The sequence below is a fragment of the Thamnophis sirtalis genome, unplaced genomic scaffold, assembly GCF_051295495.1.
Source record: "Thamnophis sirtalis isolate CommonGarterSnake01/CBP01778 unplaced genomic scaffold, rThaSir2_p1.2 scaffold_2, whole genome shotgun sequence".
Taxonomy (NCBI): domain Eukaryota; kingdom Metazoa; phylum Chordata; class Lepidosauria; order Squamata; family Natricidae; genus Thamnophis; species Thamnophis sirtalis.
In genome coordinates, this window is record NW_028261382.1 from 145541440 (window position 1) to 145685618 (window position 144179).

Genomic DNA, 144179 nt, shown 5'->3' on the forward strand with positions numbered 1-144179 from the left:
ACAAGTGGCAGCACTGAGTCTCCCCATAATCCTGTCCATGCCCTCGGGGGTCACAGGGTCAAACTCATGCCAGATGATCTCCACAAGATTCATCCCCGTCGACTCGCCCGAATCTACCCATTCAGAGTCCAAGCCTGTCCGGATCTGAGTGATTTTATCCTGCAGATACTGAACAAATTCTTCAGCCCTACCCTGCAAGGGGTCTTTCCCAGTTCCTTGGTTAAGTAAGGAGCGGGTCACCCTAAACATGGTGGCTGGGCAGTTATCTGTGGATGCGATAAGAGCAGAAAAATGTTGCCATTTTGCTGCTTTTATCGCCACTAAGTAGGATTTAATATGAATTCTTACTAGTGTTCGATCAGATTTGGATTGGCTGGCCCTCCAACCACTCTCTAGGCATCTTTTCTGGTATTTCATCTCCCAGAGCTCCACGGTAAACCAAGGAAGTACCTGGGATTGACACCGGGTCAGAGGCCGCAAAGGCACAACACGATCCAAAGTCCCAGTGGCCGCCCTATCCCAGGCTTCCACTAGGGCTTTGGTTGAGTTATGAGCAAGGGATTCAGGAAAAGTCCCAAGCTCCATCAGGAACCTTTCAGGGTCCATCAGGCGCCTGGGGCAGAACCATCTAGTCGGTTCTGCCTCCCTGCTGTGAGGGGTAGCAGTATGGAAGTCAAGCCTGATGAGGAAATCCCCCAGGATCATAAGCCTGGGGAAATCAACCACCAATCCAGCTAACACATTCAGCAGCTCCGGCAGCGCCGATGAAACATAGCAGAGAGACAGGTACGTAACAAAAAGGCCCACCTGAACTCCAAGGCCCCATTTCACAAAAAGGGCCTCACACCCGCCTATCTGAGGCACAGTGACCTCCTGAGGTCCGAGAATTTCCCTAATAACCACTGCCACCCCCCACCCCTGCTCTGGGCTCTTGGCTGGTGAAACACCCGGAAGCCTGGTGGGCATGATTCACTAAGGGGAACACCCCCCTCATGGCCCAACCAGGTCTCCGTAATGCACGCCAGGTCTGCTACCTCTTGTATGAGGTCGTAAATGAGGGGAGCCTTATGTACCACGGACCTGGCATTAAGTGACACCAGCTGGAGGCCAGGGTCCTGTAATCCCAAGCACCCAGGGGTGTGAGAAGGGTGATGAGGGTCGGAATGCGTGATCGCTCTTAAACAGTGAACCCGCGTCCCCCGAACATAATTTGGCCCTCGACCTCCACCATATCTGCCTCTCCCACAAACAGTAGAGATGTGAACCCCCCAATGGAATGGCTTAATGTCTCCCCCGGAATCCCAACCTTTCCCCACACTCCCGACCTGCACCCATTAGTTAGCTCCGGCATGCGCCCTGGCAGACTCCCCCCAAAGCCTGTCTGAACCATCCATATCAACCCTCCTGCCCCTCCTTAAAATTTGATTTAAAAAACCCCTGTAAAAACCCCTAAGAACTCTCTTCTTCGCATGCCACCCCTCAGGATCCCAAGATCTGTTATTAAGGAAGCGTCTTGATAGGCAAGAAGGCCATCCCCGGGAAAGGGGGAGTTCCCAAAGGGAATAAAGTTCTGTTGCAGTATAACATAGAGGAGAGTGTGGCATCAACCAAACGGGATGACATCACGGGGAGATAGAACAAGGAGATGACATGTCCACGGGAGGGGGGGAGCAGACAGTGTTCAAGGGGGGTAGCGGGAAGCTGCGGCTGACCACATCCATGCTGGCTGCAGAGATCCTAAGCCAGGCGACCCACTGCCGTTGCCATTGACCACACCCACACCGACTTCAGAGACCCCAGGCCATCATCCTGATGACCACACTCACACCAGCTGCAGAGACCCCAGGCTGGGCGTCCTGCCGCTGCCGCTGACCACACCCATGCCAGCAACCGCCGACGCTCTTCATTCTCCTCTCACCGCCAACCGCCCCATTTCACTCACGATGTTCCGGCTACGAAGCAGTAAATCGCAGCTCAAGGGTATCCCCAAGGTCCCAGGAAGTGGGACAAACATGGATATAAACGAAATAAATGAATTCAAATAAATGGGGACAGTAGGACAGGGAGGTAGGCACACTGGTGCACTTACGCACGCCCCTTTTACATACAACTTAGGAATGGGGTAAGGTCCATGATAGACAGTTTAAGGTTGAAGCTGTGAGGGTTAGAGGATGTAACAACAGAGTCAGATAGAGCATTACAGGCATTGACCACTCTGTTGCTGAAGTCGTATTTTCTGCAATTGAGTTTGGAACGGTTTACCTTGAGTTTGTATCGATTGTTTTCCTGTGTATTATTAAGGTTGAAGCTGAAGAAGTCATTGACAGGTAAGACGTTGTAGCAGACAATTTTGGGTACTGTGCTTAGATCATACAACAGGCTGCGCAGTTCCAGATTGTCCAGGCCCAAAATTTCAAGTCTGGTGGCATAGGGAATTTCTTTCATACCAGCTCAAAAAAATCTGAGATGAACAGAAAGATGAATTCAACTCTGAAAAATAGGTATGCTCATAGAGGGCCTCCTTTATCGTTAATCAGTAATCTATTGCTGATGTGTCAAGCAGTATCTTTGTAAACAATTTACAAAGATTGGCACGGTTCTAATGCAACAGTATATAAATGCTCTGTATACAGAGTGAAAAACCTTGAGTTCAACAGGTATTTGTCAAAACATTTGTCAATGCACATGATAATTAGACCTATTGGTTGCACAGTCATCCAGATGTTTAGACCGGATTTGATACTTGATACTGTGTGATCTTCTTCAATTGTTTACCTTCTATTCTATTATCCCCTGGTATTGTCACATCAATTATCCACCCTTATTTCAACCACATTTAAAGTTGGTATGTTATGAGTGAAGATTTTATCTGTATGTATTCAGAAATCTTTTTACTTGCTAATTTTCAACTATCTTTTCAACTCTATGTTCCCACCAATTTTTCACTGGCACATGATAATTTTTTACAGATATTCCAGTGAATCATTTTGACAATTGTGACGTCATTGTTTATCCACTCTTCTTGCATGAGCTGTGTGTTCCTTCTGCTTTCTTTGCATTTTGAACCATGTGATGGGCTTTTATTATATTCATTCAAATAACTTGCTCTCACAGAATCAAAATCAACCCTTTTACATTTTTTTAAATGTTCTAGTTATAAGCCACTGGCACTTTTTTCTTCATCACTTTCCCCTCAATCTTTTACAAAAATTGACCATTAATGCTTTTCCTTGCCAGCATTTCTCTTTGTGTTTTTATTACATTATTTCAAGAGTCATTTTTTGTTTCTTGTACATTTAGTACATTCCAATTTTTAACTTGTATCAATGCTTGTTCTTGGCTGTCTATTACAGAATCAACCAATAAATGTTTTTCTTCTTTGTTTGACTTAAAATAAACCTCTGCCTCCATTTCTGTGGGGCAGATATAATCTATCAATATCACTATGAGGATGTAATGTAGATTGAATAGTCATTAGTTTTCTTGTTTTTCAGTTCAAACTGTCCAGTTCAATTTGTGTCCAGTTAATAATTCCAACACTGTAATGTACCCTAAAGTATGATCCAGGTATTGATAACTTGATGGTGTTTCTTTTTTTCAATTTTGTCTTCAGAAATTTTCTCACTCTTTGGATATATTCTTTACTAATCACATTTTTAATTTCTCCATGCTTGATATTATCCAATTGTAAAATTCCTAGATATTTGTAGGCTTCATCCTGATGGTGCATCATTCAGCATTTCAATTCCGCTACTGTTTTTGATTTTATCACTCCACTGTGATTTTCTCTAAACAAAATCTCATTGCTATATATGTGCTAAACAGTCTTTCAGTGTTTGTTGATAACTGGATTTTGATTTCTGGATTTTCATAAGGCTTTAGATCATAAAGCAAATGCAAGATATTATTAGCATTTTATTTTTTAAAAAAATCACTAGGAGATTGTAGCAACGATGATGATGATGATAATGAAATATATTCCATTTTAATATATAATTCAAGGAAGCAAACATATTTAATACTCCTGGCTCCTATTTGCCAATAACAGCAATCTGAATTGGTTTGGGCTGAGAGAGTGTGTCTGGCCCAAAGTCACCCAGCCAGCATTCATGCCCAAGGGAAGCCTAGAAGCATGTGTTACTTTTCCCTTTTCTTTTTTTGAGTATGTATGAAAGATTTTTGTTACTTCAGAGATTACTGTAACTTATAGGGAATGGCAGTGATTGATAATTTTTGCATCTGTCCCAATAGACAGCTGAAGAGGGCACATATATTTTATCATGTTCCCTGTCTATATTTATCATTCAGTCAAGACAGAAGTTTAGATACTTCTATGGTAGGGTGACCAGACGTCCCGCATTTGGTGGGACAGGCACGCCTTTTCACAATTTTTCCCATGTCCCGGGCCGTTCTTAAAAAAACCTGCTTTATTTTGGCGCTCGCAGCTCCCTCGTTCCCCCGCCCATCAGCTGCTAGCAGCAACTTGCTGGCTTGTTCCGTTCTATCTACACAAAAATCTAAGCCAGCCCAGCCTGCCGCTCACTGATTGGCGTGGACTCCAGCCAATCAGTGAGCTGGCTGGGATGGAAAATTTCAAATGGAGACTCGCCGCGGCGTGCTTAAAATTTTCCATCCCAGCCAGCTCACTGATTGGCTGGACTCCGCTTAGCTTAGCACGCCGGTGCGAGTCTCCATTTCATTTTGTCTTTTGTTTTGCTTGCTGCTCAGCTTAGCTTAACTGGTGAGTAATGGACTGGTACCGGTGGGAATCGGGAGGCACTGGGGGGAGGAGACAGCCCTCCTCTCCTCCTTCTCCCCCTTTGCAGAGAACTTCCACTCGGTCCCGGAGCTTCTGCCGGCATAGCGGCCCCTGTGCTGCGGTTCCCAGTGACCACGTTGCGAGTCTGCAAGGCATGGTCGCTTCCCGCCGCCCTCCCCTGCGGCAGCGGCTGTTTCACTCATGCAGAGAACTTCCACTCGGTCACGGAGCTTCTGCTGCCCGTGGCAGCCCCTGTGCTGTGGTGGGAAGCGACCACGCCGTGAGTCCGCGAGGCGTGGTCGCTTCCCGCCGCCCTCCCCTGTGGCAGTGGCTGTTTCACCTCGCGCAGAAAACTTCCACTCGGTTCCGGAGCTTCTGCTGCCCGTGGCGGCGCTGCACAGGCACCGCCACGGGTGGCAGAAGCTCCGTGACTGAGTGGAACTTCTCTGCGTGAGGTGAAACAGCCGCCGCCGCGCTCTCCTGTGGCGACGGCTGTTTCACTCGCGCAGAGAACTTCCACTTGGTCATGGAGCTTCTGCCACCCGTGTCGGCCCCTGTGCTGTGGTGGGAAGCGACCACGCTGCGAGTCCTCTTCTTCTTCCTCCTCCTCTTCCTCCCCGTCCAAGCGCCAACACCACAGCCGTTTGCCTTTGCCATCATGACAGACCGGTCCACCTTTGACAAGTCACAACTCCTATTTTTAGGTATCCTGGCAGCCCTGGCAGAAAGGGGTTCTACAGAAGTAGATAAAATGGCAAACTTCACCAGCTGACTTTCTATTCCACAATTTATTTATTTTTGCAATATCTTGTAAGAGATGTACCTTCAATATTCCCCCAAGGGCAAAATTTAAGTGAATACAGTATTTTTTAAAAAGGATTCTCATCTGAATCAGAATAATATGTTTCAATAATATCTGGAAGTTGAATCATGGCAACTGGACTTTTTTTTTTTTTTTTTATTTTTTGCTATTTGTCTCAGCTTTCAGACACCTGGATGACTTAGAATTTTTATTGACATATTTCAATAATATTGAAAATTTGAATATTCAAATATAAGAATTGAGAAACAATCTTTGAAAGGCGCAGACTGATACCCCCATCCCACTTTCAACACTACAACAACAAGATTAAGATCAAATTCAGCTCCAATAAATACAAATAGTGCTTGACTTGCAACCTTTCATTTAATGACCATTCAGTTACTATGGGAGTGAAAAAAATGTCTTATGACCGTTTTGCACACTTTTGACCATTTCGGCATCCATTCAGTCAAGTGATCAAACTTTGGACACTTGGCAACTGGCTCATATTTATGATGGTTGCAATGTCCCAGGGTCCTATGGTCATCTTTTGCAACCTTCTAACATACAAACTCAATAGGGAAGCCAAATTCACTTTACAACAGTGATTCACTTAACAACTATAGCAAGGAAGATCATAAAATGGGGCAAAACCAATGTGACCACTGTCTGTGATTCCTTTGTTCCATCCAACTATATACCAATTATCCAATAAAATTCTGATTCTTCTTTTCCCTGTATTTCTTTCGTTAATTTATCCATTTCGGCACAGTCCATAATTTTTCTTATCATTTCTTCTTCATTTAGGTTTAGTTTATTTTTCCACTTCTGGGCGAAAGCTATCCTTCCTGCTGTAAGTATACGTAATATTAGATATTGTATTTCTTTTTTGTATTTCGTCGGTATAATTCCTAATAGAAAGAGTTCAGGTTTCCAATCTAACTTAACCTTTGTTATTTCTTCCAACCAATTTTTGATCCTTTTCCAGAATTTTTTTGCCACTTCACAAGTCCACCATAAATGATAATATATGCCATGTATTGAATCACATTTCCAGCAATTTAGCGAGGTATTTGTTGAAATTTTGGCCAACCTTGATGGTGCCAGATGCCATCTATAATAAAGCTTTTTGTACTGGTTTTCCTTGTATGGGATTGATAGTGTCATTCTTAAATTTATTCCCCAAAATTTTTCCCATTTGTCTAGTTCAATGTTATAGCCAAAGTTCTGTGCCCATTTTATCATTGGTTCTTTTACAATTTCCTCTTCCATTTGATACTTCAAGAGGAATTTGTATATTTTCCCTATCATCTTTCTGTCCAGACTTTGAATAATTTTATCCAATTCGTGTGGTTCTGTTTCAATACCATATATTTTAGTGTCTTTATTGTATTTAGTTTTAATTTTGAGGTAGGTTAGCCAATCACCTTTAATATTCTGATCTGCCAATTCTTCAATTGTTTTTAAATTTCCCTGTCTGTCAATTAGATCTCTGTATCTTAGAATTTTGTTCCAATCTGTAAAATTTGGGTGTGTCGTTCTTTCTGTTGGGATTTTCACATAGTGGATTTTTATTTTATTTTGAGCCATTGTTGCAGTAAAGTTCTCCTAATTAAATGATTTTGAAAGTATTTATGCGTTTTATGTTTGTCATTCCATAAGAAATTATGCCAGCCTGCCTGCAGGTCATGGCCTTCTAAGATCAGAATTGTTTTATTCTTTAACTCAATCCAATCCTTCATCATTGTCATTGTTACAGCAGTTGCGTATATAGGCTCCCTGTGTGCTTCCATCCATCGCTGCAAAGATCTGCTGACTCTGCCTGCCTGCTGGTAAGTGAGCCGGGTTTTTTTCTTTTATTTTTTTAATGTATTTTAAAATAATATTTTATTTATTGTGCATATGATTTTTTAAAATAGTGTTATTCTGTGTTGATTCTTTTTTTAAATTGTCTTAGACTATTTTAAAAAAGATTCTATCCAAAATAAATTGAAACAAGCCATTTTTAAAATTTCTATGCACAATACTTTGAAATGGACTCAGGAGTCATGATTGACACTGAGTGAATTTGCACTTTTAATAATCAGGAAGATACAATGGCATTGAAAAAAGTGACTGATGACCATTTTTCACACTTAGCGACCATCAGAAATACGAATCTGTTGCCAAACATCAACATTTTGATCGCGTGACTGAAGGCGGGGCTTAGCAGTGAGAAGACGGAGTTTCAGGCTATTCCTGAAATTCCCCTATTCCGAAGGAAATTGGATGGGTCGTTTCGGACCCTAGCTGTCCCGGAGAGACAGTGAAAGGTTAGGGGAGATCCAGTGACCTCAGAGACGTTCGCAAGTCTCTGGGGGGCTTGGAATTTAACCCCTTTTGCCAGTTCCTTCTGGATTAGCTGTAAGCTAACCGAAACTGCAGGTTGACCCTAAGAATGGTGGAAGTGATTTCAACTGGTAAGCTGATTTTATTACTCAAAGAGATATGGTCCGCATTAAAATTTAAGCTAATTGAAACCAAAGAACAGAAGAATCTAGCGGCGAATTGGTTTTTTTTTTAATGGATTTATGGCCGGTGGTTACCCTATTTCTTAAATGTTTTAAAGATTACTCCAACATTCCCTCTTACTCTTCTTAAGTGGGCTGTAAACTAATTTACTACAATTTGGCTTCTTACAATCTGACACTTTTATTGCTTGGCTGTGTTGGTCTAAGATCAGATAAGATCGCACACCTCCCAGCGTGTTCTTACTTGCAAATATCTTAGAGCTTTTAGCTGCGTCACAACATGGCGTCTATACATGCTTCAAATGATTCGTTTCAAATGATTTTCTCTGCATTTCAAAAGTTGTTTGACACATATGAAAGATTTGAAAAAAAGCTGGACTATTTAACATTAAAATATGAAGAAAAAAGTGAGAACATTGAATGTTTGAATGTTCCTGAAATACAAATGAAGAATGTCAGAAATGAAGTTTCTCAACTTGCTGACACGCCGGGCGTCTGGTTTACTTCGGAGGGAGAAAGAGATGCAACACTTGAAAGAGGGGCAGCCATACAGAAGATTTATTTCAAAAGACAGAGCGCAGGAGGAATGAGAAGCATTAAAGAATCTATACTTTATGAAACATCATTTACAGAATTTTCGATACCACTCTTGAGAATTAAAGACAAACTGAAAAGTGCAACAAGCCTAGGACAACGTTATTATTACATCAGGGGCATCCTGAGCAAAAATGTGCGAAGATATTCCTGTTTGGACTTGCTTATAAAAACATTTGGTAAATCTGTTCCACGAATGGCAATAGGACTAAGGACGTTTTGTTATTGGAGAGACATAGGCTGATAGATGGAAGAATACAATTTAAAATTAGCTAAATCTAATTACTCTTATTTGTAATAGATATAGCTGAATAATAATTGATATTGATAGTAATGTATATAATGTGGAGTTGATATGATAAATAGTAATTGGATATGAGAAGGGAAGGTTGGAAATATTTTTGGACCATATACAAAGGTTATTAATCACAATAATTATCACTATTAAAAAATAAAATAAAATATATACAGTTAAATGTTAACTAATATGGGGAAAATGTTACGATATACGATATAATTACATAAAGAAGGGAGAATGATAATAAACTATACTGCATGGAAGATGGAATTCTTGGTATTAAATATTATGGATGTTCAGCTAAAACAGGATATGAGGATTTGATGTTAATAGAGGATTTTACAAACAAGTAAATGAAATGTCAGCATGTGGTTATGGATTAAATCTTTGGCATATTTAAGGATGAAGGATATTTAAATAACTGTAGTCAACTAAAAGTGGAGGTATAATGATGTCAATATGGTAAACATTTGAGTTAAGATATTTGAATTAATATGAATTTATGGAAGAGATGCACCAAAACATGTTGTAACCAGCTGATATACTTTTTTTATAATATATACCTGTGTTCCTTTTTTTTTTCTTTTTGGTTTCTCTTTTCTTTTTCTTTTTTTCTTTTTTTTCTCCCTGCCTTGTTTTTTGTTCTTTTTGTCTTCTTTGGTTTTTTTTTTCCCCCCACTGGTGTGGGCATGTATTGTTTAAGAAACAAAAAATATTATTATTATTATTATTATTATTATTATTATTATTATTATTATTATTATTATTATTAAATAATTATAGTCAAATGAAAATGGATATATGATGATGGTGACATGTATGAATATTTGAGTTAAAATGCTCGAGTTAACATGAATTATGTTTGTTGACTGTGGAAGAGATGCACAAAAGTCTATTTGTAACCAACTGATACACTTTCTATAGCATGTAAAGAAAGATGTTATATTTGTTTTAAATTAAAAATTAAAAAATTTTAATTAAAAAAAACATTTTGATCGCGTGACCATGAGGATGCCACAATGGTCGCTAAGTGTGAAAATGGTTGCTAAGTGTGAAAAATGGTCATCAGTCACTTTTTTCAATGCCATTGTATCTTCCTGATTATTAAAAGTGCAAATTCACTCAGTGTCAATCATGACTCCTGAGTCCATTTCAAAGTATTGAGTATAGAATTTTTTAAAATGATTTTACTTCAATTTATTCTGTGTGGAATAGTTTGAAATGGTTACAGTATAAATTATTGCTGGTGTAATACTTAACAATGGTTTTTAAGGATTTCTTTTATTTATAGAATACCTTTTTTATTATTTTGGGGGGATTTTTATTTTTAAATTGTTTATAAAATATATTTACTACAAGAAATGTTCTTTTTTGCAAATGTTTTCTTTGTGATGTAATATGTTCAGACCAGGTTTATGTGTCTCAAAGTGGCTGCTATTCTATGGGCAGGCCAGGTTGGTGCAAGGCAGCTTTGCCAGATTTAGTGTGTTTCACCCTCGTTGAATTTTATATCGTATAAAATCATATAATTTTAATTTTTTTTAGATTATTAACATAATGAGTAAGAAAAGAGGATGCAAATTCAACGATGATCTAAGAAGTGAATTTCCTTTTCTTAAAAAAACCAAAAGCAATCACATAGTAAGATGTGAGAAATGTAATGGTGAATTTTCTATTTCGGATGGTGGGAGGCATGATATTACAAAGCACTTGGAGACGCAGAAACATAAAAGATATGTAGATGCTGCTGCATCTTCCTCCAGAATGCAGGAATATTTTCGTAAACCAACGTATGCAGACGAAGAAAAGAAATTAGCATTAGCAGAAGGACTTATGTCTTTTCATGCTATTAATCACAATCATTCCTTCAGATCTATGGACTGTACATCACAAGTTGTCAAAAAGTTATTCAACAAAAAATTTACCTGTGCTAGAACAAAATCCGAGGCAATTGTGCGTAATGTGCTTTCCCCATATGCATTTTCAGAATTAAACAAAAATCTAGAGATTTTTGTATCCATAATTTTGTATCCATATATTCGGATGCATCTAATCATAAGGATATCAAATTATTTCCAACCCTTATTAGATTTTTTGATTCGGGAACTGGAATACAAATTAGAATTTTAGATTTTGTTTCTTTGCCTGGCGAAACTTCTGAAATAATTTTCAGTTCCATTATTAATATTTTGGAACAAAACAATTTAAAACATAAAATAATTGCATATTGTGGAGACAATACGAATGCAAATTTTGGAGGAAAAGCGAGAAGAGGTACAAATAATATTTTTTATAAATTAAACAAAAACCTTAATCAAAACATTATTGGTGTTGGTTGTGCAGCGCACATAATACATAACGCCATTCAAACAGCTGCTGACTTGTTGCCCATAGATGTGGAAAATATTATTGTTAAAATATATTCTTATTTCTATATATACACTGTGCGCATTGAAATGCTTAAAGAATTTTGTGAAAATGCGGAAGTCGAATATCGCAAAATACTTGGATACAGTAAAATGCACTGGTTAGCTCTTTTGCCAGCTGTCGAAAGAATTTTGAAAATATACGATCCTTTGAAGTCCTACTTTCTATCACAGGATAAATGTCCTAGAATTTTAGAAGAGTTTTTTGAAAAAGAATCTTCAAAAATTTGGCTAGAGTTTGTACACAATCAAGCAGCTGTTTTTCAAAATAGTATAAAACTTATTGAAGGTGACAAAATTTCGGTAATCGAAGTAGCAAATGAACTTAATAATTTAAAATTTCAGTGTCAAGAGCGGTTAGAAAATATTTTTATTTCCATAACTATCCGTAATAGTATAAGCGAGCTAGAAGAACAAGGTGCAATAAATCGTGCATGAATCACGTTAAAAAGTTCTATAGTAACTGCGTAGATTATTTAGAAGAGTGGACGGTACATTACAATGATATTGAACATTTTAATTGGGTTGCATTAAAACAAGAACTTGATTGGCATGATGTGCAAAAATCATTCGATCATATTAATCAAAATTTCCCAAATAGTGATATTTCTGAAAATAATCTTTTTACTGAGGTATCATATTTTAAAAAAAATATGAATAAGGAAAAGGTTGAATCTTGGGCATCAGCAAAAATCACAATAGAGAACAAATGGTTAGAAATATTTCATCATTTTCAAACAAACCATATTTCATACAATAATGTATTAAAAATTGTGGAATACGCGCTGTGCTTACCAGGAACTAATGCTGCAACTGAACGCGTTTTTTTCTATGGTAAATAAAGTGTGGACATCAGAAAAATCACAATTGACTTCCGGGGGAGGAGCCTGTCGTCGTCGGGGGCTCAACGGAGCTCCCCTCAGAGTTCTGGTCTGTATATCTAAAAGATCTATAGATATCTCCCCTTTTAGGCAGAAAGGGGCAGGGAGGAGCTCAGTCGTTAGAATCTCTTTGAAATTCACAGCCTTTTGTTTTTCGCTGTGAACGGAGAAGAGGTTCAACACAAAGCTGAGCTTTTTTTTTTTTACTCCAGCCAGATCTTCTCAGCTGTTTTTTTTTCAGCCCAAGGCAGGTCGCCCTCCCCCCCCAGAACAAATTTAAGCTATTTAAAATCGGTCTGGGCAGTGACCATTCCTGAAAATCTTTTTTGTTTATTACTATTTAAAATACCAGCTTCAATCTTACAAAAAACTCCTTTGTTTTACTGTTTTTCAAAATGGCGATTTTATAGCCTTCGCAGTTGATATATTTCAGCCCTGTTTTTCTGAAGACTTCTCTTTACTAATTGCCAAAGTTTACTCAAAGTATTTTATTGCAAATCAAGGTGTGCAGAGACTTTGTTTGTTCGCTTTTGTTCTTTTATAATGGCTCCCAAGTCAAAAAATTCTAAGCGTTTTCTTAACAATACATCCCAAGTAATCGCTATAAAGCCACAGTCTTTGCCTTCTACTCCCCCTACTGGAGATCTGTTAATGAAAGAATTTCTTTTTGAAACTCTCAGAGAATTTAGGGAGGAAATAATGCAATTTATTTCGGAACTATGTGATAAACTTGATGCTAAGATTGCCCAAACAAGGAAGGATACCATCGGAGTTATAACCATGATGACAGATTACATTGCAGGAATGGAGGATAAATTGGAACTTTTGGAACAAGACAATTTTAATCTGACATCTAAAATTGAAAAGTTGCAACAGGAAATTGAAAAGGCAGAGAGACAACTTGTTATGACAAATTATAAAAAGACTGCGTTTGCAATAAGAGTTAGGGGATTGCGTGAAAACGAACAGGAGAATTTGAAGCAGACCTTTTTTGAGGCTTTCAGTCATGTGGTGGGAGGTCCGGGACTCAACTTTGATTGGCAGATCCAAAAAATTTATTGCCATAATTCGCGGACAGCAAAACAGAGACAGCTTCCGAGAGATGTGGTTATATATTTTGCTACAAAAGAATCCAGAAACGCGATACCACCATAGCTTTACAACAACAGGCTGCGAATTGATGGACAGGATTTGATTGTTTTTAAAGAGGTGCCTCCCCAGATGTTAAAAGCCAGGAGAGACTATGCCTTTTTAACTAAAGAACTTAGAGATAATCAGATACAGTTACAGATGGGAAGCGCCATTTGGTATTACAGTCACACTTGATGATCAGAAACATCGCCTCAACTCAGCTTGTGAAGCCCGAGATTTTTATCACAAGATTTTAAAGGCGGGACTTCCTGAATTACCCGGACTTGGACAAATACAAGGAGAAGTACAAGAGAAATAACCAATTACACAACTACAGGGCGGGAGCTGTCGTTTTTCCCCTTCGGAGGGGCAGCAGAGTGGAGAACGGGGATTTGGTTATGCTTTCAAAACATTTGCTTAATCTTAACTTGAATAACACTCTGTGACTATGTCTTGTAGAAAATGGCATAGCGCTATACCGATCAAGAGACATTGGGGCTGTAAGAAATGATGCTGATCACCTTGGAAATTATATTGTATGGGACTTAAAAAAAAAGGACTTGATGGACAACTTGGAACTTTTACATAAACTGCTTATGTTTGATCTCTAGGGTGAGGAAGGTGGAGATTGTGACGCTTTTGGATTGGGGTTTAGGTTGAATCGAGTTGGGAAGGGTGGCGCAGATGGGAGGGTAGTGAAGGTTTAATTAGAGATTATTTTGAGCCAGAAAGTAAGCTGACTTTTATAGTAATTTTTATTTGAACATAAGTTTGGAAGAATATATTCAGGGAGCTTGAAGGAAGGCGGAATAAATAGGGGAGGTGTACGGATGATAATAAAATATATATATGGACACAGGTAGAGGCAGGATGAGTGGAGTTGGAACAGAAACCAAGAGAAATATTTGAGGTGTTTAAGTTGCTTTATAGAGAAAGAGGTAAAAGGGATATATTAAAGGTTTGGAAATGGATACATATTTAGATAAAGAGATAAGGTCCCTAGCTAGAGTAGAATTTTATTTGATTAACTCACTTGGTTTCAACATAGTTTGAAATCCTGCAAGTAATAAATTGATTGAGATTAGGAATGATGTATATTGTTTAAGTGTTAATATTGACGGGAAGCTGAGTTTAAGGTAGAGAGTTTATTGATTTTTCTTTTTTGGGGGGGGGTTTCCCCCTTTTATTTTTTAATTATTCTTTTCTTTTTTTTTCCTTTATTTTTTCCTTTTTATTTTTTATTATTTTTTAACTTTTAATCTATCTGGTTTCAATATACTCCAGACTTTGCTTGATAAGGAACGATGTCGGGAATGGGATCTGGGAAGTCGGAAGGGGGTCTGGGAGGGGGGTTCATGGGGGGGAGGGGGGGAGGGTGGAAATATAGATTCAATTTTTAAAACAATGAATGCACTTGGATACTGTTGCTTTTTTTTTCTTTCCTTTTTTTTTCTTTCCCAAAAAATTTTTTTTCTTATAATTTTAGTGTAAATTACAAAACGAATAGACCAATGAATAGTAAAAATACACCGAAGTGAGGAGTAGAGGGAAAGAAGAGGGAGGAATTAAGAGGGAGTGAGAAGGGAATGTAAGGAGGGTGAGATGGTGGGAAGGGGAGAAAGGAATGGTTGAGGGGGAGGGGAAGTAGAAGAGGGGATTGTCGGAGGGGAGAAATGAAAGTTGGAGGGGTAGAAGAAAGGGTGTATGAAGGATAGAAGTGTTATGAGTTGTGTTTAATTGCTTTTTTTAACTGCACAGTATTTAAGTGATTGTATAAAGGAAAATGAAAATGAAATAAAATGTTTGAACAAGAAAAAAAAAAGAAAAAAAGAAAAATCACAATTAAGTGTTGAGACTTTGAAAGCCATTTTATGTGTGAAATATAATTTAACAAATTCGTGTGAAAAATTTCATGACCTTTTAAACAATGACAGCAATCTACTAAAAAAAATTCACTCAAGTGAGAAATATGCCAAAGAGTAAAATTATACTGTACATAATTTTTGTCAATATATTTAATAAATATAAATGTAAATAAACGTATTATATTTATACTGTACATAATTTTTGTCAATGTATTTAATAAATATAAATGTAAATAAACATATTATATTTGTAAATTGTAGTTATGTTGAAATAAAAAAAATTACAATACTATTTTTGCGTTGTATGAAAATTTTTGTTGCTCCGTATAAAATTTTTAATCAAGCCCCCCCCCCCCCCCCCCGGTCAAAGGGGTCCCTCTTTACCAATCTGAAAATCTGGTCACCTTATTCTATGGTCACCTTAGTGTATTTCAGATGCACCATAGAATGGTGACATATGGAAGGAATTGGATTTATTCTAGCCCTTGGCAACACTTGAAGGACAGAGAATTTGGCAGGTAGCTATTTCCATCTGATCTACTGCATCCTTAGGTCAGATTTCTGGCTTAGTGGAGCTGTCTGTGGAAAGCAAGTCCAGACCTACTTACTGCCATGTTATGGCTAGATGAACCATGTGATCTATATTTACATGATTAGAGAACTGCTCCGGATATACAAGGTGAGCCTACAATACCTGCAGAAACCATATTTTTCCTGTAGAACATTGTCTTCTTGCTGATTTATGGAAAAATATGGCAGGCCTGTGACCCATGTCATATTTGTCTCTGAGATTTATTCTGTACTAAAATATATATCAAATAATGATATTGTTTTTGTATGTATCCCAGATAAAACTGGTTCAGAACTATTGGCATAACACTACAGAGGAGAAATTCTGCAGTACAATAAAAAAGTAAGAACATTCATTTATTTTAACATTATTATTTATTATTAAATCTTAATGACCAATATTTGAAATTTCTTCTAAGATGTCTAGGACACATCTCAGATTGTTACTGTAATACAGCAAGCAATGCCACCAGCCAAAAGAAGTTTCCAAAAAGCAGAGAAAGTTGGTTTCTTTCCCAAAGTGGTTGAGTAACACTATTTATTTTGCAACTGAAAAATCAAGCCGAATAAAACCAAATGTGTTAGATTTGGATAGAATTTCTTCTATAGGATTTTTGTGATATCTATGATCTACATCATAGATATCACAAAGAGCAACAGAGCAGAGAAGTTATGTTTCTTCCTATATAGAGATTTGGAGACTTTTGAGAAATTAGTGGGAAGTGTTGGCATCCAGTAGCTTTTCTTTGCTGTTTCTTTGTGTCATTTGGGTGGATAGGATTTTCTAAATCCTATCAGATTATTAGTAACAAGCAAGTGTAACTGGTATAATTATTTGAAATAATAGCACTGCTACTCTGTCAAAAAGATTTTATTTGTGCTATTATAGGAAAAAGTAAAGCTGGCAGTTAATGCCAAATATACTTTATATGTGAATTGCCTTTTTAAAATATATAAAGGAGATTATATGGCTGACTAGTAGTGTGAGAGTAACTAAGCCATGATAATTTCTTCCAGCCAAATAGACATGTCAAGAAGACAACATATTAACATACGGATATACCTTTTTAATTCAGATACAAATATCAGATCTGTGTCTAAATTGTTAAAGAAAATTCTCATAATGACAGTAATCTATAGTTTTCAATACCGATGAATAAGAGGCACAACATTTTGGATTTCTGAATCTTGTGAGTTGCTTCTGACTCCACCCTAAATTGAACTGAGCAGCTTCTAATTAATCCAATTGTTGACTCACTTGTTGAATTAGCCCAACTGTTAAATTGTTGAAACTAAATCTTATTGTTAGTGCAATGTGAATTGTTGCTACTGTAATCAGAACAGTAGCAACAATTCACATAAGAAAACCAGATAAGCTGTTTCTGAGATGGATTCTCTACGCTATTGCTTTTCATATCACAATAGAGGTAATTCATACATGATTGCTCAAAATTAAGGTACCAAATCCCTTGGCTGCATTCTCACAATCTTTTCCCCTGCTCATTCATTCCATTTCTTATGCAGGAATAGGTTTAGAAAAATCCAGAAAACATGAGGCTTTTAAAATAAATAAATATAGCATAAATGAATGAATGAATGAATGAATGAATGGTATTGAAGAAACTAATAGACAATATTGTTTCAAGGATATCCTTTCAAGCAACGTAAGTCTGGTATCTTTATTGTTTAATCGTAAGCCTGGAATAGAACAGATGGAAACCAAACTCCAGTCCTAGGACCAACTAATAGATGAGTCACAGCGTCTTAGCCAAACAGGTGTGACATCTGATACAAAATAAGTACCTGCCCCACCCTCCCTAGAAGCATTTCTTTACCTGAAGGAGGAGTATTTATATTAACAAGCAGACTCAGTACCAAGCCCTTTTTTAATTGGCAGGGCGACTGTGTGAAAATGCTGACTGAGTTCCCTGCATAAATACTGGCTGTCAAAAAGAAATATTTGTGGGTGGGGCATATGGAGAAAGAGGGGAAAAAAATCTCCCAGTAATAAAAATTTCTCTACATGTTTAGGATTGGGTGAAAAATTAAGCTTTGATGCTTATTTTATTTGAACTAAGCTTTCAGAAAGTAAATAATAAATCTTGGAAAAGTTTCATTGAAAGTAACTGAAGGTTTTCTCTCAGCAAGGCAGACTCAAATGACTCAGCACTTCAGGGCTGCTTCTTACAAATCTCACTATATGAATGATTTCTCAGAAGATTTCTCATGTTGCTGAATAACAACAAAATGTGAGAGTCTTCAGGGAGACGTGAAGCTGAGTATCTTTAAGGAGAGCTAGGAATAGCCCCAGCAGCAATAGATCTGAGACTCCTTAAGATTTAAGGTGGCTTCAACTTTCTCTCTCTTACCAGTAGTCCTTGCCTTTCAACTGTAATTGAGTTGAGAATTATAGTCAGAGGTCATGTCCGTCATTAACAGTGGTGGAATTTTCAATTTTTTTTACTATCGGTTTTGTGGGTGTGGAGTTGTGGGTGTGGTAGGGGAAGGATACTGCAAAATCCCCATTCCCTCCCCACTCACAAAATTTCCGCTACCAGTTCTCCAGAACCTGTCAGAACTGGCTGAATATCATCTCTGGTCATTAAGTGGAGTACCAAATAACCATGCCTGATTTTATGACCTTTTTTGCACTGGCCATTAAGCAAACAGGGTAGTCATAAAGTGAATGTAGTGGCAATTCAGTAAATCTGTTTTTCACAATGAGCGTTTTTTGCTGGAAACTGGAAATAAAAGCCAGTTTCCAGCAAAAAACCATAAATCATGGTCACATGACCATGGGACATTGTAAAGGGTCATTAATGCAGGCTAGTTGCCATTAACATCTACCGTAACTTTGAACGGCTGCTAAGTGATCAGTTACAAGTTAAGGACCTCTTGTACTCACTTATTCCCATGTCGAATACTTGCCTTACAAGTTGCAGATTTTGAGTCATATATTTAAATATTGGTATTCCAATTTTCAAGATAAGCAATTAAAAATATAACCTATATTTAATAAGCCTTTCATTAGAAGCAATAGAAAATACATCTAAATTAAATATTAAAATTACATTAAAACCCAAACCAGGTAAGCGAAAACATTGATAGTGAATGCTGAACAAAAGCATCAGATTTGTTGGCATTTAGCACTTCAACAAGGTATGTTCAAAGAGAAATGGGCTGGTGCCAGAGCTTTAGATGTGCTTTGGATACTTTGTAAGACAGGCATAGGCAATAGGATGCCTGTAGGCATCAATGTGCCTAGAGATATTTCCCTTGGCACCTATGACTTTATTAAAAATGTTACATTAATTAAAAATAAATAAATGGGAGTAAGGCATGTTGCAAAGCAAAGTCTTAGCTTCTAACATTTTCTTCCTCATCAAGAATGATTTAAGCATGCAGAGGTTTTGCAAGCATCCTTAGGAAATAAAAAGTTAGTGCTTTGTTTGGATGTGCTGTCTGCCACAAAAAGGAAAAATGTGATGATAGAGAACATACTTAGGCACTTGTATGCAGGGGAGAATAATTTCATCCATGGCAATTATTTTTGTGAATCAATTTTGTCTATGAACAGATTATTAGGCTATTGTGATCATGGTCAGCGATTGTGCCGAACGCATATATTTAAATGGTGAAAGAGAAAACTTAAAAGGGTGGTGGAGAATCTTGCTTCCATTGTCATTCCAGTAAGCTTGCGGTGAACTGGACTTTTGTCTCTCTCTCTTTTTTTTTAAGGAAAAAAGGGCATTTTTATATCTACGTTTATGGTAAATCAGACAGTATTTTCAGCCATGTTAAAATGATTTACCATCTGTTCCCCTGGAATAATTTATTGAACATCTTTTCATCGATTACTGGTCTGTGCATGCATTTTGAGTCTTGCTGTGTTCCAGGCCAGAAAAAACAAGAAGTGCAGATGGTCTCCCAGTATGTTGCTAGCCAAAAACATAGCTGCTACTGTTAGACACAGCTGGGTGTAGCAGGAGTTTTGCCATCATGTGAGGTTTCATAGAAAAAGACAGAGGCAGGAGATTAGGAAAGGGCACTTCAGCCACAAGTGTCTTGGCTGCTGACACTTTTTCCTTCTCCTGAAAGCGCGCACTTTTACATGAAACACATGACTTTTATCTGATACTGACCGCTTCATTTTGGTCAGGTCGTTGCAATTTCACATTTTCTGTTCCAATACCAGTGTTTTTTTCTGTAGAATATTAATAAGTGGTAAAACTATTTTGAAAGAAGAACAAAGTATTCCCTAAATACTTATCACTCAGATGAAATACAAGTGCTAATAGAAATCTGGCTAATAATGGATGGAACTGCATGACTTCAATTCATATTGAATTGCAAAACAAGTTGTTTTAAGTGAATACATTCCCTCAATTATTGCTTAGTTTTGAAGAACCGGCGGAGCGGCGGTGGCGGTGGAGGCAAGGGAGCAGCGTCCCTCGACCCCGGCGGAGGCTTCCAAGGCTTCCAAGGTGATTATGCTGTTTAATTCCGCGACCCTCGCCTCTGCCCGTGCCCATCTGAGAGACCCCCCCCCACAGACTCCCGACCCTCCTGACCAAGAAGGGGCGAGCCCCAGAGAGAGAGAGAGGAAAGGTGTTGAACAAAGGCCTGGGAGGACCCAAGAAGCCTCCTAAGGCCACCCAAACCAGATTCTGCTTCTTCTGCGACCGGCCCGCCTTGCAGCACCACCGAGCAGCACCAGGTCACCGGGCTGGACAAGGCCTTCGAGGAGATGCAGAGGGAGCTGAAGGAGCAGCTGCAGACCCTCTAGGACAGCGAGCGTGGGCACATCAGCGAGGCCTCTGAGCGGCTGTATCAGCTGCTCCGTGAACGCCAGAAGGCCATGCTGGAGGAGCTGGAGGCAGACACGGCCTGGATGCTAACATCGAGCAGAAGATCCAGCGCTACAGCCTGCAGATGCTGACATCGAGCAGAAGATCCAGCGCTACAGCCTGCAGCTGCGTAAAGTGCAGGAAGGTAGCCAGATCCTGCAGAAAAGACTGGCGGAAACCGACAAGCACAACTTCCTGGTGGGCATCACCTCTCTCTCAGATAGGCTGAAGGGGAAGATCCATGAAACGAGTCTTACCTATGAGGATTTCCCCACATTGAAATACATGGGGCCTCTGCAGTACACCATCTGGAAATCCCTCTTCCAGGACATCCCCAGTGCCTGCCACGCTGTCCCTGGACCCGGCCACCATTCACCAGCACCTCTGTCTGGGTGCTCCCCCCCTCTTTCCCTTCCGGGACATTTATTTTTACTGTTTTTAATTAATTTAATTGCCTGTCTATTCAGGAACGTCATTTTAGCTGGTTTGCTGGGTGTATGAGTGTATGAATGTGAGAGAAAATGTGCCCACTTTTAATTTATTGTATTGTATTTTAGTAATTAGTGTGGGGTGTGTCTCAAGACAGTGTTTGATTGGTGAGTATGGTAGGACCGGGGATGCGACCTGGAGTCCCCTCCACTGAGTGCAGAAGCAGAAGTGGATGGGGGCCCAGACTCACCTCCCGTCCTGGTGTCAATGGAATACATGACCTGCCGGGAAGAAGGGGGGCCATGGGAGGAGGGGAGGGGTCTACGGTGATAGGGGGACATCGGAGCATTTCGGTCATGACTGGTAGGGGCAGATATGGCGGGAGCTGTAGGGCTAGCCATTACCGGGGAAGAAGGACTCGTTACATTACAGCGATTGCTTGTTCCGGCCCCTCAGGCTCAACTCAAGGATCTGGTGTCAGAGGAGTACAGGGCCCTGGTCTCAGGTTGTTGTTGCTAAATGCCAGGTCGGTTGTGAACAAAGCCCCCCTCGTCTGGGATCTAATATTGGACGAGGAGGCAGACCTGGCATGTATAACCGAAACCTGACTAGGCCAAGAAGGGGGTGTTCCTCTCTCAGAAATGTGCCCAGATGGGTTTCAGGTGCTCCACCAACCACAACACCAGAAAGGGGTGGGGGAGTAGCAGTTATCATCCAAAGGTCGTTAGTTCCTCAAAGGATCCCTGCCCCAGAGATCGTGGGGTGTGAGTCTCTTCTCTTGAAGTTGGACCTAAGGGTTCAATTGGGCTTGCTGTTGACGTACCTGCCTCCAGCTGCATCACGACAGCCCTGCCTGTGCTACTAGAGGCAGTAGCCGGGTTGGCGGTGGAGTTCCCCAGACTTATAGTATTGGGGGACTTTAATCTGCCGTCTCTCGGTGAACACTGAGATGGGGAACAGGAGTTTATGGCTTCCATGACAACCATGGACTTGACCCAGGTAGTTCAGGGTCTGACTCATAGGGCGGGACACACACTTGACCTTGTATTTCTCTCGGGGCAGTGGAGACGTGATCTTGATTTAAGGGGAATAGAGACCTTGCCCTTGTCATGGTCAGATCACTCCTTGCTGAGGCTTGACTTCATGACACTACTCCCCCATTGCAGGGAGGTGGAGCCGATTAAGTGGTTCCGCCCCAGGTGCCGGAGGGATTTCAGAGGGAGCTTGGAGAGATACCTGACTCCCTTGTCTGCAATCCAGCCAAGTCTCTGGTCGCTGCCTGGAATATTGCGGCGGTTGGAACATTGGATCGGAAGAGCCAAGGTGGCGCAGTGGTTAAATGCAGCACTGCAGGCTACTGCTAGATCAGCAGGTCAGCGGTTCAAATCTCACCGGCTCAGGGTTGACTCAGCCTTCCATCCTTCCGAGGTGGGTAAAATGAGGACCCAGATTGTTGGGGGCAATATGCTGACTCTCTGTAAACCGCTTAGAGAGGCCTGAAAGGCCTATGAAGCGGTATATAAGTCTACTGCTATTGCTACTGCTATTGCTATTGCCTCTTTGAGGCCTCTCTGCGGCAGCAGATCCAGGAGGGCACCTTGGTTTACTGAGGAACTCCGGGAGATGAAGTGCAAAAAGAGATGCCTAGAGTGACGTTGGAGGGCTAGTAACTCTGAGTCTGATCAATCACTATTAAGAGCCTTTATTAGGCCTTATCTAGTGGCGATACGGGCGGCAAAATGTGCGCATTTTCCCCCTCTTATTGCATCCGCGGAATCTTGCCCAGGCGCCCTATTTAGGGTGACCTGCTCCCTCCTGAAAGGTGAGGAGGCGGGGGAACCCTTGCAGGGAAGAGCTGAGGAGTTTGTTCAGTTTCTGTCGGATAAAATAACTCAGATTCGGACAGACCTGGACTCTGCTTGGACAGTACCAGCCGAGATGCCGAGGGCTAGTCTTAATCAATTCAATTCAATTCAATTTATTAGATTTATAGGCCGCCCAATCCTGGAGGACTTCGGGCGGCTTACACAGAACAAGAAAAGAAAACAAACAAAATAAAAATAAAAAATAATTTTTTTAAAAAAATTCTCCAACACGCATACGTTCTGATTGGGGCTGGATCCTACATAATAAGGTCAACAGCCCCAGGCCTGCCAGAACAGCCAGGTCTTAACAGCTTTTCTGAAGGCCACGAGGGTGGGTGAGGTCCGGACCTCTGGGGGTAGCTGATTCCACAGGGTCGGAGCAGCCACAGAGAAGGCTCTCCTCCGAGGCCCCACCAGCCGACACTGTCCAGCTGATGGCGTCCTAAGGAGACCCACCCTGTGGGATCTTATCGGCCATTGGGAGGTATGTGGCAGTAGGCGGTCTCGCAAATACGCTGGTCCTGAGCCATGTAGGGCTTTAAAGGTAATAACCAACACCTTGAATTGAGTCCAGAGACCAATTGGTAGCCAGTGCAGCTCACGGAGGACACCTGGCCTGGAGCCATCCGCGTGTCACCTCCCTGCTGGTTGAAACCAGCCAGGAGGGGCACGGGTCCAGTAAACAGGTGGAGGCGCTCATCGCTCCCATGGCCTTGTCCACTTCCTCAGGGGTGACAAAATCAAACTCATCCCAGGAAAACCGACTTAGACTTGCCCTCGGCACCTCGGCTGGTATTGCCCAAGCAGAGTCTAGGTCTGTCCGAAACTGAGTGATTTTGTCCGACAGGAACTGAACAAATTCCTCAGCTCTTCCCTGCAGGGGTTCCCCCACCCCCACACCTTTCAGGAGGGAGCAGGTCACCCTGAACAGGGTGATTTTTGGGGATGAGTTTGAATTTGCCACCCCTGAGGAAGTGGACAAGGCTATCAGAGCGATGAGTGCCTCCAACTGTTTACTGGACCCGTGCCCCTCCTGGCTGATTTCGACCAGCAGAGAGGTGACACGAGGCTGGCTCCAGACGATTACCAATGCATCTTTGCAGGAGGGGTTTTTCCCGCAACCATTAAAGGAAGCAGTGGTAAGACCCCTCCTCAAGAAACCTTCCCTGGACCCAGCTGTTTTGAAAAACTATCGTCCCACCTCCAACCTTCCTTTTTTAGGGAAGGTTGTTGAGAAGGTGGTGGCGCTTCAACTCTGACGGACCTTGAATGAAACGGATTATCTAGACTCCTTTCAGTCTGGTTTCAGGCCTGGGTACAGCACGGAAACCACTTTGGTCGCCCTGACTGATGATCTCTGGCAGGCCAGGGATAGAGGATATTCCTCTATCCTGGTGCTTCTTGACCTCTCAGCGGCTTTCGATACCATCGACCATGGTATCCTTCTGCGACGCCTGGGAGAGGTGGGATTGAGAGGCACCATTTTACGGTGGTTCTCCTCTTACCTCTCTGACAGGTCGCAGTCGGTGTTGGTTGGGGGGCAAAGGTCGACCCCTAGGCCCCTCGAATATGGTGTGCCACAGGGTTCAGTCTTGTCCCCCCTCCTATTTAACATCTACATGAAGCCGCTGGGTGAGATCATGCGACAGCATGGGGTAAAGTACCATCAATATGTCGATGATACTCAATTATATCTTTCTGCCCCTTGCCAGCTCAGTGAAGCGGTGGACGTGATGTGCCGATGCCTGGAGGCTGTTAGGGTCTGGATGGGGGCGAACAAACTTGTGCTCAATACCGATAAGACTGAGTGGCTTTGGATGTTGCCCCCGAAGGACTGTTTGGACAGTCCATCCTTAACCCTGGGGAAGAAAATTTATGCCCCTCAGAGAGGGCTCGCAATTTGGGAGTCCTCCTGGATTCGCAGCTGAAATTGGAACATCATCTGTCAGCTGTGACCAGGGGGGGCCTTTGCCTGGTGCACCAATTGTGGCCCTATTTGGACTGGGATGCGCTTCTAACGGTCACTCATGCCCTTGTCACCTTGAGGCTGGATTATTGTAATGCAGTCTACATGGGGCTACCCTTAAAAAGCGTTCGGAGACTGCAGTTAGTTCAGAATGCGGCTGCGCGGGCGATATTGGGTGTGCCGAGGTACACCCACGTTACACCTGTCCTCCGTGAGCTGCACTGGCTACCAGTTGGTCTCCGGACTCAATTCAAGGTGTTGGTTATTACCTTTAAAGCCCTACATGGCTACCTTCGAGACCGCCTGCTGACACATACCTCCCAGCGGCCAGTAAGACCCCATAGATTGGGCCTCCTTCAGATGCCGTTGGCCAAACAATGTCGGCTGGCGGGCCCTTGGAGGAGAGCCTTCTCGGTGGCTGCTCTGACTCTTTGGAACCAGCTCCCCCCGGAAATCCGGACCATACCCATTCTGATGGCCTTCAGGAAAGCCGTAAAAACTTGGCTGTTCCGGCAGGCCTGGGGCTGTTGACCTCACTGTTGAGGTCTGGCCCCAACTAGAATGAATGTATGAGGGGTGTCTGGTGTTTTAAATTGTTTTGTCGTTATGTGTTTTTTATATTTCTTGTAAGCCGCCCGGAGTCCTTTGGGATTGGGCGGCATACAAAAATTCCAAATAAATAAATAATAAATAAATAATAAGGTACATTTGTATAATGCAGTTCAAGGATGAGAAGATGTAACCTGTATGCATCATTTCTCATCTCATCTAGAGCAGTCCTACTTTGCCCTAGAAAAATAAATCAAGAAAGATGCACAGAAGGTATTGTTTTGTCTTCTTTCATTTTCAGTATTCTGCATTCAGATAAATGGAAAAAATAATCAAAATTATAATATGCTATCATCTGAAACAGCCTTGTTGGAGATCAATCAATAAAAATATAAACAACATTAAAACTTTATGTGCCTAATCGTAAATTGATTTTTCCCATCTTCTATTTATAGGTTTTAGCTTTGAGCTTGGTATTTCTTTAACCAAGGACTGCTCACCATGTTGCCAACCTAGAGAGAAATGTGGGGGGAAAAAAAATCAACATTATTTCATTGCAAAAACAACAGATTTCCAGTGGTGTTTGATTCTTAGACTCTTCAGTTCTACAGCCAAATGCAACAGTGACAAATAATAGATTATATGCAGAAACACATTTTTTAAAATATCTATGTATCTATCAAGAATATAACTGCAGCAATTAATAAACAAGTTTTTCCATTTAATTTTTGTTTGGCAAACATTTCTTTCATGTATTCAGGCCAACATTCACACTACTAGTTAGAGAAATATTTTAACACAGCGTGTTCAAATACAAAACACACCTAAACTTGTACTTTTGTATTTTTATTACTTTAGACACAACGAAACTTGAGTCTCTCGGACTAGCTTCCTGTTTTCCGAAAGAAAGGGAAGCATTCAATTTTATTGCAAAGCAGGGTATCCACGGGTATGTCTTTGACCATTTCTGTCTTCCTCTGTACTGCTCTCAAATTCAGAATGTCTCTCTCTTTCTCCAGTCCCCATGCTCTTCCAGATTATCTTCAGAAGATTAGATTCAGAAAGTTTAGAAAACACTTGAAAAAATTAGGATTAGCTCAAAATATTGATTGATATTGCCAGCTCAGCAATATCATGTACTTATATATTTATGTACTATACAACCTATGACAATATATCTTGGTGTCTGTAGAATCCCTATAAATCTTGTTTATGGAGGATTAAGACAGGAGAAAATAGAGTTCTGGGCCACACTTGTAAAAAAAATATTGTTAGATGTAGTTTTACTGGTTCTAGTATCCTTTTGGGGAGTGGCAGTAAGAACAAATTGTATGTGTTACTAATATCTTGGCTAGAGCATGTTTGTATACAAATTTTGTTCCACAAATTTTAAAATTACATTAAAATACTGAATTGATGAGATTTAGTTTTCCCATTCAGTTGTCAACTGAACTCAACTTTATGGAACTGATCACAAGTAATGTCCTTTAACATGACACCCACAAAACTCTCTCTTTCAGACAGATGCACGTTAGTTCCTTTGGGTTCCCTAGAAATTAAAATGAATGTTTTACAGTTGCTCATTAGATAACAATGTTGTTGTTTTTAGCTAGTGGTAGGAAAGTTGTTTCTTTGGCATCATCATTGAAAGGAGCTGATTTGGCTCACAGGTAGGAATGTTTCTGAACAAATCACTACTTTTTCCCCCTAGGAAGGGATCCTTTTTCGCCAATGATATACTTCATGGTGCATTGATTCATATTAAACAAGTGGTATTTGTAACAAAATGTTGCAGAAAGGAGGGTTCGAATTCCATAATATTTGTCCTTTTTCAGTTTATTCCATTCCTCCCAACAGTAAGCATACCAAATTCAATGGGTGTGTTTTATCTTCATAATCTATTTATGTCCCATCTCACTTCATCCCTTGTTTATGCTACTGGTTGAAAGGCAGGGAAGGGAAATATTTATGGAATTGAGATTTCTGGAGACGAATCTTGGGACAGGAATTATATAGATTGTTTCTCTGTATGGTTTTGGAAAGCCTGAATGCCTCAATGATCCAGGTTTAAGGAGCTCACCCATGTGACCTCCTGTAAAGGAGCATCATCTATATATTGTACATACATTAAAATGATTAAATATGAAGATAAAAATTAAAACTAAACAATGTTAACTTGTCTTTGCTTATTGTTGTGAATTGCTTGCAATGGCTGCCTTTTGCTCTACCATCCAGTCAGAGCTGAAGAAGCTTCTTGGATTAAGTGAAACATCTTCAAAGAAAAACCAGAAAGTCCAGTTGCCTCTTGAAAAAGCACCTTTGGGACAATCATGACCTGGATGACTGAGAATTTCCATAGATATCTAATGTAGAGTTTTTGCAGTCACATGACAACATATGTTCCAAATGCACAAACACCTTATATTATTTCACAAACCACTTAATGAGTGATTTTTCTATCCAATTAACACCATAATCATATTAAGGTGAAGCTGCCGCCACTTGACTCCAGAGAGCACAGGGTGTGTTAAAAGCTATGCAAGTCTCAAAGAAATCTTTATTTTTCCCTTGTTACCTAGCCAAAATATTGTGACTGTCCTTTTCTTAGACACTGAGTCATGGAGCTTGCTTCCTCTAAGCTTTGTCACAAGAAGTTGAAAATGAACAGCACCCCTTTGGATCTTACTAATGATGATGCTCAGCTTAGAGATGTTTCTGCAGGATGAAATGAGGCACAATCAAAGGCTGAACATTCAGATACCAAACATGTCCAACATAAGAGACAACTCATGATTAGAAGAAAAAGCAATAATGTTGAGCAGGCCTAACCTGTTCTTCTAGTCTTTGCTAAAGGTGCAATATATTCCTTTTTTGGTTGGGTTTCTTGCTAATCTGACATTCCTCTTCCTCTTCTTCTTAGGGATGACGTGACACCATATTCATGAACTAGAACAAGCTCAAGCACAGCTTCAAAACCTGCATATCTTTTTCTCTCACTGAATTACACTTCCAAAGAACTCTGGCTTGTTTTATAATAGTGATGCTTTTAAGAAGCCTGTGAGTTAACTGCTACCTGTAAGAGAAAGAGAATACAAATACTATGCTTATATAGTATATTATCCTACTGTTTAATAAGTCCTAATTTTAATCTAGAGCTCTTTATTTTTAGCCTACCTGTATTTATACAAATAACTCAAAGCAATGAATATATCCAACATACCTTCCTCCTGTTTTTCCACAACAACAATTGTATGAGGTGGTTTGGGGTGAGAGGGAATTACTAGTCGAAAGTCACCCAGGTAGCTTTCATAGCCAAGGCAGGACTTGAATCATTGTCTCTCATGAAACCTTAACTGCTAGACAAAACTGGCTGCCCTGGCATAAAGGAAAATTAAAGAGTTATATTTGTTTTCTTGATTCCTGCCAAGCTGCATCACATCATATCACATCATAACCATGTGCCTAGGCTGCGTTATATGCTATTTTTGATATCTGTTCTCTTCTCAAGAGTAGCTCTGCAGAGACATTAGGAAGAAAGAAGTGGGAGAAAATACTAGCAATGTACAGACCAACTTCTGAATTCAAAATTGAATGAAGTTGATTCTGAAAGGTTTGTGAAATTCAACTGAAAAAGAAGAAACGAATACATATTGAAATTCAAAATTGTCTAGTCTCCATCTGTTGGTTTGGATTGTACTTTATAATAGGCCTACAAATTTAATCAAATTAGTGGAATGAAAACAGGAGCTTTAGCCATTTGATAGTTACTAATGATGATAATTAGTATGAAAGTCCAGATTTACATACTGTGTTTTCAATTTTCTCCACTGAGTCAAACAGAATAACTTCCAAATCAATTCAGGATGAATTGTATAGTTTAAAAATATTAAATCATGATCCAAACAAAATCTTATTGCTAATGCACGCTGTTGAGCTAAAATAATCACTATATTAAAGAATATTGTTGTGGTTTTGAGGTCTTAACTTTCCACATACTCTCCCTCATTACAAAGTATAAAACCTGGAATAATGGATTCAAGTTACAGGAAGTCAGATTTTACTCAAATGTTAGAACAACCTTTCAATAATAAAAGCAGTTCAATCATGGAACTAAATACCCATAGTAGTTATGGGTTTCATTCAGTGGTGGGTTTCAAAAAATTTTGGAACCTACTCTGTGGGTGTGGCCTCCTTTGTGGGAGTGGCTTGCCACCCATGTGACTGGGTGGGAGTGGCCTGCCCCCATGTGACTGGGTGGGAGTGGCCAAGACGATGTCACTGAATTCTTTGCCCCAATGGATGAACTACAATAACATTAAAATAAGTACAAAAACAATAAAAGAGCTACTTACAGCAGGAAGACGACTGTTCTTGCCAGTCTTCAGTATCACTGACTCCAATGAATGGGCTGCACAAAGAAGAGACACAGAAATGAACTCTTTCATTGCCATCATTGGGATGAAACCAGCACACAAAACAATAAAGACAGCTACTTACAGAGGGAAGATTACTGCTTTGCTGATCTTCTGCACCACCACCTCACCACCTTGCTCCAATAACCTGCACTAAGGAGAGACACAGAAAACAAGACTTTAATTGCATGCACTGCATTAGGATGAAACAAGCACAAAAAATAATAGAAAATTATTTCTATGAAGTAGAAGACAGCTACTTACAGAGGAAGGATCACTGGTTTGCCGGTCTTCTGCACACCACTTAGGTCGTTCCAAGTAGCTATTCAGAAGTTAATGGTTAGAAGCAATGGTAAAGCAAGATATGGAATTAAAACCAGAAATATTTTGTTGGCTATTTGAAAGGGAGTACAATATATATTTAATTTTACACATGTTAGCAGCTGCTGGAATTGTGTTTGTACAACAGTGGAAAAACAGAGATATGAAAATGAATAAATATTACAATGTGCAGGAATAAATAAATTGAAATTAAAATCAAGAAGGCTTTGAATACTTTTTCACGTGGGATTTGTTTTAGCAATTGCTAACTAACGGAAACAGAAATTAGAAATCCAAAAGTATGAAAGAAAACACCAATAATGTAAGGAAAGGTCCCTAAAATGTAGAAGGAAATATTACTAGATCATTATTAATGTGTAGATAACTGCGGGACATTACACACCCACACCCACACCCACACAAACTATGACAGTGCCAGGGAAACACCAAAAAATAAGAATCCCCCCAAAAAGACTGCAAATGAAACCAGTTTTTCCCTAACCCTAAGGACAGGAAAGACAAAACCATTGGAATAAAAACCATCAAGGCATTGTGGGAAATTATAAAGGACAGTGCCAGAAAGCTCACAGAACCAGCAACCACGTCACAATTACTTAAAGAACGAGGGTGAAACGAAATCTGGCAAATCTTTTTTTAAATAGTCACAATTATAATTTGAAGTAAACCATTTTAAAATATTCTATACTCAATACTTTTAAGTAAAACTATTTTTAAAAATTCTATGCACATAAATAAAATATTATTTTAAAATACATTAAAAAAACAAAAAAAAAACCTGGGTCACTTACCAGCAGGCCTTCCCTTGCGAAAACTAGGCTGCTGCTACCTCCAGCCCGCAGCTTTCACTAGGGAAAGCCTGAAGGCCTTCCCTTGCCAAAACTAGGCCGCCGCCATTGCTACCGCCAGCCCGCGGCTTTCACTAGGGAAGGCCTGAAGACCTTCCCTCGCAAAAGCTAGGCCGCCGCCCACCCGCCTTCGGCTGCATGGCGTACGCCAGCACGCGGCTTTCGCTAGGCTGCCGCCGCCACCCACCCGCTTTCGGCCACACGGCGTACACCAGCTTGTGGCTTTCCTGAGCTGGCATAAGCTAGATTTCCTCCCGAGTCCCACCGCCCCCCTCGCGCTTAGTTGTTTACCTGAGGGAAGCAGCAAGCTCCTGGAAGGCGAAGCAAAGGGAGGACCAATCAGCTCGGGAATGAGAGAGAGGAATGTTGGCTGTTGGCACCTTGCTTTTAAACAGGTCGCCTCCATCCCGCTCACTGATTGGCTGGACTCCAGTCTCCAGCCAATCAGTGAGTGTCGGGCTGGGCTAGCCTAGTTTAGTGTGGACGGGCGGGGGAGCGAGCGAGCTGCGATGGGACAGCAAGAACGATCAAGCGACACGGCTGGTGCTGACATTCCCGGAAGTTACTTACTTCCGGGTCCACCGACTAACCGGTTCGCACGGACCGGTGCAGACTGGTAGAAACCCACCACTGGTTTCATTCCATGTATGTATGGAAGTGGGGGCTAGAGAGAACATTTGTGGGATGTTTTAATTTGGATTTGCATTCCTAGCTTAAGCAGAAGGTTGGATTCAATAAACTGCCTCCTTCCAATACTGCAATTCTAAGAGTTTCTTCAAAATGACCAAATACCCTGTATCAAATTAGTGTTCATTTTATTTAACAAGACTAGGATGCTCGCGTTTGCTAGTGTTTCTCCTCCAGAGGGGGAGAAACACTAGCATTTTCTAATGTTAAGCAAATGCCAGTGTTAGCAAATGCTAAGGTTTGCTAGTGTGTTTGGAGACATCATAGAAAGAGCAGTATATGAGAAGATAACTGAGAATTTCTACTGCCCTCGATCCACAAGGGCAAAATATCTGCCAAAAAAAATAATCCCATGAAATCTTCTTTCCAGCAGAGCTGATGAAAGCACATCAAAGTGGACTCTGTAAGAGGCCCATCTATATTTATTTAGGGTCAAATTGTATAGCTATCCCACACTAGAGGGCTTGCAACTTTCTAGCATTTGGTAGTAGAATTCAGGGGCATTGGAGCAGAGGTGGGTTGCTCCTGGTTCAGCCTGGTTCGGCTGAACCAGTAGTGGTATTTTGGCCTGGGTCGCAGAACCGGCAGCGACCCAGGCTGGCCACGCCCCAAACCGGTTCCCTGGTCGCCGCTGCCATTGCCTGCATGTTGTTTAGTAGTGTGCATGCCTGCACAGTTCACTGTAAATTGTTCTGTGCATGCACAAAGAACAAATTACATTGAACTGCACATGCTGGTGAGTGCTTGCCTGACATGTGTGTGAAGCAAACCAGTAGTAAAACTGGGAGCAACCCATCTCTGCATTGGAGATATCATTTTGGCAATCAATGTCTCTGATTTTCTCCATTTACCTTCTCCAGGGTTAAATTTGCCTTCTCTAGAGTTAATTGGCCTAATTATTCAGGGGAGAGGCCAAGACTGCAATTTCTACTATACAGATGCAGTGTTAATGAGACTGATAATTGTTTGACAGTAGCAAAGGCATCCGGCCTTCAGAGTCAAACATGATTCCAAATCCTCAAATTAGAATCCTAATCCAGGCCCGAGCCCTTATACTCAGCACAGTAGCTTCAAATTTCAAGAGTACATTGGAGGTGCATTTTGGGTTACAAAATTGTATGAGAATTTGATTAGATGGTTTCACAAACTACAGATTTGTGTATGGTCCAACTTGTATTCCATATAATAGTTGGGCAACTGTTTTTAGCCATTAATAATTTAACTGCTGCTGGGATGTAATTTGTTCCCTGTTGCCTATGAAATTTAATTATTGCTTGTGTGCTATTTTGGACCATAGAAGTGGCATAATTTATTTGGACTGTTAATTTCCTGAAGGCCTGAAATACTATGATCATGTTTGTTTTTTTAAAAAAAGTTTAATCTGTTCCCGTTTATTGGAATCAATCATCCACTTGTGCTTTTGTCTTCTGTTAGAAAAACTACAACTTTAGGTTCTTCATAATAGATTATAAATTGTTTCTCATTACAATAGAATGCTAGGTTTCTCAGTGCCTGCTTCATGCCTTCAGATGATGAGAAGAGAAGAACTGCATCATCTAAATAGAGTAAGATTGGCAGATATCTATCAATTAAATGGATACCAACTCTCTGGAGAGTTTTAATCAGATAGCAATAGCGTTTAGGCTTATATACCACTTCACAGTGCTTTACAGTCCTCTCTAAGCAGTTTACAGAGTCAGCATATTGCCTCCAACAATCTGGGTCCTCATTTTACTGTCCTTGGAAAGATGGAAGGCTGAGTCAACCTTGAACTGGTGAGGCTCGAACTGGTAAACTGCTGGCAGTCAGCAGTCAGCAGAAGTAGCCTGTATTACTACATTCTAACCACTGTAGCACCGCAGTTCTTAACCACTTAAACTGGTTAATGATATTTTTTACTTCTTTGCATGTGCCTGGGAGCCACCATGGTAGTGAGGATAATGCTACATCCATCACATGTGTTAGTATGGGGATCACAGTAAAAGGCTTGGAAGTGGTGTACCCAGGTACCTGAGGGGACACTACAATGGAGTTGTGCAATATTGATTTCTCTTCAAATCATATATTTTACTATTTCAGTGTCTTTCCAGTTCATGGAAGAGGCCTGAAAGGGGTTTCTCTCCTCCAATACATAGAATCAATGTCTACACAAATGATGTTGGCAGGACAATTTGGACTTCTCAGACCATTGCCTGTGTCCTCTGCATGAGGGATTGCATGAACAAGGACCGGTAAAAAACATTTGATAAAACCCCAGAAGCAAGGAACACCAATAAAGGCAGGTTTCATAGTTACAATCTCTGCCGCATTCCCCTAATCATGTGATCAAAATTCAAATGCTTGGCAACTGGTTCATATTTATGACGGATGCAGGGTCCCAAGGTCACGTGATCCCCTTTTGCAACCTTTTGACAAGCAAAGTCAATGGGGAAGTCAGATTCACTTAATGACCATGGCAAGAAAGGTTGTAAAATGGGGCAAAACTCACTACTTAACAAATGTCTCACTTAAGAACAGAAATGTTGGACTCAATTGTGGTTGCAAGCCGAGGACTGCCTGTAGACATTAAAATGTAAATTGAATGCAAGTCTCACACAAAGCATAAACTTGCATATTATTTTAATCACAGGCTACCAAATATACAAAAGCACACACATACACACACACACACACACAGACTAAGACAGGGATTAAGGAAATAACTATTAAAGCAATCTGGTGAGAGAGGAATAGAAGATAAGGGGCTCGGTGGTCATATTGCAGAATGCAAGGATGTTTCTGAAATGAGGTTTCTTAAACCTTTCCAAGAAAAATAAAAAAGAACACTGACTCATAAAGTGCATGGCCTTTGAGCTCTTGTACAGATCTGACTGAAATAGAACAATTGGAAGATTGTTTTGAATTCAAAAGAAACAAAAGCAACGGAAAGAGAGCAGCAATAAAAACATTGATTCCAGCTTTGAAAGGCATATATATGTTACTGACAGTGTATGAAAAGCTGGCATGGTATAGAATGCCTAGGAAATCTATATAATTTGAGATATTTGTAGGCAAAGTATGAAATGTCTGATATTTTATATATGTATATAGAGTTACAACCTCTGGTATGCCCAAATATGGGAGGAAGTCCACTGCTTCCATTCTCTGTCCATCGGCTCTGTCCATCGGAACGTCACAAGAGACCATCCAGACAGAAACCCAATATTTTTACTAACAAAAGCACAAATACAACACACACACACATGTTGTATTTGTGCTGATAAATAAATAAAGGGAGACTAGTATAGATCTATTTCAAGCTATTTAGCTCTCATCAGCTAGCCATACCCTTACTGGGATTCGAACTTGTGTTGTATTGCATCTTAGGCAGATGACTTAACCATTAAGCCACAGGTCTTCCTCCTTATCAGCTGAAGCCAGGGAAGTAGGTGTGTGTGTGTGTGTGTGTGTGTATGTGTGTGTGTGTGTGTATGTATGTATATATGTGTATATATATATAGTGTCACAACCCTACAGATTTACTAGACTTTCTATAAAATTCCTAATTTTACACATTGATGTAACACAATCATTGATGTACACAAACTTGACAATACTGTGAAAGCTTTGGGTCAAAGGGGGGGAAAACAACAACAGGGCATACATAAAAATTGGAAAGATGGCCACATCACAGAGAAACAGTACAATTATCTTGAAACTGTAGAGTTAGGTATTAGGTAAAAGCTGAGAATGAGCTGAAATTAGTAAATGATAGCAATAATAATTAATTAGTCACCCCATGTTCCATTGGATCATCATTTCGGAGATATTTCCTTACTTAAACAAAGGAATACAATGAAGAACAAGTGAAAAAGCAATGGGAACAGGAGCTATATATATAAAGTTTTGGAAATTTAATGGAATGATTATGTCAGCTTCTGCTTTGCTATCGCTTCAGCTGCCATGAAACGGGGAGGGAGGGCATGGTATTTGGGAGGGGTTACTCATTGTGCTGGTGGAAGGTTCTGGAGTTCACCGATTGATCAGACTGCGCATGCATGGGTGTTTCCCGCCAGGTCTAACGGCACTGACATTCCATCTTCATGATGCCTTTTGAAGTTATCTTGCACCTGACATTTGGAAGACTTATGATTGGGCTGGGACTGTGATGCCAAGGGGTGGGGAATGGGCTATTCTATATATCAACTGCTTTCGCGCCTAATTAATCAGACTTCGCTATGCATTGCCTTTAACCATTATTAATTAGTAAAAGTACATTTGATTTCTACACATGGAGTCTCATGGTCTTTCTTTCCTAATTAACTAATGGAGAGGAGCTGACAGTTAGCGAAGTTTCAACAACACCTTTCCAGGAGACTACAATCTACCGTGGAAGGTGCAAGGTTACAAGGAGACAGAACAGAGGAGAAAAAAAAATGTCTTCGCCAGCCAGCGATGGAGAAAAGGACAAAGAACCCACTGATATCTTGTTTCCTGAAGAATTGGCTCAGCTGGAGATATCGAGCCCTGCTAGCCCCCCCCCCCCCCGTTGGTATTTGTCGGTGGGACAAAGAGAGGAGGGGGCAAACTGGGATGCGGCCGTTACCAGAAGAAGACACCAGGAAAGGCCGTTTGAGGCGGGAGCCGAACGAAGACCCCAGGAGAGAGATCTACCTGATTACTTGGAACAGAGGTACTCTGGGCAAAGATTTGGGGAGGGTGAAGAGGCCGAGAGGGGATGGGAGCAAGAAAACCCACGAGCAGCTTCACCACCCCTGCCAGGGGTGCTGCCAGACCAGGGGCCCCACCCCCAGAAAATGCAGAATGGCTAAAGTCCCCCCGTTACCTGTAAAATATGATGGAAACCCTAAGAAGCTGGGGTCTTTCATCATGCAAGTTTATAATTACATGGAAATCTATGGGCCCGATTTTGAATCAGATACCATGAGAATACGCATGGTTTTGCTTGCATTAGACGGAGAGGCCTCTGACTGGGGAACAGGCTTACACCAATCAAATTCCCCCCTCCTGAGGAATTTCAATGCGTTTATGGTAGCTTCAAGAGACGGTTTGATGACCCCCTGACTGAGAAATGGGGCAAACTGAAATTTATGACCCTCGCGCAGGAGGACAGGCCAGTGTTCCAGTACATTCAGGAGTTTCAACACCTATGCCTTTACATGAGAGGATGGGGTGAAGAAGCCCTTTTGGACAAATTTGCTTTGGGCTTGGATGAAGATATTTATCAACAATGTGTTAATCGCCACCTTCCCAAGCGCTTAACTGTTTGGTTTGAAAACGCGGCAGACATTGAACTGGATGTAATGAGACTCAAATGTGCTAAGGAGGAGAGGCAGAAGAAAAAGGAGAAAGCTGCGAAATCTTCCCCCCCAAGCCGCAAAACCCCTTTCGGAGGCAGAGGCGAAGGGAGGGGAGGCCCCTCTGGAAAATCCAGACCGTTTGCTTGCTTTCGTTGTGGGAAAATCGGCCATCGCGCTCCTGAATGCCGCGCCCAGCTGCCCACGACCTCCCTAACCCCTTCCAAATGGGAGGGGAAATCCACCAAGCCCTCAGATAAGAAAAAGAAAGAAGCTGCGTTCGCCGTTGATTCCACCCCCCCCCCAATTCGGCCAGGCTTTGGAGGGAGAAGCGGATGTCTCCACCAGCTCCTCTGATGATTCCGATGATGACGCCTCGCCTCACTGGGTGAGTTCAAACAAAGGCCCAATGCTAATCCCCGTAGAATTGCGAGTTCTGCCCGATGGGGGGTCTGAAAGCCTTCCCGCCCTCCTTGACTCAGGCTGTTCCCGCTCAATGATCAATCCTGCTATGGTGGAAAAACTGGGCCTCAAGTTGAAAACTTTAAAAACCCCTATTGTCTTTTGCCAGATAGATGGTTCCATCGCAGGGGGGGACCCGCCCATTTCTTTACTGAGCCCTTAGAGATGAAAATGGGATCCCACATGGAACTCATCTCTTTTATTGTGGCTCCTGGGATGGACAGACCACTCATTTTGGGCCTCCCTTGGCTTCGAAAATGGAACCCTCGCATAAATTGGAGGGAGGGTTGGTTACGGATTCGCACGGCCGCACCTCCGGAAGGGGAGGGAGTTTCTTCAGACCCTGTTGGCTGCAGTTCTGATTTGGCCGCTAGAGGGCAGGAGCGGATTGAAGGTGAGGAAAAAATTCCGAAAGTCTATTGGGACCTGAGGGGAGTTTTTAGTGAGAAATCTTCTGACAAACTTCCGCCCCACAGGCCTACTGATTGTTCAATCGACATTTTACCCGGGGTGAAGTTGCCAAAACCCCAGATTTATTCCATGTCACCTAGGGAAATGGAAGAGATGAGAAAATTCATTGATAAAAATTTGGAGCGGGGTTTCATTGAACCTGCCCGCCCTAAAGTCGCTGCTCCGGTGCTGTTCCGTGAGAAGAAAGATGGTTCTCTGAGATTATGTGTGAATTTTAAAAACCTTAACGCCATCTCGGCCCAAAATTTATACCCATTGCCCTTGATGAAGGACATGTTGGCCCAATTGGGGAAGGGCCGCATTTTCACTAAACTGGACCTCAGGGAAGCATACTATAGGGTGCGTATTAAGGAAGGAGACGAATGGAAAACTGCTTTCAACTGTCCTCTTGGTTGCTTCCAGTTCCGGGTTATGCCTTTTGGCCTACAGGGGGCGCCTGCAGTTTTCATGCAATTAATTAATGAGATCTTGCATGACCACCTTTACAAAGGCGTTATCGTATATTTGGATGATATCCTTATCTATTCTCACACTTATGACCAACATGTCGCTCTAGTGCGCACTGTTTTGAAAAAACTCAAGGCTGCTGAACTTTATGCCAAGTTGTCCAAGTGTGAGTTTCATCAGGCTAAAATTGACTATCTCGGTTATCGCATCTCTCCCGCTGGCATTGAGATGGACCCTGGGAAAGTGAAGGCAGTCACTGAGTGGGAGGCGCCCCAAACGCGCAGACAATTGCAAAAAAATTTGGGTTTTGCTAACTTCTATCGTCAATTCATCCCTTCTTTTGCCAAAATTGCGCTTCCTATCACCAATCTGCTGAAGTCAAAGGGTGGGCCTAAACCTAAGCCTAGCAAACCTTTGGATTGGACCATGGAATGCCAAGCGGCTTTCGAAAAACTTAAACGCCTTTTTGCTGCGGAACCGGTCCTGAAGCATCCCGACATAGATAAGCCTTTCGTCGTCCAAGCTGATGCCAGTGATGTCGCCATTGGTGCCGTCTTGCTACAAGCCAACGACCAAGGTAACTTGCAACCATGCGCTTACACCTCACGCAAACTCACGGACACTGAGAGGCGTTGGGCCGTTTGGGAGAAGGAGGCGTTTGCGGTGCGGTGGGCCCTGACCACATGGCGCCATTTTCTGGAAGGCGCTAAACACCCTTTTGAGGTGTGGACTGATCGTAAGAATTTAGAAGCATTGAGAACCCCGCGCCGTCTGTCCCCTAAACAGATGCGGTGGGCCCAACATTTCAACCGTTTCAATTTCACGCTCAAATACATCCCTGGGGGGAAACATTTCATGGCAGATGCTTTGTCCAGACTCCCTCAATACAACTGTTTGAAACTGAGCATTGTTCAACCAGTTGTTCCCACCTCCAGCCTGGCGGCTCCGGTGGTCACTCGTCAGCAAGCGCGTTCAAAGATGGACATGCCTCAAGATTTTCTCTCTGACCTCAAACGCGCCCTTCCCCAAGACGACTGGTTCCAGGGGCATCAGGATGAGTGTACGATGAGGGATGATCTACCATGGATCAGAGCCAAGCTTTATGTCCCCGCCTCTCTTTGTCTCCTCGTCCTCCAACGCGCTCACGATTCCAAATTGGCTGGTCACTTTGGTTTCGTGAAAACTTTACATCTCGTAAAGAGGCAATTCTGGTGGCCCTCTTTGAAAAAGGACATTGAACAGTATGTTGCTAGTTGTCCGGTTTGTGCAGCCGCCAAGAGGCCACCTGGGAAACCACAAGGGCTGCTCCAGTCTGTGGCATGGCCTGTTGCCCCATGGAAAGAAATTTTGATGGACTTCATTGTCGAGCTTCCTGAGAGCCAGGGGCACACTGTCATTTGGGTCGTTACGGACTTATTTTCCAAACAGGTTCATTTTATCCCTTGCCACAAAATTCCTTCCGCTAAGGCTCTCGCTAAGCTTTTCATTTCCCACGTTTACCGGCTGCATGGAGTGCCTGATCGTATCATTTCTGATAGGGGTGTCCAATTCACCTCGACCTTCTGGAAGGAATTTCTTAAACGCATTGGCTCCGCCCAGGGCCTTAGCTCCGCCCACCATCCTCAGACTAACGGGGCCTGTGAGAGGACTAATTCTGTTCTAGAACAGTATTTACGTTGTTTCATTAATTATCAGCAAGATGATTGGGTGGACTTGTTGCCGCACGCTGAAGTCGCCTACAACAATTCTGTTCATTCCAGCACTGGTTTTACCCCTTTCTGGGTTGTTTTTGGTCAGGACTTTGTTCCTATTCCAGAGTTGCCTCGTGACCAACCACAAGTTTCTTCCGTCGCTGACTGGAGTGAGCGTCTCAGCCGTATTTGGCCTTTGACTCTTGCTACGTTGGATGCCGCTCATCGTGCTCATAAAAAGCAAGCTGATAAGAAGCGTACGCAACCTTATCAGTACAAGGAGGGCGACTTGGTCTACTTGTCCACAAAGTTCCTTCAGACCACACAAAAGTCCAAGAAATTGGGGCCTAAGTATGTCGGTCCTTTCCCCATCCTCAAAATCATCAATCCTGTTTCTGTTCGTTTGCAGCTGCCTAAGCATCTCGACCGTGTTCATCCCGTGTTCCACATTAACCTCATTAAGCCTGTTCGTGTTTCAACTTTACGTCCGCCTGCAACTCCTCCACCTGCTCCTTTGTTGATTGATGGCAAACAACACTTTGAAGTCCGTGAAATTCTGGACTCCCACAAGCGCCGTAACCGCATCCAGTACTTAGTGGCTTGGAAACATTTCCCCCCCTCCCATACTGAATGGGTTGACAAGTCCCATGTTCGTGCTCCACGGCTGCTACGGAAGTTTTATGCTGCTTATCCTGACAAGCCTTAATTTTCTCTCCCCCCTCCCCTTTTCTCTTCTGTGTTTTGTTGTTCGTCTGTTTGTTTGTAATTTTTTCGTTTACAGGCCTGATCGCCTTTTTCCGGGGGACGGCCGGATGTCAGCTTCTGCTTTGCTATCGCTTCAGCTGCCATGAAACGGGGAGGGAGGGCATGGTATTTGGGAGGGGTTACTCATTGTGCTGGTGGAAGGTTCTGGAGTTCACCGATTGATCGGACTGCACATGCGTGGGTGTTTCCCGCCAGGTCTAACGGCACTGACATTCCATCTTCATGATGCCTTTTGAAGTTATCTTGCACCTGACATTTGGAAGACTTATGATTGGGCTGGGACTGTGATGCCAAGGGGTGGGGAATGGGCTATTCTATATATCAACTGCTTTCGCGCCTAATTAATCAGACTTCGCTATGCATTGCCTTTAACCATTATTAATTAGTAAAAGTACATTTGATTTCTACACATGGAGTCTCATGGTCTTTCTTTCCTAATTAACTAATGGAGAGGAGCTGACAGATTAATTATCTGGAAACTAAAATGGACTGGATATAGCAGTCAAGTACAAATTGAGAATACTAAGTTAAGAAATCTGCATTAGTTCCGCCCTTAATCTGTCCTTATATTGTTTACAGCATCCTAGCTAACTGAAATTTGTGGTGAGCCATAGGAGAGTTCGGAAAAAAAATCTGAAACAAGATTTTTATGTTTATGCTTATGTTTACAAATAAATATTATAAGGCAGATGTTTAGAATAACTACAAGTACTTAATAAGGAACACTCAAAAACCTTAGGCAAAAAGGAGAGAATGTTGTATCTATTCTACAGGGTAGAGTTATGTTCTATTCAACTAATAGGAAGAGAAGAGGAGGGGACTGAGGACTTCATTGGCAAGCAAAAATGTTTCAGCTGGAGGGTCATTCCAGCACTATTTCTCATAACTAGATTGGTGGAATTCTATGAAATGAAGAACAATTTCCTTCTAGCAGCTGAGGAGGGAAGGGCAAATTCTGGTCCTAATTCACCCTACTTTTTCCACCCTCCAGGATTTTAGAACAGGATGAGAACTCTGAAATGAAACTGAGCACGTTCCACAAGTTTCTTTTAGGACAAGCCCTCTTCAAATTTAGTAGGAGAACTGAGTTAATGACTAGTACTTTACCTTAGATACTCAAAGCTTGAATTAGGAAAAAAGCAGCCCCATTCACTTTCTGCATAATAAACCTGTTGCTTCCTGCTGTTCATTTATTAGTCTGGTTTGCTTTTTTCATTTCACTCTCACTTCCCAGTGAAACATCACTGGGCTTGACAGATCTCTAGTTCAATAGACTTGAAAGCTACATTGCTGAGTACTGAAAATGGTACTTCCAGCTGAAGTGATGGATAAAGGCAACATCTTTCATAGACGTATCTGGCTGCAACTTTTTTTAAACCTATTGGTGAGTAGAAAAGAATTTGGAACAGATGAAGTAGCAATAGCATTACTAATTACTCTCTAGTTTGTAATTCAATTGAAATAGGATATACTAAAATGAATATTAGCTTTTGTATTCCATGAAGAATGAAATATATGATAGATAGATAGATAGATAGATAGATAGATAGTTTGTATCAGAAGTCTCTCCGTCTGTGTGTGTGTGTTAGATATAGATAGATAGATAAATAAATTATGCTTCATTTGTTATGTTAAGACAAGGATGTATATTGTGAGGTTCAATGCTACATATAGCCTCCCATAATCATTTTGTGACATCCAAAGTCTGCAATGTTTGTGGGGCCTGAATATTGGAATATTTTGTGTTTAAGGAAACTTGTGGGATTTAAAAGCACAAAATGAGAGCTTTAAGCCTTGTGGATGCTTACATCTCTCCCCGTTCATTGCTTAAAACTCCTGCAATTTCCTCAGACGTGCTTGATCCTAGAGTTCAGTAGTGCAGCCCTGCTCTACCATCCAAAGCTTATGTAATTCTTAAGAAACAGAAATTCCATATTTCTGCCTTTGGATAATGATTATGTAGATCACTTTTTTAAAAGACAGAAACTGTATTTAGTCCCAACTCTTAGGGTCAATTCTAGCAAGGCATGGTTTTATAGAACCAGATATCCATCACATTTTTTTAAAAAAAATCCCTAATTTTAAACAATTCAAAGAACTTTGGAAAAAGTTGGTCCATCTATTTTTGAAGTACACTGTGAATATTGTGTATTTTTTCTGTTCCATTTAACAATACAAGTGAATCAGTGAAATATAATATCAGAAAAATAAGCAAATTAAGTAATATCTGCTTTTTTGGGGAGGAGCTATTAAATAAAAAACAATTTGTTTTTATTCATCTCTCTTGTCTCTGTTTGATTCACTATATAAATTTGTTATCAGTAACTGGTTGCTCATATTCCATCCTGACTAGTTGTTAGAATTTGTATATCTTTTAAAAACATGTTACAACCATATTTTCTTTTGTAGTTTTATAGAATGTTTATTTTAGGATTCTTTTACAGTATCAAAATAGCTGTCAGTATTTATGCAAGATGGAAAGTGCTAGAAAAACAAAAAAAATGATGAATAGAAGTGCAATTTAACCCTTTGACAATTAGGAAAAAATGAGATTGTGAATAAGTCATGAAGGAAGAAAAGTCTGGCTCGATTTTGGAATAACAACATCTTTCCCTCAAACTCATTAACCGAAAAATATTTTAAGATGTCATATGATAAAGTTACAACTCAGTAACAATAAAATATTATGAAAAGTCATATGGCGAATTCATTATATTTCATATTTTCAAAAAAACTTTCCAGTTAAGTAGGTCAGTTAAAAGAGCAGATTTGTAGTTTCAGCTGAAGCCTTCAAGGTAGGGCAAATCCTTGCACCTCAGCTAGGCTAAAAGCAAAATCACACTGTTACCAGCTATAACAATGAAATATTATCAATTGTTTGAGGTTTACTTTACACTCAAGTGGTTTAATGTGGTTTCTGTCAGCAAATATAGCTAATTAGTGTTTCCGGTATGAACTTAGAGTAAAAGTAAAACAGAATTTGACTTTTGTTGTCTTATTGTTAAAATATAAGTATTATATTTGAATACTATTTTCATAGTAATTTTTTTTAAACAGTATGATTTCAAACCATTTTATTGAGCCATCTATGCTTAAAACTTGATGACATGGACAATAATATTCAAAATAATCTGAATTGACTTTAGGAGCAGTAGAGAGGCAGAATCCATTTCCATAGACAAATGGTTCTTGGCCAAAATAGGACAACATTTAGTATGGTATAGTAAATTTAATAAGTGAAGCTGCAGGCTCATAGCAATCCTGACAGGACAAAATATTGTCCCTCGTGTTAGGGCTTTGGTTGTTAGGAAATGATCCAAAACAAAGTACATTTGTTCCTTTGTTTATTAACAGAAATAAACCAGTTTCTTAGTTAGAAGCATTAAAGCAATTTATGTAGTATATTGATAAGCCAGGTAAGCATACTTGTTTTTCTTCCACATCCTTGATTCTTGATCCTTTTCTAATTGATTGCCCATTAATGCCAACAAGAAATGTTCTGATTTCAGCTGAATATTGATCTTTAAAAATCTTTTATCATTATATGTAAGTAAGTAAGATCTTTATTACGGTCAAAGACCAGCAATATACATTTGTCCTTACACTATATTAAAAATACTAACATTAAAATATAATTAAAAGTATTTACATTAAAAGTGGATAATAACATTATGGTCCAAAGATTGTTAAAGGTATGTCCAGATAATTGGTACAAGATGGTACTATACTGTAGCCAATTTTTTTCTTATGGACATTGCAGCAGCACAGAACTTTGCCACTGCATACGTGGTAACCGGGTTAGTGTCCTGGAGGAGAAAGCCTAGATAAACATTGTCTGCCCTCCTGGCAATCTCTCTAAGAAGGGGAGAATATATGCAGACTTACAAGCTCTGTATAGCTCGCAGTGTAATAGTACATGTGAATTATCTTTCACTTCTCCTTTACCACATATACAAAGGCGTTCGGCTATAGGTGTTCTCTTATACCTGCCCTGGAGGAGTGCTGAAGGAAAAATGTTAAATCTGGCTCTGAAGAAAGCTATTCTTTGTTTTGGAGAGATCAGGTCATTCAGATATTTTGCTGATTCCTGCACACCCTGTTTGATTCTGTCCCTACTGTGGAGAGGCAACCTATTTAATTCTTCTTGGGACTCCATGTCCCTCATTCTATTGATTACTACTTGCTTTGCTTGCTCAAAGCCTAGGGACATTAAGAATAATGATGAAAGCTCATAAGAGCCTAGCTTGTGATCAATTGCTTGTTTCCAGGGGGAAGGGAAATTGTCAGTTAACACTAGTGGAGACAGTCCCTCTGGAAAGAAATGCATTTTAAGCCAATAAATGACCATCATCTTCCAGGCTCTTACTTGAATTTGAGGCATGCCTGTCTCAATTCTTAACTGGGCATTTGGAGTTCCATTGGGAGCAGCTAAGATGGCTCGCAGGAATTTTGTTTGAATGGTTTCTAACAAGTCTCTCTTTGCAAGGATTCCTGTTTGTGCCCCATAAAGAATTTGCGCCAATGTTTTGGCCTCAAAAAGTTTTAAGGCAGCAGGTACTAACTGACCTCCACCTGTATAAAAGAAATGTTTGATTGCATTTGAGGACCTAATGGCTACTTGCAATGTGTGATCCAGGTGTGCCTTCCATGTCCCTAGCGAGTGGAAAACCACACCAAGGTATCTAAATGTTCTCACATGTTCCAAACTATATCCTTCTATTTGCCAGGAATATTGGTGTGGTCTTTTAGCAAAAACTAAAACTTTTGATTTATCGAAGTTAAGGACCAGCTTGTTTTGCCTGCAATAGCCGAGTGTTGCCCTAATTGCTCTCTTCAGTCCTATGGGGGTTTGTGAAATGATAGCGGCGTCATCAGCATATAAGAGAATTGGCACTTTGCGTTGTGCTAGGTTAGGAGGATGGAAATCCGGGTTCTGTAAAAGCTCAATCAGGGGATTAATATAGAAGTTGAAGAGGGAGGGGGACAGGATGCAACCCTGACGTACCCCTTTTTGTACTCTTACTGAGCTGGTTAAACTCCCTTGGGGATTGCACCTCACTTTCAGGGTGGAATTGGCATACAATTTTTGTATGAGGAAGAGGATGCGTTTATCGATAGTGGTGCATTTTAACTTCTCCCAGAGGGTGATCCTGGATATTGAATCGAAGGCCTGTTTAAAATCCAGGAAGGCCACAAAAAGAGAGGTTTTTTTTTTATGTGTGTATTTTTGTACTAAATGGTGGAGTACCAAGATATGATCCACTGTCGATCTTCCTTGTCTAAAACCGGCTTGTTCATCTTTGATTATCCCCCCTGAAATTAGCCAATCTTGAAGTTTATAATTTAAGTGTTTGGCATACAGTTTACTAATCAACGCTTAGAAGACTAATGGGTCTGTAGTTGCCTGGATCATTTCTATTCCCTTTTTTATAAATTGGTATGATAATTGCTACTCCCCAATCTCTAGGCATATGGCATATAGTATTGTCTATAAATGTAAACAGTGAATGCTAAAAGTGGAGCCCACCAACTGGCGTTCTTTTTAATTATTTCTGGCAGGACATTATCAGCTCCGGGTGCCTTATTAGCCTTTAGGGCTCCAATCAACCGGGATATCTCTTCTGGTGTAACAGGGGGCCAGTGAGGAGTTTGGTCCAAACTAGCTTGGCTCTCCTTGGTTACATAGTCAGGATCTGTATAAAGCTCCCTAAAGTACTCTTCCCAGGCATGAATTGGAACCTGATTTGTAGGTGGTAGGGGAGGTTTTCCCAATCCCCTGGTGATGTACCAAAAAAGGGATGTATTTTTTGTCCTGACTGCCGTAATTAGTCTATGCCAAGACTCCTTTAGGGCCGCACTTTTCTTTTAGAAGGTTCTTATATTGTGCTTTCAGCTGCTTTAAGTAGTAAGTGTGCTCCTCGGAGGGGGCACCTTTACTTTTCTTGTATTCTTCATTATATATCTTTTTTAGTTGAACGCAATCTCTATCAAACCATTTTTTGTTTTGTGAAACTAGCATTTTGGGGTGAGCTAGTGATCTGTTACTGAGAACCGAATTCAAGTTTACAATTAAGGATTCAAACCCCTCTAGGTAAGATCCCCCACAGTTATTTCTCATATGTATTTGAAACCTGAAATTTGTGACTTTTTTATAAGTCCACCAAATATGATAAAATGATCATTTATGTCATCCACATTTTCAACATAAATTTAAAGTACCCTATATATTCTAGACATTTTTTTTCTGGAATCAGACATCATTTTAGAATTTTTAAAATTTTATAATATAATATACATTTTGATCTTTTTAACCATATATTTTCCATTGTTTCTCTTCATCCATTATGTCCAAAGTTTTAGCCCATTTTATCATATGTTCTTTCACTACTTCTTCCATTTCAAATTTAAGTATAAATGTAAATATTTTAGCAATTATATGTTTATCATTTCTACCCAATTCAACTTCAAATTCTGTCTTCCACTGATACATTCCAAATGTCCTCTTATCTACTCAGATCTTTCTCTCAACTGTCCACTGAAAATTAAAACCATTGAAAATTAAACTTATCTGCAGCCAATTGTTCTTCTGATTTCATCTTATTTTCTCCATGACCGTGCTCTAACAATTCTTTAGTTAACCAATTTTCCTTACTTACTTTGTCTCTCCTGCAAAATGCTTGTTGTGCTGAGATTCTATCTTAACTATGGGCAATGTAGTTATCATAAGCTTCCACTTATTTATAGCTTTACCTGCAATCCTGTTTCTACTTTGTGATGAGCAAAGATGTTAATTATGGTGCTGATATTCTTTCTTGAGCTAAAAGATATGGTCTTCTTCTAAGCCTTCCTTGAGGCTTTATTGAGAAATCTGTGCCAAGACATGACCCTCTTTTTCATTGGAATACTTCAGCCTCTAGGACCATGATGGTGAACCTATAGCACGTGTGCCTGAAGTGCCACGTGGAACCATGTTGCCTGGCGCACACGGTGTCGCCGGTTCCTCTTCTGGGTTTCTGGTGCACATGTACACGCGATGATCAGCTGGCCTTTGTGCGTGCAGAAGTGTTGGAAACTGGAATGCATGCTGGCCAGCATGCGCATGTGCACCAGTAACCAGAAGACTAGGTGGCCAGTGTGCAGGTGTGCATTGAAAACCAGAAGTTTATTTCCTGGTGCACGCATGTGTGTGCATGCCCCCCTTTGCAGCTCTCTTCTGGGTTGCGCGGCTGACAAGCATGCATGTGATCCCTTTTCGACACTCGGTGGAGAAAAGATTCACCATCACTGCTCTAGGATCAGCTATCACCTCTTCTTCCCCTAAATTCTCTCCTCAAGTCTAGCCGGCCCCTCCTTTTTGGGGGGCCAGACTATCATTTCCTTTTCCTGTAAGTTTCTGCCTCTGAGAAGCATTGGTAATCTGTTCTTCTCCTAGACTTTACAAAAGTAGAATATTACTACTTTTAGGTATGTGTGGTGTCTAATCTTATTTTGTACATACAAGAAGGTAGGCTGAGAAAGAGTAGTTGCGTCACATTCCCTACTTGATTGTTGAGTGGAATTGTATTTCATGTTTGTGCAACACCTTATCCACTTTATTATATAATGAAGCTTTTGTTTTCTCTTTGCATCACAATTAATAAAATCCTAAGTTTGTCTCCTTAGTCAATGTTTCTCAGTTTCCAGTGATATAAAACTTTCTACAGTGATGAAATGTTGAAAATATCAATTAAACAGACACTTCCTTCTACCTTTTTGTATTTAGTAGATGAGAGCTCATTTAGGTAGTTTGTTTTAGAATGAAAATAATAATAAAAAAAATCAACTAAAATTAACCACTCAAATTATGTACCTAATACTATAGCTCTTAGCATTAATCTGTTGAAAAATGTTCTTCAGTAGAAAATTCTGAGTACAAAAGAACTAGGGGCAAATACCATTGCCCTATTTGTGATCTTTTGGGCTTCCTTAGGCCAGAACACATTAACTTAGCACAGAACATTGATTCAAAATCAGTAACTACTTTTGAGACGAATTCACTATTATCATTTTAAAAGAACTCTGATAGCACAGTCCTTAAAATACAATGTTTTAGGCAAACTCTGCCCACATCCAGGAGTTCAATCCTGATGGGGTTCAAGGTTTATTCAGCCTCCCATCCTTCTGAGGACGTAGATTTTTGGAGGCAATATAACCACTCAAGAGTATCATAAAGCACTATGGAACAGTATATAAATCTAAGTGCTATTGCTATTGTTATCAGCTCTCTGATTGTGTAAAAGTCATACTGGATTAAAACAGTTGTGCTTTAATGAACTACTGAACCACTTCCACAATGAATCAGTAACAAGAAAGCTTGGAAATTAACATGCCAAGGCAAAATCTTAGGTGGAAGTGGGCTCTGAGCTGCCATTTTGGCAGTGAAGACAGTGATGCAAGGATTGAGTTGATGAGTGGCTGGTCTGGCCAGCTGACTAGCTGTGAAAATGGAAAGGTGGAGTTTTGAGGCACTGAGAGATATCTCTGTAGACTACTAGTTTCACAATTACTACTTATTTATTATTTTATTTTATTTATTTTGTCAAGCATGTATTAGATAACATATATAAGTATAAACTTGATTTTGGATACATGAAATGGATACAAATAAAAAGGGACATTAGGACAGGGATGGTAGGCACGTTGGTGCGCTTATGCACAACTCTTACAGACCTCTTAGGAATGGAGTGAGGTCGACAATAGACAGTCTAAGGTTAAAGTTGTGAGGGTTTGGGGAAGAAACCACAGAGTCAGGTAGTGCATTCCAGGCATTGACCACTCTGTTGCTAAAGTCGTATTTTCTGCAATCGAGTTTGGAGTTTGTATCTATTGTGTGCTCAACTATTGTTGTGGTTGAAGCTGAAGTAGTCATTGACAGGTCAATGAAAGTCGTAAAGAAGCTGAACTCACTGAATATCTTGTTCCTTGACTTAGAAATCAAATCAAATCAATGTGCTTGCTTACCTTAGATATTCAAAGCTTGAATTAGATGTACACAAATAGCACAATTAAATCATAATTAAAGAAGACTTTATAGCTTTCCTTCCTTTCTCTCCAACATATTACATATTTCCTTGAAGCCTAGGTGGTGATATGATCTCTCTCTGTCCTCTTTTTCCTAACTTAAAGCCTTTCTATAGCCTTAGAAGAATGTCCTTTACTAGCTTCATTGGTAGAGCAATAGCTAGAGGCATTTACGGGCAGCAAATAATGAAGGCATGTCCTGATTAAAAAAAACACCATGCCGTAAATATTTACATCAAACATTAAAGATTCAAATTAAGGATGGAATTTACATCATGATGTCACTATGTAATGTAGGTAACAATTTTGCACAATTCATTTTGTGCAGATGCCTATAGCAGCAGTCTTAAGAAAGGTGCAAGATGGACAGGTGCACTAAAAAAATTGAAAACCTAGAAGGTGGTGCATGGATCTGATAAGACTGGATTTTCCAAATTTTAAATTAAAATGTCAGTGTGTATGCACCTTTGAAGACTACTTAGAAACTGTACTGAGTCCTGCAGACTGCAGCACAGTCTGGCACTCATTTTTTAAATAGCTGTATGTGAAGCACCAGTATAGAAATAAAAAAAATACACTGAATAAGCAAACATTTTAAACCTAGTATTCAAGCATAGATTGATTAGACTAAAGACATACAACACATACACACACACATACACCCACTCCACATACGTAGGCAGAGGCACATTTTTAGTATTTTACATGAATGTATCAGACATACATTTTACTGAATTCTTGCATTAAGGGGGAAGGAAAGGAAATGTTTTTTTAAAAAATGTCTGAGAAATAACAAAACCAGTGGATAAATATTCTGCTTTTGCATCCTTCTCATTAGCAAATCTTTCTAATTTGGATGAACAAACACATTTGCTGAAAAAAGATTATAGGACTGAGAACCAGCTCTCTATACCGTTTGTAAAGATTTTTGCCTTCTTAGTAAGATAATTATACCTGAATTGCTGAACATATGCTTAAATTACATTATTTGAAAGGAAGGCAACTCTCAATGTAACATTGTCTTCTTGACATGGAATATGAAAGAGAAAAAAGTGTGTTGCCACATTCTCAGTTAATCTAAGGTGACTTTTAAACCAAATTATTTGGAGAAAGCTATTGTCTTTTCAAATATATTGTTAGCCAACGAGTACAACTTTTATGTTAGAAAAGCTATTTTAATGCAATGCTTTATGTATTTTCTTTCTCTCCTTTAGGCTTTGGACTTATTTTGTGAAGCTTGCAATGAAGTGTCTTTTAATGTACCTCATAAACTGAAGATGGGAATGTTTATTGGCAGAGGTGAGATAACAACCTCCCTCCTACTGGAGTTTGGACACTGGAATTTGAATCTGGGTTTTGTAAAAGTCTTTTACAGCAACAGTAATTTTCTAGAGGCTAACAATGCCATCACTGTAAATGGTAGCCAGAAAAGTTCTGACTCCTATGATTTAATATAAGCATGTATTTATTTTAAATTATTTAGGCCTTAAGCAAATATTTTAAACATTTCCCTCACCCCCAATGAATTGTACAATGTAGTGATTAGAATGGAACAGTCAGACTTTAAGTCCTCTGCAAATATTGGATGATTCTGGATTATTCTCTATGCCTTTTCTCTTTTCAACTGGTTTTTGAATTTCTTCTTCTTTTTCTTGCAGTAAAAATGAAACATTGTCTTAATGATACTGGAATTATTGGTATAAACAATCCCAATTTTGTAATTCTGGAAGATGGTTCACTGTATACCAAAAATGCTATTTCTTTGACTACACATGAAAGCATCATTACTGTATTTTTAAAAAATGTTTATACACATGAGCAAAAGCGGATATATGTTAGCTTGCTAACATACCCCCAAAAGGTATATATAATTATAATAATATATTATATATGTACAATTCCTTTCATTCTTGAGTCTATCACTCATCACACACATCTTATCATCCTTCCTGCATTCATTCTACTTTATTTGAGAGTAATATAACATTAAGTTTAATAAAGTGAGAATGGGACATTTAAGTATGTTGATAAAAGAAAAAGACACATGTTCAAGAATGAATAGTTGATGAATGCCCATGGATGTTCCAGGAAAAAAAAGTATGTCTCGTAAGCTTAGTGATGTAGAGAGAATGAATGAGGACTGAATTGCATGACAATTATAACAGGAAAAAGTGAACGGACTAAAGGCGAAATATATGGTTGGGTGGAGTTAATGACATTCTCAAAAATGGAGAGGTAAGAAGTTTAAAGCACAAAAGGCAATGTACGAAACAGTTTATTATCATTAGGAAAGCATGATGGTTCGCAAGAAAAATAAAAATAAAAAACAAAGCATCCAATATAAATCCCTTTTATATAACAGAAAGTAATCATAACTGGATTACTTTTATTTTTATTTATTTATTAAATTTATTTGCCATCCATCTCATATCAAAATCTTCAGATCGTTTAGTTTTAAAATACTAAAATCCTAACAGATAAGTAATTCTAAAACAATAAATATAGAAATCACAATCAAAAGAAAATTATAGTTAAATGTTGGGGAGAAAGGGAACAGGATGTGTGTGTGGGAGATGGGATTGCCTCTTAATTCATCAATCACCTCCAGTGTTATGCTCCCCTGTTGGAGCCTCAAACCATCTGGCAGAGCCAGATCTTCAGCCTCCTGCAGAAGGTTGGAAGGGTGGGAACTAATCTCGCCTCAGGGGGTGAGATGTTCCAATGGATGGGCGCCATGGCAGAGAAGTCCCTTCTCCTAGATCCTGCCAGTCGGAATTCCTTGATTGATGGGCCTATAGCAGTGTTTTTCAACCTTTTTTGTGCAAAGGCACACTTTTTTCATAAAAAAAAATCACGAGGCACACCACCATTAGAAAATGTTAAAAAAAATTAACTCTGTGCCTATATTGACTATATATAAAGTAATTTTCCCACGGCACACCTTGCACTATGTCACGGCACACTAGTGTGCCGCGGCACAGTGGTTGAAAAACACTGGCCTATAGTAAGCCTCCTCCTAGCAGGGGTGGTGAGTGCCCAGTCCAGAGGGGATGAGGCAGTTCCTCAAGTACCCTGGCTCCATGCCATGCAGATTCAACGACATTTAGAAATAATGGCTGCAGCCCAACATTTTTGTATATTTTGCATACTGTATATTCAGAATATACAGTAAGAAATGCACAGAAGCATAATGGGAACAGTTCAAATGGTTTATGGTCAATGGGGAGATCTCCAAGATATATGAGCAACTGATTCAGTTTAAATATTTATCCATATACTGTTATTTAATTTCCCATTAATACCATCAAAACAATTTAGCCATGCAAGTATAAATGGCCTTCTATACGAGGGACAATACTGTGCATTTAGTCCTGTCTTAGGCATGGAAGTAAGCAGGGTGACTTTGGGCCAGTCACCGTCTCTCAACCCAACTCATCACACAAGATTGTTGTGGGGAAAATAGGAGGAGGAAGGAGCATTAGGTATGTTCATTGCAGATAATTAAGCTCACATGAAGTAAATTAAATTTGATCTTTCCTTTTCTTTTTTCTTATCTCATTTTTGATTGCTTACCATTTCTTTCTTATTTTCTGTGCTTTGCATAATGTTGCTGACTCCTCAAGAATATTAGGAATATGTATATATTTTATTTTCATGTTTATATTGCATCTTTTAGCATTCCTATTTTATTATATATTGTTTATATGATGTTGGTATAAAAATCAATGTGAAAATGTACTGTTAGCATTTTTCTTAATTTATGGAAAAACATTCCTATGAAATAAAAAATGGATTATCAAATAAACTTAATCAGTGGCATTAGTGTTTTAATAATCGATGTAATTGTAAAATGGAAAAACAATTTAATTATATAATCCAACATGTAAAGTTAAAATTATTCCAAAAATCAAAAGAATTATATTTTTTTCCACACTACAATTATGTTAGGAATTAATATGTTACAATGTTTATAATAACATAGATTAAGGTAACTCAAAACAAAAGCATTGATCTCTTTTATCTCTTCTAGGACTCAAAAACTAAGAGAAGGCATGTCCGATCAACTGTTGTGGGACGAACAAAACGAAGATGGGCTCCAGTCCCAACTATTATAATGGAAAACTCACTAGGTCCTTTTCCTATGCAAATTCAACAGGCATGTTTTTAATGTAATCTTCATTTGACATTTCATCTAAATTACACCTGCCAATAAATGAAATGTACGGTAGTCATAGAAGTAGACTTCTTCCCAGAATGTAAATTTTTCTCCTCCTAATTTTCCTGTAGTAGCTTGTTACCAACCTTTAAATAGTTTTCTAAAGCACTGAGGAGACTTGTTTGAGGAGGAACAAAGTGTCTGCAAAATCCTTTGCAGTGCTAAAGCAAGGCAAAGTACCTCCATGAGGCAAAGTGCATCACCAAGGCCTATCACTTGCAAAACTGCAGACACAAAATATACTCATTGTTGTGAGGATATCTTCTTTGTTGTAATCTGGAAAGGTCTATATGGTACTTACAACAAAGCATACCTATGAAATGTATTCTACTTAATTTCAGAAATGAAATCAAATTGCTGCTAATTCCATCTAGAAATAACAGGCATACAGTAACATCTGATGGGACTCCATATAAGAGTCTACCAATTATAATTGTCCATTAAATTTTTAAATGATTTTGTCTTTAGAGTTGATTGGCAGGCCATAATAGCTTCTCCATTGCTAAGATCAGGGGTGTCAAACTCAAGGCCTGGTGGCTAGATCTGTGGCCCATGGGCTGCTTAGAACAGGCGCCCAGGACATGCGGTGGACCGGCCCACAGTGCCTCTGCCAGTGAAAACGGAGTTCAGGAGGGCCACGAGCAGCTCGCCTAAGCTCCATTTTCACTGACAGATGGTTGCAGGAGGCTGTCACAGCCAAAGATAGAGCTTGGGAGCCTGTTTTCTCTGGCAAAGCGCTCAGGCCACTACAGACGCCCCTGACATGAGTAATGTCAAGCTGGCCATGCCCACTCTGGCCACACACCCTTGGCCCCCCAAGGTCAAATACAATCCTAATGTGGCCTTTCAAGGTTGACACCCCTAGTCTAGATGTATTCTGAGACAGTTTAGTTGACATATCCTACTTTCATTATAGACCTTCCATGAAATATGAGTTTGATCTAGAACAATTAATATGCTATGCCATATGCTAATCCATTTGGTTAACAGGTTACAACCATTACACACCTTATATGGTGCCTATTGTACACTTAAATGTATTGTGATCTTAATGATCTATAAAGAAGTCCTTTGCAATAATCATTGGCCAATGCACAAAATATTCTTAATGAATTTTCAACGAATTCAGTTAAATTGAAATGAATTATGTAGACAAGAAGTAAAGAATTATATTTGTCAATTTAATTTCATGACTTTATTTTCAGCTGTCTTCTGACATGGCATTAAAGTACAATATTAGATATTTCATCACTGGCCCTGGTGTTGACAAACCACCACTGAATTACTTTTACATTGAGCAAGAAACTGGAAATCTCTTTGTTACTTGCCCAATAGATCGTGAAGAATACCCAGAATTTCAGGTATGTGATTCTAGACATGTGATTCTAGACATAGACATATACACACACTACACAAATAATGATATGAGACTGTATGCACTGCATAGATTTCAGAGGGACAGACCTATGATTTTGATCTGTCAATATTCTTTGAATTTTTATATAAGAATCAGATCCATAATAGAAAGCTATTTTGAAATTAATTAAACTGTGTTAATATAATTATTCCCTGTTTATTTAATAATATTTACCCCCTGTTACATTAAAAATATTACTTGAGGCCATTTTTTGAGGATTCTTGTGGTTATACTTAAAAAGCCTACTTATACAATGAGAATGATTTTTGTATCTGAGGTATGGGATAAACAGCATTAACTTGTTAGTCAATCACAAAGTTTCCCGAGCACAAGTTTCTTAAAAAAAAACAAAAAACACCTCTAACTTTTCCCCTATAATCCAATCATGCCAGAGAAAATAGATAGTGTACCGGAGATGGTATTCAGCAGGTTCTGACCAGTTCTGGAGAACTGGTAGTGAAAATTTTGAGTTGTTTGGAGAACCAGTAAATACCACCTCTGACTGGTCCTGCCCTCATCTATTCTCTGTCTCACGAGCCCCAGCTGATTGGGAGGGAATGGGGATTTTGCAGTAACCTTCCCCTGGAGTCGAGTGGGAATGGAGATTTTATAGTATCCTTCCCTTGCCATGCCCACCAAGCTACATCACGGTCACCAAGCTATGCCCACAGAACTGGTAATAAAATTTTTGAATCCCACCATTGCAGTATACAAATACCTAGATATAAAGAACATATTCATGAGAAGCTGCTCAGGTCCACCAATAATCTTATGACTATAATAATGGGTTGTAGAAGAATGCAAACCTTATAGTTTTTTCTGAGTTCCCACTTGAACTTTCATTTTTCTTATCTCACCCTATCATTTCCCCTGGGTTTATATTGCTTTAGCCAGTGCCTTATCAGTATTCTTCCATCAAGTCTCCGTGCTTACACAAAGACATCCTTTCTATGACCTTGGCATCTTACTCCTTTCCTTGGTCATTTAATGGGTCCCTTTTCCTATTCTTCTTCTTCTTCTTCTTCTTCTTCTTCTTCTTCTTCTTCTTCTTCTTCTTCTTCTTCTTCTTCTTCTTCTTCTTCTTCTTCTCCTCCTCCTCCTCCTCCTCCTCCTCCTCCTCCTCCTCCTCCTCCTCCTCCTCCTTCTTCTTCTTCTTCTTCTTCTTCTTCTTCTTCTTCTTCTTCTTCTGTCCTTCTTTATGTTTGGTCAATTCAAGGCAGGGAACATTTATTTATTTATTTGGAAAACTTTTATTGCCATCTACTTGCTCATAGGTGACTCAATGTGGCTTACAGGAAAAAAAACTACAGTATAAAAGAAATAAAAGTAATACAATAATAAAAAATAAATAATAACCCCACTCCTCATCCTGGTGACAACACACACTCATACCAGCCATTTAATGAGTTCCCCAGGCTTGCTGACAGAACTATGTCTTCAGGGCCCTCTGAAAGAGTGTCAAAGAGGAGGTCAGTCAAATTTCCAAAAGGATGATGTTCCTGAGGAGGTAGCCACCACTGTGAAGGTCCTTCTTCTGGTTCCCACCAGATATATCTCATTAGGGACTGGACCTGCAACATCCCTTGCCTCCTCCCTCTAGGGGAAATAACTAATATTTTCTTCTGATTCTTTCTTCTACCAACTTTCTCATATATCTTTTTATGTCTTTGGTTTATTATGTTATTTTATGTTAAATAGCTTGCTTTGCCTTATGCTTTTCATTTGTTTAATTTGTAGCTCATCTTTATGCCTAATATTTGTATGCTCTTTACATATTTTTTGAACATCTCTAGAACTTAGCATTATACCTTGCTACAAGAAAGGAGTTTACTAATGCAGGAGCATTCACCTTGTGCACATAGAAATATGATTAATAGCTATTCATCAAAGCAAATTCTGTACAGCCTATAGATTAAACAATTGTGTCCTAATTTATCAGAAATTTTTCATTTGCTCCAGAGGAATAACTGTTTGTTTTATTGCATTTTCTGCAGCTCATTTGCTATGCAATGACACCGGATGGATATACCCCAGAAATCCCACTTATTCATCTCATCAAAATAGAGGATGATAATGATAATACTCCAGAATTTGAGTATAATATTTATACTTTTCATGTACCCGAAAACAGTATAATTGGTAATTGAACTTTTAAATAATTCTCAGATCACAGATTTGGAATAAAGGTAGCCCTCATTTAGCAACTACAATTGGGGCCGGCAACTTGGTTATTAAATGAAGCAGTCACTAACTGAAATTGTGACTATGCTGTTGATCTTACTTCAGCTTTTATTTGCTGTGTTTTGCAACACAGGTTGCAAATGGGAGGATTGGTTGCAAAAAAATTTTTCCCACCATCATAAGGTCACTGCACAAGGCCATCACTAAACAAGGACGACCTGTATCTGTTTTGATATGTTTTGTGTGAAATTATCACATCAGTTATTTAAATGGAAACATAGACTTTGTTATTGAGGAATGCAAAATTTATTAATAATAAAATATAATGGTAGCAGTAGTATGTTTAATAATGTCAAATAATTTTTGTATGGAAGGGCCTTGCCTATTTCCTAGGGCTGAGAGAGTATGACCAGCCCACGGGCACTTTATGACTAAGGCGGAACTAAAACTCAGTGTCTCCTGGCTTCTAGCCTGCTGCCAACCACCAGACTGGCTAAATGGGGAAATTGATGCAATTCACTTTGATATTTGAATAATGGGAGCATAGCTTTTCTTCTAAAGGAGGAATGCCTGAGTATTATGAAAATCTAAAATTGATGCCTTCTAAATATAGGAACAATTGTTGGACAAGTGACTGCAAAAGACAAAGATGAACCCAATACACTGCATAGCAAAGTGAAATACAGAATTATATCCCAGAGTCATCAGAAACTTCAGGAATTTGTTATAGATCCAGATTCAGGCTGTATTACGGTAGCGTTACATCTGGACAGAGAGGTAACTTTCAATTTAGTGCTATACCAAAAACTGTGAAATCATAAATGAAATAGCATAAAGCTGAGGATAACAAAGGATAAAATAGATTTGTTTTAGATAGAGTAGCTGCAATAAGTCTGAAGTCAAAAGTCCTTTATGTAGTTAGGAATTATATAGATATTGTGAAGCCAAGTTCAGATAATTTAGTGGATAACTTTGGAACGATGTCTCAATCTGTCTGACCTATTTCATAAGATATGAAGATATGATGTGGGATACTGAAGGGAAAGAAGCAAAGGCATTGCAAGTATCTGAGCATTAAACAGTGCCAAGTTATTTTTGTAAGAGTAAAAGGGACGTAGTAGCTCAGTGGCTAAGGCTCTGAGCTTGTCAATCAGAAAGGTCAGAGGTTCGGCGGTTCGAATTCCTAGTGCTCCCGTTACTTGTCCCAGCTTCTGCCAACCTAGCAGTTCGAAAGTATGTAAAAATGCAAGTAGAAAAATAGGGACCACCTTGGTGAGAAGGTGACAGGGTTCCATGTGCTTTTGGTGTTTAGTCATGCCGGCCGCATGACCACGGAGACGTCTTTGGACAGTGCTGACTTTTCGGCTTTGAAATGGAGATGAGCACGCCCCCTAGAGTTGGGAATGACTAGCACATATGTGTGAGGGGAACCTTTACCTTTAACCTTTGGATGAAATGGCAATGTTGAATAAATTCTAAGTGACTAATCCCACAGCCTTTGCTTTTGTTTTTTAAAAACACAGTATTTTTAATCAGCCCAGGAAAATTATGCCTACATTTTTTTCTAATGTTCTTCAGACTGTACCAACATACACACTAAACATAGAAGCAAGAGACATGGGAGGTGAGGAGTTTGGTTTGTACACTACAGCACCAGTACATATTGAGATTGGAGATGTAAATGATAATCTACCTCAAATAGCACAAAGTATGGTAAGTCTATCATAGTAAAACTTATTGAAGATGTTACTTCTTTATGATATTTTTAGGGTGTTAACCCAGTTACAGTGAATGTTAAATTAAAAAAAATATTGGGCAATTCCACTTACACTCTGGAGTTTCTGTTACGCTGCTTCTGCTTATTTCATCATGCATGCCCCAATTTTTTTCCAATCTTCCAAAGCAAAATTTGGAGATGCCATGGGATTGGAAGGGTTAAAATTTTTCCTACTGTTGGACCAGAATCCATTCACAGAACAATAGAGATAGTATTAGGAAGGTTAAAAGTCAGAATGAGCAGTATTTGGAGAACAAAAAGGCATCAAGTACAGTATGCTTAAGAACTAGATGTTTAAAAAGAGACCCAACATAGTAAAAAGCTGCTCAGTAACATGACAACACCTTAAGGTGACAAAGAAATATAATACTTGTATTTTGGCACAGTCTTCGCTAAAAAGAAGGTAATGGGTGAAAAGGGGAGAGGGTTAAAGTAGAAGGATTAGAGCTTGGGATAGTCAGAAAATATTTATTAGCTTGGAAAGAATTTTCAGGGTGAGATGAAGCCTGTCTTATACTACAGTACTGAAGCAACTTTTGATGTCTAACAATTAGCTATGTTATCTTTGGAAAATACTTAAGGATGGATAAACTGCCAAATGATTGCCTTTCCTTTTTTTTTTTTTTTTTTTAGAAAAAAGTGACAGAGAATCTGAGCAATTGGCTACCAAGCCAGATACAACTGGACAGCATCACATGATTATTAGATGAATCTTATCTGTCATTAGAACTATTCATGAACTAATATTTGAAAATTGTTTTTTTCAGTATGTAGTGGAAGTATATGAAAACATAGAACATGCAGAAATATTATGTATTCCTGTTGAAGATAAAGATGAATCCAGAACATCATCATGGATGGGTATATTTGTTATTACTAAAGGAAATGAAGATAATAGTTTTGCTATTAGAGTTGATCCACAGCAGAATATTGGGTGTTTAAGCACTTTAAAGGTAACTATGGATAGTAAAAAGTGTTACTGCAATAATATGAATTGACTTAATTTTAAGGTGTGAATCACTTGTTGAAATATATTTTTCACCACTTTCTAAAGATGTATTTTACTTTTTAAAAAATGTAATACTATTTTCCATTAAAATATGTTGGGATAAAGGTGGGAGAATAAACTAAAATGAAATTTTAAAATAGTAATAGACACTGTATTTTCATCAACAACCTAAAATCATAGTAGTAAAATGTCTTAGTAGTAGTATATCTCTTTGAATAGCTTCTACTTTCTCCAGGAACTAGATTATGAGAAAAGTCACGAGAGAAGATTAGAAATTGTCATAAATAATGAGGCACCTTATGTTCCACCTCCAAATTCAAGAGCTCTTCAAACAAGTGTGGCAAGCATTGTGGTCAAAATTAAGGATCAGGATGAAGGACCTGTATTTGAATCTTGTGAATATATTCTACACATAAGTGAACGCTTGTTGGTTGGCACAGTGGTTGGTAATTACCAAGCAATGGACCCAGAAACTGGAAACAAACATTTAAGGTACAAAATTATTATATTGTTAGGTTCATTTATAGATTGTGTGTAACATAAAGCAATTATAATTAACTTTCATTGTTGTAATAAATTTGAGGTACATAACCTTGTTAAAATATTTATTCTTAACAGTTACAAAATAATAAAGGACCCATGTGGTTGGATCACCATTGATGAATCAGGAAACCTCAGGACAACTGAAAGTTTAGAAAGCGATTCAAAAATCATAGAATACAGTCAATGCAATGTAACAGTATCTGCAATTGATCAAAGTGAGTATCAAGTGTTGTGAAATGTTGTTATTTTTGCTACATGTATAAAGTTACCTGATGTGGCCTACAAAAATATGATCAGATATTTTTGATGGCTGTATTAAAATATTTTCTTTTATTGTAATCTAATGATCACTCAATTTTTGCAACCCTGGTCTGTAGCCCTAAGTAGACAGGTATAATATTTGAAATCAATTGTACATCTCTTTTAAAATCAATCTCCTTTGGATTGTTTCACAATATTTACTTGGGGTGATTATTTGACATTTTTCTTCAAAATCTTTTTTAGATGTAGAGTTGGAATTATATTGTTCTATAGTGGAATAGAATCAACAGAATAGATCCTTGTCCATCCTACTCTGTAGTCTCTGCAGGACCTCATCTACCAAGTAGAAAACTATGAGCTGATTGTTATTTAACTTACCTTTGCATTTATTAGATATTATTGTAGTTTTCTTCTGAGAATTTGAGAAACAAATATACTTGGCAGTAATTCATCCTGTTAGCAATGCATAATTCTGCAGTTTAACAAAATACATTACAATTCTGTGGATGTGTGCTGCAGCTGCCAAAAAAAGCCAATGCAGTCCTAGACTGAATCAAGAAAGGAATAGTATCAAGATTACATGAAGTATTCCTATTACTATATACTGGTTTGATAAAACCACACATGGAATACTGCATCCAGTTTTGGTCACTATGATACAGAAAAGAAGTTGAGACTCCAGAAAGAGTGCAGAGAAGAGTAACAAGGATAATTTAGGACACAGGAACTGAACTCAAACAAATGACAATGATGGCAATCTTCCAATATTTCAGGGACTGTCACAAAGAAGAGGGGAACAACCTCTTCTCCAAAGCACCTGAGGACAAGACAAAAAGTAATGGAAATGTATCAGAGAGATCCAACCTAGAACTAAGGACGACAAGAACAATTAATTAATGGGCTTGCCTCCAGAAGTTATGGATGCTCCATCTTTGGAGGTTTTGAAGTAAAGATTGGATAGCCATTTTTCTGGAATGCAATGGAATCTCTTGCTTGAGCAGAGGGTTGGATTAGAAGACATCAGGGTCCCCTCTCCCGCTGTTATTTTATTAAAATGTCTTTCTTCCTTTGGATTATGGATTAGCAGTTTATGAAACCAATAAGATGTTTTATTTAGCTTTCACAGAAAAATAATACTTTTGTAATGTTATATGATTGGATCAAGTTACTTTCATTACTGTATTAAAACTAAGCATTCTAATTTATCTAGGTGGTAAAACAGGAAATGGAACAATTGTGATAGTACTTATGATTGAGAACAATTACCCAGTGAGTACCAGTAAACACTATGTCATGTGTAAAGATAAAAAAACGATCTGTATAAACGCCACTGACATTAATTTGCCAATGTCTACTATACCTTATCATTTTGAAATAGAGAAACCAGTGGACTTAAAATGGAAGTTAACTCCAAACGATGGTATGTTTTTGGTTTTTAATATCTACAAAATACATTGTGACTAACATAAGTATCATATGAAGTGTAATTTGTGGATTTGAATTATTTCTTTCATAGATGCATCAGCATTGCTTTCTCCAGTTGAAGATATAGACTATGGTTACTATCATATTCTTCTCCGAATATGTAATGGGGAAACCATCAGAAAAAATGAAATAGTAGTTCATTATTGTGACTGCACAATTCCAAGTAGCTGCTCCGAATCCATCACAAACAGATCTCTGGATTCAGACATTCAAGTAGAGCGCACTCCAGCTGCAGCACCTCTTCTAGGAGCCTGGAGCATTCCTGCAATGGTCATGGGTTCATTAGCAATGCTATGTAAGCATGTTTATGTCTTAGAGAAGCAACATAAATTGTGAAGGGTCAAACTATTTTCAGTCCTTGCTTAGCAAATACCTCAACTATCTTTAGGTTATAAAAAATCATTTTCCAATTAATGCACATATTTTTGACCAAATTTTGTGTGATTAATAATGCAAACCAGAGAGAGCGTGAAATGTAGCTGTACAAGGTTTTTAATTAAATGAGATGGCAGCAAGTGATTATCTTTGCTGTGTTGCTTTCAGTCACATGTTCACTTATCAACCATTTTGCTAACAACTTGATTGCTGGAACAGAATTTGGATGCTAAATGCTAAATGAGGAGTGGGTATATGTATGTATGCATTCATGCATGCATGTATGTATGTATATGTAGCTAAAAAGGAAATCCCAGGTCCTAATGTAGGGGATAGCTGTTTATTTCCTACCTATGGCTACCTATATAGCCCTTGTATCCAAGCAAAATTCTTTCTTTAAAGCTTTTTTTTTGTCTTATCCATGCCTCCTCTGCTTTTATAAAATTAGACCCCAACTTAATTTCATTATTTAATAAATTGCAATTCATATATTTATTTAAAATGCATAAATAAGCCATCTTGTTCTTTGTAATTTTTTTCTTGCAGTAGGCTTTGGTGCACCTTATGGTCTTTGGCTCTACCGAAAACGTCACACATCTCAGGAAGAATCTGATTTAACTTTTGAGAATGTAACAAGATCAAACACTGAGGCACCAGGTGAAGGAAACATAAGACCAAACATTGAGGCACCAAGAGAAGGAAACACAAGACCAAACACTGAGGCATCAGTAAATACAGGAAATACAGTAAGTGACACTTTGCCTTGTATAGTAGCAAATGTAACAGATTTATTTGGCTAGATTATGAAAAAGAGCAAAAGATGCTGTCTCATTGTTTCAGAAAGCAAAATACATTGCATTTGTATCAGTAAGTCAGGGAATTATGATGTGCTCATATGCTTAAAAGTTAAATACTATTTTTTGTACATGGGAATGTATTATTTACCATTGTTCTTTTCTATTTAAATGTTTAGAAGTGTAAATCTTCCATTAAAAACTGTTCTGGTTGAATCCAGAAAAGTAGATATTTTGAATATTTTGATATCCTGACAGAAGAGAATATTTATGACTCAGGGATGAACTGTGAGATATTTGGTGCTCTCTGAACTTGGTGATTTCTTGCAGAAATTTCATTATCAAACTAAATAACACATCAATATAGTGATGGTGTTATCTAGTTTGTAACTTTATAGCCTAGTACATCCCAGCCGGTGGGATCAACCATATAGTGTTCCAGTTAACATATTACTCTGATCATATGAAATTTCAAGATATAGGGGTTTTGATGCTCTCTGATCAAGCTCAGAGCACAAAAAACATTTTGACATTTCATATGATCAGAGTAATAAGTTACCTGGAACATTATATGGGTGACCCCACTGGAATGTAATAGGCTATAAAGTTACATGAATCCTGAGTGTAGGCAATGGGTAAACATTGTGAAGAAATGGATGACAGTTTAGGGAAAGTGAATTATTATTCAGCCGCACACTGGAATATACAATTAAATCTGGGTACAGATTGTATTTTTTTTCTAAAACATTTCCCCCAGAAATTATGTTATTCTTCACATTTCAGAATTTAAATACATTTCCCGTCTCAACAATGAATGAATTCATAAATATGAATACAAATATAGTAAAAACTGAAAAGAAAGATTTGGAAGCAGGAAAAAGAGGATGGCATTCCACATCAGAATTAATCAAGGGAGGAAAAGTGAATCATCTGGCACTATCTTTACAAAACTGTGCACCTTCTTTAAGGAATTCATTCAGAGATTTCTGTTTTGAATGGCAGACGTTCACTAACCCGCGCTTATCTGAAGTAAGTGTTCTCACACAGATTTCTTATAGCATGTAATTTTCTAGTTTTGAGTATTACAGAGTTGGAAAGAACATGTTGGTCTTATGCCATTAATTTTAAGGTACTACTTTGTATCAAAGTTCTTAAAAATAATCCAAAGTGGGTGGCCATGTACTTTACAAAAAACAATAGCAACAGCACAGACTTATATAGACTCCTCATTTTACCCGCTTCAGAAGATGGAAGGCCGAGTCAACCTTGAGCCTGGTAAGATTTGAACTGCCAAATTGCAGTCAGCTGGTAGTCAGCAGAAGTAGCCTGCAGTAGTGTACTGTAACTACTGCACTACCACGGCTCAAGAATATTATCCCATTGATGTAAAAACAATATATCAATTATCTAAAAAATGAATTATTATTTAGCCAGCTAATCAAGCAAGAGACAGGAAGCATGATGAAAATCAGCACAATTTTCCAGATTTTGCTGAAATCTTAATTCCTATTTTCCCATTTTCCCACACAAACATTTACATCAATTCACACAGCTAGAGGGAATCTGAGATCTGAAGATAATAAATCTAGAATATGCAATATTAGGGAAAACAGCTGTTAATATGCTTCCAATATTTGACTTGAAAAACTTAATGCTAAAATTTAGGACAAGCACTTTAGGACAGAATTACAATGATAGTTGTATTATCTCAAATAAACACTACATTCTTCTAAAAAAGAGATTTTTGGGGGTAAAAATCCATTTTATTGTGTGTGTGCAATTTAGTATGTACGATATAGATCAAGAAGATGTAACAGGCAATTAGAAGACAACTTACTTTTGCATCATACATATATTTTTAAAAAGATTATACTTTTATTGTTCCTTGTCCAGATGGTATTTCTTTGTGGAGAAGATGAAGAACGTAACGTGGCTAAAGAGTATTTACATGCATATAATTATGAAGGCAAAGATTCACCAACTGGTACTCTAAGTTCCTGTACAGGGGAGTCAGAAGAAGAAAAACTGAGTTTTTTAAATGAGCCAGAGCCTCCATTCCGGACATTAGTTGAAGTTTTTGTACAGAAGGATTGTGTTTAAATTATTCCTGAAAATCAGCTCACTTCACTAGAAAATTCCTCTGTGCAGATTCCATTGAAATGAATGAATGGTCTTGAGAAGCTCTAATTAACTGTAACAGAATTTGAAAAAAAAAATTCTTCCCAACAGTTGTGTCTATCCATTCATTCTTTATGGGATATTTTGGAATTTTTTAAAGATTTATTTTAAACAGAGTACAATGGAAAAAATGTTTTAAATTATTAAGGTTTTGAAATATCTTACAGATATTGATTTATGTGAATAATGCAGTTACAAAATTAGATGCTTATTTTTACATCCTTAAATAACTATTTTATTCAAAATGTGCGCTATAATTTAAAATACAAGTATTTCCATAGCCAATACACTATTCCCTTTTGAGGTAAACAGTGGTACGCAAAGTGTAGAAAAAGATTGTACTTCAGGATTTAGAAAACTCAAATCCTCATCTTTAATTTATACTTTCAGCATTTACAAAGATATCTTCAGAATTGAAGAATTCCATAGAAATTTATGGAACAATGTATACTGAATTTTCAAAAATGTCTTCCATATATGCATGTATTCTCATTCTCTCTCTCTGTCTCTCTTTCTCTGTCTCGCTTTCTCATTCTTTCTTCCATACAAAATATAACATATTCCATTATTTTGAGAAACCTCAAGATTAAGATCTTTAAGATCTTACTCATATTTAATGTGCTTTGAGAAATATCACTATGCTTTAAGAATAATATATGGTATTCAATACATATAGAAAATGTATATTTTTTATTATATTGAAAAACAATGTTTTGGCATCTATTTTGATGTAAACCAGTTTTCAAAAAATTCAGCATCTCATCTATCCAAAATACATCAAGGACCAGAACTGAAGTGTGAGATTCAGAAATTAAGCAATGCAATGTTATCAACATACAAGTAGTCCTTGCTCATGACCAGTTGCTTAACAACCATTTGAAATTACAATGGGCCTGGCTTGCTTTTACAACAGTCTCATGCACAGAGGGGGCGCTGCACTTTACAATATTTTTCCCGGCCAATTGAGAAGTTGTCAATTTGCTTAACAACTGTAGTGATTCACCTAATGACTGCCACAAAAATGTCACAAAATCAAATGGGTTCTCATCTTAAAATGGTCCTAACTGTGGTCATAAGTTAAGGATTACCTGTATATTAACTTATATTTTAATGAATTATGAGACAAGCCATGTGCTTTATTATTTTGTCTGATAGCAAACACTGGCTATAAAAGTACAATTAATCAAAGGAGAAATTGAGTATCTTTGTCCAGTACCCTTATGGTGAAAAAAAAATAATCTTCAATTTAGATTGAAGTCTTCTTGATCTCATATTTGAGCCATTTAATAAATCCTATGACTTTTTGTACTTAGCCCATTTAATAAATTCTGTAGAAATTCAAATTTATTTAATATAGTATAACATATTGCTTAACCTGTCTCTTCATATATTTGGGGGGGATGTCCTGCGTTTCATAAAGTGTTTGCATGAATAAGTGCTTTTCCATCCAGTTTTTATAGATTTTCCTGCAATGAAATGAAAATGATCAAAGAGTGCCACAGATAAACTTATTAGACGTATTAATATACAGTATCAACACTGATAAGCTGATGGCTACTTCAATGATATATTGGACTTATATATAAAATTATATATTTTTCAATTTGTGCTCATTAAAGTTGGCTTAAAAAAGTTAAAAGGTTGCAAGCTCCTTTCAGGAATAATGGCAGAAATCAGCATGCACAAAATCCATACCTATAATACTTACATAAACACGGATATCACTATATCTCTACTGTTTTAGAACCTGTCAGTTTAGTGGTATACCACACATTTTATACTATATTATCACTTTCTTCCCAACTCCTACGCATGATTTTTATCCATTCCAGATAATATGAAGGAAAAAAAATGAAGATTAACTATACATTTCAGATATCTACTTTCAGGACACATATAAGCATGCATAAATACAAGAAAGTATGAATACACAGATGCAGAAAATAAAACAGGAACATCCATTACAAAAAAGAATGTTGAGTCCAATGCCTTATGTTTAAATTGTTGTTGTTGTTAGTTGTGAAGTGGTGTCTGACCCATTGCGACCCCATGGACAATGTTCCTCCAGGCCTTCCTGTCCTCTACCATCCTCTACAGTCCATTTACGCTACCTCCGACTACTTCAGTGACTCCATTCAGCCACCTCAAACTCTGTCGTCCCTTTCTTCTTTTGCCCTCAATCTTTCCCAGCATTAGGCTCTTCTTCAGTGAGTCCTTCCTTCTCATTAGGTGGCCAAAGTATTTTGAGTTTCATCTTCAAGATCTGGCCTTCTAAAGAGCAGTCAGAGTTGATCTCCTCTAGGACTAACTGGTTTGATCGCCTTGCAGTCCAAGGGACTTGCAGAAGTCTTCTCTAGTACCATAGTTCATAGGCCTCAATTCTTAGATGCTCAGCCTTTCTTATGGTCCAACCTTCATAGCCATACATTGCAACTGGAAAAACCATAGCCTTGGCTATACACACTTTTGTTGGCAGAGTGATGTCTCTGCTTTTTAGTATACTGTCTAGATTTGCCATAGCTTTCCTCTCCAGGAGCGTCTTTTAATTTATTGGCTGCAGTCCCAAACTGCAGTGATCTCGGAGCCCAGGTAAATAAAACCTACCTCCATTTCTTTCCCATCTATTTGCCAGGAATTGAGAGGGCCAGATGCCATGATCTTAGCTTTCTTAATGTTGAGTTTCAAGCCAACTTTTGCACTCGCTTTCTTTACTCGCATAAAGAGGCTCTTTAGTTCCTCTTCACTTACTATCATTAGAGTGATATCATCTGCATATCTGAGGTTGTTGATATTTCTTCTGGCAATCTTAATTCCAACTTTTGATTTGTCTATCCCCACCTTTCTCATGATGTGCTCTGCATATAAGTTAAATAGGCAAGGCAACAGTATACAGCCTTGCTGAACTCCTTTCCCAATTTTGAACCAATCAGTGGTTCCGTGTCCAGTTCTCACTGTTGCTTCTTGACCCGTATGTACGTAGGTTTCTCAAGAAACAAAGAAGATGGTCTGGTACGCCCATCTCTTTAAGAACTTGCCACAATTTGCCACATATATTTAAATACACATATGCTGTGTATTCGGATTACTCTGGATCAAAATAAAATAGACTTATTTCTATTTCTTCAATAAAATCATTTTTAAGAATAGTGATGCTTTGTTACTTATCACATTTTATTTACTAAAATAGATCACTATTTAGTAATAGAAATAATTATAAAATAAAGCACTGATTTTAGGGGATTTAGGAAGTATAAAGGAATAGTTCACTATTGATTTACTTTATTATAAAATAGTTAATTCATAAAGTAAAATAAGATCTTAAGACAGTTACCAAATACAGTCATAGTATTAGTTTATATGAGAGACAGAATGAAAATGAAAATGCACAGTAATTAAAATACATCTTTCATTCAAATGAAATTCTTGTAAGAACAACTGGGCTAAAGAAAGCCTTTCCAACACAGTTCATAACCTTCACACATCCTTTTCCACTATCGCTTTTTATATGAACAGCAGAGATTTTTTTCAGTATTCTACTGTATTATTGAAAACATAAAAAGCAAATTTCTGTTGTAAAAATATTTCAATAAAAGAAACAGGAGACAGCAATACAACCAAACAATTCTTTCTTTTAGATTCAGAGGTTTTATTTCATGAGCAATTTGAAACATGAATAGCCATCATAACATTACTTGCAGCAGCAACCCATTGCAAAGAGGTCGAGACAATAGCCAAGTCCGCTAGGAATAGTACAGCAGCACATAAGCAGATAAGATGGTCGCTGGAAGAGACCTGCTGTCCAGCTAAGATCCCTGACCATTCCTTGTGTTGGAGCTTCAGGTCACCAGTCCACTCTTATACAAACTATCTACTTTGGATCAGAGGTAAGCCATTTGGTCCCTTGGCAGACTGCAGTTAGCTAGATAGGGTGTGTGAGTTAGAGAGGGTTGGACCTGTCCCAGAATTTGGCTGCAAGGGAAGGGCCACAACCGGACTTTTTGGGTGGACAGGCCCGTGTTATGAAATGCTTTGTCCATCAGACCTCCTCTGACGAAGTCGGCCACCATCACCGCCAACCAGGTGGCTCTTGCTCCTCTGCTTGCCTCTGCCATTGCTTGTGTATCAGACAATTCACCTCCTTCTGTCCCTTTCTTGGTCATCTTGCTGATGCATAAGCCTCTGTTCCTGTCTCTGAACACCGTGTATAGTGCAACTCTAACTGGGGGGGGGGGGGGGGGCAAAAACTATTTTTTTTTCTTGTTTTCCTCTTCGAAATCTTGGTGCGTCTTATACTCCGAAAAATATGGTATCTTATGGCTTATCATTCAAAAGCATAAAATAGTGTCCAATAAAATATAGATCTTTTAGAACAACAGTTTAGTACAAATCTAAAAGGTCTGCATCTTGATTATTGGGCTTGTCCATTTTTTTCTATTTGCTATAAAATGTTTAAAACTAGAACAATGCACATTGATCAATGCTCTCAAAAAAATGGACCTGTTAAATCTTTTCTCTATAACTTTCAAATATACTTCTCTACAAATAGAATGTAGAGATAGAATTGAAATAACAGCAATTACATTTATCTGAGATAGGCAAAATGAGGACCCAAATTGTTGGAGGCAATATGCTGATTTTGTAAACTGCTTAGAGCAGTCTGTAAAGTACTATGAAGCGGTATAAAAGTCTACGTGCTATTGCTATCTGAAAAACATGCTATTAAAATTATTTTGCAATTAATATCAACATACATTTAGGGAAATACAAATCTAGTTGTGATGTTAGAGTTCCATTTATTTAATATTTAATTACATTTAATATGTTGGTTACATGTTGGTGTCATTTAAAGTTGATTAGAAAATGGGATGGAGGGAGTCTTTACAGTAATTAATCTTTGGGGTGTGACAAGGTTGTGATTCATTCAGTTACTAATACTTTTGAAAGGTAAGCTATTTAGGATAATAGAAGCAAGAGCTTCATCTCAAAATAGTCATGAAATGGTAAAACCCATTAAGATGACAAAAATGTATTCAAGAGTTTCTAAATTCCACAGCAGTTTATTTAAGTTACTTGTACTTAAGGCTGCCCATCTTATTTACATATAATGGACTGTCACTGTATTTTACAGGACCTTTGACAATTAAACAATATAATTTTTGGTATTATATCACTTTGTCTCAAACACCTTTCATTCCAAAGAAAGGTAGCCAGCTTTATGTTAGACTCTCTTCACAACTCTGTGGAAAAGAAAATAGATTCAGATGATGTTCTTGTTACTTTCAAACTGGCAATTGCAGGAATTTGACCATTCTTGCTCAATGGGGAATTTTCTTCTGTAGCCATTCCTTGTCTTCCCAAGATCTGAATCAAGAAAAATATATACTTGCGTTGACACTCATGCAGATGATCTAGTTAATCAAATGAAAAAGGTACTGTAAGAAGATCTTGATTAAAATGTTTTCAGATACTATGTCTTTCCCCAAGCACTTTTATCAATAGAATACATGTAGCTCACAAAACACTTCTATATTGTAATGAAGTGCAAAAAATAACCTTGGGAAACAAGAGCAGCAGCCTAAACAATAATTTGATGAGAGAAAACTTGAGTCCAAAGTCAGAATGGGCAGGGAAGGATACTGCAAAATTCCCATTCCCTCCCCACTCTTGGGGGAAGGATATTGCAAAATCTCCATTCCCACCCCACTCTGGGGCCAGCCACAGGTGGTATTTACCACTTTTCAAAACTACTCAAAATTTCTGCTACTGGTTCTCCAGAACCTGTTGAATTTCACCCTTGGAAGGGACTCTCTCTCTAGTTTTCTGGAAAGTAAACCAAGAGAAGTGCTTTCAGACTTAAAGATTCTGTTGCCGTAACCTTAGAGAAAAGGTAGCATAAGTGCATATGTTTTTGGTTTCCTGTCTGAAGTAATTTGAAGGGTTAACAATATGCGTGTTTAACTTTGCATCTCAAATAGGTAAATGTTTACCCTGCCACAATTTCAAATGCTAAACTGTTCTTAATAGTTTCTCGGGCACCATGTGTTAGTAAAGACACTGACTGACCCCATTGTGTATATTAAAGAATTTCCTTTAAAGACCTTGTTCTGGGAGGAGATGGTTTATTCTGTAAAATTCCAAATTCTATTAATAAACAAGTTCTGTAACAATAACATATATTTAAACTGATAGTTGCACAGGAAAAAGAAATGACGACCATCCGTGAAACAATCCTTGAGTTGCCGGACGACACAGGTAAAGAGAAATTAAAATCATTAAACTTGCTACATGAAAAAAAAGTATGACGTTAATGATGCCCCTGAGCCAAATGGGACTCAGGAACTAATATATTCACTCCTTGCAACTTCCTTTTTCAGGAAGGAGAGTCCATTCGCGACGAGAGTTTTGAGGGCGTCGTTTCGAAGTTATACGGCTGCAAGCAGACTTGTCTACAGAGAGTAAAGCCACCCGAAGGCCAAGGCAATTACTAAGAGGTAACGAAGTTGAAGGAGGAGCCGCCTTTCTGGTTCGCCTACCCCGATCTCACACATTCCTGTGCTTATACAGTCAGGGACAAAACAGCTGGGCCGGGCATGTAAATTCCAGTTCTTTTCCTACCTTCCCAAAGCCAGGCGCGGCTGGAGTTCATTTCCCTGGTCGAATAGAAAGAAAGAGCGAGGGAAAGCAATTAGGCTATCCCAAAGGTGCCACTGCTAGTACTAACCTTCCTCCCTCCGTTGGCCCCACCCTGGCTAGGAGCGAAATCCTATTGCAGGCGGGAGGAGCCGCCAGCTGGAGCCTGAGCGAATCAAGAAAAGCAGAGAAAACAAAGTCCTCGTCGCCGTCTCCTCCTTCTCTTCATTAGTTCCGCCCTTGGAGCTGCAGCCGGTGAGCCGGGCGGGGGAACCTCAGACTCACCTGGTCCAAGTTGTCAGGACTTCGGCGCTCAGCCCAGTGGCCGCAATTCCCGCCAAATCGCCAGCCTCCGGATATGGTCCCGCCGGCAAGAACACGGCACAGAGGGGGCCCGGTTGGAGCCGCTTGCTTCCAGCTCCTCCTCAGCCTCCTGGTGAGTAGGACTCTCCTGGGAAGAGGGGGTGGGGAGGGGTCGCCTTCCGCAGTGAGTGGAGGCAGGAAGGTCGCGGGAATGGCAGGCCGTCGCTGGCCCACGCGGGACCTTGAGAGGTTTGCACTCGCGTGGCAAAGACTAAATTGCGTTGCGCCGGTGTGGAAGTGTTTGCTTGGAGGAGCGGTTCCTTTGGAGTGATCAATGTTTACGCCTGGCATACACTGGGGGGGGGGGGATGTTGATTTGCTTTCTTTTTTTCTTTCCCTAAAAAAAGAAAAGAAAATATCTTACACAGTTAAAGGCAAAACTTTAAAGAAGTGAAAGAAAAGCCTCTTCTTTCACTTCTTTTCTTTTTTTCGCTCGCGCGTGCGCTCGGGAAAATGAGGGGAAGGGGGCGGGGGAAATCGGATAAATGAAATTGTGAAGAAATTGCAAAAAAGTAAGAGGATTGGGTGGAAGGTGTCGTATTTCGCCTTGCCCATTAAATAGCACAATTTGGCTGGTTTTAAAGAAGGGCATCGGATTTTCATTAGAAGTGAAGATCGTTGAATTTGCTTTTAAAATAAGATGGCAGTCCAAGGCTACTTCACACTCCTCCCTTCCCGAACAAAAAATGATAAATAAAAGTCTGTTCTTGTTCACCTGATGCAGAGGTTGAGGAGGGGGTAGGCGAGTAGGAGATCTTTAAAAAGTTGTATTTTAAGCAGCTTCTGAGTCACGGGGGAAGAAATAATGCAAATAAAGAGAAGCTAGAACCAAATATTGTATATTTCGTGCTTTAGAAGGGCGTCATCTTTTAGGATGGATATAATTTTGAAAGAGCAGCGTTTACCTTTTGAAGACTTGCTGGACTACAGTTTGTTTCTTTGATTTGTCTCGAATTCTCATGAAATAATGTTTCTGGTTTCCTATTTGAAAGCAACTATTTACCTGTTGATACCAATGATGGTTAATTTGCTTGCATACTCCTCTGCTGAAACCCAAGGAAATATTCTGTCTCTCGAGAGAAGACAAGAAGATCGTTATAATGTTTAGGTGATACTCCATATTCAGAAATTAATTTAATATTGAAAATCATTGTATTTATTTGTCATGAATGATAATTCTAGGTAGTTATTTAACAAAATACAGAAGCATGTGTATAAATTAAGTTTATGAACTACAATGTTTATATTATTGACAAAAAGGAAAGTAAGCAAGGGATTAGCCAAATTCTGCAATGTATTTTTTAATGAGAATATATCCTGCTTTTTTAATGAGAATATATCCTGTTTTAGTTTCAAAAAGAGGCAGTGTATACACAGTTTAGTGAAATTGAAATATTTAATCATTTTACAGTACTATTCCTTTGAATGGGAATATGTATACTGATTACCCTGGATGTATAACTAACTAACCTAAACACACACACACACAGAGTATAGAATTGAACAAAATATATTAATTGATATTGATAAATTCAAGAAATAATTTATTGCAATCATAATGAAGAGCCAAGGTGGCGCAGTGGTTAAATGCAGCACTGCAGGCTACTGCTAGATCAGCAGGTCAGGGGTTCAAATCTCACCGGCTCAGGGTTGACTCAGCCTTCCATCCTTCCGAGGTGGGTAAAATGAGGACCCAGATTGTTGGGGGCAATATGCTGACTCTCTGTAAACCGCTTAGAGAGGCCTGAAAGGCCTATGAAGCGGTATATAAGTCTACTGCTATTGCTATTGCTATTGCTATATAATGAGCTCAGATAGTAATAAATTTTGAGAAATGATTAGTACATTTTACTTATATGTATTTTGAATACGAAGCAGAACTTAAAAATATAATAAACTCACTTAAACTAGGTGTGGTTGCTTATGTTGTAAGAACAAACTCCAGAATTTCACATCTAAGTTTTGAGAGTAAGTATAGTTTGACAGTTCAATTAGTTGGCTGCCCCATATTCTGGAGTGATTCCCTCATCCATATATGACAGGGCCTTTAAAAAGCTGACCTGGCTTCATTGTCCAGTTGGGTTGAGGGATTGAGTGGTGTTTCTTTAGTTGTTTAATTATTATCTCCCTTTTGTATTCTTCATATAGGCACACTTTTTTAGTTTGTGGATTTGGGGGCAGGAAATATTGCTTGATTTGCTGTGTACCATCTCATACTTTGAGTTGGATGTTGCTGTAAATCCATAAATAATTAATTGTTCAAAGAGACTCATTTTTATTTCTAATAAAACATGAAAGTAATAATTATTTTACTAAATCTTTTTACTGGTTGGTGTACTTTTCAATCTGACAGTATATATGAGCAAGGTTGCTGCCTGCTTCTTGCTAAGAATAATGTTTAAATGTACATTTTACTGCACAATTCTGTTATAGTTGTATTCCTAGATCATATACTTTAAATTTATTATGAGTAACAGGTAATTATGATATTTGCATTTATGCTATATAACCCTTTCTCCAACATTATCTTCAACCAGGTAATGAAAATGGTGATAAAAATGAGTGGTTGAAAATTATCAGAAAATTAATAGAATATAATTTTTAGTTTATATAGTACATTCCTAATTAGAATGGTCGAACTATGTTTATTCATAAACATGAAATTCTTCATATTATTCTTATGACATAAGTAACCATGCCGTTGCTTAGTCTAACTTCATAGATAACTAATTTTAATGAACATTTAAGTTTATTTAACACAATAAAAATAATGAATAATTTTGTATTAAAACACTGATTATTGAATTTAACTATATGATCTAGTTTATGTGTATCTAGTTATTCTAGATAGAGACCATAAGTTCCAATCCTTTCTTAGACACAGAAGTCAGTTGGATGATTTCCATGCTGGATTGTCTCTTAACCCAGCTAATCTCACAGCTGTGACACGATAAAACTCTAATAAACAAACAAACAAACAAATAAATAAATCATTTATTCGCCTTTCAAGTTAATAAAATAGGTTTTTTTTCTTTTTAAGGTGCTTTCTTTTTGTAGCCCTTTAATATTCTTTGCTACTGATAATTTATATAAGCAAAGTCGTAATTTGAGTTAATAGTATTTAATGAAATCGTAGTGCGCTCTTAGATTTAAAATTCAATACTTGGCAACATTCCAAGAATGTTAGTGAAACCTCTTTGTTCAAATTAATGAGAAATGTTTACTGTTTATATTAAACACTACTTGTAACTGATTTGCTGACATTCGAAAGCTAAGCAAAATTGGACCTTGTTTATGCTTGATGGGAGACCCGAAAATAACAATAGCAGCAGCAACCAAACCAAAGCAAGATAAAGGCAAACTTTCCCCTGTTCTTCCAAACAAAATTGCATGGATGGTTTCATAAAGAAACTGGACTCAAAAGAGATTCTTCCTTAAAGAGTTTCCAAATCAGGGAGCATAGCCCATCTCAAGTACAATATCATTTCTGGACATAATATTTTAAGAAGGATTTAGATAAACAAACTAATAGGTTTGGAGAAGGACAAAAAGATAACAAAAAATGGGAAACTAAAGCTATGTGAAAGAAGATTAAAGGAGTTGACATGTTTAGTTTTGAACTGAGGAGAGATAGAAAATCATTCTCAAATATCAGAAGGGATGTTATACAGAAAAGGTCAAAAGTCATTCTCTTTTATTCCAGAGTTTAGGACCAGGAATAATGAATTTAACTTACAGTCATTCCTCTTGAATATTTTAAAAAAAACAAACACCTTCCTACGATAAGGAGAATAGGACCAGTTAATCAGAAATATAAAGCGCCCCCATTTATGGCTATTTTTTAGTAGAGTGGAAGAATCATCTGCTCAAGAAGCTTTTAGGAACAAAAAACTTGGTTTTAGTCCTTTTTTTCCATTGCATTCAGTGGTTTACATGCAATTTGCACTTCTCCCTCTCCCAGCCTTTATAATTTTATTATAGAACAACTGGATTGCAGGATTTGCCTTTAGTTAGAGCTGAATCTCCTGAATCCCTCCTTAGCATTGAGTGATTAATAAATGTTGAAGGAAAAGAAAACCTTCTTTCTGTAGGAATAGAAAATAACATGCAAATGTTTAACATTTTTAGTTTGTTTTAATATATAATAGGCTATTAAAATCTGTGAGAATATTAAAACTATAGCTCACTGCATTTGAGTATGTTTTATAAATGTGCTGTTGCAGTCTTTTAATAGTCTCTAAAATAGCATGAATATTGTACCTTGCTACTCTTCCGTAGAATAAGTGGCTGCATAAAGAATACAGAATTGAAATCCTTGTTTCCTAATGGTGGTGCTCATTATCTGTGTTTTCTATTTTGCCAAACCCATATCCTTGATGGTCTTTGTGAGTAACTGTAGCAAAAATACTGGTTTAACCTAAGTGCATAGGATATCTCAACTCATCATGACTTTGTACTGCAACTGCTTACCCAACAGCTTGCTACTGTCTTGCTAGATATGTTTGGGCTGCATCTCTACAATCCTATATAGAGAAGCCTAAAACTACTTCATATGTGCCATAGGTTCCATTCCAGCTCATGATTATATTGCTTCAGTTTAAACTTGTATGTCACTGTTTTCAGTCTCCTCTGTTCTTTTTAGAACAACCCCTTATAGCAGGGGTTGGATGCGTCATGTGCTGGCCCCACCCCTGCCCAGTTTAGTCAAGGGGGGAAAAGTCCCAATATGTCACATGACGCCACCGTGACAATGGGAATTTGATACCTTAAAGCATTAGTCCTGCCTTGGGGTGAAGTCAACTGAGTGACCTTTCTCAGCCCTAGGAAGTGGCAAATCACGTCTGAAAATGTTGCCAAGAAAATGGCAGGAACTTGTCCCTGCAGTCCTGAAAAGTCAAGTCTGACTTGAAGAAGCATGTATATATACACACACACAAACACACACACACTTTACAGATATATCTTTTTGGAAAAAAGAAGAATGCTGTTGATCTTTTCTCTATAAATTTGACACTTTTCAGTGGATTGGCTCAGTAATGACCCTTATTGCTTACATGTGTTTGGAGATTCTCCATACACACGGAGAAGGTCATGGTTGTCCCAAAGGTACTTTTTCAAGGGGCAACTGGACTTTCTGGGTTTTTTTTTTGAAGATGTTTCACTTCTCATCCAAGAAGCTTCTTCAGCTCTGACTGGTAGTCTTCTTGGATGAGAAATGAAATGTTTTCAAAGAAAACCCAGAAAGACCAGTTGGCCTCTTGAAAAAGCACCTTTGGGGCTTAGTTTTCTATAATCAGTTATTGTCCTCTAGGAAATTCTAAATTTCTAATTATAACAACATTTTATCATGGAAGAAACATAGCTGGCTCTTGACCATTTATACTTACAACAATGCTAAATGGATGATAGTTGTGATTGCTTCTCATACTTACAGTTGTAACAGCATTCCCAAAGTCATCTGATTGTGATTTGCAACTTTCCATGCCATCTCCTGACAAACAAAGTCAATGGAGAATTTGGCAGGAAATCACAAGACATAGTCACATGACATCCTCGCTTAATAATATGCATGGTTCTGGCTTAATGGCAACTGGGACTGCCAGAATTGCCATTGCTTAACAGTGCAGTCATGTGGGTTTTTGACTTGCGACCATGTTGCTTAATTGAGTTTCTGGTACCAAATAGTGTTATTAAATGAGGACTACCTTTATTATTGATTAGAGGTCTGGGTCTATATAGTGATTGCAATTTACATTGGAAAGCTGATGTTTATATCCATCTTGTTAACTATAGCTTTATAGGCACTCACAACGGAGTGACCTCCTAGATCTAATTACTCCTTACTGTATTGATATTCTTCCCAGAAAACATCTTGAGAAACTTCCCTGAAAACGTTGTTAAAGTATTACAACTATTTTTATTCACTACAATTGGCATCTTTGATTTAGAGCAATGGTTCTCAAACAGTTTGGTCTCAGGACCCTTTTGAATTCTTAAAATGATTGAGCTTTGGTTTACGTGGGTTATATCAATATTTACTGTATTGGTAGTTAAAACTGAGTATTTAAAAAATATTTATGCATTTGACTTCATGGAGCCCATTGGTCCCTAGTTCTTACACTTTGAGAGTTACTGATTTAGAGCAGATATGGGGAACTTGCTACCTTCCACATATTGCTGAACTTCCATTCCTGGCATCCCATTCCACTGGCCATTCCACGTCAACTGCAACATTAATCCATGTGGTTTATATTTCCTTGTTGCATACAGGGTAGACATGAACATTAACAGGATTGTTAACATGCAAAATATTGAATGATCAACAAATTGGCTATTAAGAATTATTGTACCACATAGGAAGAATACATCTAAACAAAAACAGTGGACTCTTTCTATGTGTCGTATTGCCAGTATTTGATAATACAATATTTAACAATCTTTTTAATAAAGGCGAGAAAAAAAACTTTTGAACAAGATGATCAGGTTTTTTGTTGTGTTTGTAGCAATTGCCAGAATTTAAAAAGGAAAACTGCTAATGCTTATTATGAGAATTTGTGAGCCTTCAGTGCTGTTCTATATATTTGTATTTCTCCTTTGTTCATTAGTTTTTCCTTATAAAATAAGTTATACTTGAAATGGGGCACGATGGCGGTATTCTTGGTGCCGTAATGTAGCTGGAAACATCTGTAGGCTTTTTAACACCAATCAATGGCTCTGTTCAAATGAGTCATACTGTAGGCAAGGCTTCCCTAAAGGAAGTGGCCAAAGTAGTTTTGGTTCAACTATTATTTATTTATTTGTTTATTTATTTTATTAATAAAATTTATAGGCCACCCAATCCCGGAGGACTCCAGGTGGCTTACAAAAAGAAGGAAGAAGAGATAATAAAAAGAAAAGACAGATTTAAAATCACCACACATGCATTCGTTTTGATCAGGGCTGGATCTCAACAGTGAGGTCAACAGCCCCAGGCCTGCCGGAATAGCCAGGTTTTAACAGGTTTTCTGAAGGCCATGAGAGTGGGCATAAGAACTGAGTATATTCTTCCAAATCTATTGAAAAAGATGGCCTTGCTATTTTTGTGCCCTGCATTGTGTCCCTTGATGTGGGATGTGTTGCTTGAATATTGACTGGTTTCACCTGCTTGCCCAAACATACTATATATACATAGTTACATTGCCTATAGTATGTTACCCTACACTACTTTCCTAAGAGGTCAGTGGCATAACATTGGGATGTGGTTTGTAGTCCCTATTAAATGTGCATTTATTAAGGAAAATTATAGCATTCCCTTCCATAATGGAAACATAATTTTGTGCAACTATTTCTGCAGGCAATGTTGCTTTGTAAAACTTCTGTATCTTCATGTATTATAACAATATTATTAAACTTTGAAAGGGGTGGAGGTTTTATTATTTTTAACTTTTTAAAAATATATATACATTTATTGGTGGCTATATAAATGATCTAAACTAAATAAATGCATAAAATAAAAAATATAAAGGGTCAGAGTATCATGGAGTCCTGTTAATTTGTTCTGCTTTTACAACTGATGTGTTACAGTTTTTGCTTGTAATATACCGGCTATGTTTTTTATATATTTTCTGTTGGAAATTTCTATGCATGGAGATGTAACATACATCTAATTCTTTTATATGGAAAAATAAATAGACTAGATTTTCTCTTTCTAATATATGCTTCCTAATTCATAATTCATATTTACTATTTTAAATAATGGGCAAATTGCAGCAGCGATGTGCAAAGTTATATTTATTTCCATTATTTATAATTCTGCAATACAAATATAATTAAATGCTAATTCTTTTGTCTCCATCTAGGTATTAAGTTTATCTTGTGAAGCTTGTAAAAAAGTTACCCTAAATGTGCCTCCAAAACTAAATCCAGATACACTAATTGGCCAAGGTGAGAAAATGGCAAGTTATAAGTTATAATAATTAGAATCTAATATCTGTGGTTATTTTTGCCCCCCCTCCTTATAACAAGAATTTTTCTTCAAGTATTGTATTCAAAAGAAAAATTTTCTGATTAAAGGGTGAGCCAGGAAAACACAGCAAGGTTTTAGGATCCAAATTTAAAAATGAACAGACCAAATTTCAGCTTGGGAGAAAGTGTACTAAAATTACAATTTTTACCTGAAATAAATAGAATTAACTATTTACTTCCTTCTACCTTGGCATATATTTTGAATTCCAATGATCATTTTCTTTTATTTATTTTCTGCATTTCATTTGCTGCATTCAGCATTTCTGAGCAATGTTTAACCAGGTGATATTCATTTAAGATTTATTGTTTAGAGATAATTTAAGCCAAGGTAAATAGATAAAATAGATATTTAAAGATGGATTCCGTTTTTTTTTTGTATGTCTGTCTATTTATCTGTGGTCAAATGTATTATGTATCTGATATGATTTCCAATCTCATCTTCCTACCCTTTTCAAGTTCTGGGTGCCAATATATTTAAAAAATAACAGGCAGAGTTATACAGATTGTTTAGAGGATCGAGCCCCCTCAGGGACTACCAGGGGACTCTTATTCCCACCATGGGTTCTTTCCCCATTTGGGTGGACTATGGGGATTTTCACGGCCGTTTGCCTATTGTTATTGTTAAAAACTCCCTACATGCCTTATTGGGGCTTGATTGGTTTCCTGCCTTGGGGTTGTCTATCGGGTGTGTGTGCATAGGGTGGTTCCCTCCTCCCTGGAAGATGTCCTCACAGAATTCTCTGACATCTTCGATGGCCAGCTGGGTTCTTACAAGGGCACTCCCATCTCCCTTAAGCTCAACCCCCAGGTTGCTCCAGTTCGGCTGAAGGCTCGCAGGGTGCCTTTTGCCTTGAGGGCCAAGGTTGACGCTGAACTTGATAAGCTTCTGGCGCAGGGCGTACTCGAACCCGTCGACCACTCACGATGGGAGACCCTGATCGTGGTCCCTGTCAAGCCAGACGGGTTGGTGTGGATCTGCGCCGACTACAAGTCGACTATCAACCTTGCCCTCCAGGCAAACCCCTATCCAGTCCCTGTGGTGCAGCACCTGCTCCATTCCCTGGGGTGGGGCTGCACATTTGCAAAACTGGATATGGCGCAGGCCTACCAACAGCTCCCGGTGGATGACGATGCGGCGGCTGCCCAGACCATCGTCACCCATCGTGGGGCTTTTTGTTGCCGCCGCCTCCAATTCGGCGTTTCCGTGGCCCCGGGGATCTTCCAGAGCCTCATGGAGCGGCTGTGCCATGGGCTCCCTGGCGTGGTTCCATATTTCGATGACGTTCTGATCGCTGCTTCCAGCCGCTCAGAACTCATCGAAATGCTGAGGAAGGTCCTCCTTCATTTTAGGGGCGCGGGTTTAAAACTCAAGCGCAGAAAATGCTCGTTTGCTGTCAGTACAAGCTGCCGCTGATGTTAGCCTGTGATGCCTCCCCCTACGGTTTGGGGGCGGTCCTGAGCCATGTCCCCCCAAATGGCTCAGAGGCCCCCGTGGCTTTTTACTCCCGGACACTCTCCTCAGCGGAGCGCAATTACAGCCAGATAGACAAGGAGGCTCTGGCTGCAGTGTCCGGGGTTAAAAAGTTTCATGACTATTTGTATGGTCGGCACTTTACCCATGTCACTGACCATAAGCTGCTCCTTGGGCTTTTGGCAGGCGACAAGGAGACCCCCCCCAATCCTCTCTCCCAGGATGACGCGCTGGACGGAATTCCTCGCAGCGTATTCTTATACGCTGCTCTACCGTCCAGGCAAGCAGCTAGGGCATCCTGATGCCCTTAGCTGCTGCCCCCTGCCGGAGGCAGACCCGACCCTGGTGCCCTCCCGATCGTAATAATAATAATAATAATAATAATAATAATAATAATAATAATAATAATAATAATAATAATAATAAACTGCATGTGAGGGAATTGAAATGCCCAATGGCCAATTAATTAAATGCAAAGAAAATGAAGCCTACAAATACTTAGGCATTCTGCAGTTGGATAACATCAAGCATGGAGAAGTAAAAACTATTGTCAGGCGAGAGTACACCAACAGAGTTAGGAAAATTTTAAAATCTAAATTGAATGGTGGAAATACAATCAAGGCCATAAATACCTGGGCAATACCAGTTATAAGATACACAGCTGGTATAGTTAACTGGACACAAGCTGATTTGGACCTTTTGGACCGAAAAACCAGGAAACTAATGACAATGCACTACAGTTTACATCCACATGGTGATACTGATAGACTATATCTGCCCCGAAAATCAGGTGGCAGAGGATTATTACAAGTGAAGCAAACAGTTGAAGAAGAAAAACATGCACTGGCTGATTATTTAAAAGAAATCAAGAACATCTATTAATCGAAGTAAAGAACAAAAATCTACTGAAGGCCCAACAGACGAAACAAGAATACAGAAAAGATGTGATAAAATCAAGAATGGAGAGTTGGCAGAACAAAGCACTGCATGGCCAATTTCTGGAAAAAATAAAAGATAAAGTGGACAGTGAACAAACTTGGTTATGGTTAACAACAGGTACATTAAAGAAAGAAACAGAGTCACTAATCCTGGCTGCGCAAGAACAAGCTATCCGCACAAATGCCATTAAGGCCAAAATTGAAAAATCCTCTGATGATGCCAAATGCAGACTTTGCAAAGAAGCTGATGAAACTGTTGATCACATACTCAGCTGCTGTAAAAAAATCGCGCAGACTGATTATAAATTGCGACACAATTCAGTAGCACAAATGATCCATTGGAATTTGTGCAAAAATTATAATATCAAAACAGCAAAAAACTGGTGGGAACATCAGCCTGAAAAAGTCACCGAAAATCAGATGGTCAAGATCTTGTGGGATTTCCGTATACAAACCGACAAAATACTGGCGCATAATACACCAGACATCACACTGGTTGAGAAAAATAAGGTCACAATCATAGACATCGCAATACCAGGTGATAGCAGGGTCGCCGAGAAGGAACATGAAAAAATCGCAAGATACCAGGACTTAAAAATCGAAATTCAATGACTATGGCACAAACCAGCAGTGGTAATTCCAGTGGTAATTGGCACACTGGGTGCTATTCCAAAAGCACTGGAATTACATTTAAAACAGTTAAAAATTGACAAAATCACCATCAGTCAAATGCAAAAAGCCGCACTGCTTGGATCTGCACGCATATTACGAAAATACGTTACGACGTCCTAGGCCCCTGGGTGGGGCCCGACTAGTAACCAATGCCAAATCCGGCGAAACAACTGGCCGCTGTGATACCATTGTATAATAATAATAATAATAAAAAAAAATAATATAATAAAAAATTTGTATGCCGCCCAATCCCGTAGGACTTAATATGTAGATATTAAATAGGGGGGGGGACAGGACTGAGCCCTGCGGCACCCCGTATTTAAGGGGCCTAGGGGTTGACCTCTGTCCTCTGAACAACACAGACTGCGACCTGCCAGGGAGGTAAGAGGAGAACCACCGCAAAACGGTGCCTCCCACTCCCACCTCTTCTAGCCGCCGCAGAAGGATACCATGGCCGATGGTATCGAAGACCGCTGAGAGGTCAAGGAGCACCAGGATAGAGGAATGTCCTCTATCCCTGGCTCGCCAGAGATCATCGGTCAGCGTGACCAAAGCAGTTTCGAAGCAGTAACCAGGCCAGAAACCAGACTGAAAGGGATCTAGATAATCCACTTCATCCAAGGTCCGTCGTAGTTGGAAGGCCACTACCTTCTCAACAACCTTCCCTACAAAAGGGAGGTTGGAGACTGGACGATAGTTTTTAAGGACAGCTGGGTCCAGAGAAGGCTTCTTAAGGAGGGATCTCACCACAGCTTCCTTCAAAGGTTGCGGGAAAGATCCCTCCTGAAGAGAGGTGTTCACGATCCTCTGGAGCCAGCCTCGTGTCACCTCTCTGCTGGTCGAAACCAACCAGGAGGGACACGGGTCCAGCAAACAGGTGGCGGCACTCATCGCTCCGATGGCGTTGTCCACTTCCTCAGGAGTGACAAGCTGGAACTCACTCCACAAAGTTTGATCAAGGCCCTCCCTCAGCATCTCTACTGGCACTGTCCAAGTGGAGTCAAGGTCCGTCCGAATCTGAGTGACTTTGTCCGACAGAAACTGGGCAAATTCCTCAGCTCTTCCCTGTAAGGGTTCCCCCGCATCCCTCCCTTTCAGGAAGGAGTGGGTTATCCTAAGCAGGGCATCCGGGCGAGATTCTGCGGACGCAATAAGAGTGGAAAAATGAGTACATTTTGCCGCCCGTATCGCCACTAAATAAGTCCTAATAAAGGCTCTTAGTAGTGTTCGGTCGGATTCGGAGTTACTAGCCCTCCAGCGTCGCTCTAGGCGTCTCTTTTGGTGCTTCATCTCACGGAGTTCCTCGGTAAACCAAGGTGCTCTCCTGGATCCACTGCCGCGGAGAGGCCGCAAAGGTGCAATCCAATCTAATGCCTCAGCCGCCGCTATATTCCAGGCAGCGACCAAGGACTCAGTCAGATTGTGGGCAAGGGAGTCAGGTATCTCTCCAAGCTCCGTCTGAAATCCCAATGGGTCCATCAGGCGCCTGGGGCGGAACCATTTAATTGGCTCCACTCCCTGCAGTGGGGGAGCAGCTTCCGAAAATCAAGCCTCAGCAGGAAGTGATCTGACCATGACAAGGGCGAGATCTCTATCCCCTTTAGTTCCAGATCATGTCTCCACTGTCCCGAGAGAAACACAAAGTCGAGTGTGTGTCCTGCTGTATGAGTCGGACCCTGAATTACCTGGGTCAAGTCCATGGTTGCCATGGAAGCCATGAACTCCTGGGCCCCATCGGAGTGTTCACCAAGAGATTGCAGGTTGAAGTCCCCCAGTACTATAAGTCTGGGGAACTCAACCGCCAGTCCGGCTACTGACTCTAGGAGCGCAGGCAGGGCTGTTGTGATGCAGCTGGGAGGTAGGTACATCAAAAACAAGCCCACTTGACCCCCCAGGTCCAACTTCACAAGGAGGGACTCACACCCGACAGTCTCTGGAGCAGGGATCCTGCGAGGAACTAATGATTCCCGGATAATAGTTGCCACTCCCCCACCCATTTCTGATGTCGTGGTTCGTGGAGCACCTGAAACCCTTCTGGGCATATTTCTGAGAGGGGGACTCCTCCCTCATGGCCCAACCAGGTTTCAGTAATACATGCCAGGTCTGCCCCCTCGTCTAATATTAAGTCCCGGACGAGGGGAGCTTTATGAATCACAGACCTGGCATTTAGCAACAGCAACCTGAGACCAGGGCCTTGACTTCCCTTGTCACCTGGTCGTTGAGATGAGCTTACAGGGCCGGAACAAGGGATAGCTGTGACGTAGCGAACCCTCCTTCCCCGGTAATGGCTAGCCCTGTAGCTCCCGTCATACCTGCCCCTCCCAGTTGTAACCACGATGCTCCGCCCGCCCCCATCCCCGTAGATCCCCCCCTTCTCCCACGGTCCCCGTTCTTCTCGGCAGGCCATTCATACCATGCGCTCTAGGATGAGAGGCGGATCCGGCCCCCATCCACTTCTGCTTCTGTACTCAGTGGAGGGGGCTCCAGGCCGCACTCTCAATCCCCTCATACATACCGGCCAAACATACTCCGCATAGATACCGCACTATAGCATTAAAAACATACAACAATACAATAAAATAGAAAGATGAATTAAATTAATTTAAAAGAACGTGGGATCACTCAACTACATGCATACCACACACATTTCACATACAGAAAGTTCGCGCAGATGTTAATATTAGTATTGTGCAAAGTCTATAAGGCGGATTTGTAAAAAGTTCAGGTAGATGGAGATCAGCGGTGATAAGGAGGGAGAGTAATACGTCTTCCCTCCTTCCTGTGCACTAGAGTGGTGTAGCAAGGGGGTCCAAAAAGTCAGCGGTGATGAGGGAGAGTAATTCATCTTCCCTCCTTCCTGTGCACTAGAGTGGTGTAGCAAGAGGGTCCAAAAAGTATGAGGATTATAAGCAGTTTTGTTATACTTTGATTTATACATAAAATACATAATGCACTTATGTACACAGTGTAAAATGTTTAGGTTATACACATGTATCTTTGGTCTATTTGTGTGATATTGAGAATGATTTTTTTTTAACAACTTTCTTTTCATCTTTTTATTAGTAAATCTGAAAGGGTGTCTTAGAACTCCTCACCTAATCGGTACCAGTGACCCTGATTTCGTAGTTCTGGAAGATGGTTCAATATTTACAGCAAATACAGTTTCTTTGTCTTCTGGAAAGAAAACATTCACCATATTGCTCAAGAATTTGCAAAATAGTCAACAAAAGCAAATCCATGTTAATTTACTGTCACGTTCTCCAAAAGTGAGTGGCTTGGAATTAGTTGTTATGAAAGTTAATTCACTGAAACTGATTCTAGGAAAATCCTGATATTTGATTTTTGCTACTCTATCCTCATTCATATGTAAATCAGCTCTTCCAAACCTGGTAACTTCTAAATTAATCAGTCAACATTAGCCAGTTTCAGAACTGACACCCTGATGCGGATGGATCATATTGTGGAAATTTGAATTAGTCAAAATGCTTGACATCAAAACATTCTTCTAGGAGTTTTAACTGATGAAATGCAGTGAGTCTGTAGACATGAGGTTCCTTCTGGGATCTTGGCAATGTGTGAATGTTAAATGTATGATGTATTTAAAAGGACATTGTATAAAGGAAAATAATAGAGAGACAACAATATGGCTTTTTCTGACAGCCTTAGCAGTTCCTATAAGATAGCATTATAATATATAGTTTTAACAAGTTTTTAGCATTCCTTTAGCTATAGATGAAAGATAAATTCTGAGTTTATCTTGTTAAAATTATTGTGTTGGACAAAGAATGATGATAGTAAAGACATTCCATGAAAAAAGTTTATTTGGGCCACTGAAAAATATAAGTAAATAAGTCAGCTGAAAATACTAGAATAAATTATATATTTTGCAAATATATTACTATTTCTTGATTGTATATCTTTTGAACTTAGACACATAAAACAGGAGAGATAGTTCTTAGACGCAGTAAACGAAGATGGGCTCCTGTACCAACTGTTATAATGGAAAATTCACTGGGACCTTTCCCAATGCAAATTCAGCAGGTAAGTTAATAGGTTTCCTCTTCCTATTTTAAGTAAGGATACATGTTATTTGCAACCTGTATGTAATACAACAAGTCTCATGTGTAGTCACACAAATATTAGTATGATACAAATCTAGTTTTTAATTTCCTTTTTTATTTTGGCACCACCTTTCTAGAAGAATGGTGTATTCAAACTCTGTAATGAAAGAATACAATTACCAATTTGCTTATCATTCAATTAAATTTTGGTAGATAAGGAAATTCCATTTTTGAGGATACATGCATTTTTTTTCAAGAATTATGACACCTTGTTTCATGTGTCCTTGTTAGATAAATACTAGTATATATCTGACTCACATTTTATGAGTTGAAGCTATCGGCAGACTTCATCTATCTACTCTACTGAGATTGAACAGCACAATAACATAAATTGATTTTGCAGTTTCGAATGAGAATAGTTGCTGTATGTGTAGTGTCTACTAAGATTTCTAAGAGCTTTTGTAAGAGATGGATTTTTAAATTATTTTCCTGATGCAGATGTGTGGTAAACATCTAGTCTGACATAGCTCTCAAACACAATAAAGGAAAGTTGAGCAGCAAAACTAGTTTGTTTACAATCTAAATCACCAATAATGCTTGTAATTTTTGAGGTGTATTTTGATAGGTGTACTGTTAATGCTGCAATGGTTAAAGTAGATCAAACCTTCCAAATAGTAAATGTATATCAGTGTTTAATTTACACACACACACACACACACACACACACACACACACACACACCACACTACAGTTGATATTTAATATAATATTGATAAAAAATTGCAAAGTGCATTGAATTTTTTTCTAATATGAAAAAGTCTTTATCTTTGAACTCAATACCAACTTATTCTGTATTATTATTTATAAGTACTAAAAAGGGAAAATGCTATTTGGAAAAATAGGAAAACTATGGATATTTTATCTCTAACTATCCCCTTCTCTGTACACCAACTATTTGCAGTGTATATGAATATTTAAATTTCCTTAAAACCATATTATGTGTTTATATTTGCCTTCTTAGTGTCCATCAAAGCAAACAATATAAAATTAATACATGTATCCATCATGGGCAATATGTAGCCCTTTAGATATTACATTCTAACTCTTATCTACTTTAACTGCTATCTGAAGCAATGAGGAAAAGGATGTTTCAATCCAGCAACATTTGAAGGACTATGTTATCATCTTTTGGCATATATATTGAATACTTTTTAAATGTTTAGATATTTTCTGTGGAGGAGTGGATTGTTTTACTTCAGTTTTGGGATGTAGGATATAGTTATGTTTTCTTTTTCCCCTCCATTTTTTTTATAGCTATCTTCTGATACAGCTCAAAAATACAACATTACCTATTCCATTGGTGGTCCTGGTGTGGATCAACCACCACTAAATTATTTTTACATTGAAAAGGAAACCGGAAATCTCTTTGTTACTTGTCCAATAGATCGGGAGGAATATGCGGAATTTCAGGTAAAAGTCACAATTTTATCATTTTCTAAACTATAGGTTTGTCCTCCATTCATGATAGCAGTTGGGACTGGTTAATTGATGTGATTCTAAAGTGCATATCATGTGACCAAATCACTTAACTATGGCAATTCCGGCAGTTCTAGTTGCTATTGTTAAGTGCATCACCATGGGTCATTAAGCAAGAATGTCACATGGTCAACCATTATGATTTCCCCATTGAATCTGCAAAAAAAAGAGGTCACAGTGAATGATGGATGCTCCACTCTCATAATTACAAGCTGATGCCCTGGATCACAATCACGTGATTGTGCGGATACCACAAAAGTTGAAATGCTTAGGAATGACTTGTTCATGTTGCCAATAATTAGAAGAAAATCAAAATTTAGATTTTATGAAACTCAGAAAAGCAGTTGCATCCCTTGGAGACGCTATTTAAAGTTAATCATACTAATACATTTCAGAAAGGACCTAGCTGGTAAGCTATTATTACTTTTCCACCCTTATTGCATTTTCTGATAGCCATCCAGCAGTTCTGATTAAGATCCCTTAATCTCTGTTGGAAGGGAGGACCCCTGGGAACATCTGCTGGGCCACTGTAAGAATTATTCAGACTATCTGATGGATAGCATCATTCAAATATGACATGGTTTGTTGATGCAATCTAGGATAAGCTTCAGCTGGTGATTCCTGAGGAAGTAGATAGGGTTCTTTGTGCTGTCAGCTCAGCTACCAGTGTCTTGAATCAGAGTCCTTCCTGCATCATAAAAATGATCAGGGAGGTGACCTGCATTTGGGTCCATGCTGAGGCATACGCCTCTTTGACAGAGAAGGGGTGGTATCTCCTGTCTTGAGAGAAAAGGTGTTGCATGTCCTCCTCAAGAAGCTGCCCTTGGGTTCAGTGGTTCTCAATAAGTACCATCCAAACTCCAGACTTCTAATTCTGGGGAAGGTTGTTGAGAAAGTGGTTGTCCTTAAGTTGATGAGTACACTGGAAGAAGCAGATTATAACTATTTCAGTGAGATTTCAGGCTGGGATTTAGTAATGAGGCAGCTTGGTTGCACTGTAGATGTCTTGTGGTGGAAGCAAGATGAGGATGGTACATTTGTGTTTGTGCTTCTTAATCTCTCAGTGGCTTTGTTATCCCTATCATGACGTCCTTCTGAGCTGACTTCATGACTTAGTGATAGGGGACTGAGTTATGATGCTTCTCTTCCTTTCTGGATAATTTGATTTTACAAGGTGGTGCACTCTGGTTTCCTTCAGTGAAACTAAGCTATGCCAGATGTGCGTCTTCTCTGTCACAGAGTCTGCAGTCTGGAATGAAGTTCCCTTTGCCCCCAAATCTACTGATGTTTCATAGGGTGGTGAGACTTGGATTTTCACCCAGATTTTTAGCTAGGATAGTTGAAGTCCGTACTGAGCACTCTGTAATGGTTTCATTGTTGCACACTTTTGTCATCTTTTGCTCTTGTCTTTCTTAACATATGGCTTTATTTTTCTGTTGCTTTTTAGTTTGTGAACTGTCCAGAGTTATGGAAGTCTGTTTGTATGCAAATTAAATATGTAAATCAATAAATACTAAGGTTTGTGTGCAAGGAATGTTAATTGTTAAAAGAGATCAGCAAAGAAAATCAATTCTGCATGGATAGCAAATTAAAATACTTTCTTTTTTACAGATAGTTTGCTATGCAAAGACATTAGATGGCTACACACCAGAGATTCCACTTGTACATATAATCCGAATTGAGGATGATAATGATAATCCTCCAATTTTTAATCCTGATACAGTTACTTTCTGTATTATAGAGAATAGCAGACCTGGTAAGCATATATATAATTTGAAAACATTTTAGTTTTATATTCTGTTACCAATTTAATCCCTCGTGGGACTGCAGTTTAATGGATAAGATTCAGCCAATGAAGAGTGAATAGTTATTGAACCTAGTTTCTAAAAGAATGATTATGTCAACTCTTTGGCATTAGATAGTTTAATAAATAAAAGTACACTAATTACATATAGTTATTAATATTTTTATGTGGAATGAAGCCATAAAATTCTCTACCTTGGAATTTCAAGGTAAAATTTTCTACCTTAGAAACAGTCACAGGTAACCATTTCTACCTTGAAAATATCTTCACCTTAGTATCTGAGTCACTGTATATCTGTGTTGCTCAGAGACTATTATCCTCTAGTGCAGTGTTTTTCAACCACTGTGCCGCGGCACACTAGTGTGCCGTGACATAATGTAAGGTGTGCCGTGGGAAAATTACTTTATATATAGTCAATATAGGCACAGAGTTAAATTTTTTAAACATTTTCTAATGGTGGTATGCCTTGTGATTTTTTTCATGAAAAAAGTGTGCCTTTGCACAAAAAAGGTTGAAAAACACTGCTCTAGTGCTTTGAAGTTCCTTGGATCCTCAATAGCACAGGTGGCAAACTGGCATCACATTGCTGTCACATGACGTTTCGTGATGTTTTTTCTCTTTGCAGAACTGGGGTGGGCATGGCCTGCAGGTGACGTATCTGGCCTGTGGGCCACCAGTTTGACACCCCTGCTCAATAGAATTTTGTTTCTGATGATTTGGGTCAGTTTCATACATTACTGAATCTTTTTCTGACTCCATTAATAAAAAACTAAAGAAGCTTCTGTTATTTGGAGTTAGGGTTAGAACATGAAAGTTTGTATTTAGATCATATGTTTTGATCATAATGTGAACAGTGAAATCAAACTTGTTATTAATTTGCTGAATATTTTTTATTTTTTTATTTTTAAGCATCCACTGTAATATTGTAGCGAAATTGACAGTCAGAAATGGATATATAACCTTCATTAAGCATTATATGCACTTGAATAAGCAGTTTCCCCAAAATTCTTGTAGCCATTTTAAATGTGTTGTTGATGAAAACACGACCAATTTCATGCAGCATGATAAACCACAGCTTTGGTAAAATGAGCAAGTCTGGATTGAAGAAATGTGTATGAGAAATTGTAGAAATTTGTATGGAAAGAAGGCAAATGGAAATGTCCTTATTGCATTAATTTAAGTATCGCTTGATAGGTAGCATATATACAATACCAAATCGAAGATATCTCTCTAATAATAATGTGAGAAGCATATTATGGTAGACTACTGCATTTTTCCCCATGTAGATACCTTCATTGGGCAAATGATTGCAACAGACAGAGATGAACCGGGCACACTGCACACTAAACTGATGTACACAATTGTGGGACAAACTCCTGCTTCACCTCGAGGTGGCCCTTTATTTAAAGTACACAAAGAAACTGGTGTTATTTCTTTGCAGAGTGCATTCTTGGACAGAGAGGTAATCCCCTCCCCCCCAAGCCTAATGTTGTTGTTCTTTACCTTTGCAACTTTCAGGGACAACTTTTAAAGAGGGTTTGGAAACAGAATTCTGCCTTTAAACTATAGATGTGAAGTGGTTTTAAGGAATGTATAGTTTCTTTGTAACAAACGTTTTATTGCTCATGGAGCCAATTTGAACTGCCAGATTCTTAAGCATGTTGCAGATTTGATTGATGGGGCTAACAAAATTAGATTCATGTCCTTTATCTTGACTTGATTGAAAGATGGTGGATAAAATATTTGTATCTGAAGTACAGTCAAGGGCATATGCAAATTCTCTGGGCTGCACTTTCAAAGAGAGTATGGGACGCAAATGAATGCTTAGAAATGGGTTGGTAAGTCAGTTGCTAGCCAGGGACATAGAATTGGAAGAAAAAATGTCCAATAGAAAATGGTTTGAGGAAGAAGATTGCAATATTCCATATTGACAGCTTATACTTTTGAGATAATTACAGCGTTAAAGAGGACCTTCTGTGTGTTGTAAGGCTATTCATTCCACGAAGAGCATGCCCATTAATAATACATTGGTAAAAGCTATTTTTCTTTTTCTGCCATACTAACATATGTTAGTATTTTAAACAGATTTCTGGAATTCACAGAAATTGTCACTAGTATGCAATTGGTAGCACAACAATATATAAAAACTATTGCCGTCTTACCCAACTTGACCTCTAGTCATTATATGTATATTTTAAAAACCCCATGATTCATTACTCTTTATAATTATAAATTGCATGTAATTTACTTGGTTTTTAAGAATAAACAAACAATATTGATGTCTACAATGCTCTCTTTCAGAAAATAGATAAATACACAGTATTAGTGGAAGCAAGAGATATGGGAGGTCAGAAATTTGGTTTATGCAACACTGGAACGGCTATAATTGAAGTTGGTGATGCAAATGATCATGCCCCGATGTGTGAACATGGTGTGGTATGTCTGACATGTTCAAGTTAATTTTCTTTTACTTTTGTCATTATCTCTGTGTGTGTGTGTTTGTATAATATATATATATATATATATATATATATGTATATGTATATGTGTATATATATGTATATATATGTGTATATATATGTATATATGTATATGTATGTATGTATGTACGTACGTACACATATGTATATAGCATGCTTTAATCAATTCCTGATTGGCATAGTATAGAGAGTAAAAAGAATGGCTTTGAGGAAGAGAAGGGAGATTCTTTACCAAAGATATGTGAAGGAAAACATACATTATATCTGGCACATGTAGAAAGCATACTGTATGCAAACATATCAGAGCAATATTTCCAGGTGTAAAACAGGAGGGGGAGCACAGCCAGACTTGCAATTTTATGTCAGCTTTATGAAGCCAAGAAATAAATTCCATAGACTTTCCTAATTCCCTTCTACCCCTCCGCCCCCTTTATTTTTGACAGATAAATAAGCACAGTTGAATCTGTGCATGGAACTCAAATATTGATATGATTTTTGAATTGTATTTAAACTTGTAAACTGGCCATGCCAGAAAAACCTCACAGAAAATGATTGCCCCAAGGAAACCTACAACTTGTTAACTTGTTTATTAAGCCATGATTCCTGTCCTCCTCTTGGTTGCAGAGAAAACAAATGATCTCCCCCACAACCACTTCCATGTTTAGTTTGGAATGGATTAATCTACAAATAATATATAACAAAGCTAAAATTTGAGATCAGTAATAGAGCTAAGTGAAGGAGGGGGAGAGTGTAATTAGGAAAGGGTTTCATTTTTTTAAAAAAAATCCTTCAAGCCATTGTTAGATTCCTGACGATTACCTGAGAAGTCTCTGCAGACTTTTTCTTTTTTCTGCAAGATTTCAGTAGTAATTTGCTCTGATATTGTTCCTAAGTCTTAGAAAGAGTGAATGGTCTAGGGTCACCCACCTGGGTTTGTGCTTAAGGCAGGAACAGAATTCATACTGTTTTGATTTATATATAGTCTGTATAGTTATGCACAAAAGCAAATAGAGTGCTGTCTGGGATTATTGCATCTTGGAATAAAAATTGCTAGGTATCCTGGCTGTTCTAACACCGCTTATCTCCAATGGCTGTTTAAGGACGCATAGTCCATAACTACAGCGCAGATGGCTAGATTCTGCGCAGAAGCACTGGGGATTCATCAGAAATACGTGTCTAATCCACCATAGCTGCTTTAGACAACATATGTGTCAAACCCTTTGCACTGCTTATTCCTTTGCATTTTAGTATTTAATTGACTAAGGGCCTCATAGTTTATGAATTGTTATTTTAGTACACTTAGGCCATGTGTAATGAACAGACTGGATTTAAATATAGATTTTATTTATTATTTTATTCTAGAATTTTTAACTGAATATTCACTGAGTGATTTTATTCGTTCTGGTATATGACTAATAAAATTGATTGATTGATTGAAGAACAGCATACTTTGCATAATGAAATTAATCTATGAACATTTTGCTAATTTCAGTATGAAGTATTTATACTTGAAAACACAGTTAATGCAGAAGTAACGAAAATTGGTGTGACAGACAAAGATGTACGAGGAACTCCAGCCTGGCACGCTACTTTCAATATTATAAGGGGAAATGAAGATGGTTCTTTCAAAATTGAAACAAACCGGGATTCAAACATTGGTACCTTATGTATTAAAAAGGTAATAAGGAAAAAGATTATGCAAAATGTTACAGGATATGTATTTCTACCTTTATTGTATTACGAGTTGTACTCCTATTTTGCATTATTGAAGGTGGCAGTGGTTTCATGATACTTTAACACTGCTAACACTGTAGTTGTATAGTTTCCCCTAAAAGTTATAGTTGCAATAATTTTTCAGTATTGAATTTTTCCAGGTAGTTGTGTTTTCTATATTGGCTATATATTTTAGTTTTTTCACTATTTTTATTATAAAGCTGATGTAGTTTTATTTTATGAACATTTGAATACACAGTTTTTCTTTACGCTATTCCAATTTCATGGCTGAGTGCTTTATATTGGTTTTCCAATGCCATAGTTCTATTATTACACAAAGCTATGCCCAAGAGGAAATAGGAGCAGGTTTGCAGAAATGCAAGGAAATAATAAGAAAACAAACCTGAACTTGCTTCGTGGCCATTGAACTTGGCTAGAGAAAAGGAATCATAAATGGAATCTTCTATCCTGTTTTGTTACAGTTCTACTTGTTTTATCCAGGGCATTAAAGTTACCCAAGCTACCTCTTATTCCTAACCAAAACGACTTCTTGGGGCCAAATAAAAATATTTTTATTGATGAAATGTTCTTTTTATTATAAAACAATTGCCTTTGAGACAGGAAAAAAGATAGAATCAGAAGCACTTAAGCTTTTTTTTTTTTTTAAAAAAAAAAAACCTCTCAGCACCTCAGTGAGTAGTGTGATGGTAAAACAGTTATTTTGCATGAGCCTGATCTGAAAATTATTCATTAAAGTCAAATGAGACTAGGATACTTAAAAAAATTAATGGCATTCTAGATTAGCACTGTTAGAGATTCTGGGTCGCTGTTGGTTCTGAGTTTGTTATATTAACGGAAGCATAGAGATGAACATTCTTTCTTCAACAGAATTTATAATCTGCAAAAAGAAAGGAGAGTGATAGATTTGACTTTGCTTCCTGTCTTTCCTAAACCTCAAATTATTGCAGGATTTTTTTTTTTAATGTTGGTTTTTTAATGCTTTTTTTAAAATGTTGGTTTGTACTTCCATGATTATAACTTAGAATGGAACTCTACTAACTTGTAGCAAATCTTGTAATATATTTTCTAGGGTCTGGACTATGAAAAGACCAAGGAGAGAAGATTAGAAATTGTTGTGAATAATGAAGTCCCTTACGCTTTAGCACCGAATTCGGGACCAATTTCTACAAGTACTTGTGTTGTTGTTATTAAAGTACGAGATGTGGATGAAGGGCCTGAATTCCATCCTAAAATATATATTTTGGATATAAAAGAATGTTTGAAAGCTGGAACACCGGTTGGCCATTACTCCGCAAGTGATCCAGAGACCGGAAATAGTGAAGACATACGGTATTGTACTTTGTGGCTTAATTCACTTTCTTGTCCTATTTGTTACGGACAAATGTTTCTTTTAAGGAATTGTAGGCATACTGTAGAGTAGAGATTGGCAAGTTTCTGATGCAGCTGGAGGACTGGAAGGGTTTGTTATTGCTGGAAAGCTAATGAGATTACAGGATGTGACAGAGGCAATTTGGGTTTGTGTTAAGAGTGAGAATGGAAGTAGCAAATTTCGAAAAGACCAAACTGCTTCCACTTTCTTTCTTCAAATTGTTTAACAGACTTCCGTGATCCAAAATTTAGCTTGGGATTGGGAGAAAGTTTAAGAGTTAAAAATCCAGAGCAGGGGAATAGGGGTTAGTGGTGTCAAAATGGTGTGCATGATTGGATGATTGAGACCTTGATTCCCCACATTTGGTTGCACAAATATGGTATTCTGGGGATTAGGGTACCCTTAAAACCCTGAATTAAAAACCTCATTTTCAGATGATGCTTTTCCCTCCTCATCCTATTGGGGAGATTATATATGTACTTCTATTGCTGTTGGCATATATAGCTTTACGTATATAAATCTGCATATATGTATATACAGATCTGATAGCCTTATTTTCCTATTAACATATTTCCCGAATACCAGTGGGGTGGGTCAAATTTAGGAAAACTGTTGTTCTGCTTCATGAATATTTGAGACAAATTGATGACAAAGATTCAAAATAATTATTTTTCTGCCTATATAATCATAAAAGTAAACTCCTGAATTAGCTGTTTTGTGGAATTGATGTAATGCTACATTTGCACGAGCCTTTTTTCCAAGTCGTTTAAAGATATCTAGGATACTATGAAGAAAACATTTCATGTGTTTGTTTCTAACATGTGCTATTTTTCCCACCTTGCAGTTACAAAATAATAAAGGACCCATGTAACTGGATCACCATGAATAATGAAGGTCAGATCAGCACCACTAAAATGTTAGACAGGGAAGCACCAGATTTAAAGTTATATCAATGTAATGTAACAGTTGCTGCAGTAGACCGAAGTGAGTAGAAATGCCACAAATCATATATGTTTTAAGTCACTTTTTGCTACATGTTTATTACGTTTATTATGATTTTCTATGAAAGATATGTCAGGAGTATTGATGAGAAACCTAAAAGTAAAGCAGCATATATGTCTATTTTTCAAATGTATTGGATATACAAATAGTCTGTACAAACTGCAGTTGCGACTGGCAACACCATCACTAAGTGATATGGTTAAGTAGAATCAAAGATACTAATTTAGTCTCATTTGCACAATCACACTTTCAAGTCAAAATTTAGGCTTGTGAAGTGAAAGTCAAAAGGATGTAATACGCAGTGGCACCAGTTCTTTCATTACCACCAAAGTTCTCTATTCCTGTATATTTACACCATTTACTATCATCTGGCATTCCCTGTTCAGGTATTCTTTGACAGTATAGGTAATTACACCCACAATTGGGACCAGAATTTGGGTTGTTAAGCAAGGTGAGTTGCACCCAATTTTAGGACCTTTTTGCCATAACTGCTGTGGTGGCGCAGTGGTTAGAATGCAGTATTGCAGGCTAATTCTACTGATTGCCAGCAGTTCAGCAGTTTGATTCTCATTGGCTTAAGGTTGACTTAGCCTTCCAAGGTTGGTAAAATGAGGACCCAGATCATTGGGGCCAATATGCTGACTTTGTAAACTGCTTACAGAGGGCTGTAAAGCACTGAAAATATAAGTTTAAGTGCTATTGCTATGTGAATCATGGTCGTTAAGTGAACCTGGCTTCCCTTGTTGATTTTGCTTGTTGGAAGCTGGCTGACAAGGTTGCAAATGGTGATCATATGATCCTGGGACATTGCAGCTATTGTAAATATATGCTGACTGTCAAGCATGTGTTCATGCAACTGTAGAGATGCTGCAATAGTCATAGGTGTGAGGTCTGGTTGTAAGTCGAGTTTTTTTCAGTGCCATTTTAATTTCAAACTTCAAATGAATGTTTGTAAGTTAAGGCCTACATGTACAATGTTTCCGCCTCATTTCATTTAAAAAAAAGAGAATCTGCCCCCAGTGTGAAAATGCATAGCAAAGATCGAAGTTCCATATATATAGTTGAAATAAGCCCAACCAATTTTAAAAGATGTTCGTAGTATTGCTATTTGTTTGTTTATTTATTTTTGTCATATGTACATGACTGCCCAGCTCACAAACTGTATTTGCGCTGTGTACACAAAGTTAAAAGCAATATATAGAAAATGATTATTAATGTTATTTTGGAAAAACTTTAACATTATAAAGAGCACAAAATATTGGACAAATAAGCAGGTGTTAATTTACTTGGATTTGGACAGAGCTACATGCAGCCATTGTGTTAATACCTTTGTTAATGCACCTTGTTTACATGATATAGTATATGACCTTCTCTTGGAATTTGCATAACATTCCCAGTCTTCTATGTGAAAAAGAGATTGTCTTCCTTATATTGTGAATGAAGCCAATTATACATTCTTATATTGATTAAGTCATACCTTTTGCAATCAATATATACATACATACCTAGAGATCATATGCAAAATTGAAAAGTCAACCTGAAAAGCGTTGTGAAATTTTTAGATGCGGTATTCATTCCTTGGAATTAGCTTTTCCTTTGTTTAAACTTGTATTTAGCTCACAAGTTCATCATGGTTAGCCTTGAATTATATTTGGCTAGGGGAGCTTCTATTTCTAAAATTGATTCTATTTTTTTCAGGTGGCAAAACAGGCACTGGAACAATTGTAGTTAATCTACGAGATGAGAATGATAATTACCCAGAAATTGTTCAAAAGGAGTATATAATATGCAGAGACAGAAAACCAATTTGTCTTACTGCTGTGGATGCTGACATAGATCCTCACACAGTTCCCTTTACTTTTTCCATTCTTGAAAGAGACACTCAAAACTGGAGACTAACTCAAAGTGATGGTAGGCAATCATTTCTAAAATCTGAATCTTTTACAATTGACCTAATACATTTGAAATAATATTCACTCCTTTTTAATATATTTTTTCCTGCAGACAGATCAGTATATTTGGAACCATCCGATGCTTTAAGCTATGGCCAGTACATAATTCCTATTGAAATATCTGATAATGGAGGCAACAAAGGGGTTTCTGAAATCAGAGTTTCACTGTGTGATTGTACAGTTCCTAAAGATTGTCTTTACCCACCAAGAGATAGTTTACCACGTCAGCGCTCAGATGTTACTCTTGGTATTTGGGCCATCCTTGCTATGATTTTGGGATCACTGCTGCTATTGTGTAAGCTTACTTTTTCTTCTTTTGACTATATAACTAAGCTACTAAATTATGGAATGCTTTTGACATCTTAAGGTTGCAAATCAAATTAGTTGATTTATGTATAATTCAACCCTAACCCTATATAAATTTGTCCATTAAAATATTTGAAGTAAGTAAAAAATATTCTGACTGTACTTCAAATCCCACCAAATCCCACCAGGCTCAGCCTTCTATCCTTCTGAGGTGGGTAAAATGAGGACCAGATTGTTGGGGGGCAATATGCTGACTGTAAATCGCTTAGAGGGGGCTGTAAAGCACTGTAAAGTGGTATATAAGTCTAAGTGTTGTTGCTATTGCTATTTAGATGCTCCAATACTGAACCCTGATTTTGCATGCCTCTGTCTTATCCTAATGCAGGAAGGTCAGCATGGAATACTTAGGGCTGTAGGGAAATATGTTTTGATGTTTAAGAAGGCTGTGTTTATTGCATATTTATCCCAGTCTTCTCTTTCTATCACACTTTTCTTTATATCAACATATAACAGAACAATTTAAATATCTGTAAAAAATTTTAAAAAATGAATTCATAATTTAAACAAACCAGAGATTGTAAATGACGTTAATAACAGCTTCACCAGTCTGCTGTACTTCACAGTTGAGCAATTTTCTGCTTAAAAATCTTTAGAATTTCTTTTTTCAGTCAATAAAAGCATTTACTTTTATTGTACCGGAAGCACTATAAATCAGGGCCAACTATTATTATTTAAAATGCTTCTGAATCTGGATTGACCATGAAGATAGATTTTCGGTTATTCTTGTGATGAAGGTTGTTGAAACTAAATGTAGTTATATAATGCTGCACATAATTGGCCATGTTCCCGATGGTAATTTTTTAAATTTAGAAGCTGAAAAGTCCGCTCCCCCCTTTAAATCAACTTCAGGCCTTTTGTTAGAACAAATGATTCCAAATTAGGAGCCTCTGTGGGCCAGCCAAATGTTAAAACAATAAATTTCCTTGCACATTGAATGCATCGGCAAGTTTCAGCCTGCATCTTTCCTCTACCTGTTTGCCAAGGTGTCCTCGTTTGTTCCCACGCCTTGGAAAAAATAAAGGAAGGTGGTTCCATTCATCCTATAGAGAAACTCTTGTTCTAGGGTAGGTAGACCACATTAGTATACAATGGAACAGTTCTCTTTTTGTCTTCCCGTCATAGTTTGAATGACAGGAGAACTACCAATAGCTGAAAGTTTTATTGTTATTTGCAGTGGCAAATAATAAGCTGCAAGTTTATTGCTTTTAAAATTTGGCATGATGATAGATAGCATGCAGTTCCTGGAGACTTAGAGACAGAGAGTGAAATGGCTGTATTAGAGGGAGACAGAGGAGATAACACTATCTTTGATGGATAGTAGATGTAATAAATATTACTAACAAATCTGCTGATATTGAATTAATATTAAATATGAGCTGCGGTGGGGCAGTGTTTAGAGTGCAGTATTGCAGGCTACTTCTGCCAGCTGCCTGCAATTTGGCAGTTCAAATCCCACCAGGCTCAAGGTTGACTCAGCCTTTCAGGTGAGTCAACCTAGTGGGTAAAATGACCCAAATTGTTGGGGAAAAAATGCTGTTGCTATCTCTTTACTACTGGTTTTTGTCCTGTAGTAATCCTGATTACGCTTTGTGGATGTTTTGGTGGTGCACCCATGGCTGGCACTAAGCATGTTTGTGATGATTTAGCCAATCAGAATTTAATCATATCTAATACTGAAGCACCTGGAGAAGAAGTTATGGTAAGTCGCATTATTATGCTTAGCAAGTGGGCTTGCGATCAGTGCCAGTACTTAAGGTTTTTCTGAAATTCTTGTATTGCTGATTAATTTAGAATTTATGGGATGGATACCAAAGCAGGAGGTTATTAAAACAAGTACTAGGACTGTAACAAACGGCATCACATTTACTTAAATTATCCCTATCTGCCACAGTAAGGCCGAGTAAAGCGGCAGATTTGGTTGGGTGGCCTTTACAGCCCTGTTATTTTTTTTTCACCCTCCACCACCAGAATAAGAATCTAGAAAGGAAGGTTAGATAATAATGAGGATTGGCGAGTAAGCACGGGATGCTGCTAAGACAAAAGAAGAAAATAATTATCCAATTGGAGTTAAAGCTGGAATTTTGTTATCTCACAGCTTGCAAGAGTGATAGGGCCAGCTTGTCTTAGTAGCCTCTTGTCCAGGTGTTAATAGAAAGAAGCACATCAGCCACAGGGCAATGTGGGAAAGGAGAAAGTAAAGAAGAGTAGAAATATTTTTTGAAAATTATTTAAACTTCAGCTGCGTATAAATAGCCTTCTCAAATCCTGAATCCTTTTTTGCGATAGAGAAATTTTCAATAGTAGAAGAGATCTTAAACAGCCCCTTAAAAATATAATAATAGTAATAATAATAATAATAATAATAATAATAATAATAATAATAATAATAATAATAATGACAGTAACAACCACAACTTTTGTGACGCTACTGATGCAATCTTGGGTTCTTCCTAAGGATCTTAGAGATTGGGGGCAATGTCAGCTGTGATATAATTCTTACTCTTTACAGTTCCTGGAAGGGAAAGCCATAGCTTTGTGTGTGGGATTCAACAAAATATTTTGTAATATTCCTGTTAATATCATCAGCCTTTTTTTTAAAAAAAGTGACCATGGCTTTAATTTGAAAAGCAGATATTTTCATTTAATTCTTAAATTCTGAGTATCAACTAGATTCTTATTTTGCATGGCAGTCTGCTATTTCAATAGAATTATTTTAATAGCTCAAGAATAATGCAAATATGTTACTTTCTAATGCATATACTGCCCTGTTTTAAATAGAATTGGCCATCCTGAGCAACATTTTCAGTTTTGGCCATTAGATTAATGGTTTTCTGATTGTATATGGCATTGAGAAAAATGCAACATCTATTTATACTGGATTATGATTTTTGAATCAAAATTGGTATTCTGCCATGGGTTGTATGTGATAACTTCAAGTATCTATGCAGCCTGGTAGAAATGAGATGTAATAATTTAATCTAATAATATAGAACTTTCCAGATTCTGTCATTCACAAAGGTAATGAAGATAAACAAATTACAATTACTTGCAATTAAGCAAATGCAGGCATGCTTAATAAATTGGTCACATAGTAAATCTACACATTGTAAATGGAATATCTTGGAAAAATGTGTACTTTTTGTTTCTACAGTTCTTCTAATATATAAACCAGCTGTAAAATAATATCTAAATCTTCATTGCTTTCTCTTTAAACATTCTAAAAAAAGCTTTGCCATTTCTCCACTTTCAGGATCCGAACATACTTCCTGTGAAAACAGGAAACATAGTGACGTCTGATCACGGGGTTGGTTCTGGAATAAAAACTGGGGGACAAGAAAGTTTCGAAATGGTCAAAGGACACCAGACCATGGAATCGGTTAGGGGGCAGCACACCTTGGAATCTGTCAAAGGAGCGGGGCATCATACTTTAAATGGAAAAGGATATGGGCAGTCCATGATGGATACCTACAGATACAATTATTCAGAATGGCAGAATTTCACACATCCTCGTCTGACTGAGGTAAGGTTGCTAACCAATTTCTTCAGCATGTATTTTTAGAGTTAGACTTAACTGTCTAAATCTGTGGGGTGAAACAGCCTGACAAATTATTTGGGATCTCACTGAATTCTCTGAATAGAGAATTCTTTATTGTATGTAGAATCTTCTTTTTAATTACCTTAATTAAATCTGGGTATACTTGAAATATTTTTTGCTTTGTTTATAAATTATATTGTTTAGAAAGATTGTTTATTTGGACTTGGGCTTTGTAATGTGTGTTTGCTTTGTTTTGTTCCCACCTGTCCTACTGTTTGCTCTCCTTTCTTTGACCCAAATAAGTGATTTTTAAAAATTTGAAAGTCCTTGTTGTAGAAGAGGTAGGTACACATGCCAGTAATAAATCTAAGCCAGCATGATCCACCAATGTATCATTACTAATTTATATACAAATATTATTTAATTTAATTTGCAATTGCTTTAGAAATGCTAAGTTGCATATTTGTGATCAGTGGGAATCTGATTTTTTTTGTTAAAGTCTTCATAGATTGAATGATATAGACCAATCATGTGCATTTTTTATATATAGGAACCCATTAGAGGACACACTCTGATTAAAAATTAAACATTAAAAGGTAAATCAATGAAATTTATTTTATGGCATATGTTGTGGTTAGTTTAAGGAAACAAATGACCTTTTTTTTCTTTTTCCTGTGCAGAAAGTATATCTGTGTGGGCAAGATGAAGAGCATAAGCATTCCGATGACTATATTCTTTCATATAACTATGAAGGAAGAGGATCGCCAGCGGGCTCTGTAGGCTGCTGTACTGATCAGCAAGAAGAAGAGGCACTTGACTTTTTAGATCAGTTGGAACCAAAGTTTAGGACATTAGCAGAAACCTGCGTGAAGAGATAGATGACAGAGTGGAAAACCATCACTGCTATGCAGAATAGCTGTTTCAAATCTTGAATACACCAGATTTATGTTTCTTGTTTTTCCTGTAATGGGTGTGGTGAATCAAAAGTACATCCTAACATTAGGTTTGTCAGGACTAAGGTTTCTATATCTAAACTTCAGATGCTGCGTTCTATTTCGTTTTAGACTCTCTTTAGCTGTCATGTCAATCTGTAATTAACTTGCTTCCCAAATGCAACAGATTCTCGTTTTATTATTTTTCTGGATTTCATGGGGATTATTTTGGGCTGCTACTCCCATAATTTTCAGGTTTCAACCATGGTGACTAGGAATTTTGGGAGCAGTTCTGTCACATCTGGAATATCCCCACTGGGGAATTTGACCGTAGGAAAGTGAAGTTCATTATTTCCTACTTTTAGGGATTATGTTTTATGCTAACTATTTTTGCCTGAGTTTCAACAGCTTTCTTTAATTTAGCTAAAACTTTAGCTTTATAGAGAGAAATGACAAAGGATTTCAGTTATTAATTATTTGCATCATACAGAAACAAAGATTCTGTTTTCAAAACAAGATGCCATTTTTTCCTGTAAGACCTTCCTTTACAGTCATATAACCTCTAGCTTTTCTCTATTTTTCTCCTTAGCAAAACACCCAGTGTTTTATGATCACTGAGCATAACTGGGCTTTGTCATCTTTTTTTAGGATTTGGAGTGTGGGTTGGCAAGGGGTCTTTGGCAAAGTTTGGTTTCCCCCCCCCCCCTAAGCCTGCTAATGCTTTCCTCTTTTATGTGGATGTTGTTCTTTTGACTAATAAAGATATTTTAACAAAGAAATTGCTTATATACAATGGAATGTCTGTGTTAAATAAATCTTTTTAATTAGATAATACACAGAATGAAAAGCAGAAATGATTTAGTGTATAATCTTAACAGTACAGCTAGCATAAAGGGATGTATTTAATATCATTGCAGAAACAAGCATAGAAGTGAAAATGAAAAGTGCAAAGGCAACTATTTTCTCCAAGAGTTTAAATTAATTGCAAAGTGTTATTTGCCTTGTTCACCCAAGGACTACTGTTATTCCTTTAGTGTAATTTTTAATCATATCATAAGCCAAGGTAAAACTTGGAGGGGGAAGAACTACTAATATCAGCACTGCATTTTGTTGTCTTTCATCAAAAGTAAAATAGAGAGCCAAACTGGTTAAGGGACAATGTATGCTGACTCTCCATTTCATGTAATGAATCATGCTTTGCAATTTTTATGCGTGAACTGACATGATCCTTATTATCCTGGTGTAATATAGATTCATGATATTTGTATACCTATAGTTAGATAATTGGAGAAATGTGTAGGGTACTAGAAATCTATAATCATAAAAAATGACAAGAAGTATATAGTATTTGAAAGTACTTTTTTATAGATTGAAGCTTTATCTTCACAGGTGTAGCCTCAAATGGAGTTGGTTCTAGTCTTCCTTAAAGTAAATAATTGGAAAAATTATAACCCATTTATCTAATTAATTTCAGTTAAGGTGCTCTAAATATATTTGAGTCCAGATACATTTTACAGATCTTTTAATAAGAGATAAAGTTCTGATAGGTTATAGGTACTAGTGAATATAAATAGTTTCAGAAAAAGGTATTCTTGCTATTGCTGTTGTTTGTACTTTGGGTTGTATTCCTAATATGAACATTTAAGTGCATCAATAGGAAATGACCAGGTCTGATATAATTGGATATAAAAGCACAAAATGTTGTTACTTTTAATGCACCTAATATCTTAAATATTAAAAGAAACAACTCAGAAAAATAAGAAATAAATTATGGATCAAGGTTTTACTAAACAACTTGAACCCAATTTCTGACATTTAATAGTGTTTTCTCACCATCCATCCCATATGTGACCAATGTTCCCTCTAAGCTGCATGGCAGCGCGGCTGCGCATGTAACAAGAAAACACTGCGCAGAAGTTTCAAACTGCCGCGCAGTGTTTTTTAATATCTTAAAATATGACTGAAAATATCCCCCCTCCCTTCTCTCTCTGCACCGAACTCTCTCCTCCGTTTGGTGATTGGTGAAATCAAGGAAGACTCTGCTCGGAGACCGATGACGCTGCAGAAGGGAGAATTCCCATTGGTCCTCTGGGGCTTCGTTGGTTCCTGGGAAAACGCGATTCGCTGGTTGTAGCCTGCGTTTCTCTGCAAGCGGGTTTCTCAGGCATTGCATTGTCTGAAGCCCCATTCTGGGCTCAGCAGTCTTTCTGCGATCCCTTCGCTTTGCGGAGAAAGGGAAGCAGCGGGGAGTTGGACTGCCTGAGCCAAAGGGGTCCACGGGATCTTGAGACTTGATTTTTGAGCAGTACCAATCCATTCCACTCTTTCCTTTCCCTTTCTGTCCTTCTTCTATCTTCCTTTTCTTTTTCTTTTTCCTTTCCTTTCTCTTTTTCTTTTTCCTTTCCTTTCTCTTTTCCTTTCTCCTTTCCTTTCCTTTTTTCCTTTCCTTCTTTTTCCTTTCCTTTCCTTTCTCTTTTCCTTTCCTTTCTCATTTTCTTTCCTTTTCCTTTTCTTCTTTTTTATTTCCTTTTTCCTTTCCTTTCTTTCCTTTCTTTTCTCCTTTCCTTTCCTTTCTCTTTTCTTTTCTCCTTTCCTTTCTCCTTTCCTTTCTCCTTTCCTTATTTCTTTTTCCCTTCTTTTTTTCTTTTCCCTTCCCATTTCCTCCCTTCTTCATCCTTTCTTTTCTTCTTTCCCATCTCCTTTCCTTTTTCCTTTCCTTCTTTTCCATTTCCTTTCTCTTTTCCTTTCCTTTCTTCTTTCCCATTTCCTTTCCTTTTTCTTTTCCTTTCCTTTTCTTCTTTCCCATTTCCTTTCCTGGCCCTCCCCCTTCCGTCCCTCCTTCCTTCCTGGGGGTCTGAGGGAGAGGGAGGGGACCATTTTCTTCCTTGCCCCCCTCCCCAACATCTGCTCTGATGCCAATTAAGGCTAAAAAAAATTCAGGTGCTCAGGCATGCAAATGTGCCGCTCAAACACTATACTTTTCTGCACAAACTGAAAAAATTTTAGAGGGAACATTGTATGTGACCACTTAATCTTATTAAGCCATGCTCAAAGCAGTGTAACAATTTAATAGTAGCTGCATTTTGCATTGTTTTAGTGTGATAGGCTTTACTAATTTTAGCTTAATGGTATGTTTGTAAACTAAGGGCAAAAATAAATGTGAACTTTAAAAGATTAGGTACAAGCAAGAAAAATAGATTTTATTAAGGCTTCATTCTTAGCTATTTTTCCAGAGATAATAGAGAATGGATTACTTTGTAAGTTTTGAAAACTTAAAAAAAATGAAAGTTGTCGTAATTATTTAATTAACATATGCATCATTTAATCAAAAATGCTGGGTGGGAATTCTGTGAATTCTAGTCCAGTATAACTGGAGGGTGCAGTATTTGGTAGCTCTGTAGTAATCCATGTAAATTTTAACTGTTACATGACTATAATCATTGAGGATGGTTGTGGTTTTCCATATTTTGCTCCTTTCCCTTCCCCCCAGATATATGACATTTATAATTTCAGTGTATCCTCTTCATCATAACTATTATAAAAAATAAAACCCTCGAGAATAATTTATATTCTAAAAAATGCTACAGTGTCTTAAAATGGCAATTAGATTTGAATTTATTCCTCCTTATCAAACTTTTGTTTGTGCCTGTGTTACCAGTAGTTCATTGAAACTGAAGTTCAATTTTTGTCAATTTAAAAATTATCATTGTAAAAAACTATGGCTGTAATTTAAAAAGAAAAAGAAAAGAAAATAATGTACTGAGTATGAAATATAAAATAGAAATTCAGAATCAGACTTGGTATAAATAAAATTGATAAGAACACATGCAGTATTGTTAAAATAATGTAACGGGGACTGAGAAATTTTCAGTTAAGCTTTCTTGGTCATAAAATTGGCCCATGGCTTAAGCCAAGTGATTTCTGAGCCCCGTAATTGTAATATAGGGATAATAGTATTGCACTGTATTTGAGGTGCTTTGAATGTTCAGGCAAAGTTTTGTACATACGTATATTATTAGAGATTCTGGTTTTAAGTAGCTTAGACATGGGTTTTCTCTGCTTTCCTCTTTTTATAACTGCATAGTATAGGCAGTCCTCAACTTACAACAGTTCATTTAGTGACCAAAGTTACAACGACACTGAAAAATGTGACTTATGGCCCCTTTTCATAATTAAAACCTTTGCTGCATCCCCGTGATCATAGGATCCAAATTCAGATACTTGACAACTGACTCAGATTTATGACGGTTGCAGTGTCCTGTGGTCATGTGATTACCTTTTGCGACCTGAGAAGCAAAGTCAATGGGGAAGCCAGAGTCAATAACCAGTTACTAACTTATCAAGTGCAGTGATTCACTTAACAACTGTGGCAACAAAGGTTGTAAAATGGGACAAAGCTCACTTAACAAATGTCTCACTTAACAACAGAAATGATTTCAATTGTGGTCAAAAGTTGGACTTCCTGTACTAGCAAATCTTTTAATTATGATATTACTAAGACTTCTTCATTGCTATGGAATGCAAAGATATTAGGGTGTCCGTATTTTTTTTAAACAAGGGATCTTTTTATCAGAGGTCAATAGCAGACAAACCTCTTTCTAAAAGAGAATTGTTGGTTGTTATCCAGATTTTTTTTTCCCTATACAGCAATGCTGAGACATATAGATCAGGCTAGAATGGGTCATACACTTTCCCCTTCTATGCATTTTTGGCAGATTAATAAAAAATCTCCCTTAAAAAGAATGTTAAATGTTGTAGTAGTCTTTAATCTCTCATTTGGAAAAAGGTAAAGACAGAAGTAATGCTTGTTTGAATCTTAATGTGTAAAGTTGAAATTTTATGTATTAAATTACAAAAATATAGTTAAAAGTATCACAATTTACCAGCAAAATATGTTCCAATTTAAAATGATTTGTTGTTTTTTGAAACTGTTTCTAGTTGTTTAAATATACTGTGTAATTTCATATCTTAAAAGCATTTTTACATGAACAATACAATGTCTTTTGTGTAAAAATAAAGATAACTTCTGTAAAACCTGCTTATTTCTTTAATGTTCTAACTAACGTTAACTGGGAAGAATCGATATAGTTTGAGGTTGTAGTTGGATCTTATTTATTGCTCAGCCTTTACCATTTTTCTGTCTACAATGCAGAAAAATAATTAACAGTCAACATCCTTTAAAGTGTTGCAAAGTTGCTCAGTTATATAATAACTATGATGCGCTTTGAATACCATTGTCAATCAAAAGACATTTAACAGAAAATGCAGAAACAGTTTTTACATGTGAGTTGATGAGTGAAAAATCCAAGCACAGAGTGCACAATGTGAACCTTTTCTAAGACTTTCTGATTGTATAGATTTTTTCAGCTTCAGTGATGGTAGATTAAGAATAGAGCCAGAATGGCTGTTAACTGTTATAGGGTTTGATTCCTACACAGAAACATTTTAAAATTACAATCTTCACCAATTACTACATAGCAATTTCTGTCAATTGTATTTCATCCTTGATTTATCAAGGATTACGTATACCAGCTATATTGTTTAGAAAATTTTATATAAAATGATTCAGTAAAAGCCATCTGCCTGCAAAAAAAATTATGACGCAAATCGGATTAAAAGCACAATGTACATTTATACTAAGGCATTTTTCTAAATTATTTTATTCCTGCCCTATTTCACTGGAGTTTTAGATGCTATGCTTTGGAATATCACATTCTCTCAGATCACTGAAAATCATGGTTGCTTTGACTTTTTTCTTTCAACAAATGTTAAATTAAATACAATATAGATACATCTCAGATTAGCTAATTACTGTGATCCTGATCAGTTCATAGGTGGTTGCAGAGTTTTATCACCTTATACAGTTTCAGCTGATATATCTAGATAAAACCATTCCTTTTGTCATTTTAATGATCCTAAAGGAAATATAAGGGAGAAAAAAAATTCTGGGTGAATGATCTGATATTTATTTTATTCATTCATAAATTTTACTAAGATTTAAGGAATCAGCCATCATAATTTTGAGGAATCATTTTCCTGTTATGGTGCACCAAGATTATAAACGCCGGTTATTTAAAAAAAAACAAATTATTTGGAAAAATATCTAGTGAAGGGGCTAACCCCTTTGTTTTACAAAACAGATAAAATAGCTCTTTTGAAGTATAGTCTTACATTAAAATGCTTCCTATGGAATCCATGGAGGAGGCTTACAGTCCTTATAGGGTAATTTCGAAGGACTGTATATGTATATTTTTCCATGCATTTATTGGGAAAACACCAGATAAGCACCAGTTAATATGAAGTAAAATGGTTTTGCACACCGAGAACATATTGCTGGCAATTTAGTTACCTGAAATTAGTTCAATCTTATTTGGCCAAAATGCAATCTTTGTCCTTGATTCTAAGAAAAGAGCTGAGGTCAAAAGATTTAATTGTTAAATTATGTTTAAAATATTACGTTTTGTTAAAAGGTGATTGCAATAAATTATTTCAGGTTTTCATTTGCTTTTTGGGCTTTTGATTTGCTTTTTTGTTTCATGCTTGTTTTCTCTTTCAGTCAGCAATATATATCTAATTGCTAGTCATAGGTGATTAAAAATAGGTTTTAAGATGCTTTTCCAACACTGACTAAAACAGGATTGGAAAGTGTAATAAAGAGGTGATCTAAATTAACCTGGGAAAAAGGGTACCCTAAATAGAAATTTCCAAAGCAATATTTGTATTTTAAATACATTGGCTGAACATTGAACAAGTTTGGTGTAATGGTTAAAGCATCGGGGTAGAAATTTGGAGAATGGATTCTAGTCCTGTCTTAGACACAAAGAAAGCTGTGTGACCTTGGGCCAGTCACTTTCTCTAAATCCTAGGGAGGAGGTAATGACAAAACAACTTCTGGAAAAACCTTGCAAAAAAACTGCAAGAACTTTCCTGGCAGTTTCTGAGAATTGGACAGAATTGAATGGGAGGGGGGGGGGGAGTACATGCTACAGTTGACTAAATAATTACGTAAGCTGTATTAGGACTTACCCTGATTAATTATTTTCCTCTTGAATGTACTCTAGTATCATTCATGATTTCTGGAGAAAAAAAATCTACATAACAAATGAAAATACATATATGGATAAACATCCAGATACTTCCCATAATTCATTGGTAACTAACTTCTATGTTATTTCACAAATGAAAATCTAAGCAAATCAAAGGGCAGTAATTAGAACTTGACCAATTACTAAGTTCTTCCTAGGTTATGGAAAATCTTTATTTCCTATATCAGTGATGGCGAACCTATGCTACACGTGGCAGAGGTGGCATGCAAAGCCCTCTCGGAGGGCATGCGTGCCATCACCAGTTGCACTTGCAGGTTCTGTTGCGCACATGCGTGAAGACCAGCTGGCCAGCATACATAACAGAACCCAGAAGATAATGGCTGCCCAGTGCGCATGTGCACCAGCCAACTGCTCTCTTCCAGGTTTTGGTGGTCCGGCATGCATGCGCTAACACACACGCACTCCTGTGTTGGCACTTGGTGCCAAAAAGGTTAACCACCACTGCCCTATATCAATGTTCTTTTAAAAAGGGTGGAGGACAATGGTCCCTTTACCACCTGGGGACTTTGACTGCCAGAAGTTCTGAGCCAGCCATGCTGGCTCAGGAATTCTGGGAGTGGAAGTCCACAAGTCATAAAAGGGCCATAGGTCACCATGCCTGCTTTAAAGAGATAAAAATGATAATCATTCCATGTGCTTATAATAAATTGTTAATCTGACTTTTGGATAGCATAGTAAAGGACAGTAATATGTTCTTTGCCTTTCTCTTTCTTGGCTCTCATTTTGTCCTAAAAAAGAAATAGCTGGTGAATGTCTTGAACAGTAAAAAGAAAATAATTATTTTTATGCAGAGGTACCTAATAAAGGAAGAAGGCTAAGAACAAAGTATTGCTGCAAAGACTCCTGGAGCTATTGTTCTTCCATTAGCAGACATCTTAATATTTAATCATTGCATTGTTTTGCTACCAGGCTTGGCAAATTGAGAAGTTAGCATTTGTAGGTTGGCAGGCAAGGTAGTGGTCTTTTTTTTTGAAAAGTTTTATTGTTTTAATTGAACAAAAACACAAAAAAAGAATCATCCTTCATTACATCTTGTAGAAAGCGTGTCGATTGGTTACAAATACATTTTGTGCGTTTCTTCCACAATCATTACTTATACTTCATTCATATTGCATTGTACATTTTATATCAAAAATCTTTATGTATTTTACTATCAATGTACCACAATTCTCATTTAACTACAATTATTTAATCGTGCTTTTATCTGAAATCATTTGTTTAAATACAAATGATTTCAGATAAAAGCACGATTAAATAATTGTAGTTAAATGAGAATTGTGGTACATTGATAGTAATGTAAATAGTAAATAGTAAATAGACACAACCACCTACTGGCATTCATTCGCAATTTCAATAAGCCTCCAATAACATTACACCTTTATAACATATTCTGGAAAAAAATATCAATAAGATATCTAAGCATTTCCCCCCCTTTCCCCCTCAACTCACTATTTAAAGCTTGTATCCAATTTGCTTTTACCAATACATGTTTATATCATTAAACATTATCCATTAACATTTCCTTGTTATTGTTGTAGTTAGCTAAAAATTATTTATATCACATCTCTCATCAGACCCAAAAGAAATTACACCTTTATAACAAGATCTAAACAAAAATTTATTAATAAAATTTAGAGGACTTTTCCCCAAGTCCCAATTAACAATTTATATCCAAGTTACTTTTACTAGTTAAGGTTCTCATTTCATTATTGTTATCATAGTTAATTATATGTTAACGAATAAACATTTAATAACAATCTACAAAATACTAAAATTCCTACTTATTAATCACCAAAAATTAACTTTTTATCATCAACTTTCATTATCAACCTGTATCTTTCCAGTGGCAAAACAGTCTTATCTCTCTTGCCAGTTGTTGTGTCAATTCTCTTTTTAACTCCTTTATAAAGTTTTTATAAACTTCTCTCCGCACTTTATTGCTTGAAAGATCGCTCAGATAATCTCGCTGCCTTTGAATTGTTATTGAAATTATCTTATCTTTGGTTGTCAGATTTATTTCTGAAAAGATTTCTCTTCTTAACTCCATCATTATCACCTTTTTTTCCTCCTGTATCTTTAAAACTGGGATAAAGCTCCAAATTGTCAAATTCACTTTTCCATCTTCCCTTCTTTCCACTTTCACCCATATTTGCTCCATTAATAAGTTCATCTATTGTCTTGTCTTTATCTTCTATATTTTCATTCTCTTCTTTAATTTTTGGGGTTCCAGTCCCATCATCTTTTGCTGTGAGAACTATCCAACTTCTTCTCAAATCTCCCAAATCCTTCCAATATATTTTGAATTCCAGACAGGATATTTTGAAATTTTCATCTGCATATTGATCCATTTTTCCAAAAAAAGGTGAGAAAAAAAAGGCATCTGATAGCCACTGCCACTCTAGCCTTCCAAGACTCTTTTGTGTGTGTGTGTGTGTGTGTATGTATATGTATATGTATATGTATAAGTTCTTTTGTAGTCTTCAAAGAAGAAGGGTTCTATCTTTTTCTTTTCTTTTCCTTCCCTCGCCAAAATATTTTCCAAAAGCACCTGCGAAAACAATTCGTGCCCTTGGCTCTTTATCAGATTTTGTAAGCAAGTTGCAAACCCTTCAGTTACAAAGTCAGTGAGATCAGAAGAAAGAACAAAAGATACATTGTTTCAAAAAAAACCTCCAGACTCTGACTTCCGAGTGGAAGATTCCACTTTTTCATACTTGTCTCAAGCTTATGGAAAACAAAGGTCTTTAATTGTCTTTAATGGAATTTAATAACAAATGGTAGGAAGAATTGTTAAAATAAAAAAGAAGGTTTTAGTTCAAACCAAAAAATAAGGTGACAAAGAATAGAGGAAAAGAAAATCTATCTGTTCACTTTAAGAGGAGAAACAGGAAACATTACAGTCACTTCAATCCACAAAATATTGTTACAAAGAAAAAAACAAAAACTTTCCAAGGCAGTCCAATAAAAATTAAATTCACCACTTTATTCTTTTACTTAAAGGACTAATTTATCTTTAAAAAAAGTTTCTTTGGGCAATCTTTCTTAGAATAGAAAAAAAAACCCTCACCAGATGGACTCACTTTAACTTCCTTCCTTCCGGAGCTGTCTCCGACTTCGTCAGCCTAAGGTAGTGGTTTTTAATTAGATATGGAAGGCATAATTCTACTATCTTGGAGAAATTATCCAGAATCTAATCAGCAGCAGTATATAGGTTCTTCTTGATTCAGATATGCACACAGGAGCATAATAAAACACCCAATGAAATCCATTTTGTTCTTGTCAAATCTTCACGCTGCTCTTACCTAGGCAACCTTTTTTCAAAATAAAATACAGTAGGTGATTTAAGCCAAGATCTCTAGCAAATCTCAAGTGAAATATAAAGCATTTAAATACATTGAGTGAACATGTTGAACAATAAGTTATATTTGTATAACTACAATGAGATTTTGAACTGCCATTTTCCATCCAAGTCCAAGCACTGTTGCTTTTCAACACAGCCTCAAGCAGACATTTCTATTAGCAGAACCATGAAAAACTGAAAAGCTTTATTCAACACAAATACAACAAATGGCTAACTATTCAGCATAAATGGATTGAAAAAGGCAAAGAAACTATTTAATTGGAATGTGAGCAATTCAAATCCAAAGCTTAAAGTGGATAAGGACTGTCTCCCTCTCACTTTTTCCCCCCTCTCTCTTTTTTTTTCTACAAATATATTGAGAGTGAAAGGACAGATGAACCTTATGAGACTCATGATAATATGTTTGGTATACGAGTTTTGAAATTAAGCTAAAGGCTGCATGAAATAAAAGTAAAGGTCTACACTATTGCTATTGCTATTGCTATTGCTATTGCTATTGCTATTGCTATTGCTATTGCTACACACATAACCTTTGCCCGCTATGTTTGAAGTTGTAAGTACAATTTTTGCACTATATTTGCATTATGCAATAACTTTTTCGAGGGACTCCAAACTATATATCCACCATTATTCTAAAGCATTTAACTTTTCATTATAGCTTTCATGTGAACAAACAGAAAAGTCGCACAGTACTGTTTGTAACTGCAATTATATAGAAATGTCATTTCATGCATCAACCCACATTCCTTCAGTTATTAATTTAGCTGTATAACTAAATAGGTGGGGTGAGTCATTTGTCCCAAGGGACAATGGATGATTGGGGAGGAGAGGCAGTGTGAGTCATTGGAAGTTGTTGTATGCTGACTGTTTAGTCTGCCCAGCAATACTAAGATACTTGCTGCACACGAGTCAATCAGCACTGAAATGAAATTAGCTTGCCCATCAGTCTGGCTTTTGGCATGAGATGGATATAAAATGGGAAAATACCAGCTTCTTTTCGCCTTAGTGGCAAAAAAGTGACATTTTTAAGAAAAGTATAAATTTAACATATGTTCTTGCAAGATTTATATGAAATTGCAAATCCTGCTCCTCAATTTGGACAGCTAGAAATGTGCAAATGTTATTGTCTAACTTTTGCATCTTTAATTAAAGTTAAACCGGAAAATCAGTTCAAAGACTGCAAACATCTCACATACTCTTTTGTTGTTGTTGATGAAAATTCTCAGTCATTCAGGTAGAGTTGTCTGGAAGTTGAGGCATGGCAACTAGACTTCTTTTTTTTTTGTTGCTTTGAAAAGTTTTGCTGCTTATACAAGTAGCTTCTTCAGTCTGAGCAGTTGATTATGTCTTCCAGGGAGTTTCATTTCTCACCTAATGTGGTTTTGCTTATTAAGTGACTAGACAGAGAGTTATTGGAATGTTAATGTTCCAACTCCTAAATCCTTTATCCCAGGTAGGTCACTAAGTGTGACCTCTCTAGTGAACCTCTGAAGTGGTCCTAATCAGTCTTGGGGATTGATGAAAAAGCAGCATAAAAAATAGGGGCCAGGTTGTGTGAGAGGCCTCCAACCCGGGGTCTTGAAGCCGTTAGGGACTGGATGAGGGCTAACAAGCTTGTACTCAACCCGGAGAAGACCGAGTGGCTGTTGTGTTTCCCTCCCAATAATTTGGCTAGTGCTCCATCACTCAGGCTGGGGGGCCAAACTTTATACCCCTCAGACAGGGTTCGCAACTTGGGAGTCCTCCTGGACCCACAGCTGACCTTCGACCACCATCTGATGGCTGTGACCAGGGGGGCATTTGCCCAGGTTCGACAGTTGCGACCCTACCTGAACCGGGAGGCTCTCACAACAGTCACTCGGGCCCTTGTGACCTCTAGGCTGGAATACTGCAATGTGCTCTACATGGGGCTGCCCTTGAAGAGCACCCGGCAACTTCAGCTAGTCCAGAATGCGGCCGCGTGAGTGATCGTGGGTGCGCCTCGTTTCACCCACATAACACCTATCCTCCGTGAGCTGCGCTGGCTACCTGTTGATCTCCGGGTGCGCTTCAAAGTGCTACTTACCACCCATAAAGCCCTTCATGGTAGTGGATCTGCGTACTTGAGAGACCGCCTCCTGCCGATTACCTCCTTGCGACCTATTAGATCGCACAGATTAGGCCTCCTCCGAGTTCCATCCGCCAGTCAGTGTCGACTGGCAACTACACGGAGGAGAGCCTTTTCAGTAGTAGCTCCGACCCTTTGGAATGATCTCCCTGTGGAGATTCGTACCCTCACCACCGTCCAGACCTTCCGCACAGCCCTCAAGACCTGGCTATCCCGTCAGGCCTGGGGATAAAGATCGTAATCCGTCCCCACCCGAATGATGAATGTTGTGTACTATTTTTACTTATGTATTGTTTTATGTCTTATTGTCTTGTACTCCTCTCCCTATATATTGTAAGCCGCCCTGAGTCCCCTCAGGGAAAAGGGCGGCCTATAAATAATAAAACCACCATAAACCATAAACCCCTATTGAGGGAAGGATTTTCCCCTTTGGAACATCTTGCCCCCTGAGATGAAAATGGCTACCATCCTCCTGACTTCTATAAGAGCCTGAAGACTGATCAATAGCAATAGCAATGGATCAATAGCAATAGTTGATGGATCCCTGTATATTCTGCTCTCTCTCTTTCCCTCTCTTAGTTAATATTGTGATTATATGTAGGTTATGTCTTCTACTTTCGTTTTTCTAATGTTCAGGGATGCTGCAGTGTGTTTGTGCTAATATGAATTGTATACTTACAGAGCTTCTCTTATGGGAGGTTGGGTTATTACTTTGGTTGTGGAGTACTTGGATGGTGTGGGTAGTTTTACAATAGACCTGTGTTTTTAATTTGCCATGACTGCTTCTGCTGATGAATGTAGTCAGGAAGGTTGCAGGGTGTTGTCTTCTTCTCCTCTTGTGTGTTTTATTCTTTTGAAAATGTTGATTTTGTGTGTTTTCTCTAGTTGGTCTTTTTTATTGTGGTATCTACGTACTGGATCCATACTTTGGGCTATATGCTTGGAAGGGATATCGATTCTAGACTGTGCATTATGGCCTCTAAGAATGATAAACATTTTAGTTTTTCTTTTGCCATAGTTTAGGTAGCCAAAACTACAGAAAAGAACATCCTTCTCTGGAGGTTTTGGCATTATTGCAGACTTCCCACAAAACATGTTTGAAAATGCAGATACTGTACATGATTTTTCATGTTTAGTGTGATTCAACCCTGTTATTAGAAAAAGTTTCATGACGTTGTTCAAACATGTTTTATCAATACAAGTAACTGCACTACTAACATTCTGAAGAACAAAGATTGCAAAATAATATTTCGACATGACTCATTTGCTGACAGGTTAAAACAAACTCCAAAGAACACAGAACCCTAGTTGCTGCCCTGTGAAGGATTCTTTCTCAAACTTTCTTAAAAAAATAAAACCTCCAAAATTGTTACTATTTTCAAAGGTTCTTATACAAACTTAAGAACAGAAATGCATGGACAACATGTCAAACCAGATAGGGATTTTTGACTTTTTGTAGAGCTCAGCAAGAAAAATAGAAATGAAAGAGAGAAAGATTAAAGTAACTATATCAAAAGTAAAAGGGAGGAGCCCATTTGATTAATATGCATCTGCTCAATTAGCATGGATATCTTTGCTAAAGCTTGTTTAGCCATGTCATTAATCTTTCTCCTTTTTACCAAGCCAGCATTTTGCACTCAACTAGTGTATTCCTGGCTTCAAGTCTGGCTTTGAATGCATAGATTTCAGCTTCATGGAGGAATAAGAATTAAAACAGGCCTGCTTGCAAACATCAGATGATCTAAATCTACATGAAGGCCTGTTCCAGATTTGGTTGCAACCCCTACAAACCCTGTTGCAATAAATCCACATTTTCAGGATTTTCTTCAGGATCTTTGCTGGTTTTTGATAATTAAGAATGATTTATTCTCAATAACTATAACATAACTCAGATTGTAGGCTAAATAGTAACTGATGTTATTACACTAACATACTCTGTGCAAGAGTTTCCTTGCAGTCTTCACAGTTGTTTCAAAAGGCGCTCTCTCTCTCTCTCTCTCTTTTTTTTTTTTTGCTTCCACAGCCAAGTGGTTTGATCTACCAAACAAGTTTTTCCCAACCTGGCACCTTTCAGACATGTTGGGACTACAATTCCTCACATTTTCATATGTTATCCTGGCTGAGAATTCTACGTGTTATCTCAGTACATCTATAAAGGCATCTATAAAGTTTTAGATTGCAAAATGTTTTGCCAGCTTGGCTGATTCCCAGCTATGGGTCTGGCCTCAGTTCAAGGTTCAGTTTTTTTTCCAGAGTTGAATTCCCACTCCCCCCCCATTTCCAATGACTCTCCCTCATTTTTTAACAAGCAGCAAAAAATAGTTTTAATCTAGGAGATTAAGTATTTTCTTAAGTATTTTGCTGCTGCTACCATTCTCACCTTCTTGCAAATTCTTCCAGAGTATTTCAATTCTTATTTAATTGTTATTTAATGTTAGGTACACTTAATCTTAGCCAAAAGGCTAAGAAGCAATGGGCTGATAAAGGCAAATGGTGACACCTGGAAGATTTGAGAGACAGAAAAATTCTAGCTTAACTAAGAAACAAAGGATTTCCAATGGTTTTGAAGAAGGAGGAGAAGAAGAAAGGAAATTGGCACGTTCAGTATTTAGTAAATCAGAGGGACAGCCTGATTTCATTACTATTTGGAGCAGCTGTTCAGTCCTTGAATCAGAGATGGTATTCATCAGGTTCTCTCCAGTTCGGGGACAACGGTAATGGTGGCTGCGGGAGATTCGGCCCATATGCCCTGACATAATCTGAGAGCACTGTGCATGCGCGGAAAGTGGTGCACATGTGCAGATGAGGTACGTGTGAGTGAAGTGTGCAATGGCACGAACACACTCACATTTGTGAACTGGTAGGGAAGGTACATGAATCCCACTTCTGCCTTGAATCAGAGTCAGTGGACCCAGATCAGACTTGCTAATATTCAGTCTTACAGTAAGGACTATTGAAATTGAGGGTTGGGAGTAATAAATTAAGTGTATATATGGGAAGAATTTATAGTATAGTACTAAACTCTCCTGGGTAGGCAGAGACAACTGGATATAGGTGGTTCCTCAGATAGCTGGGCTTTGAAGGTTTTACAAGTGAGAACCAGAATCTTGAATTGCATTTGGAAGTTATCATTATCTTGAAACAATATAAGATGGATGGCTCACTGGGACCTGGAGTCTAGAACAACGTATTTTATGTGTGAATCCAAATTTTACACATAAAATGGTCTCTTCTTTGAATGAAACAGAGCAATTGAGAGCCACATTTATCTATCAGGGTACTATAATTATAAGGGTGATTTAAATGTTTGTTTTTAGCTAGTTGATCTTATTCATGTTTTGGATTATGATATGACCTTAAGTGTTATTTAAATAAGTTAACAGTATTATTTATAATAATATTTTTGTGGTTTTGTTATGATCTTCAATATAATCTATATATAAAAGCAAAGTGCAAAATGTAGGAAATGTATCTATAATAGGACAACAAAACCATATTAAATTATGAGCTTCAGATTTTTAAAAAAATATCCCATGCTTAGAAAAAGATGTTTTCTAAAAAGAAAACTGACTTTTACTGTGCTAATAAAAGTTGGGGGTCTGCATACCGGATGTTTGCAGTTGTGTGATTCCATGCTACTGTCTTTTGGCAGCTCCACACTGGAACTTAATCTGCTTATCTCCTGACTGTTCCCAGTTGTTTCTCACACCAACTGAAGAAAACACCATTCTGGATTGCTGTGAGGTGGCTCATTCTGAACTATAGTCACTATGGGGCCTGACTGATCATCCCTTGATTCTGGGAAGGGAAGAGAAATCTCGCTTGCTGGTTCCTGTATGGACTGATTTGCATTGCCTTCCTTTTCCTTTTAGGGACTGTTCTATCTTCACTAGCTGACTTCCCTCTGCTTTTAATGCATGCTCTTAACCTCCTTCTTTAACACCTCCTTCTTTATTTTCTTTAACACCGACACATTTTTTATTTTTTCTCCATGTGGTACTGTTATTGCTCTGATGGAACAGTAATCAAACCAATTGGGGAATAGGCAGGAGAAACCTTCCTATGATTATTTTTGTAGATCAGTGGAAATTTTATAGCAAGGAAGAATGCGTAACTTGACTTCATGGAAAGAAAGCATGGACATTACTATGTTGTTATTATAATTAAAAAGTAGAGTGGAAGAAAACAAGCTTTGCAGTATGATGGTGTCAGGCCTGCATTTATATTCCTTTTAGAATTTTGGCCTGCCACACTTTCTCTTATTTCATTATGCTGTTTCATTAGTATAGTTGATGGGAGGGAGAATAGAAGGAGTAGGATTGTGGAATGTATTGTTTTCATTCTTTACTAGAAGCCAAAGTCATCCTTTGTCTCCGTACCAGTACACCTGACCGGAAGAAGCTGGATGTGGATGCCAGCGTGGAAGAAGAAGATTGATCATGAACTTTTAACTGGGTGGAATTCTGATGTCATTTCCACTATCGGGATTCCATAACACAGATGTGCTAAGATGTCTGCTTTATTAAATTGGAACTTTAAGGATCGTTTTGCCTTTGATTCTGATTTAATTCTACATGATACTTGGAGTGCTGACAGAATGGAAAAGAAGCCTGGAAAGGAACAGAAAGGGTGATATAGGTGTCAAATAGAGCATGAGTTTCTAGGGGGAAGATAGTTCATTGATTTAATGAACCATTGTTGGATGAATTACAAAATTACAAAAATAGCAATTGCCAACCAGTAAAGAACACAGCACACTGGCAGACCAGGATGAATAGGCTGCATAATGCCATATGCAGTTACTGGAAGGGAGGGAGGGTCCATGAAGGCATTGCAGCTAATCAAAACTAGAACTGGTATGACTTTCTGTCTATGGAGATTCTCAGTTGTCCAGGACATGGTTGTCTCAAAGGTGCTTTTTCAAGAGGCAACTGGACTTTCTGTTTTTTCTTTGAAGATATTTCACTTCTCATCCAAGAAGCTTCTTCAGCTAAGAAACTTCCTGGGTGAGAAGCGAAACATCTTCAAAGAAAAAACAGAAAGTCCAGTTGCCTCTTGAAAAAGCACTTTGGGACTACGACTTTCTGAAGTGCTTAACACAGCTTGGATTTTTAGATAACATTGAATTGAAGTTGGAAAACAAAGATGCAGGATACATTTACATTGGGCTAGATCTGTCTCTTGGGTTGCTAAGAACTGACACTCACTTGTTGGCACATAATCCATCAGGAATGGGAAAAGAACAGTGTCATCTACTTCTGTACTCAGGCAGCAGTGACTAACTTATATTTGTAAATGACCAGGCAGAAGGAGCACATAGGCCTTCTGTTCAGGTGACTTCATTGATTTCCCATTTGTGGTGTACCTCAAATTACAGTTTAAGCAATTTCCCTTTTACTGAAGGAAGCTATGGAGAGTTTGTGGGTAAAACTGAGCTCTTAAGGTTCTGTGGCTGGACTGTTTCCCTGTTAGCTCAAACTTTCATGTAATCCATTCCTGATGGGATGCAAGATATCCATTTAGCTGTGGGCTAAAGTAGAGCTTGTCCACATACCTCTAGATTCAGCTACCAAATATAAAAAGTGCTGCATAGAATCTTTAAGACAAAGTACTGTATCTTTAGGCTACAGAGAAAAATGAATTTCATGTTAAAGGTGAAAGATTCAGATATCATAAATCTCTTGCGGTTATTTATTATGATACTAACAAACTTGTATTGGTCAAACTCATTATTGGACTTTACTTGCTTATTAAAATCTGACATTCTGGCACCAATCCTGGGCAAGATAGAATGTATGAGAAAAGCTGAAAGGCTGTGTTGGGAACCTGAGAACAGAATGCTAATGGACGCTGAATCAGTGCACCAACTGAAATGTTCCCTTCTAGGCAGGGTTGGATCACATTTATTGAAGTATCAGCATGGGAGTGTCATCTAGGAACTGCCAAATTTTTCTTCAGAAGTATTTTGCTATCCCAGGAAAATGAAACTCTATGTGCGTATTTGTGTGAGCCAGAAGAACAGGCACATTAACCTTCAGGCTCTTTTTGTTTTCGCTTCAGAAACTACTTCATATCCAGCTATCTGTAAGAAATATTTCCAAGTCTTTCTCTGCAGAACATCACATTTTATGAACTTCCCACTCTTCACTTACAGGTCTCCAAATACAAAAATACAAATATTTTTGGGAAGGAAAATTCACTGCATGTAGAATGATTTAGCAGCAGTTTTAAGAGAACTCTAAGATAGTGGCATACAAATTCAATAAATAAATAGACAAATAAATGCCAGCTTGGCCCATCTATGTATTTTGAATCCCATAATGAAGAAAATCTTAAAACAGAGCCATGGAACTTGGAGCACTCCAGAGTTGTTCTGATGAACTATCTCTTTGCAATCAAAGACTGCACAATCAATGATGAAGAAAGACAAAAGGTATTCTTCCATGGTACAATATGGGAAGTAAAGATTTTTCTCTTCTCTCCTATATAATCTGATGAATACTTTTAACAGGGTAGTTATCTTATATAGCAAGAATTGGCCACAAGATGTCAGTATGTGATGGAAAATGAAAGGTCCCATGGCTCTTGTATGTTAAAATAGAATTATACACACCAATTCAATTCAAAATAGAGCATTAATTAAAGGGGATGCTTAGAAAAGAAGAGAAAGAGTATATTATTTATATCTCTATCATCTATCTTTCATCTCCCTGCTGCCTGCCTGCCTGCCTGCCTATCTAGCTATCTCTAAAATAAACTGAATAATTTTATGGAAACAATTATAAGACTACTGAAACCTTGCTATACATGGAGTTCAAATCTTAATATTTGAAATTGAATGAGTTGATCATCTTTTATAACCTCGACTGCCATTGTTTTTTCATCTTAATGTACAATGGATATTTTTTAAAAGCCAACAAAACAATTCTTCATAATAAATTTTGCCTCTGATATTCTTGCATCTTAAATTCTCTACCTTCTTAACTTCGCTGTTCTTTTCTATTTACCTTCTTATTTTTCAGTTTGCAAAAAAGAAGAAATAGAAAATGTGGAGGGAGGGAGGAGGAAAACTACTCCATTGTCCCCTCAGTGACATACTAATCCCAGTAAAAACTTTTTAGTTCTAGCACCTGGATTACAACTCTTTCAATGCAGCACATTTTCTGAGTAATTGTGATACCATTAAAATATTCATAGACATTCATTACAGCTTAGCCCATAAATAACAGAGACCTCATTCCTTAGGCGCTATATAATAAAGATTTCTCTTTTGATAGTAATTTTAGTGTCATAGTAGCCTGCTCAACAGCCAGGAAGACAAAAAGAACAAGAGCAGTTGAGGGAAGGAGGGCATTTCCATCCAATCATCATTTTTACTCCCCAAACTCTCATAAACTCTCTGCAGGTGATCTAACATTGTCTTTATTTCTGCTGACTAAAATCTTTGAGAACAAGTAGCCCAAATTACTGCCGTCTTTCAAGTTCTACAATTCTTGCAACACAAAATGAATGAATGAATGAATGAATAAGAAAGAAAGAAAGAAAGAAAGAAAGAAAGAAAGAGAAAGAAAAAGAGAGAAAAACAGAGAGAAAGAAAGAAAATCATAGCAGGCTTTTGGTTGCTTTGGTCTAGGGGTGAAGATTAAATGGAAACAGAGAAAACACAGTAATTAATGTTACTAATCTCTTTGTTTAAAGAATCAAGAAAATGTGCAAAGCTGCTAAGCAAGGTTTTCTCTACCAATATCTGAAGTTCAGTAGCCAGATTGAGGAGAGTGAACCAAAAATTGACAAAGGTCTGCAATAGGAAAATGGATCTACAGCATAATTTTCAGTCTGATCTCATTGGAGTGGTCCAGGAGAAGGGATTCATAAAAATAAATAAGCTACAATCAGTTCAGTTTTTTGATACTGCTTGGTGTCATGGAATCTAGAGTTGCTTTCAGATTGATATGCATTGAGATGTGGCTGTAAGAGAAAAAGTGCTACAAATTATTATTATTTTTTTAAAAAATGATTTATTTCAAATTTATTAAGAGTAGAAGGAGAAGATTGTGAAGGAAGCTTCTCTAGATTGTCTACATGGTTAATTGAATCTCTTTGTTATTAGATCCCCTGTACTGATAGTTTCAAAGTCCTCAATGCCTAAGGATTTGCATGACGGTGTGTAAACATTAACAGACTGATGAAACTTGAAAGGAATGAATATGCATTCTCTCTCTCTCTCTCCCTCCCTCCCCCTCTCCCTCCCTCTCTCCCTCTCCCTCTCTCTCCATAAAAAGTAAAGGTTACCCTTGCACATACATTGCTAGGGGAACCATCCCAAATCATATACGTCCTTTAGGGACCATAAATACCTATCCCTTAGGGAGTCTGAAAGAATTCACATCATTAATTAAAGAAAACAAGAAACCAAAATTTATCTCCATTAAAGCAAAACAGTTGAAAAAATATATTTTAAAAACAATTAACATAAGCATATTGAAAGCCAAAATCTGGGTGGAATAGTATGTTATATTTCTGCATGATATTATTTGTAAGATTAAAAAACATCATCAGAATTGTTAAATTAAATGAGAAAGGAAATGGGAAGAGAGAGGAGGAAAAGTGAACAACATGCTTGTTCCGTAGTCCAGGGTTTATAAGAATCTTGAAATATAAATGTATGTTGCAGGTGTATCTTGATGAATCTCTTATTTGGTCAGAATGTTTGTCAAAAGAAAGTGAGAGAAAGTAGAAATAATTTAGCATTTAAATTATATATTTTTCTACTTTTTGTATATATTTTAATATTTAATTCAGATAGTAAACCCAACTCCAAAAATTTGGTAACATAATCCATCACTCAGAAGAACATTTAAGGTTGATTACTTTTTAGCCATTAACAAGACAATTTATGGAATCTACTGCCATCATGTGGTCATAGAATAAAACTATCAATTCAAGAAGAGCTCATTTGAACCAATAATAAATATTTCATTTTTGGTCTAAATACATAGCAAGAAAAACAGTACCCAGATATTTCAAGTTGCCAGTCTACCCTAATAAATGTGTACATTTTTACTAAGAGGAACTGAGAATCCTTCTCCAATTATTCAATATAATTTGTTTTATGTGGGAATTGCATTTGAAACATTGCAAGAATCTCTTCTGTGAAAGTAGAAACATTGAAACGATATTTCAAGTTTTGCATTACTTGCACATACTAGTCTCCCTGTATCAGTCATGAGTTGACTGATGGTTTGAAAGGGGAAGAGAAGCCACTAATATTAAAAAAATATAACCTCAAGCTTATCTGTCGTGATTATGCAATTAAAACCCCACCCATTTTTTAATAAGAATGCAATATACACAAATACAAAGGGATGGGGCTTCAGTTATTCCATTGTGTTTGTCATCTTGAATTTATTGACTGATCCCTCCCGAAGACTGTCTCAAGATGATCTATGACAGTGATGGCGAAACTTTTGGGCACCGAGTGCCTAAAAAAGGAGTGTGCGCGCGCTTGTCAGGGACATGACCTGGAAGAGAAGCTGCAAGTGGGCATGAGCATGCCAAGAAATGAACTTCCGGTTTCTGGCGCATGCATGTGCACCGTCTAGCTTGTCTTCCGGGTGGTTACTGGTGTGCATGTGTGTGCGACAATCAACTGGCCAGCTAGCGTGCTCACAATGGAAACTGGAAGATCAACTCTTTCAATTTACAGCACTCCAGATCAGAAAACAGAAACTGATCAGAAAACAGCTGATCATTGTGTGTGCATGCGTGCCAGAAATCCAGAAGAGGAATGGGTGTGTGTGCCAGCTGACATGGCTCCGCATACTACTTTGGGCACGTGTGCCAGAGGTTCGCCGTCACAGATCTATGGCATGCTTGCAGTTAGTGCAGAGTTTTGGAAATCTTTATTGGAAATTTCATCATTCACTTATACAAGCTGGACATACTGGATACTCCCTTTTTTTATGAATTGTCCCTCCTGGGATGGGGGGGGGGGGGAGACTTAGACTTGATTTTCTCATTGACTTTTAATGAAGTAATTGTGCGGATTTTATCAATGGTAACTTGCCTCTAATATCTGATTTTTCTTTAATCTTTACCAACTTTTAATGTGACAAAAGAGAGCTATAATTAGTAATTAGTAAAGTTGAACATAAGTGAAAGCAAGTGTTTGAAATTCTCAGGATGGTGGATACTGAGGTTTATATTCAGTTAGACTCAGATTTGAGTGCTTCTGTCCAATGTCCCCTACACGCTTTACTTTTATCTAAGAATGTAATACTAAAGTATTCTTCAATGTGATCAGGACTCCTACTGATAGAAGTAACCAGGGGTGGTTCCTGCCAGTTCTAATCTAATCAGCCACTGATTGGCTGGCTCACCAATTGCCCCGCCCGCCTATCTAAGTCCTATCTAAACCTAAAGTCTTAAAGCTTTCAAGTTTGAAAACCCCTGGGTTTTTTTTTCTAAAGAGTTAGGGGTGCAAGGGTCTTGTAACTTGACAGCTTTAAGACTTGCACACTTCAGTGCCAGAGTTCCTGAGCCAACATGACTAGAGGAGGAATTCTGGGAGTTGAAGTCCACAGTCTTAAAGCTGTCAAGTTTGAACACCCCTGGTGTTTTTCTCTCTCTAAAGGGTTAGGAGTGCAAGGGTCTTGTAACTTGACAGCTTTAAGACTTGCTTGCTTCAAATGCCAGAGTTTCTGAGCCAACATTTTGGTTGCTAAACAAGAGCGTTGTTAAGTGAGTTTCACCACATTTTACAAGTTGGCCACACCCACCCGGTCACATGGCCAGAAAGCCACTCCCACCCGGTCACATGGCCGGCAAGCCACTCCCACCCAGTCACATGGCCGGTAAGCCACTCCCACAAAGCAGGCCACACACCTACAGAAGAGGTTCTAAATTTTTTTGAAACCCACCACCGGAAGTAACACATGGAAACCTATTAAGGACAGATCCAACCTAGAACTTAAGGAAAAAATTTCCGACAGTGGATCAATTAACCAGTGGAACAGGTTGCCTTCAGAAGTTGTGGGTGCTCCATCACTGGAAGTTTTTAAGAAGAGATTGGACAGCCATTTGTCCAGAATAGTATAGGATCTCCTGCTTAAGAAGGGGCTTGGGCCAGCAGATCTCCAAGTCCCTTCCAATTCTGTAATTCTGTATTCAATATTACATGTATTACAGTATTACCTGGATATCTCAGTGAAGTTTAGAGTTGGCAGTGGTATGTTTCCAAGACATTTTCTTAGTTTTTAGCCATGGAATTCCTGGTGGTTTTCTATCAAGATGCTAACCGGCTTAGTTTCTGAACCAGGAGCAGGGTCAGCCTGCACCACAAAATCCCCAGGAATGCAGAATCCAAAGAAGAGCAATACACTGCAGAAGTTCCTTCTGCTTTTGTTCCCAGACATGCACAAAATGCCTGATAGTGGAGTTCTTGGTCTCTGACTCTCCTCTTATTAGGACATAGCTAGTTAGATGTTAGTCTTTGCCTCTCCCTATCAGGCATTTTCTTACACAAATCTTAATGTGATTATAAATCTGCTTCACTACTCATTGTATAGATTAGATTTCTATTTGAGGAACATTTCATTCACATTCACAAGTGGAACTATTTCAGTGCTCTCATTGCCCAAGTATCCATTAAAGCATCATTTGATTGGTTTGGCTGACAGTCCAATTTTAGAAAATGATTTAAAACGGGTGCACCATGTCGTTGCCATAGTTCAGCCTGCTGGTTTAAATATACCATTTATCTTCACCTTAAGCTGGTGCTGTGGGAATCTTTGTAATATAGATAAGCAAGCTTTTCAGTAGAATGGGAAAAATGAGTATGAAGCTAAGTCCCTTAGGCTAGTTGTTCATATCCTGGCAAAAATGACTCATTTATATATTTAGTTTACACCTTGTCCTTCTGCCCAAGTGAATATTTAGTGTGACTCTCATTTTTAATAGTAGAGGAAAAATTAAAAGCACAATTACTTCTTCTATTGATTTTAATTGAATAATTAAGTCTTGCAAAAAGGGATTGGTTTACATATTTTTTATGCAGTGGTGGCCAAATGAAACGTCCAAGAATTTGTTATTCCAGACAGTATATGCATCTGCTTCCTAATTGAACAATGGACACAATGGTGATTTATCCCTCCATATTATTTGCATCAGGGGTGGGTTCTGACAGAGACTACTGCTGGTTTCCTCAGGGATGTGCCTCGCCTGCATGTGCAGTACAACTAAATTTGCTCTGCGCATGTGCAGAAGCAAAAACCAAGATGGCGCTGCCTGTGGTGCTGCCTGGAGAACTGGGTCAGAGGTGTGGCAGGCCTGGGTCACTGCCAGTTCCAACGACCCAGGCTGCCAAGCTACTACCGGTTTGGCCAAAGCAGGCCGAACTGGTAGGAACCTACCACTGGTTTGCATCTGAGAACTCTTCATAGAATTTTTAAGAAATGAACTAACCTCAGCCATTGTTTATTTGTGATTTATTCAGTATTCCCAATCTGTTTGTTTTATTTAAGCCATAAAGAGTTGTTTGCTACCTCAGTGAGCAGTTGTAACATTTAAAAAAAGATGAAGAACAAGTAACAGGCATTTTGCTTCCTCCTTAGTTTCTTTTCGTTTCATGTGAACGTTGAATTCCATTAGAATTACCATTCTACAAACATTCATGTGTGACCCAAACTCATAACAACAAAGCTAGGAACAATTTCAAAGACAAATGTGCTCTTGCATACGTTATTAGGGCAATTTTTGATAATTATACTTTGGAAAAACAAAGCAAGTGAATTACATTTTAAAATGAACTTTAAATATTGTGCACTTGTCTAAGAAATTGAAAATTTTCATTGCTGGATAATAATTCTTGCATTAAAATACCATTACTAACAACATCAGAGAAAACATTGTCAAAATTGCTAAAAACAATATTGGAAATTGAAGAGAGAAAACATGACAACATAACATAATGGGGAAATGAAAGTGCCAAGTCAGCTTCTCAACCAAATCATTGGAACTTTGCCATAGAACAGGAAAAATGAAGGATAGCAGAGAAGAAGACAAATCCTGAAAATGGAAGTAGAAAAATTGAGGACTGACAATTTAATTCACTGCAAGAAAGATCCAAAAGGGGACATAGTTACTCTCTGTTGTTTGTATGTTTGCTTTGGGGCTATATTTTTTTATGAGATATGATGATTTATCTTTTTAGGAAAAAGGACAATTTTGAGGACAAATCTGTCTCTTTCTCTCTTCTATCTCCTCTCTTCCCTCTCTCTCTCTCTCTTTCACAGATACACATATATTTTCATTGATAATTTCTTCTCCCAAGCATAGAATATACTTACTTTTCTTTCCACAAAAAGCCTATTTGGAACCATGGCAACAGGGAAAAATATTTTTAGGCCCTTAAGATTTGCAATATTGTACCCCCCCCCCCAAAAGATCCTCTTTGAAGGAGTTGGACAGTTTAGCAATAGGAAATAAAAATAGGAAATATAAATAAATAAAAGAGAACATGAAAAATGCATTATCATATCTGCAGCTCATATCTTTCCATGCTGAATATGAATACTTACGAATGCAAACTAGAAATGTATTCTTGTTCATGTGAATGCAAATAGAGTTCTCCAAAGGAGCACTGATAAAGCAGCAGAGCCCCCCCTCAGCCCCCCCCATCCTTCATATTTACTATGGAAGTTTTGGTTCAGAGAAGGCAGGAGGATGCTCATAAAGGGCAAATAATTTATAGAGCCCCATCCTTTGTCATGTGTGTGGTTGGTGTGAGAAAAAAAAAAGCAGTTTTCTTTTAAACAAGGAAACCAAAATCATCCAAGATAGATGCAACAAAGTATACTTTGTTTATTGGAATCTATCTATCTATCTATCTATCTATCTATCTATCTATCTATCTATCTATCTATCTATCTATCTATCTATCTATCTATCTATCATCTATCATCTATCTATCATCTATCTATCTATCTATCTATCTATCTATCTATCTATCTATCTATCTATCTATCTATCTATCTATCTATCTATCTATCTAATTTTCTTTTGACCCTGAAATAAGCTCTTGGCCTTATTTTCAGGGAGGTCTTATTATTTTTGAGGTGCAGGAGGTGACGAGTGTGGTCACCTCATGGCTGCTAGTGTGTTGCAATATTTTTAGGAAGGGGCTCAAAAGCCCGATTGGGCTTATTATTCAGGGATGTCTTATTTTCAGGGAAACAGGGTATAACACACACACACACACACACACACACACACACACACACAGACAGACAGACATACACACACCATTTATATGTTATATAAATATATTTGTTTATTGGAACATGTTCCAGTGACCACCCAGCTACTCACCAAGAAACTGTGGGCAACACAGAGCTCCAGTCAAAACAATTGAAGGTTATTTATGTTTGGTTTGTTACCCTTAGAAAGATAAAAGAAAGAGGTTCTTGCACGTTTGATAAACTATTAGAACCTCTGTGTTTCTTTTCACATCAGCAGAATCCTTTTAGATGATATCAGCACATATCATCAACAATGTTGTTTATTCTCTCTCTATCCCTTTAGACCATTCCATTTTCACTTGGAAGGAAAGACAGCTGTCTGGTTTCTGTTATCTGTCTCATTTCCAAGGTCGTGGCTCTGAGCCCTGCCTTTTTAAGACTTAAACTAACAGAACATATGATCTATTTCCAAGGCATAAAAAGGAGTTAGGACCCTGGGAGAATGCTTGAATAAGATTAATGAGTGATTACCTGTCCTGCCTAATTAAGCCAGTTTGCTTGCTCAAGTGTTTTGGATTTCATGAATGGACCTGGACTGGGATATTTGGTTTGTAACTATAATCAAAAAGTTCCGCTTTTTTTTTTTGGCAGTAATTGCCCTACTTTCGTAAGGTAAGCCGCAAATGGTCTTTTATGGTATCCAGACCCACAAAACACACAGAGAGAGCTTTTCATTTACCCTTATTTAGTCATTTGCTTAATTTAAAGCTCTCAGAAAGGATTTAAATCCTCTTTAAGTTGCCCCTTAACTGCAATTGTGGTATATAGGGGGTTGTACACTATTAGCTTTAACTATTAGCTTACATTACTCATAGTAATTACACAGATTCCATTGTGTTTACTGTGGCACTAATTTCATTATTAATGCTAGGAGCTATTGTGATAAAATATTAATTTGCTTGTAATGGCATACTTAGCAAAAGCATAATTATACTAGAACTTCATAACTTGGTATGTGCCAACACAAAATCACTGTAGCATAGAAGTGTTGCCCCAAAGTAAATACCCACTAGATTTAACTTTTGAGGATAAAAATAAACAATGATGTAGCCATTCATACACCAAGAATTTATATCCAATATGCGAGCAACAAATTTGCCAGAAATCATATGAGAATCTACTTTTCCAAGTAGAGATATATGGATTAGTCTCATGTCAGTAGAACTTTTAAAATCTATTCTGCTTCATATTTCTTTACTATACTATAGATCAGGGGTGTCAAACTCACATTGCCACAGTGGCTCCATGTGATATATTGAGACTTTTCCTCCCTTCGCTAAACTGGGCGGGGTGGGGCCAGCACGTAATGCATCCAGCCTGCAGTTCACATGTTTGACACCCTTGCTATAGGTAGACAATCATAGTTTGTTATCTTTTGCAAATTTATACAGTATTTACTTACATAGTTTTAAATACAACTTTCATTTCCACTTAGTTTTCTCTACACTACTGCCTAATATATCTAGTTTTGTATTTATAACTTCTCCAATGTATAATCTAAATAAATGTTGCAACTCATATACCATTGTAACATATGCACTCTTTTAAAAAAAGAAGTAATGGTTGTACCTAACCCACTCTAAAGTAGATTTGTTTAAAATGCTGAAATTCCTTATATATCCTAATACATGCTTTTAAAAATATCTCTACACACAAAGACCCACACATACACGCACCCACTTACCCACAGAGGGAGAGGGAGGAAGACAGAGAATGAGAAAGAGAAGCAGAAAGAGAAAGAGCATTGATAGCGTCAGGCTGTTTCTTTTTAGCCCCACTGTTAAGGGGCTGGCTGGTATGAGCTGAGAGAATAGCAAAGCTAGAAAAAGTTAGGTATGCTTACCTGAGTTTGAGCACTCATTGGTGTTTCTTCCAATGGCAAATGTCTTATAGCATCAACAAAATAAAATCTGACTTTATTCCTTAGCAGTAGAACAGGGGTGTCAAACTGGATTTCTTTGAGGGCCAGATCAGTATTGTATTTCTCCTCTGTGGGCCAGTGGCCAGGGGAGGGTGGTGGTGGGGCAGTGGGACAGATGCTTCCTGCAACACTCTGCTGGCCTAAAACGGGCTGTGTGGGCCATTTGCAGTCCATTTTTGGCCTGTTTTTGGCCCATTTTGCCCCGTTTTTCAGCCTGTTTTTTGGCCAATTTTTCAGCTCAGTTTCAGCCGGCAGACTGCTGCAAGAGGCTATGGAGGGTGAAAACGAGGAGCTGGGCCCCTGCACCCAGCCTTTTTTTGCTGCCAGAGGCACCACGAGCTAGAGCCGAGGTGGCGCAGTGGTTAGGGTGCAGTACTGCAGGCCACTTCAGCTGACTGTTATCTGTAGTTCAGCGGTTCAAATCTCACCGGCTCAAGGTTGACTCAGCCTTCCATCCTTCCGAGGTGGGTGAAATGAGGACCCAGACTGTGGGGGCGATATGCTGACTCTGTAAACTGCTTAGAGAGGGCTGAAAGCCCTATGAAGCGGTATATAAGTCTAACTGCTATTGCTATTGCTATTGCTATAGTCCCTTCATATTTCCAGCCTGTCTCCATAGGCTGGATTTAAGCACTCCTGCAGGCCAGATCCATCCCTCTGGCTTTGAGTTTGACACCCGTGCAGTAGAGGGAAAAGTTTATTCATGCTGAAAAACACAAGAAGATAATTCTCTCAATTATGGATTTAGGTACATTCCATCACCAGTCCTTTAACCTTGCTATGGATAGTCTCCTGGGATGTCAAAATAGAAAGTCTTTCCCCAGGGCAAGAAAATCAGTTGGGATAGAAAGAACATATTGTGTTTTTATACTTGGTATTCCCCATATATTATCTGGTGAGCTATTCCTGAATTCCTTCATTACTTCCCAGGGTTTTCTTTTTGCTGAGAAGCCCACCCACCCCCATCCTCCAGCAGGCTGCTTAAAAGACAGCAGGCCTGTCTAGAAACTTTCAGGCTAAAGATTATCAAGACGTAATAAAACAATTCCTTCCATGTCCCCAAGCATATTGCCCTTTGTCAAGGCTGCTGAATGCTGCCTTCCCAATAATTGATTTGGTTTTAGCTTAAAACAGGACTATTTCCCCCAAACATTTGTGGTCCAGATATAATTAAATAATTAGCCATTATTAATCATTAGCAAAAATGTGTGGATTAAGGAAAACAGCCCAGCAGCCACACTCTAATAGACTGCTAATTTGGCTATGCCCACCTAGTCACATGACCTAGCCATGCCCATCCAGCTGGTCCGGCTCCCCAACAGTTTGAGGGACCATGAATTGGCCCCCTGTTTAAAAAGTTGGAGGATCCCTGTTCTACAGTATGCTTTTGGAGATAGATTTCTCTACAGATTTTAAATTAAATCTTTCCAGAAAATTAGCCCACTTAATTTATTTCATGAACAAAACAGCTGGAATATATTCATCTTCTAGTCTCCTCCCCACCTTTATTATGTTAAAATAGTGTAATATAGGGACTCATCACAGATATAGTGTTACTGCTGCAGTGTTTCTTGACACCATGCAACAATATGATAGTACAGGTTTACACAGTCACTCCAGAAAGCACTGCTGGAGAGACAGTGTTTTTGTAGATAGTGTGCATGTTGCCATGGTTACTTTACAAGTGAATGAAATAAATCCACTCCCATTCATCAGTCCCATAGCAACTTCAAATGCTAGCTTGGTTATTCTTGTAGTGTTCATGGATCATTCGTCATGGATTCACCAAGACTGAAATATCATATTATTCCCAGTGGAATCTGTGGCAGAATGTCATATATTATGTCATCCTCCTTTCAGGAATGAGTTGCCTTAGCTAATAGAGCATGTATGCGTATCTTTGAGCCACCTTAGTAAATATATAGTTAATGAGTAAGCACATGTACAGATATATCCTGAACTTTCAAAATGCTGCACTTTAGGGCATCTTTTCTCTTTTGAAAGACTAATGGCAAGAGCAATGGATGGGTCACTTTAAGAATAGCTTCCTGAGTTAAAATTAGAACTTTATAATGTATTATTTAAAGAAAGTATCTAGCAATAGTTTTCTTCTTTAGTTGAAAACAACTCCCCACTTTTTGATTTTTCTTTTTCAGCAAAGACTGGTTAGTCTGCTGCAATACCAACTCCAAATTCTCTCCCTCCCCCTAACCAAATGATTTTCCATCTCCACTTTTTTTTTAATCGTGGAAGAATTACTATTCAACTGTGGGGCGGACAGATTCTGAAAATTTTGCATGCTAATTTTCAGCAGTGAAATTGGCAGTACTTATTTTCCTAAATTTCTCTATCGATTTCAGTTGGGATTTACCATTAGTACCCCTTCCTACTTTTCCTCCCATTGAAACTATATTTTTATAAGGTGACAAAGGGATCTATTATTTATTTTTGGTTTTCATCATTGCTTCTTAATCTAAAAAATAAGAAACAATGAACTAATTCCTTCATGATGTTTTACTTTGGGATTCGAAGTAGAGATAGGCAAGGAGCGTGCACCCTGATTAAGATATGACTATAGAATAAAAGAGCACCTACAACATTTTAGATATTTATTTATTTAAATTCATATGGCTGCCCATTCAAAACAGAACTCTGAGTGGCTAATAATCAGTTTAAAATAATGGATCAAATATTTTAAAAAGGCACATTATACCTTGGATGACTAAAAATACAATATCATGATGGCTTCACACAGTAGCCCAATTGTTATGAAAGCCTGACAGTGGAAGGGCCATCCAAGTCTCTGGAAATATGTTATTTCACAAGACAGGCACTGAGATAGTCCCAATAGTTTCAGCCAGTGTTTAGAAGCCATTTATTTAAATATTTACTTAATTTAAATAATCCACATGCTGCTCAACTCACAGCAGTCATGTTGGCATCTCCTGGACAAGCCAATAAATAAAACATAGGATACAAAAATAAGCATCCAAAAGCTACAACCCAAAAAAGTAATAAAAAGAATGAAATGTAAGTTTCAAGTAACTGAGATATACATCTTATTATTCATGAAGAACACCTGCTCAGCAGATCACATGGTGAAAACAAGTGTATAAGTAACTCTAAGGATATGCCTTGCAGTGTTTGTTCACAATCAGATGATCCTAAATATCTTGAATTTCAATGAAATTTAAAACTACGTGCCATGATAAATAATTTTCTCCCTCATCTATTTATGTATAAGTAGAATTACTTATACATGGTGGAAGCCCACATTATTTGTGGAATCATCCATCTTCTATCACTTTTGCTTATCCTGTAAGTTCTGATAGGATTCAGTGCAGTTTAGATCCTGTTGTTTAGGCAGCAAAATCTGGGAAGGCCCAAGAGTCATGCCTTTGCTGTTGTCACCTCTGGAGTTTGGCTTGGGCTTGACATTGCCTGCTTTTAAAAATGTATTAAAGATGTAGCTCTTTCAGGGGTGGGATTCTACCGGTTCGGCCCTATTGTAAATGTAGTGTGAGGGAAGGACGCAGGAGCCATGGATGCAAGACAGCGGTTTGGGCGTACCCATAGTTCTGAAGATCAGCTGAGAGCGAACAGGTTCACTCCAACTTTCAGGTGGGCCCACTTGCCCCTGGGCTATACTCACCTATATTTCCTTGTTTTTCAGCCCAGCTGATAGCTGCGGCAGAACTGATTGCCATGCCTCAGCTGTTTTGGCGCGCCTCAGCTGCAGTAGAAGGTAAATTTTTTAGCTTTTTTTTAACCCACTGTGCACACACTCAGCGCAGGAGTGGGTTGCTGCTGGCATTACTGTCAGTTTGGCATGCAAAATTTTTTGCACTCACACACTTGCTTTACTCATGCACATGCCAAATGTGCACTCCATGCGTGTACGCATTTGCATCTAAAAAAGTCTGCACATGCATACATTGTTAGAAAAGGAAAAAATATTACATTTTTGCAATGAAGATTATTCTGCAGATATGCAGAACTGAAAATCAAGATGGTGCCGCCATAGAACCAGTTTGATGGCGTGGCAGGCTGAGTTACTACCTACTCAGCTGAACCAGTCCGAACCGGTAGGAACCCACCTCTGGCTCAGCGAACTGGTTGTTAGACTTGTTGAATCACACCACTGAGCTCTTTCCATAGTTGAGGATAGACAATGATATGATCCTGTTGGCTGAAACTTTCCTAGCATTTTATGTCCATCTATCTATCTATCTATCTATCTATCTATCTATCTATCTATCTATCTATCTATCTATCTATCTATCTATCTATCTATCTTCATCCACTGGTACATTGCATCATTTTTATATGCTCATAATTGTCATTTTTGGATGATTTATTCTGACCTGAGTCATGTGATAAATGAGTGGCTATATAACTCTTATTAATACAAAGAAGAAACATTTCAGCTCATTTTCAGACTCAGGCAAACCAAAATCTCATGCATTTCTCTCCTACAGGTCTTAGATTTGCACTGAATTACATAATTAGCACTATCAACTCACTAGTTACCCATATAATGAGTTTGGTATGGTGATTAAATGCTGGCCTAGAAGCCAGGAGCCTGGGATTTCTAGCTTCTTCTGCCGCCGCTGTTGCTGTTCCGGGCACCCCCCTCCTCTTCTTCTCCTGCCGTGGCCTCTCTATTGCTCTGCCATCACCGCTGCAGGGCTTCTCACTACCCGACGCTTTGATTGCTGCGGCCTCGGCTTGTTAGACCCTGCACCCGGCTTCTTTTGCTGTTGTTGCCGCCTTCCGCTGCCATCCCGGGCGCGTCTCCTTGGACGGTGCTGTCTCTCTGATCATCTCGTCTTCGGCATCGCCATTTTGGAGAGTCGGTGCGCCCAGGGATCAAGCGATCATCTTCCTCCCTTGCTGCCATTCCTGGCTCTGGTTGTGGCGTCACTTCCTTCTTCTCTTCCATTTGATCTCCTGGACAACACCACTGTGAGGGACTTTTGCTGTTCACTGCTCCGGCTGCTGCAACAACTAGGGAGATCTTCTGTCATGCCAGTAGTTTTTGCATTCTTGCTCCATGTCATACGCCCCTCACAGAAGGAGACGATGGAAGACGGAGAAGATGCGGACGGGGATCCAGCGCCCCTTCAAATTGGCGCCTACCCCCCCCCAACCGCCTCAGCCACCTCAGATCTTTGGAATTTTTTGCACTTTTCCAGGCCTCGCAGAAGGGATAAGAGAGAACGAGGAGCTCTCCCTCCCAAATCGCTATTAGTCCCAGCTTCTCGAACTTGTGCTAACTGCCTTGGCGGAATTAAGAACTGCGTTTAAACTGTCTGTTGGGTGCATGAATATGTGAATGATGAGAGAATGTGCCCACTTTTAATTAACTAATTTATTGTATTATTGTATTCTTTTTAATGATTATTGTGGGGTGTGCATGAGGAGAGTGTTTGTGTGGTACACATGATAGGACGGAGAGTGCGGCCTGGAGCCCCCTCCACTGAGTGCAGAAGCAGAAGTGGATGGGGGCCCAGATCCGACTCCCGAACTAGAGTGAATGGGATGTGCAGCCTGCTGGGAAGAATGGGGGCCATGGGAGAGGGGGGAGGGTCTACGGGGATGGGGGTGGGTCGGGGCATTTCAGTTACGACCGGGAAGGGCAGATATGATGGGAGCTGTAGGGCTAGCCATTACCGGGGAATAGCAATAGCAGTTAGACTTATATACCGCTTCATAGGGCTTTCAGCCCTCTCTAAGCGGTTTACAGAGTCAGCATATTGCCCCCAACAACAATCCGGCTCCTCATTTTACCCACCTCGGAAGGATGGAAGGCTGAGTCAACCCTGAACCGGTGAGATTTGAACAGCCGAACTGCAGAACTGCAGGAAGAAGGGCTCACTACATCACAGAAATCCCTTGTTCCGGCCCCTCAAGCTCATCTCAAGGACCTGGTGAGAGAGGAGATCAGGGCCCTGGCATGTATTACTGAAACCTGGCTGGGCCAAGAGGGAGAAGCCCCCCTCTCAGAAATGTGCCCAGAAGGGTTCCAGGTGCTTCACCAACCACAACATCAGAGAAGGGGGGGAGTAGCAGTCAGGGGGGCCAGGGATAGGGGACACTCCTCTATCCTAGTGCTCCTTGATCTCTCAGTGGCCTTCGATATCATCGACCATGGTATCCTTCTGCGACGGCTGGAAGAGGTGGGAGTGGGAGGCACCGTTTTATGGTGGTTCTCCTCTTACCTCTTCGACAGGTCACAGTCGGTGTTGGTCGGGGGGCAAAGGTCGACCCCTAGGCCCCTTAAATGTGGTGTGCCGCAGGGTTCGGTCTTGTCCCCCCTCCTATTTAACATCTACATGAAGCCGCTGGGTGAGATCATTCAACAGCACAGGGTTAAATACCATCAATATGCGGACGATATGCAATTGTATCTCTCCACCCCATGCCAGCTCAGTGTAGCGGCAGACGTGATGTGCTGATGCCTGGAAGCTGTCAGGATCTGGATGGGAGTGAACAAACTTGCGCTCAATCCTGACAAGACTGAGTGGCTGTGGATGCTGCCCCCGAAGGACAGTCCAGATAGTCCATCCTTAATCCTGGGGGTGGTGGTAAGAATTTACACCCCTCAGAGAGGGTCCGCAACTTGGGAGTCCTCCTGGATCCGCAGCTGACATTGGAACACCATCTGTCGGCTGTGACCAGGGGGGCCTTTGCCCAGGTTCACCTGGTGCATCAGTTGCGGCCCTATTTGGATCAGGAGGCACTTCAAATGGTCACTCACACCCTTGTCACCTCAAGACTGGACTACTGTAATGCGCTCTACATGGGGCTGCCCCTGAAAAGCATTCGGAGACTGCAATTAGTCCAGAACGCAGGCGCGCGAGCGATATTGGGTGTACCAAGATACATCCACGTTACACCTATCCTCCGCGAGCTGCATTGGCTTCCTATTGGTCTCCGGACACAATTCAAGGTGCTGGTTATTACCTTTAAAGCCCTACATGGCTCAGGACCAGGATACCTGCGAGACCGCCTACTGCCACATACCTTCCAAAGGCCGGTGAGATCCCACAGAGTGGGCCTCCTTCAGATGCCGTCAGCCAGACAGTGTCAGAGGCCCGGAGGAGGGCCTTCTCTGTGGCTGTTCTGACCCTTTGGAATGAACTACCCCCAGAGATCCGGCCCTTGCCCACTCTCATGGCCTTCCGAAAAGCTGTTAAAACCTGGCTATTCCAGCAGGCCTGGGGCTGTTGACCTCATTTCTGAGGTTCAGCCCCAATCAGATTGGGTACATAGGTGATGTTTTTTTAAAATTGTTTTTTATTTTTTATTAATTATTCTTCTTGTTGTTTAAGCCGCCGGAGTCCTCTGGGATTGGGCGGCCTATAAATCTACCAAATAAACAAACAAACAAACAAACAAACAAACAAACAAACAAATAAATAAATAATAGTTACTTCTCAGCCCAGTCTCATAGATTATTGTTGTGGAAAAAATAGGAGAAGGAAGGACTATTATGCACGTTTGCTGCCTTGAGTGACATATAAAAGTAATAAACATGGGATTAAAAATTCTAATAATAAAAATAAAAATATGTGGGATAAAGAATTCTGATGGATCCTGGGTGAAAACATTTTGGTAGATGAGAAAAAGGGAAAGTTAATTAAAAATGGACTAGGTTCATCTCACGTTCATATATTTCATACAGTTTAAGGAATATTGTAAAGCATTGAGTGGAAGACTTGCTGCAAGCTATAATTTATATTCAAAATCTAGCAAATTAAAATGAATACTTAAAAAGACATTGGAGCAGCAGAAATAAATGTGAAACACTGTTCTATATTATTTAATGTTGTGTATATTTGTATAAGTTGTCCTGTTCATGGAACTGAGGCAAATGCTGTGTGGGCCCCTGCAGATGGAAAGGGAGGGAGGCTATGTTTGTCAATTCTTCCTTCTTCTAGAAGTCCTTTGCGCTCTTTGTCTCCATGTGTAACCCAGTGTTTTTCAACCTCAGGAACTTTAAGATGTGTGGATTTCAACTTCCATAATTCCCCTGCCAGCAGATGTACTGTAAACAAATTCAGCTCAAGTTCATATACAAATAGGTTCTTCTATTTGTATAGATAGAAATACAGGATGGCAAAGCATAAAACATCAAACTAATTAAAGGCAGATCAGAAATTTTGGTTAGCATACACAGGCTAAATGTCAATGTAAAAGTCTTTTGCAGATTTTTTTGTTCAGCACTGAAGTGAAGCTGGGTCTTCATATTCTCTTAGCATCCATCTAAGCACTGGGTACTAATTGGCCCTGATATTAGCTTTGCAAGGCATGGATTACAGAACAGAAAATGGGAACTCTTTATAAAGGTAGGGGACTTTTGATCTTCTTAATAGTTCCAACCAGCCTGATGAAGAATCCAGGAAATTGTAGATTGATTGGCACCTTCTGCAATGCCAGTGTGTCTTCACTTTGTCCTAACATTCAATTTTCTCATGACATATGGTAATGATGTAACATATGGTTTATGCCAGAGGTGGTATCCAGCCAGTTCTGACAGGTTCTGGAGAACCAGTAGGGGAAATTTTGAGTAGTTCGGAGAACCAGCAAAGAGGCTGGCCCAACCACTGCTGCCTCCCAGCTGACCTTCTTTTGTTGCCATGAACAGGAGAATGGAGCTGGAAAGCAGGTTAGTGGGGTGGGGAGGGAATGGGGATTTTGCAGTATCCTTCCCTTGCCACGCCCACAAAGCCATGCCCACAAAACCACGGCCACAGAACCGGAAGTAAAAAAAAAGGAATCCTACCACTGGTTTATGCCTTGATGTGTGCCAAACTTCTTGTCCTACTCATTTTAGGTTTTTTTTTGCTTATAACAAATGAAAAGGGAAGCTGCTTGCTTCAAAGCAGCAATCTGAAGCCTAACCTATATCTCTAAAAAAGATTCGGAGATTCACATAGACCTCATAGGCACTCTTAGGAAATAAAATAGTGGGTGGCTATTGACTGATTCTTGGGTTGCTTTCTGATACATAGATACGTTGCAATTGTCCACATTCACCTTGGTAGTTGTCCTAAGTGCTCATTTCAGCTTCTCTTTCTAAAGACTTTACAACTTAAATGCTACACCATTCCAAGTTTAATGCTCTCTTTAATGCCAATAGTACTGCTTCTGCTAAAACGGCAATGTATCAGTCTTAAAAAGGGATGTATTAATAAATTCCCCAAATAGTTTTATGCAAATACTCCACATGCACACTCAAAGCTACACATATGCCTGCTATCCCAGCTTGGATCTCCAAGTCTAAACTTACGCTTATTTATGGTTTTCAAATAATGGCAGTATCTCATGTAATGCAGCATGCTGAAAACTACTACTATTGCTATTAGAATTCTTACTATGAATAAAAAAAAATCACCATGCACTAGTCTCTGTTTAACATTCTATCTTCATGTACTGCCGACAATGTTAAATTGCTTGAAACAGCAGAACAGTCAAGCAGTACACAAATTAAGTTACAAAATAATCGGATTTCAATCACCAAATATGCACAGTTCAATTAAGTTATTTATTGAAATGTTTGTCTTAGCTGTGGAACTCTGCATATTTATTGCCATTCTAAATAAGCCTTTTCTTCCTCTCTTTAAAATGTCCTGATGCAAAAATAAAATGTAATGTTATGTTTCATAATTCAGGTTATGTTATACCCTCTGGTATTTAAACAGGAACAAAAAGTCAATTACCTCGAAATTTGCCAAGGGTTTGATTAAGCACACATAATCAAAAAAGAATAAATTGCACTATTTTTCCTCAAGGAAGCTCTATTAAAAAGTGTATTTGCAGCAATCTTTTATTCTAGGCTTCCTTTTAAACTTCTTCATTCATGTGTTAAAATAAAAGTACTGATCAGTACTAACCAATTCAATCAAATGGAGAAACCAAAACATTCAGCAATATTGCTTTGCAGGCCTGGAATCTTATTACCTGATTATATTGTCTGATTTCCACTGAAAATACAGAAAGATTACTTTGGGGCAAAGAACTGACATAACTTTACTCCACGCACAATGTTTTCTAATTTGCTAAATGGTATTTGGGGGCTAGGAACAGAATGATTAATGAGTTGCAGTGAACTAGTGACATTTAGAGAGTTGCCAAATCAAGTATCTTAGCCCAAATCTACCATGTAACAGTGCTGTAAATTGTAACGAATAATTTAGAACAGCAAGATTTAATCTTTACATTTATAAATGATGGATTTAATGGTATGAAAGAAAATGACGATTACCTCCACCTAAGAATTCATTTTCCTGGGGAGCATTAATTCTTCCCATTGTTGATGTGCATTT

General features: G+C 38.4%; 2 protein-coding genes and 1 long non-coding RNA gene across 4 annotated transcripts; 2 read left to right on the top strand and 1 right to left on the bottom strand.

Annotated features, from left to right (window-relative positions):
• Nucleotides 1–26088: 26088 nt before the first annotated feature.
• Nucleotides 26089–29192, bottom strand: LOC148049220 (uncharacterized). Its single transcript, XR_015695652.1, has 3 exons — nt 28713–29192; nt 28322–28565; nt 26089–28207 (listed from the first exon to the last, which is right to left on the bottom strand). It is a non-coding gene; the product is annotated as an uncharacterized LOC148049220 (long non-coding RNA).
• Nucleotides 29193–38990: 9798 nt separating this feature from the next.
• Nucleotides 38991–66491, top strand: LOC106540495 (desmocollin-1-like). Its single transcript, XM_087703580.1, has 16 exons — nt 38991–39032; nt 51186–51270; nt 51630–51832; nt 54002–54127; nt 55393–55548; nt 57599–57743; nt 58399–58562; nt 59364–59498; nt 60330–60515; nt 60807–61063; nt 61190–61329; nt 62586–62795; nt 62892–63155; nt 63782–63981; nt 64813–65058; nt 65923–66491. Exons 1-16 carry the CDS (start codon nt 38991–38993, stop codon nt 66127–66129), a joined length of 2766 nt encoding a protein of 921 aa, XP_087559706.1. The 3' UTR covers nt 66130–66491.
• A 6586-nt stretch (nt 66492–73077) lies between these two features.
• On the top strand, nt 73078–110090 carry LOC106540500 (desmocollin-2). Of its 2 annotated transcripts, XM_014055623.2 has the most exons (17): nt 73078–73273; nt 81039–81123; nt 87349–87551; nt 88216–88326; nt 89661–89816; nt 91494–91638; nt 92973–93148; nt 93988–94122; nt 95659–95844; nt 96970–97229; nt 98114–98253; nt 99970–100182; nt 100276–100518; nt 102161–102288; nt 103840–104109; nt 104675–104720; nt 104805–104942. In XM_014055623.2, exons 1-16 carry the CDS (start codon nt 73196–73198, stop codon nt 104708–104710), a joined length of 2565 nt encoding a protein of 854 aa, XP_013911098.2. In that variant the 5' UTR covers nt 73078–73195; the 3' UTR covers nt 104711–104720; nt 104805–104942. The 2 variants fall into 2 exon arrangements, with proteins under 2 accessions (XP_013911098.2, XP_013911096.2); XM_014055621.2 differs by lacking the exon at nt 104675–104720 and having other exon boundaries at nt 104805–110090.
• The last annotated feature ends 34089 nt before the right edge of the window (nt 110091–144179 follow it).

Coding starts and splice junctions, on each gene's coding strand:
- LOC106540495 (XM_087703580.1), top strand. CDS start 38,991: ATGTCGCCATTGGTGCCGTCTTGCTACAAGCCAACGACCAAG. Junction 51,271..51,629: donor GGGAATGTTTATTGGCAGAG/GTGAGATAACAA, acceptor TTTTTCTTGCAG/TAAAAATGAAACATTGTCTT. Junction 65,059..65,922: donor CTAACCCGCGCTTATCTGAA/GTAAGTGTTCTC, acceptor TTCCTTGTCCAG/ATGGTATTTCTTTGTGGAGA.
- LOC106540500 (XM_014055621.2), top strand. CDS start 73,196: ATGGTCCCGCCGGCAAGAACACGGCACAGAGGGGGCCCGGTTGGAGCC. Junction 100,183..100,275: donor GAGACTAACTCAAAGTGATG/GTAGGCAATCAT, acceptor TTTTTCCTGCAG/ACAGATCAGTATATTTGGAA. Junction 102,289..103,839: donor CACCTGGAGAAGAAGTTATG/GTAAGTCGCATT, acceptor CTCCACTTTCAG/GATCCGAACATACTTCCTGT.